This window comes from Aquila chrysaetos, chromosome 21, assembly GCF_900496995.4.
Source record: "Aquila chrysaetos chrysaetos chromosome 21, bAquChr1.4, whole genome shotgun sequence".
NCBI classification, from domain to species: domain Eukaryota; kingdom Metazoa; phylum Chordata; class Aves; order Accipitriformes; family Accipitridae; genus Aquila; species Aquila chrysaetos.
In genome coordinates this window covers 15273654-15417832 of record NC_044024.1, presented here as the reverse complement: position 1 = coordinate 15417832, position 144179 = coordinate 15273654, and the positions used below count along the sequence as shown (strand labels likewise).

Here is a 144179-nt window from a genome sequence, read left to right as displayed (position 1 = left end):
GAGAGATCAAGTGAAAAATAAAAAATATGACAGATCCTACATAATTTCATTACTGACTGAAAGCTAAGGAATACTGTACTCAGGACAGAATTCAGAGGGATAGAATACTTAGAGTGTAAAATATTTTAAACTCCTATAAAACTGATCGGGAGGGGACACGTTACTCAGAAATACTGAATTTTCAATACATGTGACGCAGATTGGGACATGTAGTCTGAGTTTTGGATAACAAGAAGTTTCATTAAAGAGACGTTCCAATGAACAAGATCCTGCTGTGTTTAGATCATATCTACCTAATAAAATTAAAGATTTAGTCATAATTAATATAGATCCAGACATTTACCTAATTAAAATGAACGGGGTAGAAAGAATTGATTATACATTTCCTTATGAATTAAAATAAACATACAAATTAGTGTTCTTCAAAAGATAATGTATAACTCTAATGCTTTGATGATAGAAATCACACATTATTTTTAATGTAAGATCGTTACTGATTAGAAAAAATGTATATGATTACAATTAGTAAGTCAGATTGTCTAAATCAGCATATGAGTTGATGGAGCTATGACAACTTACAGTATCTGAGAATCTACTCCTTATCTTCAGCCAGTGAGGAGCACAGAACCAACATTTGTAAAGAGTAACGCTTCCTTAGAGCCACTATCAAACAAAATCTTTTTCAGATGAAAAATGAAAACAAATGACAACACTGCAAAGACTATCACCATAACCGGTACTCAGACAGCCTCAGTATATATAAAAGAAGAAAATTTACCTGAAAATAATAAATTAAAAAAAGGCTTTCCATAATGATGTGAAATTCTGAGAAGGGGTTTAAAATTTTTCTTGAGCTCTAAAATCAGATAAAATCCTTGAAAACAGATTTTATTTCAAGACTGTCAATATTTTTTTAAGGCATTTTATACAAGGAATATTACAAAGCTGGTGGAAGGCCTAACTGTGATGTAACTTTTCCAGCATTCTGGCTTTAACAGACAACATACTGGAGGATGTTGCTTATTTAGCAAAAGGACCTGAAGTATCATGGATATGGCTGTATGGTAAAAAAAGAAACCAAGAATGAGTTTAGTGTTTTTCAAACCTTATTAGAGGCTTTTTTGAATTTGGGGGAAAAGACTGAGGTACTTTATTTCCAACAGTAAGAGTGATAACTTTTGCATCTAGCAATGGTCAAATTCCACATTTAGAAAAGGACAAATTAGTTTACAAAATTTCTGTTATCCCAATTGATCTGGAATGGCAAATGTGAGAAAAATTGATGCACAAGATCTCTGAAAAGTAAATATTATATTTATTGCTGTACCTTTGCTATAGTACCTACTTTTATCAGTAGAAGCAGCAGAACAGAAAATGGAAAAAATATATATGTACCGTAGTGAGCGTATCAGGCTGCCCCTAGACAGAATAACATTTGGAGTTGTCATATTGTATCGTGTGTAACCTTTCTGTTATATCCCTGAAAATAAAACCAGAGTATTCAAGAACAGCATCAATTAGACTGCCTTTTGGACACAGAAGACATCCTTTAAATATATTCCACTAGGTCTCAAATGTTCAGAGAAACAGCTGTTCAATCTTATGTCATATCACTACACCATTCTTATTGCAAAAGATAGAGACCTTGTGTAATCAACATATTTTCCTGGCATGTCCTTCTATTGCTCCCATTCTCACATTGCTAACGTAACTGCTGCATTAGCAGCACTTCTGTTTTACCAAATATGCTGAAGATTCTTTTCTAGAATTGACTTTCACAGTTCGAGCTTCATGAATACTGCTGGCCAGAGGTGTCAGGCTCCTTCTTTACTGAAGACATAATTTTATTTTTAACTAAGGACATCTGGTCAATATTTATTAAAGCTTGTAGATTGGTTTGATGATATGGGGCTAGAAATTTAGCTGTTGTAAAACTGGTATGGTTATAACATATTCAACAGAGATATGCTGGATTAACATCAGTACAAAATCTGTCCCTAAAAACTACAATATACCAAGACACTAAGTAGGTATGCATCTTTTAAAAACTGATTTGAACCTGAAATCTTCATTTTCCCTAGATATAACCTGGGATAATTCTGGCCCTTAAGCAAAGCTATTTGAAGCTAATGTCCTAGTGCAGATAAGAACTGAATTTAGCTCAATGTGCATTCACTGGATATGTTCCAACCTGTAGAAACACCTCTCCCTATCCAGCACAACAAATATGTAGGACAGACAGTATACAGTACTATTTCATTTTCTCTCCCTTTTTAAAGCCTTCTTCTCAAGCATTTCTTTTCTCTATATGTGTGTGCATGCGCATGCTTCTACCCCTCCTCTTTCATTTCTTTTCTCTGTAGGGCACCGAAAGTGCTTTTCAGGTGGGAGGGCAGCAGTGTAAAATTGACTACCATTCTAGTCAATTTGCTTCAGCAGCCATTCCATGTGTAAAGCACTTTATACAGAAGGAAGCTTTTTAGACCTTAAGACCAAAAAATCTATTCTTTTACAGCCACAAGGTCCCTGTGAAATCAGAGAGGTTTCAAGAACTCATGCAAGGATAAAATTTTGCATGGAACCTACTGAAAAAAAAAAGCCTATTAAGATCTTACAATCTGTTTCCCCTTGTTTTTCTTATTAGCACAAGAGACTCTCTCAGGAGGAAAATAATTTGTTCTAGAGAAGAATGTCTTTACCTAAGAACTTCAAGCAGGTTGTACACAGAAGCACTGGAGCACTTTTCACTGCCTCCTACTGTCTGAAACCAAATTGTAGTGTTATTTTAAAATCAAATATTGCCTAGAGAAATAAAATTATCTGGCTGCATCCAGCTAATGTGTCTCATGCTTGATAGACTTGGTATATTGTCCAATTATAAGTTCCATTCGTTTCAGTCTTCTGGTGTCTACTGTTTTTCTATGACCTTACATAACTTATGCTTAACCCATTATTTAACAGGTGCTGTACCTTTAAATCTTTAATGTCTGAGGGCAGGAAGTAATTTTTACTTAATTTGTTGAAGACTGGTGTTGAGGACAAACATACTTGTTCTTGTTGCCGTTAATCTAGAATGGTCATTTGCACTGAAAATATGCGGTTGCTGCTTGCACATAGGAAAACCCTGCAGCCTTCCACACAGCCAAGACAACATCAGACTGGTCAGATATTCAGCGTAATAAGTAAGTCTTCTTAAGACACACAGTCTCACTGGATACTTGCTTACAAAGGCTTCAAGGTCATCATTTAAGAAAAAAAAAAATTCAGGACAATATAAGACTACAATTAATTTACAATTACTTTCTAATATCATCAGAGAGGTTACCTGGCTTCCATTTGCTACCCATACTAAGTTGCCCCCTATTCACATACCAGTAAGAAACGCCTACATTTTCCATGTTGCTTTCGATAGTCCCTTCTATAAAACTGTCTGACTGTCATGACAGATTTTAGACCTCACATGCCCCTAGCCTTGGAAGAGTTTGTAGATAAGATTTTAATGGAAACTTTTTCATTAAGAAAAAAAACCCTGACACACACCCTGAATTTGGACACCCACACTCACCCACCCACAGACAAATTTTTGTTTTGTTTTTATTGGAAGGATAGAACTAAAATGTCACTTTGGGACTACCCATCTCTCTGACGATGCAGCTTGTTAGGATCCCAGGAAATAGCTGTCTGAGATGCCCAGTGAGGCAGCTAGTCAGGAAACCAAAATGCAGCCAATTGCTAAATCAATCATGTAATCCCTAAGTAACACACAAAGGAGGTGAGCTGTATAGCTGTGTAGTATGTCATTCAGGAGGGAAGTCGTCACCCTGCTCCTAGATAACCCAGAAAGTTGGCTAAATAAAGAGTGGGCCATCCTGCATCTCAAGAATATGGATCAGGCCTTGGGAGGCTATGAGAGTGTGACTGAAAGCTACTAGTCAGGGCCAGCCCAGGGGTAAGAAGAGAAATGAGACTAGTGGAGAGATTCCTAAATCCTCTAGTAACAGATCAGAGAATATTACAGAACAGGACAGGAAGGAACTTCAAGAAGAAATCTTGTGCCTACCCCAGGACTTGCAGAACTATACCCTTCTCATTCCAGACCTGCCTTTTTTCTAACCTCAACTTAAAAAAAAAAAAAAAAAAAGGTTCTACCGTAATTTGTGTTTAACTATCTTTATTGTCAAAAAAACCTTCTGCCTAAAGCCTAGTCAAACTTTTTGTGTTGCACTTGAATCACTTGCTCTCTGTCCTGTCCACAAGGTTATTCCCTTTGGCTTTGCATCAGCTTTTTATGTACTTGAAGACCGCTACCATGTTTCTTCTGCCTTTAATAAAAGACAGTCTAAACAACTCCAAACCTTGTAATCTTTTCTCACAGGTTGCTATATTGCTCTGTTCTGGTCCACGTGAGACTTAAACCTGAACTTAGCTTAGACCTTTCCACAGGTGTAATACAGAAGAAATACTTTCTGCATTTTGCAGACTATGCTCCTGTTTGTACAACTCAAAATGACTTTTCCTCCATTTTTTTTTACATTAGTATGGCATTGCCCATTCATGTTCAAGCTGCAGTCAGCTACAACCCTTAGCTCCTTTCCTATAAGACTGTAAATTAGTCAGTTGTTTCTCACCTAGTTGATCCTATAAATGATTCTTCTTGTCCAAGCTCAGAAACTGGTCTTGCCTTTAACTGCATCCTGGTTTTTTTCATACCATCTTTCTAATTTGTCAAGATCCCTTGGAATTCTAATCATGCTCTCCTCCATACCTGGAGCCTTCAAAGCTTTGTGGCATCTGTAAATTTAATAAGAACATTCTTTATCCTATCATTGAAGTCACTAGTGAAATATTTAACAGTATCCGGCTCAGAACAGATGCCTGTGGAACCACGTTGGATATATCCTTCCCTATGTACAGTAAACCATTGGTAACTATTCTTTGACTTTGGTTTTCCAGCTCATTTTGCTAACACTCACTAGTAGATCTTCTTCTAGATCTTGTTTTTCCAGCTTGTTTAAGACAATGTTATGTGAAACAAGAATTTTTTAAAGCATCTCTAAAGTTAAGATCTCTAGCTTCAAGAGGTACGGGGTAGAACCACTGTTCCTAAGCTTCTAGTACCTTCGTGCCTTCAAAGAGCACTCCCTGAGTAGTTTTACCCCCACAGGGTGTCATCCCTTCGCCTGTCCTAACTTTCTCCCAGTGTAAAGAAAGCACATCCAAGGAAAAAAACACTGAGCTGATACAGAAATTCATAGAGTTTGGAGTGGTATGAAGTATGGAGATCAACAAGTTATAGGGGTGTGCTGTCTCTCAGTTTATTCCTTCATGCCCTGGAAAAACCTCCTTTTAAATGAAGATCCCTGTTCCCACCTTATAATTGCAGAGGGATTCTGCAGGTATGTGTAACAAAAATTAGTACCTCCCAACCAGTTCATCCAATCTAGCCAGTTCCATCAGTTTTAACTCCTTCACCTCCACCAGTGCTTGAAAAAGGGACTATCCAGACCCATACCTTGTATACTAGCTTGGCCCAGCTGGGTGATCAAAGGAAGGAATGTGGGCCTGAATTTCCTCAGTTATGTGCATTACATTAGGCCCTTATCGTTACTTTGATGTCAGTTTTTGTGGTTTAATTATATACTAAGAAGTATTCTTAGGTAAGCCAGGAAGATCTGTCCTTATGACTCAACCATCCACTTTTTGGCCAGCTGACTATACATTTAATTAACATCCTAGGCATCAGCTCTGCAGTCCTACCCCAGGCAAATCTCCCGTCAAAGTGAATGGGAGTTACCGTCTATGCAGGGCTGAACACAGAGTCAATAGTACAGTACTACAAGTTTGGGCAAACAGTCAATCGTTATGAACTTTTTAGTAATGCTGTTAAAGTGTTCTTAGATTAAAATATTCCTTTTAGTTTAAAGAGATTAGTTCTCTCCTTAACCAGTGTATTTGAGTCATTTGTAAGCAGGATATTGGTGAAAACATTAAGAGAGGTCGTTTTCATTCAACCTTTTAATTTGTATTCCTTCCTCTGTGTGGGGAGATTTGAGCATGCTAGAGGAATCTGATAGATGCAGCATGTATGTACCACATCAACTGCACAGAAAAAAGTTACTCTTTTGACATAAATAATTGTGCATGAAAAACTCCAGGTTGAAAGATATATTCTGGTCAATGCCTAGAGGCAGCAAATATGAGGGGTTTTTTAATATTTGGCAGTAGGCTAACATTTCACCCACTGAAGTCAATGATAAATCTGCTCTTAATTTAACAACAACAACAAAAAATTAGTCTATTCTCAATACTTTGTCTGAAACACTGTCCTAAAGTTTCAAATTCTGCTACTGGATAACCTTAGACAGCAATAGGTACTAAAAAATCAGTTTAGTGATGGGTCACAACCATTTGGATCTTTTACAACACTGATTTGAAAAGGAAGTATAACGATACCAATAAATCCATGATACTATTAAAGACTTTGGAGAAAGTTCAGTGGGATTTGGAGGAGCTGAATCCCATGCTAACCTCTACCTTTCCTGAGTCAATCTGATTTTGCCGTTACCAAGGATGCAGCTTCCGCAATGGTGCTGGATCCCTTCTTAAACTCTCCTCACCTCAACACAACGTCATCCTTCAAAGACTCATAGACTTCCCACACCAGCCACAGCTCTGCTTCACTTCTGAGTTGTCTTGGAGACAAGGAGGTGCCGAGCTGGCTGAGAGGAACAGAGCAGCAGCATAGATTGCTTCGAGCACCCAGTCACCCTATGGCTGGAGCAGAAAGGCTGTAACAGCAGGTAGTACTAACGGTACAGGGGAATATAAATGGGTTGAATACCAGAGAACAGGATACAAGACTAATATTGCAGCATCAGGACAGCACAATAATGCTGTGTATTCAGCATGTCACCCGTTACTAATGCACACGTAAGTATGAGAATTGTTCAATGTGGTTTTTTTAAGAAGCCAGTGAAATCAGACTGCATAGCCTGCCATACTCAGAAATGTAATTTGGATCGACAGAATTTGTCATGCTTTGCCTAAGAAGGCAATAAGCTTACTTTAGTCCCCAACCACAATAGCCACAAGAAGTAGCAGTAAACTGCTTCGTGATTCAGGGGAGAGTAAAAACTACAGAAAAGAAAAGCAGCGATGGACCAAAAAAAATTTGCACTGGAAACATACAAAAATTGTATCTAGCATGCCTCGCAGAAAACCTGCTCTTAGGCAGAAGTAAAAGACATTGGTTTATTTTCTGGAACAACAGACATAAAAGATTTTTTCATACTGAAATGATCAAAGAATAAATTTAATTTTTAGTTTAAAGTTTTCCCTGTATTGTATTTAATTGGGGGTGGGGAGGTGGGTGGTGATGGGGGAGAACTTAAGAATCTGGTTATCTTTAAAGAAGGTTTTCAACCTAATACTTTCAGCAGTGAACTGTGCTGGGTAGTATTCTATCTTGTACTTGTCACATCTATATTAAATTATCTACTTTTTTCATTTTACAAGGGAAGACGTGAGCAGAACATTACTCAGCTGTCAGGATACAGGACTGTGCTGCTGAGCAGAGTACAAGTGAATATATTCTACAAAGCTGCAAATCTAGCACAAAGGTACCAGAGGAGGGATTTGTGTCACCAGTTTTACCTACTGTGGTTCCTGTAAGGCAGTTTTCAGTAGGCTTTGTTTTGACTGCTTTTTGCTATGTTAATAGTTAAACCTGATCAGTGGCTCTTTCTTCTGCAAAAATAGCATCTCCTGACAACAACATCACAGATAAGGACTGAAAAAATATTTTTAGCTTTCAACAATTACAAACTGACCAATGTAAAGACATTATGATGACTTCTGCAGATGGTCCTTACCTTAGTACCCAAAGGGTAGTAAAGAACAACCCTTGCAACTCAGTTTTTAGTATGTTTTGCAGATATTCTGGCTTATCGCCTTAAAACATAGTAGCTTATAAAAGCATTAAGACACATCCTGAGAACATTATAGATATCATATTCATTCTTCCCTAGACTATGCGTGATAAACCAGAAAGAAGCCCACAGAATTTCCTGATAGTTCTCCACTTTTGTCTTGCAAGCTGACCTTGCAGGTCTTAGACTTTGCTGTAATCAGTTTTCCCACTTAAAGAAATAAACATGTAAAAGAAAATCTTATGTTCCTTGTAAGGATAATTTTAAACCAGAGAGTGGTATCAAACTTTAAGGTTCAAAAAATGCCAGAAAGCTAGGTTTGAGTGACTGAACCGTGACCATAGTGGGTAGGCAGGGAGTATGCTTGGGGATGGCTAAAAGCTGGATTATAGAAAAACAAATGCTGAAAACCAAGATAGTTCCTGTGCCTACCACTTCCTTCCAAAACATCTGCATGTCAGTAGTGCTTACTGCGTTTCCCTGACTGTCAGGGTAGTAACCTGTACCTCTATGTACAACAAAAGTTGAATGAGGGCTTTTTTACATAAGAAAGTTATTGTACAATAAAAACAGAATGTCATATTACAGTGCGTTAGCAACTTTGCAATGTGTGCGTGTACTCCATGTACTGCAAAGGAACCTCCCCTTATGTTTACTACTCACCGAGAATATCAGAATGGGATGATAATACTATTCAGCTAGCGCTGTCTACATTTGTAGCCTAATATACATACAGTTCATCATACAGAAAAACCCCAGGAGACAAACAGAAGAATAAAAGAAGAGAAAAAGCAAATTTATTCCACTAAATAAGCAAGCAATCAGAAAGGAAAAATATTAAATAGCAACCCTAAGACATTTTACATACAAATACAGACAGCCCAACTGTTAAATATTCCTAACTTCCACCCTGGTGAGTCACTGTGCACAAAGAGCTGGATGATAGTTGTTTGCCAAGAACATGTTTAATCTAGAATCTGCAGACTCTGTCACCAAAGGTGCAAGAGATGCACACAATGCACTTCCCCAGCTCATTTTCAATACAGGAAAACACCAAATCAACTGCCAAAATGAGTGCAATCTCCAGTGTCATCAGAAAGCGCTGAACTTAGACTATGTCGTTGTCTGTGTTGTCTGCTCAGTTTCGTTTCCCCTCTCAAAGAATCCTTTCAGCAGTTGCATTTCATGTGGCATTCGGTTACACAGAATCCTGCTTGGCTCTTGTTTGATCTTGTTTGTTTACCTTAGTCATGTTACAAGCGCTAAATCTATTTTCCAGCTTATGACAAGTTCTTCCATAATTTTTTCTTCCCAGCATCTTAAGCATCTTAAATGCTGGCCACAGAAATGCTGCTGTTTTCTAGTTTCCCTTTTCTCACTTGACAGAAACATATACACAGGTTTATATGTAATTTGAGTTTTAAAGTTCACCAAGCTTTTGCAGTTCCTTACTGATATGGTGAATACAGGGACACATAAAATTTTTAGCTTATTTGAACTACTTCTGAGGAGTGAAAAGGCAAACTGACAATATGAACCCAGGTATGTAATTCATGTCTGCTAGGGGTAAGTTGTAGCAAAATACCTTGAGAAGGGAAAACAGGAAGCAATACAACTCTTCCTCAGCCAGATGTTCTTGGGAGGAGGAAATAAAGTTTCGTCTTAGCACCAAATTAACTGCCAGTCAGAAGGGTCCATGCTGATACCCACTCCCCTTGAGCTTTTTGGTCTGAGGATGCTGATGAACCCCCCTGTGAATGTGATGAGTTCCTCTTCTTCTGGAATGACACTAACTTTCTCTGAACATGTGCCCCTGGACCAACCCCAGCTTTCACTTGTGACAGTGGCATATCTCATGGATGCCTGCCTTTCAACTCTTCTCATTTAGGTGTATTCCAAAATGGAAGAGCTGTATTTTCCCTTAAAACAAAGATAGAGTGACTTACAAAAACTTACCAGAAGTCTGTTTCATAAAAAGCACATTCTTTTGCACTGCTGAACATCCTGCACTACTAATAAATTCATAACGAGAATAAAAGGTGCTCAGCTCGGCAGGGAAAGGATATATTTAGATGCATATTTTACAAAAATCATTTATAAGTCAGACCTAATATCTCTTTGCACCTTCTGTAGTAGAATACTGGAAACAATGAATAGAATGTAATTGGTCCTTGTGCCATACTAGGGACCTCCATGGCAAACACCTACACACATTTACTGTGTGACTGCTAAACTGCTAATAATCAATACTCTAATGAAAGCAGCATCTTATCTGCTTCAGAGATACCAAAATTCAGAGTATATTTCCATGTATTAGGGTATTTCAAAGTACATTTCAGAGCTACGTAGCAAGATCTCACTCAGACACTGATTTTGACTTTTGTGGCAGCAGGAACTGGACTCCAAGACACTGCACAGTTTGCAGAACACTTTTTCTACAACCTCTCTCTGAAACTTATGAATTCAGATCTTTCTAGTCCCTTATACCACAGCTTGCGAGAGCCACTGGAAAGCAAGAATGCTATGGATGTTCTTCATTATTAGCCTTTTGCCCGAGACGGTTTTCTTAAGATTTGATTTTTCTTCCTTTCCATGTTTTTCTTTAGCTTTAGCAGCTCTGTATCAGCTGCTGGAATATGGACTGCCAGAACCCACTCTGGCTTCATGAAGCGTTCTGCTGAAGCTCTGTAGGCTCATGTGACACTAATCCCCACCATGCACATACAGTTCATGTATCTGTCTTGACATCCACCCTAAAACTTCTCAGAGCTTGCCTTCAAGACTTCAAGGGAGATTTCTTTACAGTTCTTATGCCTTTTCACTATTATTTTCAAACAATGTGGTACATGAATGTAAATGCCCTGCCCTCACACGAGTATGACAAGCAATGAAAAAGAGTGCCATTGTATGAATTAAAAGAAAGATGAAAAAAATTGAGATAGCATTGTTAACCAGAGCATTTGACAAAACACAGTACTCTCCCTAAAAAAACCTCACCAGATACTGATTCTTTAAATCACCTTTCAGTAAATAAAACTCACACACATAATTATTAAAATTGATAAATAATAAAAATTAGATAACATGATACAGCTGAACTACAAGTGGCGTGATTTACTTTTTATATTCTGTCCTACTGACTTTTTTGCTTGTGGTTTTATATCCCATTGTTATTTTTTTAGGTCACTTAAGTTGTTTCGGAAAAGGACCGTATTTTTACTCACTTAAATGTCATACACACCTACTTATTTACCCAATAAATAATAGGAAGAGTTCTGATAATTTGGGAAATCTGATAACATACTGTTTATGAAGTCTACCTGAAGTTGAGGAGGGACCAAGAAAAACACTGAAAAGGACAAGTTTCCCATGAGGAGAAAAGTATTTTTTAATCTGTAAAACTCCTGATGTTGAAAGATGCTGACTGAAAAAGTCAGAGAGACACTCCATGTTTGAAGGAGAGGGCCTTAACTAAAGAGGTATTTGAAGAGAAGGAACTCACAAATCCTGGCAGGACACACATCCAGATCCTTAAGAATAAGTGTAAGCACTGAGAAGAGACACAGAAAATGTTAGGGGAGAGTTGATTGTTCTATCTGAATATGTCCATTTTTCATGCTAAAGCAAAGAGGGTTTGCACTTAAAATCCCCCTGCACAATGTGTTGATTTCATTGTCTATGTTTGTGACTGTACAGCTGAAACTAGTCCACCAGACAGAGGGCGGGAAAAAAAAGATAATTAACCTTATTAAGTGCCCTGGCAGGTTAATACTGGTCCTGGAAATTAAGGGAAGGGGAGCTGAAAGACCCTCCTTTTAACTAACGGTGTCAGATAGAAAATCTGTGCCAGGAAGTATGCCAAAGATGGTGTCTAGAGCCTGGCCAGTGATTTTGGAGAAGTTTAGAAGCATGCAGTCAGTATGTCTGTAGATCCAGTTACGACCTAGTAAATGCTGAACTTCAGGAATGTTACTACAGCTGTGCAACAGTCCACACCACTAGTGCTGCTTGTATATGTACACATAAAACTATTGTCCAGACATGCAACAATACTTTGAAATAGCTGCTTGGTGTCTCCAAAAAGACCTGATTAACTTGAGCAGCTCCACCTTCCTGCAATTACAAATCATTCATCAAGTTCAAACCCCACAGAAAAGTATGGATCTGAACATTCACAAATACTTGGGAATTTTCTAGAAAGTTTAAACTGTAATCTAAATTAATTGAGTTTACACTATGAGTCACACAATTATTTCATAATACATAATCATCAGGCATCCATCCCATTTGTTTAACAAAATTGATAAATTTTCTAGTGCAGGAAGAAAACTAAGTAAAAATTTTAATCTTTTGGACACTAATCTAACATCAAGAAGCCATTGCACTTCTCAGTATTACTGCACAGCTCCTCTACCTGCACAGCACTGTTTGTATTTCTCTGGGCCAGCCTCCACATATGGTGCTTTTAGCCAAAAGCACGGCTGTTCTGGATACTCACTGTTATATCCTTCAGTTACTAACTCAGCCAATTTCAGCCCCAAAACTTCATAAACAGAGTTACATTAGGTAATGCTTGTGCACAGCACTGCTAGTATCGAGATGTTTGATATTGAAATCTCACATATGCCCTTCGTTCTAAAATAATTAGTGATTGTAATTTTGTCCCAGGCTGTGCACTGTCTACTCAGACACGACACAGAACCCATGACTGTGCCATCTGCAAATACATTTGAACAAGGAAGTTTTGAGCACCTGCCAGAAAGCAGAATATCAGCAGAAAAATACATTTACTCAAAGAGAATGAAAATTTGCATGGCAGCAAAAATAAACCCAACACCACCATCACCATTATGCTAGTGAAGGGGTATCATAAATGTGTGTTGATTGTTTGCTAACTCTGACAGCAAACAAGACACCGGCTGCTTGTGTGTGAGCAGGATACAGTCTCTTCAAAAAGAAAAAGATCTTCTAAAATATCAAGTCAAACTGCTAGGAAACGCATCTGTCCATTTTTATTTGTTAGGTGAGAAACACAAGTGGTTTTGATAATGAAAAAAAACCCCACACATTAACAGTTTTTTTCCTGGAAGTTCCTGAGAAAAAGCTATATTCCCCTTTGAGCTTCATTTCTTTTATTACCGTCTATAATTGTTTCCCAGGTTTTAATCACTCATATGTATCTGCAACAGTACTGACTGGAGAATGTCTCCTATATAGGCTTTATTTTTTCCAGAGGAGGGAGACGGAGGCCTGAAGCCATGATTTTGTCTTCATTCTGTGTGCAACATATCTCAAGGACAGAGCACTGGACTGTAAACAAAAGGGACAGCTGTAAGGTCATGAACATTCCTGGAAGCCTATTATACACAAATACAATGTGGAAAGAATATGGAAATCGGACAGAGCTTTAGCAATATTCATTTTATGCAGAGTTTTACATGTTTCTAAGAACCCGAGCTATTTCAGATTCTATTAGATCTTTTGTGTTGTATCATTTAATGTATTACAAAGCAGCTTTAGCTAACCGGAAAGGTGGGGGAGAAGTACAAATCTCATGGCACTGCATAATACAACCTTCTTGAGTCAAAATGGTTTTGTCTTTATTGCAACCAAAAAATAACCCCATATAAAAATGGGAGTTTCAGTGCTAACTATAAAGCACCACATGGAGACAATTGAAGCAGTATGAATGGGAAAGGGAGAATAAATGTTACCTATGTGTTTTGTAGGGTATTTTAGTCCTACAATCTTCCATTCTGCTTCTAGGCTGATCCTTTTCTACTGGTTCTCTAAATAAATAAATAAATAAATAATAAATCAGTCTGCATAGCCCTGATATTAACAAAGTGTCATGACTCCAGGGAAGGACAGAAATCCTTTGCAGTATACCGGCATTTTTTGTTTTTCCCCACAGGATAATATTTTCAAGACATGTTTTTCCCTGCATATTGTGCTTACACAGACTTTTTGGTGGTGCTCCAATAGAAAAATGTCTGCATGTGCAGTTCTAAAAAGCTTTTCAGTGATGTAAATGATAAAAGACGCAGGGACTCAAAACCATACAGATGCAGTGAAAAGCAAAATCCCTGTTGGCTGCTGTACATGACTGAGTTATGCATTGCTTTCTCCTTATCTTCATTAAAGTTTGCATAGGAAAATCATTCTCGGTTGTCCCTCTTCTGTATCAAATGCTCAACCATAGCCTATATCCACAGCACTGCCTCCTCATGCAACAGGCTAGTATGGTGACTAAAGTAAAATTAAATGGATACTTCAAAATTCTTCAGCTTTTGGATTATCACATGTAGTTTTTGGCACTGCGATTGCATGAACAAAATATATAATCCTCACCCATTATTTTACTGGATACTATGTGCCAAGAATGACACATCGTCAAGTTAAAAAAAAAAAACCCAACAAAAACTCTCACCTGCTCCTAATAACTCCCCCTTCCTAGTTAATCCTTTTTTGCCCAAGAGAAGAGATAGGCCTCACAGTAAACCCTGAAGGTCAACAATCTTGAATTCCACTGGAGCAGCAAGGGCAGCAAATTCCATAATTAAGAACTAATATAGGAATATCAGAGTCCCAAGGGATTTCAGTTGTAGTGGAGGTTCAACTCAAAGCATGAAAGCCCCGCTCTTTAAAAATCAACACCTCAAACTACCTCTACAAATGAACTGGAGACCAATGCCTCTTATAGATGGAAGTATAATTTTCCTGAACATTGAGCTAATATTTCTTTGTTGCTGCAGCATCAAGTCTGTATGACAAGCATATGCCAAAGTGCCAAGAACCTCCAAAGACAGCACCTCTTCTGTTCTGGTTCCTCCACAACTAACAATCGGCATACGGAATACAATATTGTTTCTGTAAAAGCTGAACAGTGAGAAGTGACCTGAGGTAGTCTTTGACAGACGGAAAACCAAGAGCAGAAAACGCATTTCTCACTGAAGCACATCACTTTTTTCCTTTGATATCATTATAATAAAATCTTTTCTATTCTAAGGAGGTCTCCTGAAGGAATCCAGACATCACAGGCAGAGGCTAAGTATTTTATTGCCAGTTTCTCCTTTAGCATCTGCTCAATCTAATGAACTGATTCTACTTTACCTGCTCTGCATCATTCCCAATAAAATGTGATCAGCAGGCAAATGGGAGAGCAAAAGGGAGGAAGTAGCATAGATGGTCTGAGTGCCAACAGCTACCACTCCTGCCAGGCAGGTTTGCATGCCATTAGGAGAAATAAATACAAAGCGCTCTATTTGTATGCTCTTGTTTGTATTAAAGTAAAAGCTCCAGGAAGTAACTTAAAATCAAAGTCTGACAGGGTATGGTGCATCTGAACAGTTATTAGCAGTTTTAAGACTGCTGTGGAAGGACAGGCACACAGGTGCAGAGCGAAAGGAGGAGAGGAAGGAGTAGAAGACGTGGATCCGGAAACAAAGTTGAGCTGTAAAGTATAAATCCACCTCAGCCCTTCAGCTTGTTCTAGCAGATGTTGGCAAACAGTTATAGAGAATACAACTGATCTTGGCACCACCACAGGGGTAGCATTTTAGCTAAGTTTGGTTATTTTAGAGTTTTTCTGAACTCTATTGAGATGCAAACATGCTTTAAGCCTGTCAGAGACATGCGGTTTATTTTTCCTTTTTTTTTTTTTTAAATTGTGCAAGTCTGTTTAATGAAGCCAAGATAAATAAGCATTCTCCTCCATCCCTTTTGGAACTCTCTGCTAATATACCAAAGTGCTGAGGCAATGTGAGTGTATCTACTTGCAAAACAGTTCCTGTTTTATTTGCTTTCCATGTTAAGAGTCCAGTGCCACAGAGGACTTGGCAAGCCTATAATGTTCAGTATTTACCATGAAGAACTGGCTTTTTATTCCTTCCCAGGACACAATGTTGATACAGAGCGTGAGTCTCTCTCCTCACAGATTCAGTACTAAAACAATGCCTCGGGATGACATTAACAGGCACTGCTGTGGCATATGAAATCTTTCAATATTTATTCTGATCATATTCCTGGCAGTAACAATGTAGTTAATAAATTCACCTGAAGTCTCCACTAGAATTTTTCATTTCCCATTTTAAGCTGTTCTGAAGTGCTCCTCTGCACTTTACAACAGTTACTGTCTTTTGTCACAAATGCGATTTCATTTTAAGAATGGAAGAGTCTGATCCCTGTAGATCCCAGAAATACTGTACGCTACATATTAATCAAAGTTTGGAAATCTACTTAAGATCACCAAAGTAACTTAAAAGTATAAAATATAAATATATGCATATTTATCTTTAAAAAGAGCTGGAACATGTTGGCAAGCAATTGATCTTAGAATTCACACTGTTTTCTTGTTGGGTCAATAGAAAAGGATTTTCTCTGCTGATATTTGAAACAGACTGCTGCTAAATCCTATGCAAAATCTGGAATGCATTATGCCTACATGTGCTTACATTTTTTATATCACAAAGATAGCTAATTACACAGCATTGTTTATTTATTTATAACTGTTTGACTTAGATGCTCCTGATGCCTATGAGATTCCAAAATCAAGTTTATTGTTTTTATACACAGAACAGATTCAACACAAGCACCTGCTTGTTAATGTAGGTACCTGAACAGCAGGGAACCGGACCATCTCAACTCAATTCATGTATAGAATATGGCAGATCTTACTTTGTATCATATTCCAGGTTATTATAAAAATTAAAAGCATAGGCTAAAATCCTCCAGTGTTATAACTGTTGTCCTCCACTTGCTTCAGTGGAGCAATGCTAATTTACAACAGCTGAAGAACTGGACGCATTTTAAAATTTCTAATTAAAATTCACTTAAGTTTTCAACATTGGGATCATTGAATGCTGTGTCATTGTGTGGGCTGTAAGTAGAACAAAAGGGTTTTCTTTAATACATGCTGAAAATGGAAACTATCATTAGTGATGATGTTCTGACTGTGAGGCATTTTTCAGTGACAACTTTTACAGAGAGAAGCGAAGAGATCTGGACTAACGTTGAATACAGGGCTTTTTTTAAGCATGAGTGCCATACAGAAATCCAATGACTGTTACTCAATGTTCTACTCGTGCCTCAAAGAAACACATATCAAAGAGAGATGTTCACCTCATGTTTTCTTATTGCGGTATTTAACCTGAAAAAGTGCTTAGGGACTTAAGCACACGTATATGTGGTTATATCTATTTGTATAACATTTACAGATACATGTATCTGGATCACTTCAACCAAGACTAAACTAAAATAATTCCTGAAATTGAACAAAACAAGTTAAACGTTTCAGTGTAAAATTTCATTGGGGTTTTAGGAACTGAGGAATACTACAGCTAATTTAAATTACCGCTTGGCAAAAGGTAATTATCCTTGAGGAGATGCTTCCTCTAAAAACAGTTTCTTTCTTAAACAGAATTTTGTTCTGTAATAGTCTCTAAAATATATGTACCCACAAATATAAAAAAGACTGTTTAGCAAGAACTTCATGTGCTCTGTTCTGATTCTCAATTTATATTGCAAATGGATAAAAGAGGGTGCGTTGTGAATTAAACTCAGAACAAAAATAACATAAACATGAAAGGGCTATTATAAATTTAAAGAACAGGCTACTGCCTGAAAAACTTCTAGTGGCTCTTATTAATCTTATACTTTACCTACTTCTTCCATTTGTTTTACATCTTTGTGAATTCAAGTACACCCAATATCCCATTTGTACAGATCTTTCACATTGCCAAGCGAAAGACAAAATGTTACTAAAAATGGGCTTAAAACCACAGAAAGATCAGTGGATGTAACAGGAGCTGCAAAACAACTTATATTAAACTCTTATTAAACTAAACTTCAAATAACTTAGGCCCCACTTAGGTAAGTACAGATTTATTGGAAAGGTATGTAATAGTGCAAAAATATTCAAAGAACCTATTCCAAAACACACGTCTCTAAAAAGAATTTCTGTGGTAAAGACAACATTTGTCTGCTGTGGCAGCTCTTTTCTCTGTTCCTATTTAGGTGTTTGTTACAGGGGTTCAGCAAAACGACAGCTAATGAATAAGAATCCACATTATTTCCAGCAGTGCCGTGTGATCAGTCCCTCTATAACTGAAATGGGGCGTTTTCCCAGCCAGGATTTGACTTTCACATAAAAATATCAACTCAGATATATTCTGGTCAAATGCTGATCTGGGTCTGTTTATATCTTCTCTTTGTTAATCAGGTACACAAAGCTCCTGTCTTATTCTAACAAATATGTTTTTTAACTATAGGCCATTGTACCGGTTAACTTTGAATCTAAATACAGGCTTCTTCAGCAAATCTACTATATCTATCAGCAGGAATAAAATGCATGCATGCTTCACATGTGACTTTCCACTCACACTTTGAATTTAATAAAAATAGAATCCCTAAGTGTTTGAATGTACAGTTCCCACTTTGTTTCTAAATGTAGGACATTAAATTATTGTTGGAAGCATCTCTCACTAAAGGAGATTAGAAGGAAAAAGGACAATGTCTAACTGTAAAGTCGTGATTGTGGAGGAGTTTTCTTTTACTTGGTGTTCTGCAAAAAGCTGTTCTGTGACATCGCAGAATGCCATGATTTGTTGCGTATTACTGCAAGGTGAAAGAAAACCTCATCATCTGATCACCGCTGTATCTTTACAAGCCCTGAAGATAAAGTATGGAAAATCTATAACTGCAATGTTTTGTCTGTTGCTGCTGTACTCTTTATTAATCAATCAATGCCTCTCAACAAAGCTCTTTCAGCCTCCTCCTATAGCAGTTAGACCTATAATCAGCTCTACAAAAACAGTTCAGAGATGCATCCTTTGTGCTTCTATGTAATTTACATATACCAAAAAAAATCACTCAGCGTGCTATTCATAACATGTTATGTAGTATAGAATGCACTGTATTAGTGTGCTATAATCACAGCCATTATTTAAAGAGGCTAAAATGTTTTTTTTACATTCTAGAGTAAATTTCACTATTAAGACCAAATGGATTAGATCATTGTTTCCCTATTTCCTTCATAAGTAAAACACAATTGTTAAATAACTCACTGACCTTCCTGTGCATGTATGGTAGGACTAGTGTTCTGTAGCATAAAAGACTGTTCTAACAATTTATAAACATTTGTACCTGCTATACGGACACCTGGATAATTTTTAATAATGAAAGTGAACTTTCTGTATTTTCTGAAATTGAACAAGGGTCATCAGTGGAGCAAAAAGCATTGCCTGCTGCATCGATACAAGCTTCAGCTGCTGCCATTATCATGCCATTTCAGACACTATGCTATCCCATGGCACATATTGATTTATTCGCCTTACTTCACCATAGCTCTCAAGGGGCCTGTCTCACCTGCATTTAGCCCAGTCATTTTCACCCCCTACTGTTTTAATAAAAATTCAGATTTGGAAGAGTTAGCATTGTAGCTAGTGACTGTACATAGGATTTTACTTTGCTCTTTTGTAGGTGAATAGTCTAGAGGGGAAGGGGCAAGGAGCCTTCATTTCACCAGCTTGTCCACCTTTTGCATCCAATGCAGCCCCTCTACAGGAGGGTCAGCAGATCTGCAGTTGTCAGAACTCTGGGTCAGCTGCACAAAGGCTCTCAAAGAAAGTCATCTGTTAAGTACTCAAGCGAAGATTTATTTAGAAAGCCTTCCATGGGAGGCCAGTGAGGTGGATACAAAGGATAAGAGCACTGGTGAGGAGGTCAAGTCTCAGGTGCTCTACTTGCTTTCAGGGCAGGAGCAAGGCTTACGGTGAGCTGGGTTGCACAGTGCCCTGAAAAGACATAGGTAGAAGCTTCGTTGCAGGTATGTTGTCTGACTCTTACAACACTGTTGGGAACTAATGAAGTTTTACTGTTAGTTAATAACAGATCTTACACTTCTACAAGCTTTTCTGAAGATGTCAGCACAGTGAGAGATTATATCTGTCCCATAAAAAACTCAGTCAAACCTTTGCCTGTTAGAGAAGATGACAGTACCTCAATTACTAAAAGATGATGTTAATGCATTACAAGAGATGTGTATTTTCCACAAACCAAACTATAATATGAAAATATGCTATGGTCACAATATGCATTATGATCTCTACAGATATCTGTTGGTTAGGCATTTTGATAACAAAAGTAACACAGGACATGCCTAAAATTTAGATCCCTCTTTGCATAAATATCTGGTTACTGCTGATCTTTTCTACTTTCAACTCCTTAGAACAAGCCTTGGTGAAATAAAAAAACAAAAATCCAGAACAGTACAAAAGTGATGGTAAGAGTAGAGAGTTTCTCCCTCTGTATTTTCTTATCACACCTATCATGATAGTGTCTGAGAATAGGAATTTGGCTGGTCAGGGGATGATACTCAGGGATTTACTCTCCCTTTGAGAAATTCATGGTGGAACATACTCTCATCTAGAATATTAATTCCTAGGAACCATCATTGGCTACAAATGGAATCATACACTTTCATTTTTATTTTTCCATCATGACAGTAATGCCATCAACTAGCTTAGTTCAAATCCATGTATTCTATGAACTGATAGTAAAAGCATGAGTCACAAAGCTAGAATCTGTTCCTCCAGACACTTAACTTCCCTGCATCACTTATTAGCAGATAAAATACCAACAAAAAATTACACCTTCTAATTCCAGTTTCCAAATGCTGTCTATCATCATTTTGATCTTCAGTGACACAAACTATTTGAAGGCATACCCCACAGAACATTCCACCTAAGGAGAATGGTCAGAAATTCAGGAAGTCGGCAAACAGGGACAACTTTCTCTCTAAATCATTGCTAAACTTCCTCTCATTACTGTGAGGTCTTAATCTCAGTTCTGACCTGAACAGACCAGAATTTTGTGGAAGTCTGAATCGAACTCTCTGTTTTGCAGTTGACATCAATATTTACTGATGCAAATAGCGTATTCAAGTTTTGATTCAACTTCATCTATATATCCATGTTATCTTCACAATACATCTTGGGCTGTATAAAAGGAAGTGTGGCAATAAGACTCTCCCTGAGGGTGAGCTATATTGGATGTAACATGCTCCATATATTTGCATTCAGTAGCATGGCATCAAACACACAACTGTATTAGCAAATCTCATTGGACAAGTCTGGAAACCACAACAGATGCTGGCAATCACAGAGACAGCGTTGAAGTGCAGCTTCACATATTATCCTCACCCTTGGTACTGTTATGTTGAATTCTGACAGGGGACTGACCTTTAACAAGCTTCTTTGGATAGAAACAGTCAAAAGATTTTTTCTGTTTGTCTGCTATCAATTAAATAGGCCTTAATGGTTGTACAATATTTTAACAAAGATATCTTTAACTATGTAGATCCAATTTTGTTGGGACCGTTGTTAATTTAGAGCTAATAAGTTGGTAGCAGCTGGAACTACTCACTTTTGAAAAAGGTAATAAACTGTTCAGGTATATGAAGGTTTGAAATAAGTCTACAGCCCTTTTGTTTCCTGCCAGGCAGAAGCAGAACTTCCTCTGCTTAGGAGAATTTTCTCAAATACCGGCAAGATCAGTTCTCTATATGTGCTAAACATCTCCCCACAAAATAATGTAGCAGAATTAAATGAAGATCACCTCTCTCAATTATGTGTCTAACAAAACAGATACAGCCTTTACCACAGAAAATAAACAGAATGTGCTGAAGGCCTCTGAAGTCTGTACTGGATACGATCACTCAGAAGTTAGCTGGGAATTTGAGATTAAAATTTTTCTATAATCTTCTTCTGCAAAGTATCAGTACATTTGTGCAGTCAATACAGGAATCAGGTTGATTTGACAACATACCTGAATATGGCACCACAAATGTGCCTCTTCACTGCTTTTATTTACTTACCAATTTGAAATTGTGGTACACTTCTGCAGGTATTTATATGACATCTACAGCTGGAGAGATTGCTGACTGGCTTGTTAGCGTCTCCTAACAACTAACCTGGTTAGCACTCTCTTTTTGGCTTGATGTTTTTAAGAGCAGCTAACATCCTTCCTTTCTTTCTTTTTCAGCCTCCTCTAACTCCCCGTTTCTTCTTCACCCCCTCCTCAACCCTCACCTTTTCTCTTTCTCTCAGGAGCAAATGCTAACAGAATTTATATTCAGCAGCTTGTCACATGACAGACATCTATTTTTCACTTGTCAGACTGGCCAAAATTGAAGGGAAAGCATGTTAGTATGACAATCAACTAATATAGATTCTCTGGGTCAAATCTTCATCAAAAGATGGGTGCAACAAACATGCTTGAAAGTTATTTAATTAAAAATATTTAGGCTCAGATAACAAGGGACAAAATTTCTGCATATCCATTAAAGATATTTTTTCAAAACTAGAACAAGGCACAGGATGGGCACAACTACAAGCACATTGGAAAAATCAATAGCCATATAACAATGCATCCCTTTTTAAACAAATCTATCTGTAAAAAGAAAACTGAAAGTGGCTAATCCTTTATCCTCCAATGAAGAGCTAAAAATTTACACGTGCTGCCAGTTCGAATAGGACCTACCATGTTTAATATATTCTGGGTTATATTTTTTTCCTAGATAAATCAATAACAGGCAGCCATTCCCCAAGGTGAAAATACACATTAAGAGGGAAAGACACCAGGCCAAACAACCTTTCACTTATTTAAGAAGTAGTAGTAGTAGTGGTTCTCCCTTGCTTGCAATGAATGTAGGAGGATTTTATCACCAGTGAAACATCACTATGCAATATAATAGTGCTAATGAAACCAAATGACACTCCTCCCTGTTTGATAACACAATACTTACTTTTCTGTTATTGATTCTTCCACGTAAGTGGCCTGTATAGAACATAACATGCTGTTTAGATTATGCTCCACAACACTTGAGACAGAGCGAACCCAGTAAGCAAAAGGTTCCCAGCTGCATAAACAATCATACCCTGCTTACTGCCTGATATGATATAAGAATGAAACAGCTGTATTAGCCTTGGCAGAGAATTATTTCAGGCACAACTGCACTCGATTTATGTAGGGGATCCATGAACATAAAGCTAGACTTGAATTTCTAGAAACTGAGATGGTAAGACTCACTTTATCTATGGCTGCTGCTATGGGAAACCAAGGTAATGGATGGTAAAACAGCAGCAGCCTGGGACTGGATGCTTTTGCCCAGTATCGTACAGTATAGTAACTTCATTTAAGCGAAGATGGTTATTTTTCCCCTTCTACCAAACACATGTAGTACAGTAAGGCCTTTTCTCAGTGATGAAGAGATCAGAAGGGTTTTTCATATTTTAAGATATAAAAATCACAAACATCATGACTTCAGTTTTAGTTAGACTGAACCAGATTTGGATGGATGAATCCTGACAACCTATAGCCTTTTAAGGATCCTGTCCTCTCCATATTCCACTATACCAGTTCCTTGCAACTCCCCTCCAGCCGTTCTGCTTTCTGTCCCCACAGCTGTACAATCATCTCTAAATGACACAGCACTCTAATTTCAGAAATGGCCAATAAAGTCATGAAGCCAAACTTTCTAGCATGCCTAGCCATCTCTTCAAGTTTTATGAATACTGGTTTTCAGAGTTGACAGTTCTCTTTGATATTACTAATGTCTCCAGGAGCACAGGGAAACAACTGATTAAATTCAGAGAACTTTCCTTACATAACAAGGCATTTAAGAACACTCTTCTAATGAAGAAAAGTAGTGGTATTTACTCTCTTATAAGACTATATACTAAAGCTAAAATGGCATAAAGCAGTTTACAGGTTGTAATTTTTGTGACCTCTGTAAAGGCTGTAAAAGCAACAGAGCCAGGGATCTTTTAAAATTTTAAACAAACTATAAAGAGAAGTGTTTCAAAGCTCAGAGATTCTAGCAACACGAAGAGATTCCACTTCCACTGTATGCTGCCTGCATGCACAAAACATATTTTGTATGTCTGAAAACAAAACTGAGTTATAATAGTTAATATTTGGGGGGGAAGAAGGATTTTAAAAAGGGATTTTAATCCCTGTATTTGGAGGACTAAGATAAATTCCAGGGATGAATTAACCATAAAAAACCACCACAGTTTTGGTGAAGCATTTGGAAGTATTAGCTGCTCCCAGAGAGAGTACACCCAACTCAGTGGATCAGTAAACCTCTTCCACAAGGCAACTTCTTTGTTCCCTTACACAAAGCACATTTAAGCACATTTTTATGCAGGATTTAGGATCTGGTTCCAGTATTTTAAAAGTGGTAAACTGTGCGTAACATCTCAAATGCCATCCTGAGAGTCAGGAGTCCTGAGTTCTGTTCCCATGTTGGACTCCCGGTTGCCATGTGATCTTGGCCAGGTCACCCAATCTTATAGTCTTTCAGTTTACCAGCCTATAATATGGGTACAATACTTGTCTGTGCAAATAAGATATTTTAAGAGTGAGCATTTGCAGTATGGTTTGAGAGTCTCATATGAAAAGTATTACAAAAATCCAAAGGATTTAATGCTTAGGAAGATGAAACGTGAAGAATTCTTTTCACTTATTTTAAACTATTGATAAGAACAGTTTTTAAAACCCATTTTTTCAAATTTGAACATACATTTAGAAAAGAAGCTTTTGGAGTAAATTTTATAATTCCTTTTTGATTATTTGTTTTTATCAAGTTTGCTTCATTTGCAAGAATGGGAGAGCAATTGAAATGAGATTGTAAGCCAACAGAAGTCATAGTATATTGTAGATGTGTACAAAACCCACCAGTTTACAAGCTGCAAAAGCTTCCATTCAAAAAGGAAGGCAACCTGCCACACACTGCAAAAGCAATCCATTTTGATAAAATGCATGCCTTTGTGAATCATAAGCAGACTTTCTACAAAACTGTCTCTCTTTTTCTCCTGATTCCCTGCAGACGTGTGCAATTTTCACTGCCTGTCAGTTTATCAAAAAGACCAGAGCATCAAATTTCAGCTCTGGATTGTCAGGTCTGATCCCTATTTCCTTTCAAATTCCAAAATACTGACACATTGATTGGAGTTCATAGTGTCAGACAACAGCACTTAAGAGACATTTTTGCTAAAATATAGCTTCTGATCTATCTTTTATGTTGGTTTTTTTTTCCTTTTGCAGCCTCAAGAGTATTGATCTGGGACTCATTTATATATGATTTTCACAAAGTAGAAGGCAATTCGCTCAAACAAAACAGTTCTTTTGTATAACCTTTTAAAAGGGGGCCCATCAAAGGGGATTGATCTAGCTTATTTAGTTTGCCGAGACATCCCCCTAGCACTTCCATGAATTGCCTGTATCTTTAAGTTCCCAAATACTAGGAAGAAAGATCTAAAACAAGCGCTCACAGCTACACAGAGTGCTCAGTGTATTGCAAAGTTTTGGCATGTTAGCACCATGTAAAAGTTGTGACTCTATAGCAACAAACATTTTTATACACTGATAATACTCTGATAATACTGAGTATTATCTGTAAAACATCTTTAGTAAATACATTATCACAGCAGATCTTCTCTATCAGATATTATCGGAGAATAATGTCATCAATATAGTGTTTTGATTCTGACAGACTCCTCTATAAATTACAAATGTCTGAGCCACCCAAACACTCATCCTGTCTCCTCAACAATTGTCTTTTTTCACTGGAGATTGTGAGACTGTGTTGGAAACCGCATATGCGTGTATTTCAGAGGTAGTAGCAGCATTTGGGGGTATGGCAGTAGTTCCACTAATCGGATAACAATGGATTTTGAAGAACTCTAATTCGTGTGTACGTTGTAATTTAATGTAAATGGTTAATTTGATTCTCCCTCAAGTGTGGAAGTCAGAGAATGCTACAATGTTTCTCCAATTACACTCTAAATAAGCTCACTTCTTTTCCAAAAGTGTAAGGTGGTGGGTTTTTTTACCTGCCCCACCCCCCAGTATATTTAGCAACCTATGTAGACTCTATGTATTTAGCTGGGATGTAGAGTGGAAGATTTGTTGCCACCTTGCCCTTTAGGGAACACTTTTTTTTTTTTTTTTAATCTTTCATATTTAAAGCAAGCAGCCCTCAATAGTAACTTTTCTGTATATAAATATACATGTGTGTTTTTTAAAAGTGTGTGTATACATGTATATATGCACATACACAAACATTTTGACAGAATAATCACCTATTTCTTGGATGGCTACTAAGGGAGCAGAAAACAAAATATCTGTTCCACCATACTCTCAACTAAGTGTCTTCCTTTTAGAGACAAAAATTCTCAAGGCTACTTTCAAACTGTGGTCACACATGGGAGAAGGATGGACAGGGTAAACACTGCCTGTACTAATTGGATGAAAACCTTCAGAAGTTTCTCAATAAAATTTGAAAGGACAGAGGAGTAAGAGTAAATGGGAAATTTTACAGTGTTTCAATCAGGATCAGAGGTCAATGTATAAGCAATCTTCCAAAGAAGAAAAAAAAGGTAAAATAATATAAAATACATCAGCTAAATTCCTGATGTTAAAGCAAAAACTGATTTATCTAAACCTCTGTACAAGCTACCCACCCCTCTTCAAGAAAGCTGTATGAAAGTTACATGAATTTTATCACAGTCACTCCTAAAACTTCTCATATCTGAGCAGTGATATGGGAAGCTTTTGTACTATCCTTACAGTTTATTCTCTATTTGTATTAATTTCAGAGAGCTTCAAAACATATATGCTATTTTTAAAAGGATACTAGGAAGACATTTGGGGGTGGGGGGTAGGGGGAGGAAACAACAATACAACAATACATCTGTTCTAACTGCTAAAATCCTAAATTTCCAAAAGCAGAAATTCGTTTGTCAACCACCTGAACTAAGAATAGAGAAAGATATTCTATATGCAACTCAAACACATCATGCAGCTAAGGGAAAAGATATACAATTAACTGAGGAGAAGCTTAAGAAGTTGTTGTGCTGGCAACATCTAGAGTTTGTGGGACCCAGGACTGCGCACATGGTGCACTGCAGTTTGAAGCACAAATTTCCTTCTGCAGGAATTGACCTACATTCACAGAAAGAGTTGAAGCTGCCATTTGCTCATCTTCCTGAAGGGGATGTCTGTTTTTAGGCTTCCATATGACACTGGTTATATCCAGAACAGTCATGTACATAATAATAAACCCATAAAAAGTTAATATATAACTACAATCATATATGAAACTTTTCCTTCTAATACATTGTATTTGTATATTTTATATACATTATAACACACACATATACAGCTACAGCCACATATACTAGCTAAAAGAAAAGAGCTATTTTTCATTTTTAGACATGAGGGAAGTTGTAAAAGCTATCATGGATAGAACAAATCTCTTTTGCTTTTTGCTATGCTCTTTGTTTTAAAGGATCTAAAATATTTTGCTTCTACTTGAATATAGAAGGATAAACAGATGAGTGACAATGCAGGATATGTGTCATGATGTTCTCTTTCTCCTTTTATTGCAGAACCCTATTTTTATGCAAGTAAACCAGCATTTTCCCCAAAAGGTAAGAATATGTTTGGCTAAATGAAAGATCAGTTATGAAGTTTTCAACATTATTACTTTTGATCCATTAGCACCTGAATCCCAAGCCAAGATCAGGGAAGAAGTCTTGTTTCTGAATCATTTACAATTTAGTTAATTAATACCAAAAGAAAACCAAGGCACAGAGAGTTGAGTGACTTGCTAAGGGTCATAAAGTAGCTCAACAGCAGAGGCAATAAAAAGAGCCCTGGTTGACTTTCAGCCCATTTCCCTTCCCACTGTGTATTTTACACTGCAACACACAGGGCTCAATTTTCTCCATATGTTACTCTGTCAGGTAAAAATATAAACTGGTAAAAATGACGTAGAAGTCTTTTTACTGGAATTAACTGGCATTGGTATTTCATTTGTGAGAGGATTCCATCATTTATCATTCATAGAACAAACCAGAATTTGTAGCTACCCACACTACAAAAAAATCCAAATTAATAATAATAATAATAATAATTAAAAAAAATTTCTGAAGATCTAAAACATTTCCAATGGCTTTAAAAAAAAATGGAGCAGAAGGCTTTCCTTCACAATTTCTTAATTCTTTATGTCAGTTCTCCTAGAATCAGAACCTCATTAGTGCTAAGTTTTGAGACAGCAGGTGTGGGGAAGCTATGAAAACTCTCAGACTATGAATGCCCCAAAATACAGAAGAATCTTCTGTCAGTGTGGATGCACATACATGGGTTGGGATGCGAGATCTTTACAAAGGCATAAACCAGCTGGGTGTGAGCCAGCTGAGAAGTCAGATACTTTTACTTTTAGGGAGATGGATCAACAAATGACTCAAATATTGTGCAGAAACAAAAAACATTAAGTAAAAGCATGTCCTGAACTACCCTGGAATCACTGTGGTGAAACTGAGCTCTTCCTTGCTTCATCTGTTGTCATGAATTGCTGTTTATGTCCAGGCCTTCTATGCCATCTATAAAGCACTTATACAGAAAAGTGTTGGACTCGGTATCAGCTGGCAGACCCATTTTTTTCTGTGTCTTTCCTCCAGTGCAGAGAAGACATATTTCAGATCTGTTTCCAGTCAGGTCATTGGTAAGGCTGCCCCTGCTTCAATCAGATTAGGATTTTGCCTACACAACTCTAAGTAGAGAAGGACCAAATACACCTGTAACACAGGTTTCTATACTATTAGAAAAGAAAGACTTGCTAGCAGAAGAGCAGGCAGTAATGCTATGTCAGCTGTCCATCTAAACTAATCATCATTTGACAGTAATGCCTTACTGAAAATGGCCAGTGAGCTGGGGAAGTGGGCACAATGCCATTCAGACAGATGGGCAGGGGTCTTAGGCAGCCAAGAGACCGTGTATGTGTGTCAAGTGAGGGTACTTAGGGCAGGATTCCCAGCTGGGAATATCCACATGGCTATCCAGTCTAAGCTTGCACTTTGACAAAGAAACGCGCCATTGCTAATCCAGCTCAGGGTTGGATTAAGCGGCAAGGAAAAAGAACAGCTTCTATCACCACTTTGGACTCAGGATGGCCGGGTGGTTGGAACAGAGAAAGGCCTGTTTCTGCATTTTCCTTTGTCTTTTGCTGCAATGCCTGCATGGAAAACTATGTTCTGACTGGATACGACTGGAAATACAGGAGGAGCCAGTGTCTTCAACTGAGGAAGAGCTTTACTTTTCTGTTTCATATACATACATAAGTAATATTACTTTTACCAACCCCCATACTTAACTAAGTAACTATCTGAAGTGTCAGTAATTGCCTCTTTTTTTCTGCCATAACTTTGGTTACACAATATTGGCAATAACTGTTATGCAAAATGTACTCCAGACATTCCACTTACAACATTAGGTTTTCTGAGTACCTGCATGGAATTCATATGAGGTACTGCAAGGCTCAGGTGTGGAACAAAATCTCCATTGATGTCAAAACCTAAATTACATTACAAGTGAATATTTTGGGTCCAACTCTACCCTATTTTAAGCTCTAAGTAAATCACAAAACAATCAATAGGACCACAGAGGGCTAAGTGAAGGCTGAATGCGTACCTTTAGTAACTAAAGTAGAGATGTGATTAATTACATTTAATTTGGTGTTAGTGCATGCATTAGCCCGCTGAAAAGAATACCATAAACAACCAGACATTTATCATTTCACACACAATACAAAATCCATAATCAGGACTATTTGTACTTAGATGATAACATTTAGTACTTCTAGGTCATTCAGGACCACGGATTTTAAATAATTTCCATTACACTTCTAAGAAGCAAGAGGTATTATCACCATACTACATATAAAGAACTGACACCACAAGCAGCTTTAAGGACTTGCTTACTTTGGATGAAACAAGTGGCAATGGTTACAGAATTACAAGGAAGTTTCTGGTTCCTAATTTTGTGGCCAAACCACTAGATCTTAACTAAGTTTTTAGGGCCAGAAGAAATAATTTTATGATTGCTAGGATTGTAGCTAATGTAATTTATGCTATAAAGAGAAAGCAGTCATCCTAGAGGTTTAAAAACTGCAAGATTTGATTCACAATGGCATTTGTAGTGTTTAGAACAAGGGGGTTTGGGTAAGAGAAGTTGGATGCTGCACAGAGGGATAGGAAGCAGAACAGAAAAAGTGACTGCACATCGTTTGCAGACCTTTCCCATCTCTTGGGTTCATGCAACACACACAGCTTTGCAGCTAAGGTCATTGTGAATAGGTTTGAGCTTGAATGCAAGTATTTAAAATACCTTTAATATTGATGATCTTCATGAGACAATGCTATATTTTGTATTATTCTGTTCTATAAGGGGTTAGAAAAGAAATTATATTCATGTTCTCACCAGTATGTAAATCATCACATTTTTGTGAAGAGCTCCCCAAGATTTCTCCGAGCTTTAGTTGCATGCAGTACACATTTCCATAACAAATGATATTCCACTCTTTCATTTAATTACTAAAAAGCATCCTAAATTTGACATGCTGACCTTTCACTTACATCTCCTTCAGACAGAAGAAATAGACAGAAAGAAACTTGGTGTTACTTAATGAAAAAGGTGCGGTGTAGGAATCCTCAGTCCTATTAAAAGTGAAACTCAACAATCAGGCTGTATTTTAGATGCAGTCCTTTTTTGTGAACGATACCGTTAGTCCAGTACAGCTAAAGCTAGACTTCTGTACCTTTGCTCTTGTATTTCAATAGCCTATGCATTCACATCGTGATGATTAGTTACCATTTTCAATGATACCAAAGGAATATTTTATATTTTTAGCACACCTGAATTTTTTTTGTCAGTGCTAGTCATTCTGCAGAACCAGCTTTCAGACAAAGTATTATGCTTATGCCAGGAGAAGTAACAGAATGCCAGCATTTAACACAGGGACAATCCCATCCTCTTTAAACATGGACTGATGAGCTGGGGAATACAGAATGCTTTTGGATTTGCCTGTCTATAAGTGGTTCTGCATAGAGAACATAACAACATAAGCTTTGTGAAGCTTCCAAAAATGAGAAAAGCATGTAGTGCTGTATCTCATTTCCATGTAAAATTAATGAAAATAAAGCAATGCACTTCCCATGCATAATGAATAACCATGCCAAACTATCAACTTTTTCAGACTTTTCCTCTAGAGGGCTTTTAAATGAGGTCAACAGCAAACATATCTTTACATTTGATCTGAGAGTAAGCAGTGCAGAGTAACGGAGCTTGTCCATGCAAAGCGCAGTAACAAGCTCTTCTTGATTTTGATGATGAAAAATAGAATACTAAATACTACCCTTGTATTTGTACCAGATATGGATTTCACAGATTCGGTTACAGAGAGAAGACAGGACTGTGAGTAGACATACAGTCCCCATTAACAATGCTGAAAAGATCAATGCTAGCTAAGCACAAGAATGACAACCCCATATGTCAGATTCAGTAGGACCAATAGCACGTGCCTCCTGAGGGAGAATATTATTCTAGAGAGGAGTTTAAAAGAATCAGGTAAAATGCTCACATTCTACCTTAGAAACTGATAATTAATGTCCCATCTTAACAGAAAGCAGTACCAACATGGCCACAATAAGAAAAAAACAGCTAACATTTTAGGGCACTATTAAGTGAAACTACCATAACAGCTCATGTTCTTTTTTCCTGGTTGGAAGCAGACCAGATCAGCATAGCTTAATTGAATATTGTACATTTTTTCCTGGTCCATGCAAAGACACTATTTCTTGGCTATGACAGACAAACCACACTCTGGAAGTACAATAATATACAGAAAATGCATTGCATAACTCAGAGCTCGTTCTTCCTGTGCTTAAAACAAATCAGCTACTGTTTTGTTACTTTTATAAATGTACTTTTATTATAGAAGAGAAACAAATTCCATTAAAGAAATTATTGGTAGCATTCTGGAGATCTCTGTTAGCCCTGCAATCTCCTGCTTGACTTCTCATTGATTCTGCTAATTCCTCTTTATGCCCAGTGGCCTCACATTGGTATGTCCCAGGGAAGTAATACACATAGGAGTTTCAGGGATTCTTCCCAGACAGTCCTAGAATCTGTTTTCCCTGTATTGCCTTGCACTCCTAACAAACACAGACTGGCCTCGCTCTTTCATAATCTCCATTTAGGACATACTGTGGTATCTTTTCTACCAAGAGGCTGCAATGTAATGGATATACACTTAAACTAGCTACCCAGTCTACTAGCTGCAGGTTTGCTGTGCATGGGTAAGTTTAGAACATGTTGGAATTCACATCCCTGAAACAAGATAAAATTGGAGCAGGCAAGCCTTGAGTCACTAGGCTTAGCAGCTCCCTCTCCTGGAAGGATGCTCTCTTTGGTCAAGAAATAAGATCTTACACTGCCGCTTGGGAGAGGGCAATTTTTAATCTTGGGAGTCTTATATAAGATTTCGTTGTAGACATTTTATTAACAGAACTAACCTAATCAAGAATCAGTTTTCTACACCAGTGAGGCTAGAATTAAAAGATAACATCCTTACTTACAATTTTCCTTATTAAGGGTCTATTTTTTATTTGTTTTAATTTTTTAACTAATTGTACTACTACTATTTAAATTATCATTAAATAAATTTTCAGTAAAACTTACAATATCCAATTTCAATTGAAACCATACTGTGTTAGGCACTGTAAAACATTCTAAGTCCTTTGTCCTGGAGACCTTTTAATCTGTATAGTTTGGTGTTTTTTTTAATGTAGGATATAATCACTGACAGAGTGGTCTTATAGGAAGTCTCACAGAAAATGTCAAGAATCCAATCCATATCTCCAAAGCGCTACTCTAATATTTTAAAAACAAGGCAATTGCTTTTATAAATATATTTAAACTTTTTAAATTTTAAATGTTTCCCTTTTCAAAATCTTCTCTGCTTCTAGAACTTTCTAACTCTGTAGTTGGGATGCTTTTAGATTTAACTGGCAATTAACCATGATTTTTCATCAATCAGAACATTTTGCCAAGTTAAAAGTAAAAAGTCTACAGTTACTCTCAAATAAGTTCATTATTTCTTTTTGTCTTCTAAGAAGAGACATTGTTGGAGTGTTTCTCTGCAGCACCCTTTTGCGTGACTCAAAGACAAATCAAACTAGGAATCAGGATTATAGAGCCGAGCCACCAAAACTTTGAAGATATATTGATTACAAACACAGATATTGTTGTTTGCCCCTCAACATAAGTACCCATAAATCATAAATTTACATCAATCATAACTTCACAGTTACCTCTTAGCAAAGATTAATCACCACTTAAAATGGTAATAAAAAGAAAGAGGTACCATTCCTCCCCTGTAATGCCGAATCCTGGAATGGGAGCCTCACAGATCTTGTCAAACTTCATTTTTTTTGCATTTGCTCACAGAATTTAAGACTTGCTGGGGAAAAAAGTGTTTACTATGTTTGAAACTCAGGCACTTATGAAAACTATGAGAAAAAGCTAATAAACACAAACATAAAAGAAAGCTTCTTCCTTTATCCCAGCTCTTGTCACACTGCATCTATTCAGCCAGACTATTCACAGCCACGATGGTGGGAACACAAAATTTTTATGTTGCTATTCAGAGTGATCATTCAAAATGGGTGTTTCAACTTCCACTTTATCATTGAATTGAAAATTTGGAATGTATTGAAGTTGTTTGTTGATATATGACTTCTTAAATACATTTATTTGTATAGTAAATTTCGATGCATTCAGGCCTGTCATTAAAAGCAAACAGAATCCACAGAACAATTACTGCTTAGGAATGTGAACTGCAATGCCATACCCCCCCCCACCCCCTGCCCTGATATTCTTCTCAGCTGTATGTCAGCATTTCTCCCCATAATGAGTTGATACAGTTGATTTTGTAATTTTCTTTATACGTGTTATTTAAGACAAAAGTTAGTAAGTAGTGATACTTTAGCAATCCATCTGTGTAAATAGTTGCACTAAATGGGCAGAAAGGGATTTGGAAGGAAAAAGACATCCTAAAATTCCTGGAGAAGAAGCTGCAACTATGCAAACTGTTCACAATCTCAGCAGTCTGGATGGAATTTAGGGAATTTGGGTTAAGCCCCCAAAGTAAGCAGAACCTACTGGGAAGGTGGAATGGCTAGGCTAAGTGATCACTAATTTCGGCTCTCTAAGGTAATTTACATTATAGTAATTAAAGTTTAGATTCCCTTGCTGTTCTATTTACGAACTCTATTAACCTATGACCTTTCTCTGAAGTTTACACCCAACTGTTTTCCATTTTTTTTTCCTAAGCAAAAGGAAAGCAGTTCCTGTGGAAGTTATTTCTCATAATAATTAATTGTATTTGGAGCCCGAGAGGTAGATACATACTTTAAGACAATCTGGCTGTAGTGTTGTGCTGTGTAATTATACTAGAGATCTGTCTTCGTGATCCTTCAGCTGAGCCATTGCTAATATCCTTGGTTTTGTTTGTATTGATTTTGCTTTAAGTGCAGCCTGCCATATGTTTTTCATTTAGTTGAATATAAAATGATGGGTAAAATTCTGCTGCAAATTATAGTGATACAAACAAAGAACATGCTTTGGCCCTACATTCGTATTTGGCTTTTATTAACTCAATTTTAATGACATTTTAATAAGCAAGTGCAATAACTTTTATACTATGCATAGGCACATTATAAGGGTAAGCAGAAAAAAAATGTCTGGAGCTCTCTGTTGTAGCTGAAACAATGTGATATCTGCTTATCTGAACATACATGAACACCTATCCTCACATATTCTAGTCAGTGAGTCACGAACAAGTTCATTCTGATCCACAGCTGGACGACTCTGGAATAAATGTCATTGTTTCTTACTATGTCTTAATATTTGTATCACACACTGTTATAGCATGTTATGATTCAGAGAGTGCTGCTTTTGGAGGACAGATCTTTAAAGCTGAGAGCAATCATTCATATCCAGGATGCTCATCATGTGTAATACAATGGTTTAAGAACATAAAGGAGCGTAAGTAGCATACTCAATAGTGTGTATGTGGGGGCAAATCTTCCCAAAGAAAGAGAAGTGAGTTAATCTGAGAGCTTTCTGCTTTGGGGAGCTGAAAATGGGCAACATGGATGCTAATTTCTGGAGAAAGGGGCAGGTGCTAGGCTACATAAAGAGCACACTCCTTTTCACAACAGGGGGAAACATTGCACAGAGAGAATTAATGAGTATGTTGGGCACCAGGGAATAAAATAGCATCATAAACTTCAGTAAACAACAAAGCTCCAGAGTTGGTCTTAATTTATAATAGACTAGGCCTCAGGAGTCTATTGCCCTTCTGTGGGACTAGCCCTTGAGAGACAGCTGCTTTGCATCAGGCATTGATATAGCTACATCTATAGGTTAATACATTTATATATATAATTAATCTGAAGAGCAGAGAGATATGTGCACATTCATGGAGACATTGCCTTTCTATTGTGGGAGGTATGACAGACTATCTTATACTTGGCTCCAGAATTATATTCATGTAGATATCTCATGGATTTTAGTCAGAAATAACTTATTACAAGATATTTATATAAAATAAAGATTTAATAAAAATGGATTTCCCAGTACCATAAGCTAACTATCCTTCAAGTTTATATTTTCCCTGAGAAGGTGGATATGCTTTTTCAAATTTACATCACTAAAAATAAACAGCATGTTCATTTGTATCATTGATACAAGGCATGACCATCTGCCATCCTCAAGACACCTACATGAGATTGGTGCTTTTCTAACTAATCTTGGATATGATACATTCATATCACTTTTAATGTCACATGGAAAAGACACCAGCAGCTGAGCCACCAGAATGAGACAAAAAGTAGTGCGCACCTATCCTTTAATAAATTAGAAATGTTGTCTCCAAATTGCAAGTAAATTCGGAGTTAGTGCATTAGACTTGTTAATCAGATTGTTAATTCCTCATTCTGTTAGTCCTGTCCTACCAGTAATATTTTAAAGGATGTAACATAATTCATAAGCAGAGATACATTTTCAACCAAAAACCTGAGTTAACTGAATTCATTGAATTCCACCAAAATTACTGTCCCTAGTCAATCTGAATCCAGTTTCTGATCCACAGTTGCTCACCAATATGTAAATAAATGTAATGATGGCTGAGAGCATCTTATTTAAATGCTGATTAAATAGTAATCACTCCAAATAATTTCCCAGGATGTAGATGCCATTGCTTGGGGTTGGTTTAAGATTATGATCAGTGAAAGAGCAAAAGTTTGTTTAATTAAGGTTATTTCAAATTATGATTAAAGCACTTCTATTTTGACTACTGTGGATACTTCATATGCCATAATATATGTGGTCATCTGTCTGTTGTTCTATTCTATTAAAAGGTTAGTTTTCACAGAGGACAAATTTCTTAAGAGTAAGTGGTGCTCAGGAAAGATACAGGTGAGATGGACATCCTAAGGTAAGAAGTCAAAGTGATCTTATGTGAAATCTGAAGCAGCAGCCTGTCTGAAGAGGAACACTTACACTGTGTGTTCAGAGGTATGGGGGAGAAAATATATTTCTGATAAACTCAGCAACAAGCTATATCCTAGGCTAACCTTTTGTCTTGACTAAAGCACAATGCATTGCTGTTAACAGAACAAAAACCATCTCCAAATATGATTTGAAACAACACAGAACTTCCAGTTGTCAAATAACTCTTGCTATTTTTCTCACACAAAGTCATGACAAAATTCATTGGACTAAGAAACCCACTCCTGTATAAGTTTTAAACTTGCATATTAGTCTTAGGCACATTCTGGCAAAACCCAGAATGATATAAAACATGATTTCTATAGTTTTTCAGGGTTTTGTTAAAACTAACAAACTAATTGCATATTTTGCTGAAGTTTATAAAAAAAATATTCATATTCTCCATATTTCATATGGAGAAACAATTCTGACTTGGAAGAAATTACATTTGATTGTGTTGTGTAAACATTTAACTTCTGATTAGAAAACAGAAGTTTGCAAAGCTACTAGGTAAAAAAATTAATCTGTAAATTATTGAGCTACCTTAGTTACCTATTTGCCAAGCAACTGCATTGGTAATAATTGTGACATTTCACCTGAGAAAAAAAGAAAACACTAGATTTTATTTTTTTTTTACTCTGACCAAAGGAGTAGTCCACAGAAGATGGTAACATGCTACTAGTCTCCAGCAGTGACAATTCTCAGTGGCAATACCTATGTACAGTGTTGGCAGAGCTAAGTCTCTACCTATTGCCTTTCCTTTTTCTCTCACCTAGGAGGAGTAACTCATATAATACCTATGTATGTATATATTGTATAAATGTATAGCATGTAGTACACATGCATTATCAAGAAATAAAATAGCTAAACTGCCAGAGTTTTTCTTAAAAACATTTCTATTAAAATGTGTCTCCTCTTCACAGGCTGTTATGTCACTTTCTTTTTATTGACAACATGAAAATCCTTGAATGCTTGGGGTTGTAGTTTACAAGCAGTCATACTTTCAGCAAGAACAGCATAAGCTATGTCCCAATGACAGCACCAGCTGAGGCTATGGAAACATCTACTCTGTAGATTCTGCTGTATTCTAAAATGATTCCAGCATTTGAATCCATTCTTAAAGACGCTTCAGAAATGTGTATAAATCACATCAGTTCCCTTGGGCAGCAGGAAACCTATCTTTTTTCTCTGCTTGATTTCAGACTGTGCATATTGTGTGGTATCATTATTGGATATCAAGAACAAGTGTGATTTTCTTCCTTGGTGTGAAAAGAACATACAATCACTTAGTCTCCAAACCTATAATATAGGCTAGATCAGGAACCTTTCTGTTAGGGTAGCTTCAAATCTATAATTTTAATTCATTCCCTGCTGGCATTGTTATTTCTTATCTCCCCTCTGCTCCCCCAGTAACATATGAGAGGGTATTAAGGAAAATAAATAAGTAAACACATGGATGAATGGAGCATTCCTCACTTTAAAAACATATTAACTAAACCCCAAAACTAAACCTCCTAGCCCCTGGTATTTCAGGAACCACCTGCTAACATCCAGTACAACATGGTTTTTCAGTATACTCAGAACAAGAAGTATTTGTAGTAACTATACTGTAGCTCTGACCAATGTTTTACAGATGACCATTCTGTCATGAAGACTACAGACAGCATAGCAAATTCACTATTTTCTCTGTTTCTTCATTTGTAGTCTTGGTACATGCAAGAAAAAGAATTATATAAAAGTCCAGCCTAAATTAATCTCTAGATTTAGCACTGATTTTTTAGCAGAGCTACAGCTTGATTTGGAATACTTTAAGGACAAATCTTGTCTTAAATACCATGTATGAAAACTTTTCCTCCCTCATTTATCTGCTCTCCTGAGAGAGTAGTTCAGATATTTCTATATGCAAAATGAAACCTTTTAACTGTGTCAACAAAAGTGGTTGTTGATATTACAACAGTTAATGAATCAGTGAGCAGTTACTAATAACATGCACATTAAAATCTGAACTACTACCTGAATCTAAAGTACACTATTAACCACATTGGTTCTAGGATGTTTCCCACCTGACCAAACACACATGCGTAGTTTTCACCCAGATCTGCAGAGAACTGTGTGTGGCATCTGACCTTATCCACTTCAGAGTGATCCAGACAGTGAAGGATAATGAAACAACATAACTATAAAATGTCTCATTTTGCATTCAAATTAAAGTCTGAGAGATGAGCCAGTACAATCTCTTTATATAATTTTACTTACCAGTCTGCCCTTGAAAGTGTCTCAAAATCACTTAGTGCAGTAAGATCTTGAAATTTGAAGACCAAGTGCCCCATTTCTCTATAGCTAATTAGTCCACACATCCTGCAATGCAAAAATACAATTGACTCTGTGTGTAAAACTATCTGGGGGGAGCCAGTGTATTTGCATACTAATACAAGGAACTGTTTGTAAAGATAGACCCCTCCATTATAAATGGGATATCAAAAAGGTGCCAATTATGAAGAAGGGGTGTACTGCATTATAAACCAACTGCCTTGTGCAACTAACTAATTGCTCTACATGCTGTACAATCCAAAAATATAATTGACCCTGTCTGTAAAGCTATTTTTGGGAATAAGAAATCATTAGCATGCCAAAACCAAGTGCCAGTTACAAAGCAGGGAGTATGACCACTGTGACCATCTGCCTCCTAGATGAGTGATCTATACTTTCTGGAGGAAAAAAAAAAAAGAAAAAGAAGAAAAAAGCTCCCCAAACCCCCCAAAATCCCCTCTTTTTTACTGCTGTCCAAAATAAAAACACGGCTCATGGGATTTTATGTATAGGGCATTTGCAGTACTCTGCAGAAGAGGAATATCTTTCAAAGGGGTCTTCTGTTCAGATTGAAATCCTGCCGGCAAGGATCACTGTCAATTGGAGTACTGTGTCTTTGTATACTGTTTTGGGTTGGCAGTGATTCTCTTCTAGGGGTGTTCCTTATTTCCACCTGGAGAATGGGTTCCACACAAACATGTGCAGAAAGTCCTTTAGTCAGGCAACATGCTAACTTTTTCCATTACTAAGCAATAAACATTAGTGAATTAAAGACGTAGGGTAATGGCTGTCTGTGTACTCAAGAATAACAACAATGGGACAGATGCTGCAGCTTATATATTCCCAACCCCTTGTGAATAATCAGCTGTACCATATAAATACCCAAGATTTTATATTATGTTTTTGTCTTCAGCATGCATAAAATCATTCAAACACACCTGCATTTTCAGGTATATAGCACTTAAATATTTCCATGATCCAGAAATACTGATGTTTACACTAATTGTCTTTGTCCAAATTTCTTCTGTATTGAGACATTACTGAGAAAAAGCTCATTCTTCACAACTTTATTACTCTTGGGGAAAACTGCAGAGAAGTTTCCATTAGGTTGTACCATTTTGAGCAGCTCCTGGCAAATGCTTCTGTTTACTTTCCTGGTACCATATATTCTGGTGGTAAAACAATCCAAACGTGTTTTTATAAAAGAGCACTGTGAATAACCACTAAAAGACAACTGAATTATAAATGGAAATTAATCAGATCATGCACCCTTTTCAGAGATTCAGATGGGGCCCAGTAAGAACATGAGCCTTCTCCTGTGTACATCTGGTTATAGAGCAAATAAGTAGAAGAAAGTTTATGAAATGTGCACCATTTCTTCTCTGGCTTTGGGGATTTCCCAACACACATTGCTAATGTGAAATAAATTCTACAGTCTGCATTAGGGAATTGTGACTCTTGGGCTTTGATCCACAGGCTTCACTCTGTGTTGGGTACATGCCAGTAAGATCCTTGGCAAAAAGCAAATGAATAAACTTCTTGTAAAAGGGTTTACATGTGTATACAGAGGTAAGTTCCTATCTGTAAATATTATTTCAGTAAACCCAAACATCTGTCCTACTGTGGAGTATAAGTAATTTTCTTCCATCACATTCTGCCTGGTCATATTTATTTGCTTTTTGTAACAATTTTTTTTACATATATGTATTCCAGTTTTAACACAGTTTAACTATCTTCCTCTAAAATGTCTATAATGGCACAATTTACTCATTCTTTAGTAGGTCTTCACTTTACACATACAATGGATTAAATTAATTTCATAGTATTTCAGAAGAGGCATGTATCTCCGTGCTGTTCTTGGAACGTTTCCTTGAATTTTCTGCCTAGCTAAATGGAAACTGATGGACTGAGTCAGCAGGAAAAAGAAAAAAAGGAAAGAAAAAGAAAAAAAACCCACCAGAAATGCAGTCAGTAAAGGTTTTCTTCAAAGAATGTTTGTAATCTTAAAAAAAAAAAAAAAAAAAAAAAAAGATTAGCAACTAAAGGGTCAGAGAAGACACCTTCTGGCTACCAATCTGGACAGTGGAGCTTTCTTTTCTGTCACTATCTCCACTCTCTCCAACACGCCTATATATACTTCCTTGATTCCTCGCATCAGGAAAAACAGCAGATGAAGCTGAAGTTTGCCCTTAAATTATATTACAATAATTAATTATATTGCAATAACTAAATAATCAACCTTATTTACCAGGATAATTCTCTATCTTCCCCCCAACCATACCATACTAATAAAATAAAGCAGGATTTTACAAATGACAAAAATGTGACTGTCATCAGAACTTCATGGTAAATTATTTTTTTCCTAAATTCACTTTCCTTCCAAGTCTGTTGGGAAGCACTGGAATATAATGCTTTCCTACCTTGTATTTTTTTTATAGTCAATAAAAGTAAGTGTAATCCCCAGTTATTTCTATTCATAACTTTATCAAGTAACTACACAACTGCAGCAGTGAAGAGAACTTCATTTGCACTACCACATCTGACACAGAAGCTGTAAGCACTGAGAACAATGAATATGATCTTTTCACCCTAGACTGGGCGGATGTAGTGACATAATGCAATGCTATCTATCTCTTTTGTGGTTATTAAGACACACTGCTTTTCTTTCTTTCTTTTCTGGTTTCTGTTCTTTTCTGGTAATAGTAGAAACATCTTGACAGAATATCTGGGAAAATCCAGCATCTGAAGTAGCAGAATAAATGTGAGGTTCCTGATGATGTAAGCATTATTCATCTGAAAACCATGTGGATTCCTTGTTAGCAGTTACTACTCTCAGTTTGAGAGATCACTGAAAAGAGGAAGTGGCTGGAGAGGAATATAGAGAACTCTGCTGCTTTTACTTCAATAAGGTATTTTTCTGTTTCCTCTAATTGCAACAGTATCTGTATCTGATACATCTCCACAGTCAGTATTTGATGGTGTCATCAGTTTCAGCTTCAAGAGTTCATAAATATTATCAGAGTTCACATCTCACATAGACATCACATTCACAAAAATTATTTGCTCCCCTACAAAACTCACCTTAAAATTCAGTCTCCTTCCTAACAATCTTTATAGCCAGCTTTAAAATTTCAGTTACTGGGTTTAAAATACAACTACTATTTTATAGTCCCATTTAAAAAAAAAATCTGCAAGAACTGTAACATTTTTAACAAAGTTTCAAATCCCAAAAAGTAAATGTTTATACTAAGCAATTCTACTTCAGACTGAAAAGCTGGTACGCTCACACTGGTCATAACAATCTATCAGCATTAAAAAGTGCATTCTCAAATCACCTTAAATAATGCCAAACAAACTAGCATAGTTTGCAATATATGAAACATTTGAGCAATTTAAGAAATAATAATAAATTAATAATAACTGACAAAAAAATTCCTTTTTTCTTGCCTTTAACTCACTGCCCCACTGAGACGAACGCTATTTGACTTCTAACACGCAATTAAAACAACATTAAAAATCTCTTCAGTGTTTCTACTGCATCTGCTTCACTGAGTGTTGTCAGTTGAGGTAAAATTTTAGTCTTTATTTTGTAGGATTGTGCAGTGACTAGCAGATGCTTAGCTATTGTCTCAAGCAAGAGGAATCTAAGCAGTGAAGACAACCATATCACAAACAAATGTTTGTTAGAATAATCATGTAATATGAATTTTCAATGCACTTCCTCATTCTGCATTTCTAAGATCTTGCAAACTATGGGGAGGACAAGAACTTTGTAATATAATCCTCCTCTTTTGCTTTTACACGGGGAATGTAATCTGTTAGAGCTGTAGAGGGATAAAATCAGGATCCACTGTAATAATTAAATGCAATTAGATCAATTGAACCACATATGGAAATAGGCCCCTCAAATTTGTACAGACTTCTATTTAACGAAGTATCTTAAGTTTCAAAGGTTAAAAGAACAAATATTTAAGTTGATGGTCACACATTATGCACCTTAACAATTCACTGCCTGTAACGCACGCTGCCGAGCCATAAAATGAAGTGAAAGTGTGAATTTCTCCTGTTAGAAAGTTTTTTTGTTAGTGCGATTCAGTTTGTCGCCACTATTTTGTGGTTACATAGCACAATAAAAGTCAAAATTTTGAAAAAGGCTGTCACAACTCTCAGCACTTTTTGGCAGTTTTGGCTTAGACAAAGAAATAGCCCAACCTGCCAACTTCAGAGAGGCATCCATAACTCAGCGAAAACTCCCCCCTGCAGTTCTGTCGATGCAGCTTAGTCCTGACCTCCAGTATCCCCACTGTTCAGCTACTGAACCTCTCCTGAGCAGAACCTGTCGGTTATGGAAAACTGGGCCAGACTCCAGCTTGGTTTTGTAATTTGGACAAACGTCTTCCTGGAATTGAATTGAGTGGACCAAACTCATTTCACCTGTCCTGAACTGTTTCTGAAGCAAGGTCTCCAGAGGTGGAAGGTTATGAATTAACATACTCATTCCAAAACTTGACCTATTCCTTCCTTCCTTTTTCTTTTGCTTCTCTCTTTTTAAGAGCTATTTATGCTCACTTATCTGAGGAATTTTGTTTTTTAAAATGTTTGGTAGCCAAACAGGAAAAAAAAAATTAAGATTGGTCTATCAAAGTCTTTATTATCTTAGAGTTTTAAAGGAAATAAAGCCTAACAATGGTACCCTGAACTTATCCTCTCCGTAATTCCTAACAATGGTACCTTTAATTTATTCTCTCCTTCATAGGATATGAAATATCAAGAAAGAAAAGATAGCAATACGTGTTTATCACACTGTCTCAATGCAGGTCTAAAGAAGATGCAAAGAAAACTCAAAGAAATAAGTTTATGATAGCTGATTAAAAAAACTATGATACGTAGGTTACCTCTTTGTTAGAGGAACACTAATACCTATATTCTGGATTAACTTGAAAGCACATGAAAGGCCCTTGCTGAACTTGTTTCAAGAGTTTCACCAGACCTTGATTCAAATGTTCCATGATCAGTAGGAGTTTTCTGATTGACAAGATCTGGATTTTGATCAGATACCTGCAGAAGGCACCTGTGCAATGTCCAGCTGCTATGAATACATCCTGCTGCAGCTGAGCTTTCATTATTTATGCCCTGGTGGACATCTAGTCAGCATACTGCTAAATGTCGTCATGATTCAGGTAGTCATACCACATGGTGAGGAACTTTGTTACTGGTTGGGCTGTTATATACATTGTCGTTGAGTCCTTTGACTTTTTTCAGGTGATAAATTATTGAGATTGAAGCCTCTCTCCTCCAAAGTTTTTCTCCAATCATTGAATCGCTCTTGAGACAAAAACCTTGTAAAATTACAGACATCAGAACTGCCATCACAGTTGTCTCAATGTTGCAATATATATATATACTTTTATATATATATGTGTGTGTATATATATGTGTGTGTGTATATATATATATAAAATCCTTTCCCTAGCTCCTTTGCATTACTCTGCAGTGTTACTGTTCAAGGCTTCTTAGTGGGAGCTCCAGCTGAATTGTGTGGTGACAGCGTTTGCTTTCATAATCAATTGTGAATTCCACTGAAAAAGACAATCCAATTATTCCCCAGCTCCCAACTACGCCAAGCACAAGAGCTTATGAGGCCACACATTCAGCCAGATAAGGGAACTGATCCAGCTTAAAACTGACCTATGAAAGAAAATACTTAGCCCTCATTTGGGTGACTGCATGGCCACATGCCAATGGAAATGGCAGGGAAGATTCTTCCTTGAAGAACAAGGACTTGCATTGTCTTAACATCACCATTAAAATTCACCTATGGATTATTTTCAATTTTACTTCTTAGAATACAGCCCCCATTTTTATACAGATTGCATTGCTTGTTCCCAACTATCCAATTTTATAACTCTGCATTTGTCTGTACTAACTAAAATGAAAAGGTAGATTTGTCTGCACAGGCTGAGGTCATGGAGTAACCCAAACTCCTCTGCATGGGTGCCCTGACCAGGTCATGACCTGCCACCCCGACAATTTTTGTCACCCTTAGATACTAGCAATGATTTTATATCTATCATTCACATGCGACAATGCAGGGAGTCAGGCCTCCTAGCATTCCCACACAAACATGGTAAAACCACTCCCATTTAAATGATGATGCCCCATTAACAACTACTTTTTGGTATCTGCCAGTAAACTAGCACTTAATCAATTTAAGATGGGCTTTGCTGATATTGTAGAGTGTTAATTTTTTATCAGAACATCACACAGTAGTAAGTCAAATGCTGTACAAAAGCTTAAGTATATTACATCTACATACACAATAAAGCCCACCATTTTATCACCACAGTTTTACATCCTGGGCTTCCAAAGCTGCTAAATTCTTTTCTATTTTTTAACATTCCATGTCTAAGTTTTCAACCTTGAACAGTAACTGAAAAAATGGAAATTAAATAATTTACCAGTTTCAGATTCTAACCAGTAAATTGCTGTGAATTTGTAACCGCACTATCATTTTCATTGTACTACATTGGCCATTTAGGTGAATGATAACCCAGGAGACAGCACCATGCAGGGCTAGCAAACAAGTAAATCATTTAGATTGCACACTGCTTTCAACTGAAAAAGGGGCAGTAAATCTGTCCTGCCATTGCCTTCTCTTTTGTTGAATTTTCAGGATGGTGCAGTCTTTTCATTGAAACAAATAAAAAAATTCTACAGATTTAATTTATTGTCTGGGTTTTGCGCATAATGACTAAGGCTGACCAATACAAGTCAATGCGCTAGAAGAATAGGTTTAGTCATTTAAGATCGTGCCAGATATAACATACAGCCAGTTTTAAGCGTATGAAGTGAAAATTCTGGTTACAGCATGGCACCATCTACTGGCTTTGGCTTTAACTGCAAGAACTCTAAATGGCTCTTAAGTGGTGGTGGCGCAAACTGCCCTTACATAATTATTTTGCTCACCTGCCTCACTGTGTATCATAGCCATATAGGAAAAAAAAAAAAGAGGAAATCAGGTAAGTTTAAAATATAAATCTGGACTGGCAACTTTGCAACCTATTGTCAAGCCATGGCTGAATATTTTAGTTCCAAGATAAGTACTTTAACACAAACAAAATTCAGGTACACAAGTGGTGCAGTGCTGTCTACACATGAAAATAACAGAATACTTACTTTTGGATTATTTTTGCCAAAAGAAAGTATGCCTTGATATTCTGTTATTTTGCACAGTGTAACATTACATTTCTTTGAAACATATGCTCAGAAAGACTGAACTTTGTACAATTCATTGGCAACTTCTGTTTTGATGTTGTTTGTCAGCAAGTTAGAGATAGGTAAGAGACAATCAAGACTCTTGGATTGCATTCCCATCTGCTGGTGACTTACTGTATCATAGTAAGCAGATCACTAGTTTGCCTGCATGAGAATTGTTTTCATGACAAGTATGGAAATGCTAATATTAAAATTCTTTTTAAGTATACTAAAGAGTTATTAATCTTTTAAGTATACTAAGAACTAAAAACATGCATTGTCATAAAAAAAATTATTGTTACAGAAATTTCCTGGTTGTATGCAAGAACCTGGTTGTATGCAAGAGACTTAAAAGTGAAAGGCTCCATAACTTTACCATTCCATCAATTCCATTCAACACAGTTAAAACATAGTCTAAGCCTAAGAAAAGGGTGATTGAACACAGGAACAGGTTGCCCAGAGAGGCTGTGTAGTCTCCACTCTTGGAGATACTCAAAACCCAACTAGACACAGCCCTGGGCATCCTGCTGTAGCTGCCCTCGCTCTGAGCAGGGTTGGTCTGGCTGTTCTCCAGAGGTGCCTGCCCACCTCAGCCATCCTGTGATTCTGTGATTCCCTCATATGTTTGTTGCTGCTTTTGAAATAAAACCCCAAACCTCAACACAGAACTACATGGTGTTCAATTCCAAATCTTGTGCTTATCCTCCAAATCTCCTAAGATTTAGAGAAGTTCCCTCTCTTGTAAATATTTAGGATAATATCTGAGCCTAGCCAGGGAGTGAACTACTGGAAAGACTTAATACTGAATCTGGAACTAACTCAATGGCTCCAGAGACAAACTAAACATAATTAAGATGTTTCAAGTCACTACAGTGGAATTTGGTCACAGCTGGTATAATCCATGTTACACAGATACTTTCATCTACAAAAATAGCCCCATGAATAAAACAGCAAAAATTTAAAGGCAGATCTATAAATTCAACTGTTCTCACATACTTAAAATACATTTTTCCAAAAGCTCTAAGAAATGAGAGAGCAATTTTTGAAAAGAGTGAATAAAAGTACAAAATCAAGTGATAGAGGAATAGACCTGATTAATACACATACCCCAGACCTTCTCTTTTTTATCCTTCATTCAAAAGATACATTCAAAAGATGTCCTTGCTACTTTTTCCTCCGTACAACTTTCACATGTTCCACTCATGTACAAATAATCAGTTATTTTTATGATTACTGCTGGCTTGGAGCCTGTTCATATCACTAATGCAAAAGCATTTGCTGACTCAGCTATAATTTGGTTGTCCCCTTTTATGATTACAGTGTGAATCTGTTTGGAAGTGCAGCTGGTTTTGAATCATGTTCTATGAAGCAGGATGTGTATGAATACATAAGCTTTGGCAAAGCCTAAAGCACCATGATAATGCATTTCTCATAGATCCCTCTTGTAAAACTGGATCCCAAATATGGTTTTGAGGCCTATGCTTCAGGGATGCAATAACACATTTGTCCAATTCACAGAAAACTGAGATATGAATAGGGAGCCACTGTTGCTCCTGTCCAACACTTTGAACAGCTATGATCACAGTCACTTGGACAGTAGTGTAGTGAATACCACAACCTGCACAGAAAAAAAAAAATACAAACCCCAAAACCAAAGGAGATAGCTTGAAATATACTGTAATTAATTGTAAGAATAGATACATTATTCAAACATAAAACATTTTTAAAAAACAAAAATAAAAATTTAGTTAGTGTACCAGAAGTACCTGTTTGTGGAAAAAACCCCAAACATAAAATAATTAAATATTCAATCACAGAATCATATATTATAACTTTGCATTTATATAGTATATTTAGACCTCTGTTCCAACTACAGATTCTTGCAATTGGAATACAAAAGCCCTCTGGCAAAATTTAAATCTAAATGTAGACATAGTTCTTGTTTACAAGGATAGTTGTAAAAGCAAGAAACAGAAACAACAGCCTGAGGCATTGACAACAAGTTCTTTCCAGCTGGAAACTCCATGCACATAAGGTAAGCTACTTTACAAGGTAAGCAGAGTAATATATTTACCATCGGTTGTACAAACATATAACAAAAGACTACCATAGGATATATATTGAAATTGTGAAATATATTGAATAAGTGAAAAGACAGTTGAAGAAACATAAATTGACGGTTCAGACTGAAGAACATCACAAAGAATAAAGAGCAGCAGTTTAAGGATCACACTGAAACAAAGGAATACAAGACAAAGACTAGGCCACAGTAAGATTTTTGGAGAAATTAATTATGTTATTTAACTGTGTAAAGAAATATTGTTTAGTTAAAGCATGGAAGAAACCACAAAGTCTACTGAGAGAAGTTGCCTTTCAGTAGCTTTTATGCTCACAGTTTAATACAGCCCAAAAAATTTATCTTACCATATATTTTAAAATACTCATATCAATTTTTCCCATCATTGCCCTTGATAATTTTATCATACCCTTTCTGTAAAAAATAAATAAATAAAGGTAAAATAACAATTAATTACATATTTTTCAAGCCAAGATCTCTGTATGCAGATTCCACTGTGTCTGACAACTGTTCAAAAATCTTGCCGCTTCTGTACTGCTTATATAGTATAAAAGTTCTACGTAAGCAGAGATGGAGCAAGAGAAAGTACAGTCTTCCTGCATTTTAACTTCACTCCCCTATGCCCTATGGCTTTGTTCAATAAAGGTAAATCATGGTGAGAAACTTACTGTTCCTCTTTAAACTAACCTCCCACAGCTCAGAATATTTATTTTTTTCCCCTCTCTGAAAACAGCAGCATCATAGCCACTTAACTACTTTTTAAACTTTTGTCTCCACAGAACATCACAGTGCTGCAGGTCATGCACAGCTTCCTGGTTCAACACTTCAGCAGGACAGAGCTGCTACAGGTCACAGCTTAGGCACGCTAATAAAACAGCGTGTGAAAAAGCATATTGTGCTTGTCATTGAGGGGCTGCCTTTTAGTCCTTCTGAGATTAGGAACATTAATAGCCACAAGAAAAGGAACATCTACTGTTAGAGGTTTAGCTCCCTTTTTTAGCTGCCTCTTGTTAAAATGTTAAGTACATGTTCCTGGGTTCTTTTCAACTAAAGTCTGCAAGAGAAAAACTATTTTAACTTCTTCTCTTCCTATGTACCTGATATCAGTATGTTTAGCCTTTACATACCTTTCCCTTCCCAAATCACAGATAGGTAACATGATAAAAAATGGTGCTATTTAACAACCTGATAGGTGGTTGTTAAAGAAAAGGAAACTAAGCAACTGAAGGTATTACAACTACACAGTTGCATTATAGCTATATCCTGAAGCTACAAAAAGGTGTTATGGTAGAAACATGGAATAAAACCTGTGAGACTAGCAACAGACCCTCCGTTTGCATTCCTCCATATCTGAATTTCCTTCTCTGTACTACATATTCCCCAAATAGTCTATCACTGCCAGCTTTTATTTCTGTGATCCTCTACGGCTGGGGGGGGGGGGGGTGGGGTGTGGAATGCAGAATGCAAAAATAGGGCATAATAGACGAACAGCATAAAAACAGTAGTGGGAGAAAGGCAGCAGTCACAAAAGAATTTCAGCCATCTTCATTCATCTTAGAGAAAGAGGATGGTAAATCACCTACCAGTCCCTAACAAAAATGCTTGAGTAGTAATTCTTTGTATTAGAAAGAAACACACAAATCTACTGAAGTCATGCAAGAAAAACAAGGCTGATGATAAACTTGTTTTCAGAATGCTTAGGATTAGTGTACATAGTAATGAGAGTAAATGCATAAATGAATAAGTGTATTTTTTGTATGAGAGGAAATAATAGTGTTTGGCAATGGCTAGCATATCTGGCTAGCATTAAAACAAGGGAAAAAGATTCACCATCTTCATACACATAGGAAAAAACAGAATTCGGATCCAGACTCAGTGGCAATATAGATTACCTCCTGTTCAGTGGAAATACTTGTAAAGATGTATCCCTTACGCTGACTTTGAAATGTGCCTTTAATGAAATTCTTCCTTTTCCTTTAATCCATCCATCAAGCTTGATAGCAAAGAACAGACCTTTCAACAAATAGCACACTTTCCTTTCTGCATAAATTAGGCTCATCTGACTGGACGATCTTCATCCAGGGGTTGAATAACCTGGTTTTGTAAATATTATCCACTCTTTCAATTATAATCTCTGCTCTTCCCAGTTCTTTAAAAACATGTCACATCCTATTGAAATGTTAAGTAGAGAGACAGAAAAATGCAAATTGCTGTTCACATTGAAAGGAAATCACAGTTTAGAGGGGTATTTGGAGTACATGATTCTGAGTACCTATCTGCTGCTCCCTCCTGACTTGCTAACTGCCTTTATCATAACTGATTCAGCTTGCTCAGTGTCCCAGTTCACCAGTCATGAAAATGACCAAAACAGTATGTTCTTTGCAAGCCTAGCGATACCTACACAAATGAAGACAAAGTCCTTGTTTCAACAAGCTTATTCTGAGACTTAATGTGTGGAAAACATCTTTATTGCTTAGTTCAAAGTTGGTAGCTAATTGAAAAGCTATTTTGTTTTATTTAACAACAACAACAATAATCTCTGTGGGCAGACACATAAGCAGAAAAATTTTTTCTCTCATGAGTTATCTTCACTTTGGTAGCATGAGAAAAACCATCATGCCTTTTAATCAAGTCTGGTTAGCACTCCTTGGTCAGAAAAACAATCAGTGATCAAATTTTTTTTCATGGAGCTCCTTGGAACTATAGAGTTTTCCAGACTTAGTTTCCTCTGGTGCCACTGAGCCATGCTCTGGAATAAGGCAGAGATGTGAAAACACTTTATTCTTCCTCTTGCCACAGATTTAAGCCAGTTGTTCTGGCAAGTCAGACAGGGGGGATTCTCTGTGTGTCACTGAAGTGTTTCGATACTTATCTAACCAATCAATACCATGGCATCCTCATAAGGTTCCAGGAGCTATGAGGATTGCGCATATCTGTATAGACAGAGAACATCTCATTCAAAGGACACAGGTTTGCTACTACCTAGCACTATTCCTTCCAATATAGTCAACCCTCCTAAATGCATATACTCCTACCTTGACAGCTTACCCTGAAACCAATATATCTCTGCTAGATCCATATAGCCTCCTGGATTCATCAGATGCTCTTAAGCATGGAAGAGCCAGGATAGGGGTCCACAGCCAGGCATTAGAAAATGGTGGCAACCTCAGATAAGAAAAAACAACCTACTGCCAGCAGTTCCTGCTTGACCATACTATTCTCAAGAGTAATGACCGCAGCAGTAGCAGCAACACTTCTGACTAGGCTCTGCAAACTCTTTTTGTACAGCATATTTCTTTGAAGGTCCTGGTGTACTCTTAGTGGTTTGTGTAGCACAATTCAGAAACTCTACACTGTTTTACTGCTTGCATGTATATCCTCTGCTGCTGACTTCCCCAAGTAACTACAGTGACACACAATCCTTCTCAGAAAAAACCTCAGTCATAATTTTTTACTTGAACTTTTTTTATCACAGCAGAGTACTTCTGCAAATTTCTTCCCAAACAAGTTTCTCTAATAAAGAGTCTATCTCCCTTTTAATTTTTGGCCTTTTTGTATTTTATACATACAAATATTATATGATATTCTGTGGATTTAAAATTAATCATTTGACCACTTAAACAAGGAAAAATACTTTTTTCCCCTTCATATAAAAAGATGCTGTTCTAATGAATGTCTGTGCAGATCTGATAATCCTCCTAGAACAGAAAACACATCATATCTACACAGTGAGAACAACAACAAATTCTCAGCAGCCATTATCTGTTGTTTCCCCTCTTGCTATATTTTGCATCATGGTAACCCCACTGCTGATACTGTACACTTTCTCTAGAGTACTGTCTGTGTTACCTTGGTGTCCTAGTTTCAGCAGGGATAGAGTTAATTGTCTTTCTAGTAGCTGGTATGGTATTATGTCTTGGTTTCAGTATGAGAAGAATGTTGATAACACACTGATGTTTTCAGTTGTTGCCAAGTAGTGTTTAGACTAAAGTCAAGGATTTTTCAGCTTCTCATGCCCAGCCAGCGAGAAAGCTGGAGGGGCACAAGAAGTTGGCACAGGACACAGCCAGGAGAGCTGACCCAAACTGGCCAACGGGGTATTCCATACCATGGGACGTCACATCTAGTATAGGAACCAGGGAGTGGGGGCGGGGAATCGCCGCTCAGGGACTAGCTGGGTGTCGATCGGCGGGTGGTGAGCAATTGCACTGCGCATCATTTGTACATTCCAATCCTTTTATTATTGCTGTTGTCATTTTATTAGTGTTATCATTATCATTATTAGTTTCTTCTTTTCTGTTCTATTAAACCGTCCTTATCTCAACCCGTGGGTTTTGCTTCTTTTTCCCGATTTTCTCCCCCATCCCACTGGGTAGGGGGGAGTGAGTGAGCGGCTGCGTGCTGCTTAGTTGCTGGCTGGGGTTAAACCACGACACTTGACTGACTTCCCTTTTTTTCTATGTCCTCTCTCCCCACAAAGCTCTCCAGATCACCACCTTCTTCCTGTTCTCATGATAATGATGTTATATAAGCAATTCTGTCCCTCTACATTCAATATATTCTCCAGCTTACATTTGGCTATGCTGTTCGTCTCTCTATCATACGGACTGAACATCTTACATTGAAAAGGTAACTCAGTCTAAGTACTTTATGTATGATTCTCTGTATTTTCTTGCTGTGATGATTTACCCTGAGACTACTAGACTAAAGATCAGTTCAGACTATGCATGCACTACTAACTGAAAACCTTTTATCTGGATTTTCTTTCTAGGAAACAAAGGATCAGAATAACATTAATGTTCTGACACTATACTTCAACAAACATGACTGTATGAGTTACCATCAAATGTACATGAATGGTTTGAAATTGATGCTGAGCTGGAAGTATGTATTATGTACCAGCTTTAGGTTATATGAACCAGTCAAGCATTTTCAGTTATTAGTCTCTTTACAGCAGAACTGAGTTTTAGTTCAACTGCTTCAGATAGTCAGAGGCCCATACACATATCAAACTCCTACCTTTTTATTCCAGCTGGATGGCCTTGCGGGAGAGTAAGCAGATATTGCCAGATGCCAGCACAGCCACGCTTTACATAAGTCTTCACAGCTCAAGCACTATTTCTTCAGTTTACCTGTTTTGACTTAGACTAGGCTAATTTAAGTGGATTTAACATGGGTTAATACTACAATGAATACAACAAAGCTGAAAGACTTGCAGAAACTATCAAAGCTCAGCTGCCTAAGAATAAAATACAAAATAAGGCACTAAGTGTATTCACTGCTTATCAACTTCAGGTTCTTAAGACTCATTTCTAGTGTCTGATTTTCAGACAGTTGATATAACATTTAAGGAAGTGATTAGATGGAATGAAATAGTTTTAGAGCAGTTTTATATTGCATATCTAGGAAGAGTGTACAAAGTTTTGTCTTAAAGTCTCATTAATGAAACAAAAATCTTAGGAGAAGGGCTGACGTATCTGTAAATAAATCATCTGCAACTGTTAGCCAAAAAAAAGTATTTTATGAGGGGAAAAAAAAAAAAAAAAAAGAGTACAAATGCTGGGAAGATCATACTTCTAGACCTTTTTTCAGTAGTGTCCCATGGCATACAAGACACTCTTAACAAAACAGAGTTACTATAGTTTAGTTTAATTTCTACAGTTCTTAGCAGAATTCTAACAACAGTGTAATAATCAGCACAAAGGATGGTAATCCATTTTTATTGAGCAACCCAGAGCCTCCCTGAACAGGCAGCTCTTTCACCCTCCTTTTTAATCACTTAGGAATGTATGAAGAAGGGGTAAACCTCTATGTCATACATATATAAAAGTAACTTGGATGCATTAAAATGGTGTCCACTTAAGATGATTCTACACTTCTTCACCTCTAAATTTCCCGCTAACTCTACTCTGGCATTATCAGCAAAGCTGAAGGGGGCAGATAAAGCAGGAGAGAGAAGCATAAAGAAGGCCATACCATTAACTCAGATATAACGAAAAGTCACTTATGGCACTTTAAACAGTTCTTAAAATTCATGAAAACTTTGCTTATGCGAAGTTTCACTCCTACACAGTCTTCTCTGAATTATACTTCAGTGGGATTTCTTCTGTGAACAGCAGCTCTAATAATCAGGCACTACAAAAAGGTTCTGCTCTATTTGTGCTGGGGTGATTATGTAGATGCCTGACAGACTGTGTAAGGATGACTGTATGTATGTAATACTGGAAAAGGGTAGGAGATTATTAATCTATTTTCCATAACCTTTTTGTCCTTTTGCTCCCTATGGGACAAGTTTGCAGTGGCATAATGCAGGGTTTGTACACCCCATTATATGAGTCTGGAAGGAGCTAATGGGCTGTTGGGTACCTAATCAGCCTCTCCCAGAGGCGAACAACAGACTTCAAAGGAGGAACAAAAAAAGGAAGAGCCCTGCTTAATTAGTGCTTAGCTAAGAAGAGGAGCAGACTTGGGGGAAGACGCAAGGATAACTGCTCCCCATCAGAGTCCCTTGGTAGAGAGGTAGGCCTGGCAAAAGATGTTCACTTCTTTGGCTGCCAGTGTTCAACTTAAGCTTGACTGAGTCATGGCAGCATGGACATTTTGCATGTATCAGTCATTCACAGAAAAGAACAAAGAATCTGCTGTCAATACAACCCAGAAGCAAAACAAAAATGGAACTGTTCTGTATGTTTAGGTCTAACTTTACACACACTAAAAGAAATAGAGGCTGCACATATCTTAAGCATCCTTTCACTCCTTCAGGTGTCTGAGGCCTGGGTGGAGCAGTGGAATGACGAGGAGGGAATGCAGGCAGAGGTAGAAGTTGCTGTACACTGGGGGAAGCTAACAAGGGCACAGTCCCAGGTACGCTCACAGCCTGGCAAGCTTTAGAGAATAGTGACAATTCCGGAGGCATTTTATAAATAAACTGTCAGTTGCAAAGGGCTTTTAAACATTAACTTTGTACAACTTTTGTGCTTTTTATTATAAAAGGCATGAAAAGATTTGCTTTTGTCATAAGTGTTTTCAGGTTTTTTTCCTTTCTTACTTTATACCTGTTGTGTTTTAACCCCAGCTGGCAACTAAGCCCCATGGAGCTGCTTGCTCACTCCCCTCACAGTGGGACGCGGGAGGGAATCAGAAGGCTAAAAGTGAGAAAACTCATGGGTTGAGATAAAGACAGTTTAATAAGTAAAACAAAAGCCGTGCACACAAGCAAAGCAAAACAAGGAATTCATTCACCACTTCCCATCGATAGGCAGGTGTTCAGCCATCTCCAGGAAAGCAGGGCTCCATCACACGTAACTGTTACTTGGGAAGACATAACACCATAAGTCTGAACATCCCCCCCCACCTTCCTCCTTCTCCCCCCAGCTTTCTATGCTGAGCATGACATCCTATGGTCTGGAATATCCCTCTGGTCAGTTGGGGTCAACTGTCCCGGCTGTGTCCCCTCCCAACTCCTTGTGCCCCCCCAGCCTCCTCGCTGGTGGGGTGGGGTGAGGAGCAGAAAAGCCCTTGGCTCTGTGTAAGCACTGCTCAGCAATAGCTAAAACATCCCTGTGTTATCAACACTGTTTTCAGCACAAATCCAAAACATAGCCACATACTAGCTACTGTGAAGAAAATTAACTCTACCCAAGCCAAAACCAGCACGTAGATATATATTTACTATAAAAGGCATGAAAAATTTTTTTTTTCATGATAGGTATTTTTAGTTTTTTTTGTTTCTTATTTTTCACCAGAGAAATATCAGAAACTAAATCTGGTCTTCAGTGACTTGCCTGTGAGAGCTGGACAGTAACTGAGAAGAGGATGATGTTCTAAGACAAATATGTGTTCATAATAAGCTCATAAATAATACTTAATAAAGGACAGACAAACAAAACCTGAATTTCTCTTACAGAATTGATACTTCACAGAATTGTGAACCACACAGATACCTCATCTGACTCTTCGTAGGTTATCATTGTATTATTCAAAACAATAAAATTTTAAAAAAATAACAATTAAGGAGTAATTAAAAAGATAACCAAGATAAGTTTTAATGGATATAGGAAAATATGCCTGCATCTTAACTGTCTTTAGCAGAAAGAGATTATGAGAAAATATTATTCCAGAAGAAACTTTCAATAAACAATTTCACTATCAAACCAGCTAGATATTTTCTGCTTAAATGTTTTATGTATGCATGTGTATAAATGCAAATAATTAAATAAAAATATTTTGTTCTCTGTTTGTTACAATCAATTTTAATTTTAATTGCTCTTTCTCAATTTCATTCTTCTCTCTCCATCTGCATCTCAGATCAAGGTTGGGATAACTAGGTACATTGATATTAACAGCATATACCATTTGAGTATAGAGACCTCCAACATGAATATTTTCTCTTAGAAACCTTTTAATTTCTTGCTTGCATCTTGCTGTGTTGGAAACAAAGTAGATTGATTTCTCATAATACCCCGGAGAATACAAGGCATCGACAGCTGAGGAAAGGGACACAGAAGCTTTGGAGACATTAAAGTAACAGAAATAAGAGCTTAAGAACAGCATCCATACAGACTGCTTCACATCCTCTATTATGAAATCTACTCACGTCTAGAGGATATCACTTTGTTTTCAAAGACCAAATGAAGTGCACAGTCAGATTTATTATATGCTTCAAAAAGAGAGAGATATGGTCTCTGAATAAGGAATCCATGCTCAAATGCACAGCAAAACAAATGTACAATTTTCCTATTTCACATTCTTCATACTACCATAAAGGTGCAAAAGCCTTGCTATGCAGGTTAATTCATAGATGGGAAAACAAAACTCATGTTAATAACAGAAATCTGTAACAGCTGAAGTCCTTAGAACAGAGGCTTTAAAAGCAAGCAGAATTAAGAGTGGCTGTTCGCCACAGGGTAACTGAGGGAAGAAAAATGTGAAGGATGGATAAACTGTGGTGACAGTGTCTGTTTATTCTTTATCTTAAGACTAACCAAGTAGGGCATGAGCAATGTATTATAAAGAAATAAAGAATGTGATAGACAAATAAGTCTTAAAATGGAAAGATTAACTACTATCTCTCCTAATATTTACTATAAGCTTTTGACAATCAAGGACCTTCTGTAGAAATACCAAACTCTTGCGTTTTAAAACACAATGAACTAAATCCAATTTAGAAACATCTGGTCTTTGTGTTAAAAAAACCCAGAAAGTAAGTAGAAAAGCATCACGATCTAAAGAGGCTAAATGAAGGACAGCAAGGGAGCATGAGGGAAGTACTGTTAAAACTGAACAAATTATTGTATTTTCATTTAGTACAGCTCTATGTTCAGCATGAAGACTGCCCTTAAAACATAGCCTAAAAGTAAGTGGAAAAGGCAACCTATTACTCTATATTAGCTTCAGCTGTTTCAAAAGGATAGGATATCTTTATCATTAAAATATTAACCAGTATCTATTTTGTATTAACTTCTCACTTTATTCATTGCTTATATTAAATATGTAGCAGAGCAAAAATAGTGATAATATAAGGAATAAAGATGTCCATTTAACATCTTCTGAAACAGTCTTGTGAATAACTACATGTAATGTAAAGCTAAAATCTCTGAATTTAAGAATGTCTTTGTTTTGCCACTTAAATGAAACGAATACAACATCCGTAAGATGATTACAAGAGATTTCATTAAAAACTAGTGCTTTGCTCTGCTAGCTATGTATGAAGAGGAAACCTACTTTTGTTCACATATATCATCACTCCTTCAGAACTTGATATAGGGCTAATAAACTAAGGACCTATACTTTATTGAAAAAAATCCTTCAGGATCCCTTGCAAAGTTCTGTAAAACTAAGAATACTAAATGCAGTACCTGGCAAAGTTGGCAATTCTGGTCATTATAATCCATGTGTCTAAAATCTCAATACACTTTCAACTCAATACAGCACTGGTTCCCTAACTTCTGTTCCAACAAACTGCTGTCAGCACAGAGTATTTATTGAAGGCCACTATGCACACTTCATGCTGACATTTTAATTGGAAGCAGATCATCCTCAGGCTGCTCCTCGTAGCATCACCAGAAGCACAGGCCTATGTGCATCTCACTTCCTGTTCTGTAGTATTTCTACTATCAGTGTCAGGCAAACCTTAAACAATTTGAAAATTTATCTTTTCTAATCAGCTGGAAGAATCATTAACAGTGAAAATTTTGGTTGCTTTCCTGAGGAAGTCCTGCTTGCATTTGACTCCCCTGTATTCCTTGAAATGGACATTCATACACATATGCACAAAATCAATAAATATATAGGCAGAAAGAAAAGCAAAAATACAGACAAAACACAAGTACTGCCAAACCCCATTGAGAAGATATGCAACTCCCATTTGGTTAAAAAATTCAGACGAATGTGAAATTTCTTTTAACAACTTTTTAGATGCATGTTACTTCAGATTACCAATGCTGTAAGACTGTTAGAAATTTTTTTTCACTAAAAATATATTTAAATGCATTTAGAACATCTATTCAAATGCTAGACATGCTAGATCTATAGTCTGCCTAACCATCATGAATAACTACTAAAATGCAACAATAAATAAAACTCCTTATTGGTAAGAATCCTTACCATGCAGTTCATTTGATGCCATGGCCCACTTATAAGTAACAAAAGGTCCAGTAACTCTAATAGAACCCACCAGAAATACTGCTATTTCACAGTTTTCAACCCCAAATCCTGCCTTTGAAAATCTGGGATAACAATCATTGCAGTATGCCCTTAAAAAGAACAAATCCAGTCTCCAGTTCCAGAGCTAGGGAATCTTCAGCAATATCACAGCTCAGGTGTCCCCTCTCTCGTACAAATTACTACTGCCTAGGGAAATGAAATCTTTCAGGTATCAAGTTCAAAATACTCAGAATATTTGGTCCAATAGCTCACCAGGTTACATTTCAGTAGAAGTTAGAGAGAACAAAGTGAACAAAAGGCATCGTTGGCCCCCTGTTGCTGTATGAGTATAATCTTACATAACTAAATGCAACTGAGTAACAAATTGGCAGCCCCACAACGTTTTTCAGGGGAAATTATTATTCAGCTATTTCTTTTGGTTGCTTTCTCCACACAATGAGTATTTGTTCAGGCTTCTCTGGGTTGAAGTTCAGTCAATTATCTTTCCTCCAAATCTTGTTATAATTCAGAGAACTGTTAATCTGTTAGTCAGGTTGGCTAATGTGAAGACATAGATGTGAACAACAGCTTACTAGCAATATTATGACACTTATCCCTTGATTTCTCTTATTACTAACCTATGCATACAGAAAGGGAGGTATGGTAGAGGTGATTTTACGTTATCCATCCTGCAAGTTTTGAGAACAGGTATGTAACTGTTCAGTAGAACTCTCTCTGATTTCTCAGTAAAAAAAGAAGAGCTGCTCCAAAAAAATTTTCCCTACCCTTTCAAAGGAACAGCAGCACTACAGGCAGGTGACAGCACTAAGGCAGTGCAAGGGGAATAGCACATGCTCAGTATCTACAGGAATTGACTACTATGCTATGGTTAGTACAGCGCCTACACCACCCACAGACTGTTTGGGATGAAAGAAATACGAAGACTCCAGGTATTGCCATCTACTCACAAAATCATAACATTACTCCCATGCATGCTACTTCCCAGAGACAATAATCACATAAATCCTCCATTACCAACCAGCAGGGGAAAGCCCTACAGGACTCTACAATCACCCATGCAAAGGAGCGCATGCAGGTGTCTGTCACAGCTTCCCTCCACTGATGATCACATACTTCATTTTTGCTTTTACTCCATCACAAATCTTAATGCAATATCTTCAACATAGTCCTCAGATTCTAGCAACCATGCTCCATCTGCTTTACGATATTCAATAGCCTTTTGTGACCTTACTTCCCTATTACCCTACATTTAACATTTACCAGAAAGTCAAGAAAATTAGTTGAAATAAAACTTTCCAGGTGATAAAAATGAGGAAGGCAATTAGGGAACTCATTCTGCACCACTGTAATTACTACTGGAGCTGGGTGAACACAAGTAAAATGAAAACGGGCTGTTGAGGGACATCATATATAACATAACAATGTAAATAGCTGTCCAAAGTGCGAAAGATGACAACAGTTTACTACCATAGGAAAGTACGTGGTCTGAAGGCATGCACATTGACTCTACCACTTGGGCAAAAACATTTTTGTGTGTGTGTGTCTCAGTTTCCACTGCCGCAAAACTAACAGCACTTGTAAGTTTATCTTGCAAAGGTTCGTGAGAATTTAGTGGTGATATTATTAGACAAGAGTAGTACAAACACTAGATGCATCGTTCTGTGAAAGTTAATATTTACTGTATGGTACACACACTGTACGGTATGGTACACGCAGATCAATAAGCAAAGATGTGAAATATTACTGTAATACTTCCTCTTCATATGCCAGGAGCCATCTTCCCTCCACATTCAAAGGAACCCATATTTCCCAAGGATAACCGTAATTCTTAATTATGAATAGATGACTTAGTCAGTGCACCTGCCCTTTAAGCAGAAAATACCTCCTTTACAAAGCATGTGCCTCTTTTGTGATTTCAGAGAAACTATAAATGTAGAAGAGTGTGAAGATCAACAGTCAGCAAAAAGTCAAAAAGCTTTCTGATGACAAATAACCACCTTTGAAGTGGTCTACTTCAATATTGTTATTTCTGGAATTTCAAGCATGAACTCTGCAAGCAGCCAGACTACACATTTCTATTCAGTGGCAATAAAAGTCAGCTAATTTGGTATCAAGTACGACAGGATATTATTGTTTACGTATGGTCTTTATCTCATAGTTAAAGGAAAATCTGCCAAATTCCAAAAGTTATTTTCTTATTAAAGGGAATTCTAGAAATAGAGGGAGGAATGGTGTTAGTGTGCAGTTCTTCAATTTTTTTTCCATTGAAATGAAAATGTCATCCTTGGAAAATACACTTCAGTATTGAATGTATTCATTAGTCTTTTGCATTTGATCTTAATTTGATGACAAAGACATTAAATGGATGTCATATTATACCAAATCCAGTTTTGACAATGGGTTCATTCATCTATTGTAGTAAGGAAAGGTTCTTGTACTAAAATGGCTTAAAATTTTCAAAGAATCATCTCAAAAGGTGATTAACTTATGTGTTAGCTTAAAAAAATCCTGTCGCATTAATTTTAAGTTTTTTTCCTTAAGAAGTAATCAAAATACATTTGCACATTGCAACACTATTGGGTGCCCCCTGCAAAATCACAGTGCATAAATTACAAAGCACTCTTTTTCACAGTAAACACAGAGCTGTGCACAAATTATAATGATGTCCTCTTAATCCCTAAAGCAGAGCAGAGCTAAATGCATCTTTAAAATGTTTAAGAGCTGTTACTTTTTTTAAAAACCATGCTATGGTGCTATAAGCTTAAATTTCTATTCCTGCGTTGCTCCATGCAGTGCATCTCTGAACATACATGCTTTTATCTTGTGAATATAGGTGAGAGGATTTTTTTAATCCCTCCCCCCCACCTCCCACTAATGCCTGTTCCAGTCTTCAAAATAATGGCATTTGTAATTTGGTTCTAACTGTAGTTACACAAGAACCTGTGAGATATCAAAAAGGCTAATGAAACTGGACTGCTCTAAAAGGGACTGACTGAGAGCTTGGCATTCATTTGCTAAATAAACATTTGAAGTTCTTATCTACTGCAAATGCTTTCACTTAGGGTCCAATAGTAACTTTCTTGTTGTAACAATAATATTTCAAGTAATACCATAATGCATTGTATGTTAACTGAATCATAGTATTTGACTGTCATAACTATATTAATATTAATTTCTGAAACTTTTAGGCATGGAATATACAAGCCTCTATAAATCTGACAGAAAAATAAAGGAAGTATTCAGTGTCTGAATAAAATTTCCTAATAGTTGTTTCAATTTCCTACCATACAGTCTAACTAGAAACTGATTAATATCAATAAGAAATATCTTTCATCCCTTATTATAGTATGTAACTATCTGTGAAAATTGAGATGGATTATAAAATAGTAAAATAATGAAGTGATATTAATGAGAAAAATACTGAAAAAAAAGTGTTGATTATACCCACATCCACTGTTTTTTTAAATTGAATTAGTCCCAGTATAAGCATCTGAACAGTAATGCTATAGAGCAGTAGGCACCAAATTAATTCTACTTTTCAATACTTTGAGCTAAAGTTATGCTTTTGCAGCCTACCATATTTCAAAAGAATGAAATACGGTCATCAAAATGGCTTTGATTGTTAAGCTTGATTTGAATGAAATGATCTGTCACTGCTTTTCAAAATAATATATTAATAATTTGTGATATGTCTAATATATATTCCTATATGACTTCAGGGAAAAGATTCCTAGAAATGTCCAGTTGCTTAATAGTATTTAAACTGGCATACAGTAGCACTCCTTTCCTGTGATGTAGCCACCTCATGACATAGCATGCATGCAAATTCAAAATGCTTTTAGTTATTGTTATTTATATCTTTATTTTGTATTTTTAATTTTGCCAGGCAAGGCACTTTTTCTCCAACATAGGAAATTATTTGATCACAAAGATTAAAGAGCAAAATATGACCTGGGAATAAATACCCTAATATGATGAGTAAAATATCACAGGTCTGCCTCACACTTCGTTCAAGAAAAACAGAAACTTACATAATGAGGAAGCATTATTAATGTGTTCATAACTTGCATTTACAGCCCCTGAAGTAAGGTAAGATTTGGATTTCATTCTAGCCAAAGCACAATTCAAAACGTAACGCTGTCCTGCATCTGTTAAATCTATAGCTCACCTCTTAATGTACCTTGTACCTGCTTTACATGCTGTATTTATATGGCAGGCAGCTCCCAAATAGATGGCACCATTAAGATCAAAATAGTTGCTTGTCGCAGTATGCAAAGAAAAGGGAGTTTTCTTATCTGCACATACAGTACTTTGAGGCTGTCCTATGAGAGGCACCTCTCAATTAAATATCAGTATTTCCCCCCTCTCCCCACCCTAAAAAGGTTGCAAACCTTGTATGTGATTTTTATTATGCCTAGAGGAATGGATGAAAAATTACAAACATTGCCAAATGTGTAACTAGAAAAACTGCCTTGAAGTGGGTGGGGGAGTTTAGATCTTGGCAGCTGCTGTGTAATCAAAAGCTTTTACAAAAGCTAAAATAAATAAGTCTTGTTACCGAGGCTTGCTGATTCTGGGAGTTATTTTCCTGCAGACATTGTAAGATGTTCAGCTTTTCAGACAGCATTCACTGGGGTAGCTGTCCAGAGCGAGTGCACTGTATGTCCCCTGAACAGGAATAATTCACAAAAGCACAAGATTTTTGAAACTATGCAGAATCCGTGCTTTTGAAAGCATGAAATGTAGCTAAGAACTGAAACTCTGGATATATGTGGATTCTGTTTGCTTATTTCTTTAAACTTAAGTCCTGTTAACCAAAGAAATCATCAGGGATGATTTAATTCAGTGCATCTTTGCTTGATATTTGTAACTGCAAGCCATAGGCATTGAACTGAATCTTAATATAATTTTAAATTAAATTTTGTTGACTGCATTTTGCTTAAGATATTGTTGACATCTAAGGAAAAAGTAAGGTAAAAAAAAAGCTAGAAAGAAAAACAGGATTAAATTATGTCTTGAGAGGCATGGCTCATAACACATGATCAAAGATGTATCAAGAGGGGACTGTCATACTTTACATACCATTATTGGTTTCACTGATGTCAATATGCAAAGAAAGTTGAACTTTCATATAAGTCCTGTCTCTCAAATATCCTTCCTCACTTTTGAGAAACTACAGCTCCAAGACAGTGTCCTCGCTATTAGGCATCAGGCAATACAATAATGGAGAGCTACTTCTTTAGACATGCTCTTCGTGCATGCTATGTCACAAGGTGGCACCTGACTAGACTGGAAAAAGGCCCCAGCTCTCCTAATAGCTTTAGCATATGCTTATAGCAAGAGTAAGGTTTCATGGTAGCATGGGATTTTTAAATCTTCTGTTTTCAACCCATAGTTGAACTACAGAGTCCGGAAGTCATCTGCACCTGGGCAATAGGACAGAATTTGGACAGAACACCTGCATACGTAGCCTGTGAAGAATTGCTAAGCATCAAGCAGATTCAAGCTTCTTGTTTCTGCTTTGGGATTAAAGCCAAACAGCAAATACAAATAACTTGAGCACAGCTTTTTAAAAAACAGAAAATGAATCCTTTCCTGAATAATGGATTATAATTTTGTATTTATAAATCATATATTAAATTTTCAGGTGTTCCCTGAGATTCATTATTGAGTCATATACCAACATGCATTCAAACCAACTTTTAAAAAAATCTTATTTTTAAATATGATATGAAATGAGTAACAACTCCCAGGGAGAATTCCACAATATAAGTGGAACACCCATCTAACTTCTTTTTTCCCATGTAAACAGAGACGTATGATTAAAGTCTGAGCTTCCATGGTTTTGATGCATACAAGTATGCATTACACACACAGTCTCAGCAGGCACTCATTATGCAGTCACAGCAAAGAAAAAGTAAATGCCTCACCGAACAAGAAGGAAGGAGGAGATTTTTCGCTAGTTCTGTTGAAAGGCAACAAGAACTTAGAGAAAAGAGGAATCATTGCATACTCCTTTTTTATCCGTGATTTGGGATAAAATTATTTACTAATAAGTAGCTAAAACAGTACTTCAGCTAAAAATTGTTTCTGGAAGCTATAAGCCTCAATAATTTCTTACCATTCAAAGAGTAACTACACAAGTATGTAAGATTAACTAGGTAATGTAAAACCTGAGTAAATTATTAATTCAAGTTAAGTCAGAAATAACAACTTGCCCTTTAATAATTTGGGGGTAAATGATATATGTTAAATTACTCCAGACACACAGTTGCTGAAAGCTAGAATTAATCCAGGAGACATGGTCTAGTTCTTTACAGTATTTTTGTTCCACAGAAGATGTAAATTAACCCATTGGTTTCAAATACCATAAATAATACACATTATGTCAATATGCACACTTAAAAGAAGGTTACTTTTACATTATGTCCTCCATTCTTTCTTCAAAGCCCAGTGCATACATTATCTTTTAAGATGTTGCCCCAGTCATGTAGAAGAATACAGGCTATACACATCATGTATACTGCTGCATTCAACTTCAAAGTAACTGTGTTTGCCTCATTCACCTTATTACAGGAGACATGGAAAACTCTACTCAGTATGCCAACAGCTACCAAGATACCCAAGCTAAACACAGCTCTTGTGCGGTCATGTGTATCCCGAAAGCTTCTGCTTACATTATCCCATTATCTCAACATCAGTTTGGGACAGAGAGAAGTAAATGTGGCTGGATTCCACTGCAGCTTAATTAATTTGATTCTCCCACTACATCAAAACCATAAAACTCTGAACCACAGGTATTCATTGCCTACAGTGTGGTGCAGAGAGCTAGATCTGAATGAGAAACAGTTGTTCCCATCTCACAACAATCAAGATTTCATTTATTTTCCCACTTTATGCTATAATGATTCCCATCCTTCCTCCAAAAGCACAGATTAAGCTAACCTCCTGGTAGAATATCTAGCAATACTTAGATAGATTAGCAATAGATTAAGACATTTGCCTGACGTGAGAAAAAAGTCAAGCCCCTAATTCAAACACTGTATCAATCATTTACAAAACCCACATCATTTCCAGCAGTGGAAATTTGGAAATTTGCTGCCAGAGCTGGCAAATAGAACACAGCCATGGCACCCACTTGGGTCACATCACAGGAATGAACCTGGAGTTTCTGCACTTCTCCTATGCAGCTAGCTCTTCTTGGGCATGTTCTCCAATCCTGTTAATAAACAAATATTGACTAGTTCTACTGAAGGTTTTCAGAAAATATTACTCCTTTTTATAATGCCATTCAGTCAACACTTCAACTTAGTGGATTTCCTACTCCAATTGTATTTTGAGAGTGCATTTTCAAAGAGTTGTACCTCTCTCATTTAAAGCAGAAATCTCATTCTTGATAAAAATGCCTCTTACCAGCCTACAAAGAGTTCTGGTTTGAAGAAATCTGGCCAATAAAATATCTAGTTAGATAATTCCTGATCAAACAACTAGAATTATTTAGCAGTTTGGGGGCTTGCATCATTTGAGAGCAGGACAATTAGTAAGAATATAAAAAAGGGCTTATTCTTTTGCAAGGAACTGAGATAAAAAGAAAACCAACATTTGACAACTTCAGGGAAGTAGTTTAAAAAAGACATTATAGTGACTTACTATTGTAAGGACTGTACATCACACTTTGGCATCTACATGCAATCCCTATTGATATAAATGAATGTCATTTATCTATACCTGAGGGAAGAATTTATTTTTAAGAATGCAAATACAGATTACATATTTAAATTAATGAAGCATGTAATGTATGTCAAGGACGAATTGTACAGAAATTTTTTTTTACTAGTTTTAATTCTATCTGTAGCAGTTTTCACACATTCTTAAATTAGTCTGTAGGCATTCTGAAGGTTAAAGAACAATGAACTTTGAGAACATAATCATGAAGTTCAATGTGAAGAACAATATAAATCATAAGCTGGAAGGGTAGCATTTCAATTTTGCCAGAGGCAAGGCAAAAAGCATAAAAACAACTGTGTTAAATGGAAACTTGTTCCGTGAAAAGTAAAGGTAAGAAAGAAATAGTAAAACTAAAGCTGAGACCGAAAATTACACATTTAACATAGTTGTTTTCTGCAATGTCTCTCTTATTCAAGCTTTGCAGCCTAAGGAGTCAAAGACAGTGGGTGCAGTGACTGCGTAAATTAAAGCAGCATTTAGCGGTAAGGCAAACAACTGTAAGCTTTGGAGGGGTGTTCTGAAAGTATATATCTGGAAGAGCAAATGCTGCCCAGCACACCAGGAATGTCCTCTACACTTATTATGACACACTGATTATTCCATAAATTCTTCAAATTCCATCTTAACACTACTAGAGGCTCATGGGTGGGACTAAGACAAATACTCCCTGAGAAAAATAGCAGCTGGAATTGCACTACTGTGTCATTGAGCCAAATTCTGTTATGAAACTCCAACTATTAAGTTTTAGACCGGTATATGGCCAGGCTTCAGCCCATCCATGTGAAAGAGGCCCTATATTCAGTGTACAGCCAATCTGACACAGTAGGTGCCAAAACTTACGCAAAGTATGTACACTAAACACGGGCAGTGAGTCAAGCATTTAAATAACTTCATGATCAGTTTTAGGATAACATTTTTAACAGTTGCAGCTGGTTACAAAATATCTAGCATATCTCTTTCCACTCTAGCCTTTTCTTCCTTGCAGTGGTTCAAATTTCACCACTTTGTTGCGACAGTATTTGCATAGCCACTGTTGAATGTAAGGTCTAAGGCAAAAAAAAACCCCACCCATTAGAACTACAGGCTTTTTGCTGACTGTTGTTGATGGCTTTAATTTTCTGTTGAACAGCAAACCCAAGTCTTCCTCTTATTAACAACATAATTGTGGAATTATTTCCAGCTACTACTGATCCCTCTTGCTAAATGCACTCCTTTCTGCACCTTTACCTTCCCTAGGGGAGTAGTAACTGTGCTACAATTGCAGAACACCTTGAGTTGGAAAGAACCTTTGGAGGTCATTTAGTCTGAACACCCTGCTCCAAACAGGGCTACGCTGGGTTGCTCAGGGCCTGTCCAAGCAAGCTTTGAATAACTCAAAGAGCAGAGAAATCACAACCTCTCTGGACAACCTGTTCCAGTGCTGGAGTTCCCTATTGTGAAGTTTTGGGTTTTTTCCACCAAGTTTAATAAGAACCTTCCTTGTTGCAACTTGTGATGTTTGGTTCTTTTTTGTTCTTATCCTTAGCAACCAGAACTAATTTCAACATTCTTTGATTCTTCCACGAGTTAGAGGTCAATGAAGAGTTCATGATTTACAGCCCCTAATGGATAAAACTCCATCCACCCTCCTGAAAACATATACTTGAGCAATTGCATCTAGCACAAGAATACTGTTATAAAACACAGATGAAAAGTCCATATGTTTAAATTTTTATTAGATAAAAACATCAGATCAACTGTTGAAATGTGCTGCATTTTAAAACTGTAGTGTGTTTCATCACGTGCTTGCAGAAGTTTTGCCACAACCTAGCAAAATACTACGGCATGCACATAGTCCTAAGCACTTCAGTAGTTCCACCGATCTTCAAAGGGATTATTCACATACTTAAGTTAAGCACTTTATTAAATGTTTTGATGGATCACAATCGCAGTCTAGGTCACAGTTTCAGTATAAACTTGGACCGCATCTATATAACAACATAACATCAGAAGATATTTTTTTCAGACTGTACAGCACCTAGAGTTGACTGTTAGTACGTACATGCATAAAGACAAAGAATATTCTTCCAAACAGGGACTTGTTCTGCTAGTTCTTTATCATTATGGATATGTAACATACATGAATTTTTATCACACTGTAACTGCAGTAATTTGATTATGATATGTATATAGACAGATATACAAAATAAATTTAGCTAGCATTGGACTAAATACTGTAGAGCTTGCTCCTTTAGACTACTTGCAAGAATAAATAAAGGAAGGCTTGGCTCATTATTTGTAAACATATTCAGTACGTACTGTAGACAGAGAGCAGAAATACTGAATATTCTAAAGCAAATCTATCCTAGCTCTGTAATAAAATTTTAAATTTCTAAGCAGCTAAGGACTGTCAAATGGAAAGAACGCACTAAAATTATTAGTTTGTTGCAAGGTGATTAAATTTACATAAAGACTGTGGCTTTGATTAAATGCTAGGGGGGAGGGAAGAATCCCGTAAAATACAGAATTCTCTAAGTCTCTGACTTTGTCAGTTTTATACTTCATGCTTACAGATTCAGTTATAGGAGTAGTAAAACCTGTTTTTTTAATCACAGAAAATATGGAATAGCTGTAAATCAAATATATTTGGATTCTGACTGTGTACCTCAAGTTTAATTTTGAAAATTAAATTTAGGAAAAAATGTAAATAGAAACAGTAGCTTTAGAAGTGCTTTTTTTGTCTATTCTTTTGTATGTGGTTTGCTCAAATAACATCATCAACATCAACACTATCAACAGACAAAATTCCTAGAACTGAAAGGTTTCTTCCATGGTCCACATATTCTTCATTAAAATGGTGTAGGCTTTCTTATGAAATACATTTCTCAAAGAATTTCAGTTTACAAATTGCAGGAGAAGTCTAAAGTCCTGAACTTAAGTGAGTAAAAAGAAGGAAGTAGAACACAATGTAAGAAAAATACACCAGTAATACGTGGAATATATAATACTATGAAATCAATGCAACAGCAGTTTCTGTCTCACAGCACTAAACATATTTTTTTCAAGCAAGTATGCAGGTTACCTGCAATAAAGTTGTTCTATTTCATGAAACAGTTTGCAAGTACTCACCCTGGAAATACAAGACAATGCAGTTTCAAATAAAAATTGCACAGTTATTTTTAAATATCACAAATGAAATCATCATCAAAATAAGGAATCTGAAAATCTTGTTTTGATTAAACATAGCAAAAACTTCTGAATTCTTTCACTCAAGTAGGAGAAAAATACTTAAAAGAATAAGTGCCTTAAAAAGTACTAATAAAACCCATTCTTACCACTTTGAAGTGAAACTGGAATAGAAGGGAATGCAGCATCAGCATATTATCCACTGAGTCTAGGCTGCTTTATTCACTGTGAAAGTACTAATTTCACTGCCATATTTGAAGAAGAGTGCTTTACTATATGTATTTTCACAAATATGTAGCCTAAGTACCATCAAGTGCTTTGCATAGATTCCCAGCAAAATATGAGTCCTGTTAATGCTCTGCGGGTTTTGCAAGGTAACATCACATCCATTTGTCTTCCCTAAGACATCCTACTGGTCAGTTTCCGACATTCAAAATTTACTGCTAGCCATTTACAGAGATCAAAGGTAGCTGCATCATGCCAACAGCACTGTATTTTCACATTAAGGAAAATTTCTTACCAGAAGTTGTGTCTGGTGTATAAATGATCTACTAAAAGTGCGTTATTAGTCAGTTATAAGCACTTGACTACTTGTAATGCAGTAGCTACTTCAGGTAATTTATTAAGACAATACAAAATAGATTCTGTTTCTCTTTCCACTGAAACATCTAAACTTCTAATTTTGAATTTAAATGCTAAGACTTACTAACTCATAATCTGCAAATCACAATGAAAGAGATGATTTAAAATTATTTTATTAAAGTATGTTTTACAAGATAGCTTGTTTTGATTTGTGGGATAGCTAATCTAAAAAGTGTTTTATGTTTCCAAAGGATGTAAAACAAAATCTTCTTCATTCTGTGATGCTGTCACAAACAAAGAACGTAAAGAAAATGCCAGCAAGATACTATAATTAAACAAATACGAACAAGTAAATCTCAACAGTGACTTGTAGAAAACTGACAGTATTTCCTTGTTGCTGCAGTTACAGCTTCTAACAAGGCCACAATTCATCAGCTGAAGGCCTCTCCAACAGAAATCTCACCCAACAAATCTATTAAAACACTGTACCTTGTTTTCATACAGTATGAGGATAAGGAGAGAAGTACCAGTCACTTTTTCCTTTTTTCCCTTACAGACACAAACAGCGTTGGAAGCACCACTCAGAGTTAGACCACATGTTGGTTCCACAACTGCCACCAATAAATACTTGCTTCTAAATCCCCTGATATTAATTTGCTGGTATGAGCCGCTCCAGATCTTCAACTGGGGCCCATATGTGCAGGATGTGTTAATACTAAAAAAACCCCATAGTCTGTTGAACCAGCAAGTTTTGATTACTATTACAGCTGGAATTTTATGTGCTAATTAGTTTCACAAATTCAACATTTGCACATTTCAACAGATTCCTACATAGAGCAAACAACAAAAGTCACAGACAGAACAATCGCTTTTGGTTTTCTTGGCTTTTTACTGCTGGACTCCTCAGAATCTCTTGTTTTCAGAGCAGTCTATTGTCTTTGAACAGATTGTTTTTAATAATTTGGTAAATAATTTTAACAATTTGATAAACTGTAATAATTTGACAAAGCATTTCATGTTACAAATGCTACACACAACTATACTGGTAGATGGCTACATGCATCTCTGCTTAATGAGTTGTATATGCAACAGGCCAAACCATTGATGGCGTCTCAAGGGTGCATCACTTGAGGCAGTCAGCTCAGATAGACCCACTGTGCCCGACTAGAAGATAGCTCTCATCTAGGCAGGTTATTCTCACATCTCAGTTCCAAAGATGGGACTTTCTAAGTTGGCTAGACACAAGGCAGAGGCACAGAACCCTATAGCTTTGCTTGCTTGGAAACACACCTAACTACCAAATCCTGCTAAAAAAACCAAAACACCCCCCCCAAAAAACTTATATGACTAAGGCACAGCATTAGGAATAAGTACCATAAGACCTTATTTTCCAAAGCCCCGTGCACTCATACCTCCTTTGGGATAAAAGGCAGGTACAGGTCATCATCATTTCTGGGATAAAGTCACTTGTCTTCTAGTGCCCCCCCTTTCTATCTAAACATTAGGACAGGACATCTCAGGCAAACAGGAGTGTTGAAAATACATCCATTAATGCTTATATGACAGTTTCATAATTAGGTGTTGGAGGATATCTAAGGACTGTGAAAGACATCATTATCATTTTTTAGTTAGATCTAATTTCTATTATCTTCTTTCTTGTGGTTAGTCACCAGGTTTTAGCCCTAAAACTGTTCTGCTGAGCAGTGCTATCTACTATTTTTGCTCTGTGTTTTAAATTAATCTGCTTCAACTCAGGTCTAGACTGCCACCATCAGCATTGCTACATATCCCATTAGGCAGCTACAGCAATGATTTATTATTTAATGACAGCAATGTGGCAGAAGTGCTGGCGTTATGTTTCTTAATATCTATTAAGAGTTCAATAAAACAATCTGCTGAAGGTCTTTTTGTTTCTCTGATGTACAAAGACATTTTCTACAGATAAAACAGCAGATCACACAGTAGTATGAATCTCAGTAGGAAACTTGTACGCTTTATTTCAAATCTGTCAACATTTTTCATGTATCTCCAAAGAAACTATTCATTGCACTCTCCTCCCCACAAATTCTCCAAATTAAGTATGCTTAATACAGAAAATACATTCTAAAAGACTTAGAATGGAAAAAAATGCAAGTATTAATAAAGTCAGTAAAACATGTTAAGTTTTTCATGCATCTCACTACATCTTCTTTCACTTTGCATAAAATAGAGTGCTAAGTTTAAGGACATAATTCCAATGGAGGTACGTAAACATTTGCATATTGGTTTGCATTCTGTATGCAACTCATACACCTGTAAATGGGCCAGGGAGGCCTCTACCCTCAGTACATAGATTCATAGTTTGCAGCAGCATAAAACATATTAATCAGGTACTACAGACATCATACTGCAATCTAGAAGCCACAGAACTAGCCATGAGGAAACACACATTTCTGTCATCCAGGCAGTAACTATAAAAGATGAAATTATCATTCAGCAGTAGGGAAATTCATGATCACAGAACTTAGGACTTTACAGGAGTAAGACCTACACTTGAACTCATTGCCAGAAGGATTAAAGCTGTCACCTCTACTATATTCAGAACAAAATGCAAGAAAGCCAGTGAAAAACCAAAAACTTAAACTCCAAATTCTACCCTTTTTAGGTCCAGCTATAATTTTCATGCATCCCAGTCAGCCATACAAAAAGAACCCACAACAATCCCAGGAATGAGAATTTTTCTTTGAATATTCATCAGATGTTTGTCACCATAGCAAGCGTCTGTGCTTTCCCTTTAAAGGAACATCTTTTTACTTACAGATTGTCCTGGTTTCAGCTGGGATAGAGTTACTTTTCTTTCTAGTAGCTGGTATAGTGTTATGTTTTGGGTTTAGTATGAGAATAGTGTTGATAACACACTGATGTTTTTAGTTGTTGATAAGTAGTGTTTAGACTAAGTCAAGGATTTTTCAGCTTCTCATGCCCAGCCAGCAAGAAGGCTGGAGGGGCACAAGAAGTTGGGAGGGGACACAGCCAGGACAGCTGACCCAAACTGGCCAACAGCGCATTCCATACCATGTGACATCATGTCCAGTATATAAACTGGGGGGAGTTGGCTGGGGATGGGGGCGGATCACTGCTCGGGAACTAACTGGGCATCAGTTGGCAAGTGGTGAGCAATTGCACTGTGCCATCACTTGTTTTGTATATTCTAATTATTTTATTATTGTTGTTGTATTATTATTACTATCATCATTATTTTCTTCCCTTCTGTCCTATTAAACTGTCTTTATCTCAACCCATGGGTTTTACTTTTTTTTCCCTGATTCTCTCCCCCGTCCCACTGCATGGTGAGGGAGCGAGCAAGCAGCTGCATGGTGCTTAGTTCCTGGCTGGGGTTAAACCTTGACACAGAAACATCTTCAAAATGAAGTGGAGTTTCCAGATACAAGAAACTTGCAATATAGTGCTGCTACTGTGTTTTGTGACTTGCAGAGTCACTAGTTTTCTGTACCTCAATTTTCCCATGTGTAAAATGAAACCAATAAAAGATATTCTGCTCAGATAGCAGAAGTCTTATTTTGCAAATAACATGTAATTTAGAACTCTCAAATTCAGAATTCTAAACACAGCTTGAGCTCTTGGACAAGGAGTGCAATCTAAATAAAAGAGCAGTAGAATATTCTCATTTTTAGCAATGACCAGTCAACCCACAAATATGACAGTTTCCATGCAAGTTTTGTTTAGAAAATAAGAGTAAAAATCCCCCTTCAGGTATGGCAGCATTATTAAAGACTAGCAGCAGTTTATTGGGGAATCATGCACAATACAAATGTAGTTATATCAACTGTTTTAATTTATTAAACAAATCCTCAAGATTTGTAGTGAATTAACCATAATATTTCTTTATTTTTTGGCTATTTTAACATAAGAATTTTTAAAGTATTTTAGTAACATGTTTCTCTGATTATCTGTTCTTACTGCCCTATCCATTAGCTTATGCATCTGTCAAGAGGGGTGTGCACTGGTCTGTATTCGTATTTTACAAACTGAAGTGTACTGTGACAGCTGAAACTTGGTGGGAACTGGGAGATTCTCCCTCTCACACAGGCAAGACGCTGTTGATCCCCAGAATCTTGCTTATGTACAAGGCAGGAGCTTCCAGCTCTGAGTGAGATCAGACCTCAGTGGGAGCTGGCAGCAACTGCTTCTCACAGATGCCTCTTCTCAAGATGCCACAGCTCCCGGCTATAAACTCTTGGCCCTCTGCCGGCTCTGCTCTCTGCCACTCACAAGGCTTACACATCATCTTTCATACCTGTGTGGTAGGTTGTTAATCCCTGCTTTAGTGCTTTGCAGTGTAAGTTATATTTCAAACTTAATTTCCTTGTGACAAAGCAAATATGATTAAGAGTCTGAAGATAAGAAGAAATCTCTGGTGCGCTTGCTCTTTTACTCTAGGATTTAGAGTAAAAACCATCACAGCTCCCTCTCCTGCAACCTTCTCTTCTTTTTCAATATAATACCTTTAATTTAGTGACGAACCATCCAGAAGAAGACACTTCATTCTCTTCCTATTTCTAATCTGTCCCAGTAACCACAAGGCTTTTTTTTTTTTTTCCTTGAGGTACCTACAGCTCTATAGGCAACATACAAATAAATGATTTCTGGAACTCTGACAACCAGGAATTTTCAGCAAAGAGATCATGGATAAAGTACAAGTTGCCAACAGCTAAGCCATTTTTCTTTATTTGATCATCACTTTTAGCAGTAACTGCCAATTTGTTACTAAACAAATAAACTACCCATGCATTGAGTTCTGCAGTGACTGAAGTGATGTTCCTAATCCAGAAACAGGGAGTGCCTTGAACTGCAGTATTTTTTCCAGTTGAACCCCTTATTTACATACCTTTTTTTAATTATTGTTTTGCACTTTGCTTGACTTCAATTACGTAAGGAATAGCTCAGTGCAGTAGCTGGTCCATGAGTTGTTTAGCTTAATACATTGATTTGGGGTATTTCTATCTCTTTCACATATACACATATAATAAATGAGATGACTAGAGAATGATGATTGGGTGGGACAAAAATAGTTGGAAAAGGCTCAATCCTTTTTTTTTTCCCCCATAATTTGCACTTACTTTCAGAGAAAGCATAGTATATCCGTATCTTTAAAAAAAGCATCCATCATTGTTACACAGTTTAGTGGATTCATGATGTGAAATGCAACTAACCAGTTCACACTAAAGCTGACTCAGATGGCTTAGACATACTGAGCACAGTATTTTACAAACAGTTTTACAGACTGTGATACAAACACATGTAGATATACAAAAGATGTGCTTTTAAAACCTTCTGTTGGCAGCTTTCTTTTAATGGCCATCAGGTTTCTCCTCCTTTTCATTTTCAATAACAATCCTTTAACTATCCAAGGCCAGTTATGTTGTGCCAAATAGTTATCCAGATGAGTATGAAAGCAAAATGACAACTTTGCACAGAGAACATAACACAGAAGTTGCAATCACAAGGAATTAATAAGTATTTAAATTGCTGAAAATTACAGCTTCTAACTCAGCTTTAAGACAGATATTCACAAAATATATAGGCAATCTTAAGATTTGGTTTTTAATTTCTTTAGAAATTGGTCAAAATATTTCCAGATTTCTTCAGAGCTGTCATAGTCAGAAAGCTTAGCAGGACACAGACTGATCACTGGATAGAGTCTTCCACCTTCAGCTTACAGAACAAGTTCAGGTCAGGTTGCTAGAATCACATACTTGACTCAATTACAATTTGCAAAATGCATTTAAGAAAACCCAAACTTTACATACACTGTATTTTTCATGCTTGCTCTAATTCATGTTGGTGAATAATACATGTGAAAGGTAAGGAAAAGGCCCGTGATGGGAATGAAATAGCTAGGATTTCCTATAACAGTATAGATATTTATCAAGATGGATGTCTCTGTGACAAAAATTTAAAAGCTCACCTCAACAAGGTTTCAGTGAGAACAACAAGCTAAAGAACAAATCTTATTCTGAAGTCATGTTGACATCATTGACTCATAGTGCTGTGCAGAATAAGTACAACCTAAAGCCAAATATGTCCATGGTGTTAAAGAGGTGAAGAAATGGTGCATGTCAAAAGGCAAAGAGCAAAATAAAGTTAGAAAGAAATTGTGTTTAGAAGTGTCATATTGGGAGCTTAAAACAGAAAAAAAACCTTAAAAAACTTGACAGTTTCCTTTTAAGAAGTACCAAATCTTGTGGTAAAGTTAGATGGTTCTTGGAATGCAATCCATAATTTTTACTAACAGCCTTCTACAAAGAATCACAATAAACCTTTGTTGAAGTCTTCTAAGATATGTTCATAAGATGTACAGCAACTCTGAATTTGTCTAGATGATAATTCGTTGTACTGACTCAATTTCTAAATATACTATCAAAGAAGATTGTCTAAAAAGGTACAGAATTCTTATCTTTACAAATACATCTTGGCTGTAGCAGTCTAGTCTCTTAGCAGAGCATCTTTGAAAAAAAAAGGCAAAGGACATCATGGTTCCCACATTAAAACAATATAAACATCAACATTTTCAAAGCAGCAGCGGTATGATCACAGAACACAGTAGGTGGTTGTTAGATATAGTGTAACATTGTTTGAACAGGATCTTTCAGAGTCCCACTTTGCTCACTTACCTGGTTGTATAGGGCATTATCCACTCCTTGAAAGCAAGTTAGCTATATAAATGAGACAATCAAGCTCTGAAACCCTATTATTTTTTTCTGAATTTATAACCATACAAAGAAATCCATGTAAGTCTTGTTTCTTATTCTGAATGTTCTGAAAAACTATTACACTTTCTGGCTAGGATTAATGGACAAATTGGGACATTCTGATAGCAAATCAGAGATCCAGACAATGCTTTATAATGCACTAATAACTACCTCACAATAGAAAATAGAGATCAGATTAAACAGTTGTAATAATTGTCTTTCGACAGTGTCAAAAAGACAGCTATGAAAATGAACATTTGCACCCAAAAAGAGTGAATGTAAGGTTAAAAAAACGAACCAAAACTCAGTATCTGTAGATCTATTTAATACTTCTGGATAGATTTCCTGTGTGACCTTGGTTAGATGATTTTATCTTTTGCTGTTTCATTTCTCTATGTCAATTTTGGGCAGAAACTGTTGTCTTGGTGTGTGTCTGAAATTTTAAAAACTGATTAGAAGCTTTGTCACACATCCAATTGAAATTAATAGGAGTTTTCTGAGGGGAAAAAAAATCAGCTTGGAATATGCTTACAAAAACAAAAGTAGACAAGCCCGAGTTTTTCTGTATTTCAGACAACTGGATAACTGCATTAGCACAGTATGATGTGCAATCTAGTGTGACTACCTGGCTTACATCCAACCAATTCAGAGAGCAGACCAAGGAGCCTAGACGTATTTCTAGCCACCCACATAGTTCTGAAAATCTCCATATGCACTGCTATTGCAAAGGGGCTCTGCTATAATTTTGGATTTCTAGGCACCTCTAACAAAAATTACCCACACAGGTAAATAAACAGGTATCCTTTGCTCTATCTGAGCTACATCACACAGTTTTGTAAATATTTTCCAAAGTTATGGCTTTTATAATTACTAAATTCTTTCTCACTGAAACCAGGGTCTGTGCACTGTAATGAATTAATATAAGATCAAGTCATCTTGATAGATCATGTGACAGTAATCTGAATCTTCAGTGCATGAACAGAAGTAACACAGAAGTCTAGGAAGATGACACTAGGGTTGAACAGGTGCAATAAAAGTTATTTATTGAATAAGCAAACTTGTTCTTTTTTCCTCTAAGCTTTTTTCTTGAAGTTTATTTGTCAAATGCCAGCTTTTGGAACACCACACAGGAATAATGGAATGACTTGGAATTTTTTTAAAAGGTACGGATGGCCCTTTCCCAGAGCTACCATCACTGACACCTGGAAGTTTCTAAAACCTGCAAGGAGTTTAAGACCCTGTGTAATGACCTGAGACTTCTGCAATGACTTGATCTTGCAAACATTTCATCCTTAATAGTTACCACTAGCTTTCTTGGTCACTTGGCAATTCAGTGTGTGTGAAAGCATGGGGGGCTGTGGGGATGTGTGTGGGTGTTTCGAGGTGTTTCAAAGGAGATAAGCATGCCAGTGTTATTTTCAAATAGACTGCCAGGCAAATGTCTTCCCAGTAGAGTATCACAACTGAAATGGCTACTTCTGATCCCTGTACTTAAGCACACTCAAAATCCATATATTTATGACTTGCTGTTCATGAGGAAGGCCTACAGAATCACTGAAAAGTGAGATGCAGAGAAACTATCGGTCTCTCCCCAAATCCTCCTTTGGGCAGATGGAGTCTTAAAGTAAACAAACAACAGCTTCTCAGAGCTCTTGTGGTTAGGAGAGGTTGTGGACAAAGCTTAAAATGTAAAAGTAATGGCAAAATATTTTTAAAAAGTAAATGAAAATGATGAAACAAAGAAAAACCTATATAAAGTAGCTGCTGTCAGTTAAAATGGGAAAGAAATACTCTCCAACTATCCCAATATACAGTAATGGAAAAAGGAAACAGAAAGTAGAAGAAAAGAAGTATTTCTTAATACTCACTTACATGTGCTTAAATATATCATTACCATTCTTCTTATGTGAGCAATCATCTTTTCTGAGTATGCTCTGGAAGTTAGTAATACCTATTGCCAAAAAATGGATAACCAGAGCAGGAAAGCCAATAAGGAGCAGGATAGGTCACATGCTATAGAAGGTGACTGTAATGATGCTTCAATTATTAATAATTTAGCTTAGCATTCAGTTTTTAATATTTAATGAGGATTCATTTTCACATAATCCAAGAAGGATGGAAGATGCAAGGCAAGAAGATAAAATGCAAAAAGAAATAGAAGGGGGAAGAGACAGAAGATAACAATTATTTTTATTGTTCCAGGCTTATTTAGTTGCTAAACTCAATCTATTTTAGTTTTACTCTTCATTGATCACTTAGCTGAACTTGTAACTAAAAGAGAGAACACTTTAGGAAGACATGACATATCTAGAAACCACTTTTTGAGTTATACAGATTACACAAACCACTATCTTTTTCATATGTGCAGACACTTTTTTAATGTAAAATACCTTTCCAGCTTACATCTGTTTTTATGCATCTACATATATACATAGATAAAGACACAAGGGGCACATGCATCTCTTGTTAAAGGCAACTGGTCATACACGTATACACACTGTGCCAAAGTACAAGCCTAAATGTTTTGTTCTGTTGACTGAAATCAGACTCATTGCATGTAATAGCATATACCACCAAGTACAGCAGGGTGTCACATGGAAGTTAAGTGTCCCTTTGCCTGCAGCAGATCAATTCTCTTATGTTTCTCCAGGAAACATCCTTACACACAGCTTGTTCTTTCAGGAGTGTATGAGAACACTTGAGTAGGGACACTTTTGATAACTGCAGAAGAGAATGGTAACTAAAATTCATTAAGGAAGTCTGCACAGCTTGTGAAGGCCACAAACACAGTACCCCATTTTACCTCATTTACTGTGACATAGAAGAACCAAACAGTATCCAGTAGATCAAAATTCATACAGACTCTCTGCATGCCAAATAAATATGTCATTATGGATCAATCTGTTAAGTAATATACCACTGAGTTTTAATAACACTTTGCATAATTAAATCTAGACAGATAAAGTCTAGTCCTAGTGAATATAAGCTGTATTTCAGTGGTTCCTCTATGTAGATAATTTTGAAAATGCTAATATATAAAATTGTTTTGTAAGGCTAGCTCTCTATATGCTGTATATTTACCAGGAAGATCATGTTTTGATCTTGAGCTTCGGGTTCTTTCGACTTGATGCATCAGTAGAAATAAGTGGAACCACTTAAATAAGTGAATAAACTACATAGGATTCAGACGTTAGCATTCCTAACTCTAAGTGTTGTTTTCAGACACACAACCATGGTAAAGGTTGAAAAACTACTAGAGAGCAAGATATATTTTAATAAAGATGTTAAGACTCACTCAAATGAAGAACTGAAGAATCACCCTAGCCTAAAGAAAAAGAAATTTATATGATCCTACAACAGTGAAGTAAAAAATTTTCCCAATGATTTAAAAAAAAAAAAAAAAAAAGGCAAATGTAAGGGCTTGTTATTAACAAACTAAAGATTACTTATTAATAATTTACCTTGCAAAGAATGTTTTAAAACATATAGCTACATCATAAGTAGTACAATCAAAAAAGTATACTAATGAATCAATGGTTTGTTGTTCTTATAGATTGGAGTCCTGGTTTCAGCAGGGATAGAGTTAATTGTCTTTCTAGTAGCTGGTATGGTATTATGTCTTGGATTCAGTATGAGAAGAATGTTCATAACACACTGATGTTTTCAGTTGTTGCTAAGTAGTGTTTAGACTAAGTCAAGGATTTTTCATCTTCTCATGCCCAGCCAGCAAGAAAGCTGGAGGGGCACAAGAAGTTGGGAGGGGACACGGCCAGGACAGCTGACCCCAACTGGCCAAAGGGGTATTCCATACCAGGTGATGTCATGCCTAGTGTATAAACTGGGTGGAGTTGGCTTAGGGCGGGGGGGAGGGCTCGGAACTAACTGGGCACTGGTCAGTGGGTGGTGAGCAATTGCATTGTGCATCACTTGTTTTGGATATTCCTATCCTATTATTATTATTATTATTATTGTCACTTTATTATTATTATCACTATTAGTTTCTTCCTTTCTGTTCTATTAATCTGTTCTTATCTCAACCCACAAGTTTCACCTTTTTCCTCCCAACTCTCTCCCCTATCCCACTGGGTGGGAGGGAAGTGAGTGAGCAGCTGCATGGTGCTTAGCTGCTGGCTGGGGTTAAACCACAACAATTGGCTAAAAATTGTGGTGTTGCAGAATTACAGTTTGGAGTGGGGAAGCATCCTCTGTATGAAAACACACCAGTACTTGGCAGCTATTTGTTCATTCTCTTGCTCCTGAAGGTGCATAGGAAATTACTACCTGTCTGTGGTAACTGGCAATTACAAGCAAAAAGAAATTAACAAAAGTAAGCGTTACCTTACTAAAATGGAAGTAGGCATTTAACAAAACAAATAGAATATAACTACAGCATGCAAGTTACTAAGGATATTCAGTTTCTTTAAGCAAAACATACACATAGGTGACTGTTTCTGGTAGCTTGTGATGTATGGCACAACCATTTTAAACAGCAATAGAATATGTAATAGATGATACACAAGTAAATACTGTAGTGGCTTCACAGTCCTGCTCTCTCACATCAACATGATTCCATATCTCCTGAGATTAAAACCTGTTGTGGCTTTAGATTTTAAGTACTGGGCATAGAAATAATTTACATGTGGGAATCTAAAGCTGTAAAACTTTGTTACATTGCATTTGCCCTGTGCCATTTTCACAGGCACTAACAACACTGGAGGCTCTACTGTCTTCAATGCTGCCAAAATTGATATACCAGACTTCAAGTAGGTTTAAATATTTATATCTAGAACTGCTATTTTCAGGCTCTGCACAGATTTAAGTCCATTTAGTTTTAACTCTGGTAATTTCTGTGCACACTTTAAACTCAAGTATGCCAGATGTTTAAATGCCACGGAGGATTATTATTACTTATTTAGTTATATAGATCCATTCCTCATGCATGCAGATGCCTAACAAGCCAGTAGAGAAAAGACACCTTCCAGAGAGGGTAACACCTCCTTCTGATGAGACTTGTAGCGAGAGATTTGCCAATTCTGAGTTCTAGATATGACTGACTGATTCATTTCACAAACTTCTGTCTGCATTCTCAGCAGTAAACATATAAATTAAAAATGTTCAGACTTTCACAGGCTAAACTTATGTAACTGTGTTCTAAAATGTTGGCCTTCCTTCTAACTAATGTTTGCAAAAGGAATCAAAATATTTAAGGGAACTACACTGTAAAATGTTGATTGTTATATAAAGGTAAAAATACAGAACTAATAACAAAATCCACCAAACAAGGTGATTAAAAAAAATGATAGCAAAATACACTATTCATACAGCATTGAAAAGGGAACATGCACAGATTAATCACGAAGTTTAAATTTGAGTATAGACATGAACTTATTCCAATAAAATATCAAATTTAATAAACTTAGGTTTATTAGGAAATGATAGGATAATGTAATAAAAAGAAAAATATAAGAAATTAAATAAAGGAAGCAGAGGTACTGAACTTACTACTACTGTGGCAGTTGAGTTTACTTTTTATAGAAACTGCATGTCACAGGGCACTACAAGCATTAGGGTTCTGGACACCCTCAAATTAGTACCAAAGCTTGAATTCTGTATTAGAAAAGAACACTTTGACCAGCCTGTTCCAGATTTATAATTTCTGCCACACAGCCCTGTCTTCCTCTTCCTTTACAAATAAATGTACTCCTAATCTTGCATACTGTTACTTCTGTCGGTAATATCTGACTAGCAACTAGACAAAAAAGTTGGCAGTCCATTGGAATGACACTATACAAGCATATATTAAGCATAGAATATTTGTACCAGACAAGTCAATCTAAAAGACTATCCTCTGCTTTTAGGACTTTCTCCAAATCCATGAACTGGAACCACAATACGTATTTGTAAAGAAATGATGTCTCAGAGTAATGCATTTCTGATCAACAGAATACTGATCCATAGCACCAAGTGACACAAATTAGCCCCAGAAGGAAACTGTTTTTCCAGATATGAATTTCAAGTCACAAGATCAATGCTGTATTAAAATGGAAGAAAGTAACTTGGTAAGACTTTCCTTTGCTAAGCAATCATATAAATCAGATCTGTTTGAGAAAGCCCCTTAGATGAGCAGTAAAGCAATATGCTCTTAGAAAAGGAACTAGAATTTGCTACTAACCTCTGACACAAAGAGCCTAGGTACAACAAAGAGCCCACACTTTTTGCTGTTGTGAAGTTGGACTGTTACTTTTTCAAAAGGGTAACTAGAAAATGAAGACCTATTAAAAATGCCCAAAGTGTGTGCGCGCGTATGTGTGAATAGACGTTAAACTACATATTGCTTATGGGACATCATCAGTTTGGTACTCTCAGATACAGTACATACAGGCTGCATTTATATTGGTGTTTTAGTTCAGATCAGGAACTTCTGAAGCAAATGATTGTAAGATGCAAAACAGACCCCAAGGGATGAGATCAGAGCTAGTCTGATCCCCTGAAATACAAATCCTGGGAATACCAGGTTCTCAGCACCAGCTCTGCACCCTGGTAAATTCTAGTGTAGACACAGACACAAAGAATCAGTCTAACGAATTAAGAAAACCAGGAAGAAAATATGTGGAAAAATAGTGTTCTAGAGTTTTGTTAACAGCACTTCAAATCTGCAACTGATAGCAAATAGACAACAGCTACAACTGTGCAGATATGAAAATCAAGAACAATCTTTTCACTAAAATGACAGACTTAAGAGCAGTACAATTCATAATTATTTCATTATTTGTTGCTTACTGTCATTTCTAAGTCATATTTTTATATGGCAAAACTTATCTGCCTGCATGATGAACCTTCTTTTATGTTCAGTTAGGCTGCAATAAGTCTCCAAGACAAGTGTTCCAGGACACTGGTGATAACCTCATTAACTCCAACAAAAATGGTTTTTATTTATTCTAAAAATCATTAAAAACATGCTCCAAACAGAAGACTGCAAAAAATTCTCATATTATCAACTTTTCATTAGACACCACCATACAGAGACAATAATAATCCCATCAGCCTTTTTATTATGTGAAAATTCTCAAATAACCTGTAGGACTGGGCAGCAGATATCATGTTGCCTTTTAACTTAAGCTCTACTGTCAATAAAACACTAACTGCAAAAGATTCCCAACTCCTCTTTATCTAAAACATCTGCTCCTATTTTGCTGTCAGCTCTCTCAGAAGGCTTCTTCCACCTGTAACAAAACTATGGGCTAGGACTAGCTTTTCTCTTTTTTCCTCATCATTAAATCCCTATTGCTCCCTATTCCAAAGAAGAACTGGTATGAAGACAAAACATGTATCTAATGATCATACAGTTTAGTCCTCCCATAAAAGTTAATTATGTGGCTTTTCAGACCATCAGATTAAATTCTTTTTGCTTAATCTTAGCATGCTTGAGAAGCAGGACTTTTATTTACTCCACAGGTATTTGTACTTAGGGACTAAAGAAACAATGCATGAGGTGCAGAAGAACTGGTGATACTAGCAGTAAAGCAGGACTAGGATGGGAGCTGGGAGTATGAAACAGAGTTAGATCTAAATGAAGCATGTAGTCCCATGAAGCTCTATACAGAAAACAGTAGTCCTTTGTTACCCAAATAAGCACAAGTGTGTCATAGTCTATTGCACTGCACAGTGTCAGTGTCCTCCTTCCCTTTAATGCAAAGGAATTAAATTATCTACATGAGATACTTCCAAGTTGATTTTTCAAGTAAACAATAGCTTGTACTACTAACATAATTTGTTGTCCATGTTCTAATCATTACTATTTCTGACCTAGTATGGAAACAATGTTGTCTCCGAGAAACAGTACAAGTGGTTAAAAGAAGGACGACCAAGTAGAGTTTGAAAATGTGTTCGCATCACCCAGCAGACACATCCTGTAGTTACAAGTTACTTGCTCTGAAGTCTACAGCTGTTCAGTGGGTCATGGTGCCACCTAGGGGAATGCTGGAAAAGACTAAGAAACATAGGTACTGAGCAGACAGCAACATTAAACGAACATAACTCTTAAAATTTGGTCCAGCTCACCTAACTATAAGAAATGAAGAATGCATATTAAACTTCGAAGAGAAAAAAAAAATCTTTTATTTTAGAGCTCAGCTGTATGTTGAGCTCTGTTTTTGTAATAGGATACAAGGTATTTACAGAGTTTACTTACAATGAAGGAGATATAAGCCTTCAATTCAAAACTACTTTGATAATTAAGATATGTTCAGATTTTGGACAAAATCAGCCTATATTTTATTTTAATTTCTGCTTGCTGATGTATTAGAAATTAGGTTCATTTGACATCTTGATTAATGATTAAAATCAAACATAGAGTACTCCAGTGTATATTTAGACTAACACTGTAGAAATAACTGATACTATACTGCTTTATCTTTGAAAGTATGCCTAAGAAAAGGTAACACTTCATCTAAGTAGACATGCTTGATGAAAATACACTGTATTTGCTAATGGGGACAACAGGGAAGTGGAAATCAAGACACCTGACAGAAGTCCAATATGTATGAAAAATTTCTGAAAACAAAAGAAAAAGCAGAGAAAGTATGACATGGTGTACTTTAAAATATGACCTAAAGATTCAATACATTCATATAAGAAAAAACATATATAAAACCAACACCCACAGACAAACAGTTATTACTGCAGTAAAACCCACAAAACTCACTAAAGTAATATACACACATGTGCTTATTAGAAAGAGAAAGTCAGAAGTTAACTATCTATTTTTTAAATCTTATGTAGAATGCTAAAAACAGTTTTAACCATTGCACGGCAAACTAATCAATTCTAGATTTGAGTTTTATAGATTTTTCTAATCATCATGATCATAAACATGCACATCAAGTCTATACAGGCATCTATATGCACATCTGTTTTATAAGTTTCCATTTTATCTCAAGTATTTTTGGACAGAAGAACAGAAAAACAACCTGTATCAGCTAGAAGCAACATCTTTCCTAAATGCTTTAATAACATCCTTCCCAGTAATAACATCCTTCCCAGTAATGTAACAAACCATTTATTGGTGCCTTCTCTAACACGGCTTATATTGACACCAATATTCCAAACCAAAACAAAACCAACCAAACAAAACCCACCCAAACAAAAAAAAACCCTCCCACAAAAAACCCCAACCAAAAAAGCCAAGACGAAACAGAACTGGATTGACCCCTGATGTGGAGGCACTTCTCTCAGGGATGACAGTGTTTGCTAGTTAGTTTGCTAGTTTGAATTCAGAGAGGAAAACTGCATTTTCCATTTTTATTAGTGTTTTATCCATAGCCAAAAAGTAATGGTTTAATTACAAAAGAACATACAGGACTAGTTTGAAAATGCATTTGCTTCTGCACATAAATTCTTTTTCTTGTAGTTCTTGCCAGGAATATCTTTTGTGATTAATTCAAAATGGTGAGGCAATTCATTTTCTCCTCTTTCTTTAAGTGTCTCCTGATGAGACAGAATCAAAAGGTACTTAGTCAAACACAGTAGAAATTGTTGAAGAATTCCTAAGCATCGTAAGTGTCATATAAGGTAGATGTTACTAAGGAAACAAAGGAAGTCATTCATATTTTAGCTGCCACAGATAGTGTGAACTTTCCATCTATTAGAAATAGCTCTAAATGATCTTTCAAAACTTCCAGTAACACCCTGCATCTGAAAACAGATTAAAACCTGAAATAATTATAAAGCTGGATGAACAGCAGTAGTCAGATGAAGTAAAGATACCTATCCCCCCCTTATAGCAGGAGCGCAAATTCATTTAAAAAAAAAGTTTTCAGCATTTTACAGGGCATAAACCCTGGTCGTGGACCCATGGCCATAAAAAAGCGTTGATCAGTCTTATCTTTAAAAATGTTTTATGCAGCCACATACTGCATTCAGAGTTGCCTGTGGATTGGACATAATAATCAGCAGGGGAAGGAGAGCTCATTACTACAAGCTCTCCTTCCCCTGCAGATTACCTCAGCATGAAGCCACGTATCTCAATCAAAAAAAAGATTGTTACAGAGAGCTACACAAGATGTTTCTAAATCAGCTAGCTTGGTGTTCAGCCTGTAGTTACAACCTTCTTTTAACCTTCAGAAAAGCAGAAGGACCAGGATGGTCTCTGAATATTAGCCATCTTAAAGTTTAGAAATAAATCACTGAACAGATAAAACTCACCAGCAGACCTGTCCTGTCTCATGCTCGTACAACTGACGCCCAGTTCACATACGTGGAAAATTCAGCAGCAAGACCTAATGTAAAAGGGACAAGGCAGGACACTGCCTATGTTGGGGGGAATGGGGGTTTAGGGGTGTCTAGCACATTGTATAGTACTGAGAGGAACCTTTCATACAAAAAAAAGTGCACAGAATGGTACCTTATATACACATTTAGCTGCTTTAAATAACACAGAAAAATAAGCATAGCTGCAGGAAGCAAAGACATTTGCCTATCAGTAGTCTTTGGACCCCACTTACATAAAAGCTCCAAATCATAACATCAGTGTTTGGAAAACTTTTTAATCAGAATGTAATATTCTGGAGAGAAATAACAATGTTTGCCTCCTTGCCCCAGACAAGTAAGAAAATCAGGCACTTGTGGCAACTTTGAGGACTAAGGGTGTCAAAGTCAGAGACTAGAATGCAACATGAATATCACCAAAATAATGTTCTAAGTACGCAGAGAGTCACCTAGGTATTATGTATGTCTTACTTTTTCCTGAGATAAACTATCATCCACTCGAAAAGCCCAGTAATTTACAGTGAAATTATCTGAAAACACTCATCTAGGATGGAAGCTTAGGAGTTCAACTCTCATGTTAATAAGATCCCTGTTGCTACTTTGCATCACATCTAGTCTGTCTCAGTACATGTGAACTGCTGGCTCTTTCTTCCACTGCATACCCTGCAAAGCTATATAAGCAATGTGGACAGCTTCAGGTGCATCCTCAGTAGGAACTTGACCAAACACATGTCACTTTGTCAGAAATTCATCTATATATACTCCAGAAAAGTTAATGTCTCCCATAGCCAAAGGAAGATCTGAAAAGAGTTTTTGAAGTTTCCACCTAGGCTGCAACTATGTGACTAGAAGCTGTTTTAAATGTTAATTTGTCTGATCCCAGAAAACAGATCCTTCTTAAATCTCTCACAAATTCATCTTTGTCCCACTTATGTTTCCATAACCCAAAGCACTTTCTAAGAAGATATGCATGCAGGCATTTTCTGAAGCCATTTATTCTGTCCATATTCAAGTGTTTGAAGTTAGAAGGCACTCAACTACTTTAACAGAAGAAAGCAAACAGAAAGGAACACCTCACACAGTCAAAGCACATTAGATTTATTTTTAATTTCTGGCAACATGCCAGAAAGTTTCCTTGCACTCTTTATCCAGTAAGTGCATTTGTTCTGTACAAAAGAAATAATGCTTTTTAATTTGATTTATGGAGCTAATTCTAAATCAAGAAAGCAAGGCTTTCTTGCATCACAGCAACACACTTGATTTTCAAATGATGCTACCGCCATTAATATTGATAAACAAAGGACAAAGTTTTCCAGTGAATTTTTTTCTGTACAGAAACCATGATAGAGACAAGAAGTTACATTCATTAAAGCAGAAAAAACTTCTAGTATATTAGCTACTACATACCACTATACAGTTACTACAACATACCAATACAAAAGGTAGTATGTTTGACAGCAAGCAAATATTGGAGGCTAATGGTCACACTCTACCTTATGCTTTCATGTTGGGTATTTAAAAAAAAAAAAAAAAAAAAGCACAGTGTGTATGTTCTTATATAAGATCTGTCATATACACACGATCTGTTAGAAGAACATACTGAGACCTGGATAAGAGAAAATTTAGTATGTATGCATTTTATTCTTGAATAGCACTCTGAAATACAACTGCATTTTTACCACCAAGCTATCCACACTGAGAAACCTAATAAAAATATTTCTCAGACATGGAAAACTCTGCTATAAGTAACTAACAAACTATAACTACCGATTATTTATAATGTCAACACTTTTGACGAGGATAGCAATGTCAGTGATGTGTTACAAACCAGAAATGTACTCTGCTCACAGGGGAGTGGGGGGTACATGAGGTGTAAAAAAAAGAAGAGGGAACCACAGATTCACATTTTCGGAGAATTGTTCAGAAAACACAGCGTTGCAACAAATTTGGAAATAAGAGAATCATCTAAAGAAACTGGAGGTAGGTTTACTAAAACACTTCAGATAGACATAATTTCTCACAATATATACAAAGAAATATAGAACAGCATGGTAAAATGTAAGTATTTTAGTTCATCCAACTAAAGAAGTTCTTTATTTGGGTATAAGAATAATATGAAGCTGGTTTTCCAGCATGTACTGAGGCTTCATAAACTACAACATTAGAATGAGAGACAGATTAAAATTAAGGGAAAGGGGGCAAAATGTAGAAGGTTAGTAGGAGTCCTTAAGATGGAATTGCTGCCAAAAGAATACAGAGTCATAGCATCACACTTTACATTGTTTGATGTTCTAAAATGCAGGAAAATTCAATGGATGTTCACATGCGAACATATCCCACCTTCTCGTGAATGTCGACTATTAAATACTGACCACTCAATACAAATAATTGTGTTGTATTGTATTTCACGGGTTATTAACAGATGAAATTTCAGTTTTGACCTCCAATATCCTGGAACATACTACACCATATCTTTACCCACTTCTGAAATGAACTGTATCTGATCAAGTACCTTGACCTGATTCTGACCCAAGATATCCCAGCACCTATTGCTGTGTACTGAATCATGTAAAATCAGCTACTAAGCGAATTTGACAAGAAACACAGCAATGCTTGCCTATCTAGATGAGATCAGGCCTGAGTCCTTATAAATTATGTACTAGGCATCATTTTAGCTCCGCAGAAAGCAGTAACACGTTCTGTAATCGGAATTATGCAGCCTTTATTCTATCAAAATTAAAATTAGAGACACCCTAAGGAAAGCTAATTTAGAGACACTGAAACGAAGTATAGACCAAACTTGTAGAATTTCCTGTTGTTAAGATTATCATTATGTGAGGTACTGTGCCAAGATCAGATAATTTGGGATTGGTGTTAGCAAGTGAAAGCCACAGTGACCAAAAGACAATTACGTGCATCTAAGACGTCAAGCATAAGCTGATCATCTGCTAAGATCGAAATGAATTTTCTTTTTCATATTCACTGCTGTACACTTCAAATCATTATCTCATATCCTGAGGAAACCTACTAAAGTCAGTTTACCACTCATCACACAAAAGGCTGAACACATACACAAAATTTGATAATTTCAGGGCCTTAGTTAGGTGCTGCTATAAACTGTTTTTAAGTCTTCCAGTGAATGTCAGGATATATTAGACAAGGTTTCTACAAACCAAGTAAGCTAGTTTTCTGGCAGGAGATTTTTTAACATAATGTTTATTCCCCTTTGGTAGTAGCACACAAGTCTTGTGCTATTTACGTTTTATTTAGAACTGTTAGACTTGAGATTTTAAGTACCTTGGAGATTTTTGCTTACATCAGGAAAAAAGTATATTTTATTTATGTGATGAAACACATGATACAAAGCCTGCTGTAAATTACATGAGCGTAAAATAAAGCTAACACCTACTTACACAACATGAAAAAAATGTGGCCTGTATTTTCTCCAAAATAAGTAACCCTCACATAAACTGTAATTATGCAGTGGAAAAATACCAAAAGCAAATACCAAAAAAAAAGCATGAAAGCTCATTACATACTTGCAACTCTAAACAGATTCAACAGGTTCTTCAATGAACCATGCACATCTAGTAAGATGGAAATAGCTTAAAGGCAAAGAACATTTAAAAGAATAAGCCTGTAAAAACTACAATGACCTTAAATTCATGTCATCTACTAATTTCTCTTGTTACTATGGCATTGTATAAAGGACTAGAATGACTCCATCTGGGACATTTTGATCAAGATATTGGAAATATCCAGGAGAAAAAAAGGATAATGACAACAGCAGGAATTTCAGAAAAAGGTACTAAGGAAAAAATAGGTCTCAACAGTTAAAGTCTATCAGCCGTAAAATATTTTAGAATACACAACATTCACTGAAGGTATACTTGAAGTTTACACCAAAAACGGCTATCATAAAAGCTATCTGAAGTGCTTATCATCAGAAAACCATCATCTAACCATACTGTCCAGTGCAGTTACAGAATACTAAGGTTACAGGCAAAGTTTTACCGATAAATACCTGTTATTCACAAAGTCATAGACCTGGACAAAAAAAAGAATAATCTCTTTAATCTTACCTTTTGCTATATGAAGTTCCTCTGCTTTTCTTCAGTAAAGGAACAGCCCATCTCTCTTTCGGTGGAATTCTGGTAGATCACTTTTCTCTTTCCACCTCTGAGTTCCTGCAATTGTTAAAATAATTTTGAGATTTCTCATGGTTGAAAAACGTGGTTCAACAGAGCATAGGAGAAATTCTAAGTCACTGAAACCAGTATTCAAAATCAGGATTTGATGTTGCTGATTGCTCTCTTTCCCCTTTGTAAATATTACTAATTTTTTCTTTTCCAACTCTCCCAGTTTTCCTCCTTTGTTCTCTTGCCTGTCTCTCCTTACTTCTACTGCAAACTCATTCCTTTTTGTGAATGTTCTCTCCTCCTTTCTCTCCTCCCTTCTTTCTTTCTCTAAGATGCTGCATGCATGGAAAAACTCCCCTAATACTTCTCATATTTATAACCCTCAACTGATAGATGTGGCTCTACAGGAAGGATGACTCTCCTGTGATTTCTATTTGGATACAGATGCATTTGCATTTTTTATCTTCTATACCTGCAGAAATTCAGGCAGGATCTCAACTGTTGAACTTGCTGCATCAGTAGCTGTTTTACCAGCCCCTCGCTATTCAGCATTAGGGTCTGCCTTAATAAGGTCACTTTATTTGTCTATGTTGGAAATTAATTCCGTTAAAACATGTGTTCACTAACATAAAATATATATTGGTTATGCTGTTAAAACTGAACAAATACGGTGGGACCATACATCTGTTTTAACCCCCTTTTCCAAACTGTCCTTTACTGCGAGGTCTCAGTTTTTATCTTTACACTAGGCCTTCGCATATTGCTCCCTGTTGCCAGGGACGGCCTACCAGGGAGCACAACGAGACTAGCACAGATAAAACCTCTGTTGTCAAACAGTGTTGTTCAAAATATTTGTATTAGAAAGGCAAGACATTGACATAAGACGTACATTTCAAGTGGCAAGAGTATACAAATGAGATTCTCCTCAACAAGTAGGGTTGAATGAAAACGCTTTGGGCAATCCTGTCCAAAATGAGCTATTGGGCAAGGAAAGCTGGCACGTAAGACGCCATCGAGTTTTTAGGTGCTAAACGGCTTTTAGTTACTTCTAGAAGTGCAAGGCCCTCTGCACGCCCCTCCAGCTGCGGGCCCAAGCGCCGTGCTGCAGCGGGGAAGGCCGCTGCTTCCAAGTTTCTGCTGCCATTTTACTGCCGGGGGGGTGATGGCGAGCACCGGCGGCGAGTTCGTCACCAGAGCCGAGGCCCGCTGGCAGTCCCAGCAGCGGCCGCTCCAGCCGCCTCCTCCCCTCAGCAACCGCCGAAACACACCCCGGGCACCGCGCTCCCCCGGAAAGCCTTCGCCAGGCCTTCACCGCCAGCCTCACTTCCCAGCGGGAAGCGGGGTGCGTGACAGCCGCCCTTTTCGAGGGATAGCCAAAAAAAATTAAAAAAAAAAAAAAAAGAGAGAGAGAAAATACGCGCCGCCGGGTGCCGGCCTCGCTCCCTCGGCAGCGGAGCCGGGCGCGGAACGGGGCCGCCGGCTGCCGCCAGGCGCGCGCCGCTCCCCTCACAACCTCCCGGGCGGGAACCCGCCGCCGCCGCCGCCGCCACCCCCAGCAGCAGCAGCAGCAGCAGCAGCAGCAAAGGCCGCTCCCCGCCGCCGCCCCGCCGCCCACCTTCCCCCCCCGCGGCACCGAGCGGGGCGGCAGCACGGGCCGCCGGCCCCGCGCGAGCGGAGGGAAGGGCGCGGAGCTAGCGGCAGCCAGGTAAGAGGCGGCCGCGGGGCCTCCGTGCCTGTGAGGAGCCGGCGGCGGAGCGCCCACCCGGGGGAGGGAGCGGGACGCGGGCCCTGCCGGCGGCGGTGGCCGCGGAGGATTGCCTCCCTCCGCGGCCGGCCCCAGGCTACCCGCTGAGGAACGGGCTTTTAAACCCCTTCCGGCCCGGGAGCAGCCGGCTCCCGAGCGCGGCCTGCGGCGCCGGGCCGGGCCGGGCCGGGCCGGGCCGGGCCGCGGTGCCCCGCTCAGCACTCCCGCCCGCGGAGGCAATGCCTGCGGTCGCGGGGTGCCAGCCCGCCGGTGCAGCGGGCCCCCCCCCCCCCGAGGCCGGGGTGGTTTCTGGCGGCGCTGAGGGGGCCGTTCCGGGCAGCGCCAGCCCAGGGCGGCCTGTGCCCGGAGCGTGGCGGGCGGGCGGCGTTCGCAAACGGGGGCCCCGCGGAGTGGAAAATCCGCCCGTCCCCCCCCCCCCCGGGAAGCAGCGCGCAGGTCGGTTTAGCGCAGCATCCTGAGCTTGGGGCAGTTGCTCAGGCAGATCTGGTCGTGTGTCATGGTCACAGACACGTTTCTAAAGACTAATCTCGGTGTCCGTTTGTTCATAGGAAATAAACGGGTTCTGATGCAAGGAAAACGATGAAATTTGGTTGCCTTTCCTTCCGACAGCCCTATGCGGGATTAGTTTTAAACAAGGTCAAAACAGTAGAGACTCGTTGGCGTCCTTTGCTAGCAGACTACAAGAACTGCACCCTTGCTATTCATATAGCTGTTAAGGACTGGCAAGATGAAACATGGAGAGCAATTCTTTCGAATAGGTTTGGTATGACACCAAAACAAGTGCAAGATTTGTTGGATAAAGGGGAAAAATTTGGCAGAGGAGTTATTGCAGGTAAGCAACCTTGGATTATATTTTCCAAGCAAACTTTTGGTTCGTTAACATTTACTCAAATACACATCTGCTTTACACAGTTAGGCTCATTATAACATTGCTTTAACGCTTACTTTGAAGGAGTGGTGCCTCAGTTGTCACTGGGGGGCTATTTTGATTCCTTATCACTATAAGCAGAGGTCTGTGAGGGAAGTTGTGAACAAAATTTATTCTTTTTCATTGTGTTGGAAATGTGAAGTATCTTTGACCTTCAGTGTAAAGAATTTTATTCGGGCCTCAGTTTTTAAAATACACTCACTCTACTAAAAACTTTAGGCTACAACTCTAAAGTCTGTACAAGAAATAAAATTGGTTTGTGCTAACTCGTCATGTAGTAAGATAGTATAACGTGGGTTGCATATTAATTTTGTTTCACAATAATAAATGTCAATTCCACACTTTGCATTTTGAGCTTAGGAACTCTTGCTGAAACCGTTTTACAGTACTCATAGTCAAGTGGAGTCATGATGTTGCAGTGCTTTGCATGTCACATTAGAGTATTACATAAATAAATCCTATTTCAGTTCTACCAATGCTCTATTGCTCTTGTTACTTGGGCAGTGAAGAAGTTTGTTTCTGTAACACAGAGTTAGGATGGAGTGGTGATTCTTTGCTTATACTGTGCTGAAACACATTGTATGTTGCTGCACTGTATACTTAAAAAGTTTTAATCCAGCACTCACTTTGCAATCTTTTCTTGTAGGTATATTTTGTTACACCATCTATCTTGCATTCTCATTTGAGTGTTTTTAGCTATTCCTGCTCAACAAATTACTTCTATCACATATACCGAAAAATTGTTCCAGTTCTCCAGTGCTGAAAATTGTTAGGTACTAAGTAATATGCAGATTTGCAACCTTGACATAAATTGCATGCTAAATTGTGGAATAGGTATCAAAGCTTCTTTCATCTTTACTTTAACATTTTTCATCATTAAGCAATGTAGAAGTTCCCTTTTATGACACTAAAAGGGTTCCAGAGAGCAGGACTTTCCATACAGTTTAATGATTTAAAAATGTTAATAGAATAGTGTCCTGATAGAAACAGAGGGAGTTTTATTTTTAATGAAGCTGTTTCAAGGCCAAACGTAGCTCAGGAGTTTTGGTAGCAGCTGTATCTCCTTAGATGCAGGCTTCTTTTAACAGAATTGTGTATCACTGAGTTGTGAATATTGTAACTGCATGCTTCACCTGTTCTTCACCAACTTAAGTTCAGTCATGTAGGCCATCTTCTGCAGTAAACGACACTGGTTTGAGGTGCGCGTGCTTCGTACTGTGTTCTTCTGGTAACAAATTAGCTGTTTTGTATGGGACATTTACTTTTGGAGTAAGTAACTTTGCTAGGAGATCAAACAGCCAACTAATTTTATATTTTAAAATACAGGATTAATTGACATTGGAGAGACATCACTATATCCAGAAAACTTGCCTCCTGAAAAGATTCTGGAGCTGGAAAACAAAGCTGTCCTCAGTAATCTAGAACAGAAATACTTGACTGTTGTTTCAAATCCAAGATGGCTCCTGGAACCGATTCCTGCCAGAGGGAGAAGAGGTGTGTGGCAGGTGGACATCCCTGAAGAACTGATCCCTCCAGAAGCGTAGGTGCTGCCCCTATCATTTTTCCTGCCTAAATGCACACTTGTAATTCACAAGTCAGCATCTTGAACACCAGCAAGTTGTTTAGGATTCCCTTCCAAAACTAATGGTTTGTAATAGCAAATACATTTGAAGAACTGCTCTTTTGAGGCAAAATAAACAAGATGTAATTTTTATGACCATTACTGGAAATTATTAATGGTTTACTACATTTGTCCTATATAAAAACTTCAAGTAAATATGATGTTTTTAAAGACATGGTTGATGTATTCTGTGCCAATTTAAAACATGAGTAAATACAACCCTATTATATGATGCATGCATCTCCGATTATATGAGGAAGAAAGAGTTTTGTAGGACCCTTCAGAAAAATGGTGCTTGAAAGCAGGCTGCCATCATTAATATGACATGTGTCTCACAGCCCACTCCTCACCTTACATTTGTGGGATCACTGAGAAAGAAGTCATCTAAGGCAGCCAGTCCTAGGGGCTTCTCAGGTAGAGGTTTGCTGGATGAGGTTTCTGCGCATGGTGTCTGTCATGCTGTGAATGTAAAACTTTGAGAAATGACCAGATTTTCCTCATTCACATTAGGTACATTAGATGTGCATATGATCGGGGAGCAGTCTGCAGTATACAGCTCTGTGATGTGACAGCCTTTGTAGAAAGGCCTCTGCTAGAAAAAAAGTGCTTTTACAAAATTAAATGAAGCAAGTATTATAATACTTCTTTCTCTCATTTAAGATGAAAAGTATTGGTAAGCATTGAAGAATCTAATACTGAATTGAAGACAAGCAACAAATAGAAGTTACTAATTTTGGCACTTTAGAGTTTTTCGAAATTCACACCCTGCATTACAATGAAAATCCTTTTGACTTTCTGGAGCAAGGCCCAAGGCCAGGCATTGCTACAAAACAGGACAGGACAACTGGCAGAGGCTTTTTATTCAGATAGTTTACTGGAACACTTAAGAGACTCTATTCCCGTGGACTACACAACTTCTGGAAGAGCTGCAGAAGGCACCTAGCGTGCCCTGGGTTAGGGTCCAAGGCCTGCAGGTCCACTGTTTGGACCACAAGTGCAAGTCAGGCAGCGGTGGTCTGGTGGAGTTTGGCCCTGAGGTGGCCTTGGCATAGACAGAGCAGCGGCTGCTGCCAGCCCAGCTGGAGAGGTGAGAGGTGCCAGCCCTGGTGGAAAGGGACTGTTGGGCACGGCTGGCACGGCACAACCCCATGAAGCGGCAGCAGAAGCGGCAGCCGGGCCGGGGCTGCTGTGCTGCGGGAAAAGGGAGGGGGCCAGAGGGTTGAGCTTCTCCCTGCCTACCGCTGCCGCAGGGTCTGCATGTGTCAGAGCAGCGCTTCGTGCAGATGTAGAGGCACGTCGCTTGGCAGGTGCGGTCTTCCTGGGTGCAGAGGTGTGCACATTCTCCCTTGGACCTGCTGTGAACGGACCGCTTTCCTCCTCGAAAGTGGTCTCCCACGCAAGCTCAGTGTCTGGTTTTCTCTTCTGGTGGCGTGCATGCAAATCCATGTCTGGTGAAAATCCTGCTGGTGTTTGATTTCTTGGACCAAAGCTTCGCTTATACTTCATGAGCGGATACGGAAAACGTCTTCTAAAATTTGGGTTGTAGTAGAAGTGAAACTAAAATATGCAAAGGAAAAGAGTTAGTTGCCACCACCTTGAGACTGGAAACCACAAAGATAGGAGAACTAAGAATTTTAACTGCAAAAGAGAAATGTGGATGTTAAAAAGGACTATTGGGGGTGTTCTAAACCTGAAGTTTAGGCTGAATAGAATGGTGCAAAACAGTCCTGTTAAGTAGGAACCAGCCTTGTGGTTTTGCCGCTTGGTAGCAGAGAAGCATAGGATTATCAAAAGCATACAAACTGATTTAGAAACCCAAATACCATTACTTTTGAGCAACTTTAGCGTGGAATGAACATGTAGATAACTATACGATGCTGGCACGTACCTTCTCAGCCTTCAGCAAGTGCCACAAGAAAACTGCACATCTGGTCCAGCAAGACAGGCAGCAAATAACAAAAAGAAAAAACAATCCTGATACGATGAGAATATCTCTTCATTTTGTGTGCCCAAAGTAATTGGAAATAACCAACATATATTTTATCAGTGTTTCTACTACTCAAATGCTACCTCAAAAACTCTTGAACATGAGCCAGGAAACAAATGACAATCAGAACACGTACTACCATCCTCATCTCATATGTAGTAAAGGCTTATTTAATTGGAACAGAAATCTGTCCCACTAGAATATTCTGAGAGTTAGTTTGCATGTAGAGGATCCAACATACCTCCCTAGCTGTTTCTTCTGCTAGCAAGTCATTGCTTGAGCCTGATTTTGGAAAATGCCACAGCCTTCTGCTGAAGCCATACAGGTGGAGTTGACGACTGAAGCTTTTCATGGTCTCACTTTCAAAAATTCTCAGATGTCCTCTCCTTGCTAGTACTTCCTCTTTGAACAATTCTTCATGAATCACTACACACTTTCCATTGTCACCCCACCAAATGGACTCAAACTGACCGCTTTCAATAACATCCCAGAGCTTCTTCATAAAGCTGAAGCATGGAGAGGCATTGCCTTTGCTAGAGCTCTCAGGTGAATTCAGATGCTCTCTTTTTGACCAGGGTTGCCTAGTCGAAATTTGTAAAGACCTTTCTTCTGTTGGAGGTCCAAAGGCAGTGTCACTAGCTTCGTCACACGCTGGACGGAGAGAATTCAAGCCTGACAAATCGAATCTCTTGGCCAAAACAGAATCACATGAAGTTTCCGATGAGGAAAGCCCCATTTTAAATTCTTTTTTCTCAGTTTGAGTAAATTTTTCAGCTGAACCCTAGCAGCTAGACTGTCCTGCCAGCCAGCCAGCTGAAGAGTGACCAACTGAATGAGACTCCCAAGGGAAGAACCTCAAGCTTCAGTCACATCACAGAGCAGCATCCGTTACCTAGCAACATGAAACAGCAGCAGCAAGTGCTAAATAGCACTTGTTGCTTTTCATTTACAGATTTTTTTTTTATTTTTTTTTACTCAAGAGCCAAAAAGTAAATACAACTGCAACAAAATTTTAAGCATAGGATAGGACAGTGCTGTATTGGGTTTCAGCCATTAGCTGGTCCACAGGGAGGAAGAGGGAGGTCTACATTGTTAGGAATGAAAGCACCATATCTCTGAAGTTTTTCAGGTGCACACCTTTCACACATGCAGAAGTGTCCATACACTCTTTGCTCTTACTGCCATAGTAACACTAAGGAAACATGATCCATGGTATTTAAGCTACCTAAACTGTGGGTTCACTTAAACACAAAGAGCAGCTGCAAGGATGTGGGAGTATCTGACACGTGTTGTTATAAGCTACTAGAGTATAGGTTTCAAGACAAAATTTCTCTAAAGCTTCTTCTGGAAGTCCAAGACAGTATGCCCAAGGAGGTCTTTCTTCAAACAAGAAAATGCTATACACCAACACCAATGAGCTCCTATCTTGAAAAGTTTAATCATTTACACCAACACTCTTACAAAGGTGGTAACGAAGACCAAGCTATGATATTTATACCAGCTAACCAACAGCTGTAAAACCCACAACTAATGTTTCTGGCATAGACTGCACGCATGATGCAAGAGGGAACAGCTTATTAGACAGCCAGTCTAATGGGAGAATGGTGTACATGCTGCTCAAGAAGAATTAAAACATGGAACTGGAAAAGCAACAAAACCAACACTTAACTCCCAAGCCAGTGCAAAAGTTGAAATACTTACATGAAAATTTACATAGCTAACTCAAAAACATCATGTAAGTTGCTATACATTCTATTCCCCCCCCCCCCCCGCAAAAAGCTTTCCAGTCTTGCCTAAGAAGTGCAACACTCCTGTGCCTCTGTGGTTAAGACAGTGATTGTGGCTGAACAGAAAAAGAAGTAAAGAGGTACTATACTAAGGCATCCTCAAAAAAGCATTTAAAACAGAAATGGAAATCAAGTGTATATTTAGGACCTAAAAGACACCTGGGAGAGCATAGGCATTTCATACAGGGTTTTTAAAAAAATACTTTTAGATAATACTTATACTGTACAGGACAAGACTTTTAAACAATATATTACACTGCTAAAATGTTCATATAAATACTATACAGGCAAGCGTGCAACCAACCCGTTAGGAAGGTTCACAAATTAGACCACCACGTATCTCTAGAAAAGCTCTCGGATTATCTTCAAGATCTCTGATTTGTGTAATCCAAGCCACTGATTCAGTAATACCTATTTTAAAGTAATTGTGACAAGGCATGAGATGAAATACATTTGTCTGCTGATTCCCAGTTCCAGTTTAACATGCTGCTGTCATCTTAATCTGGCATATCAATGTTTAATTTGGGAGGTGGAATCACATATTTTCCAGGACTCTGTGTAATGACAACTCCAGTCTTTTTTCGAAACATTGGTGCAATTTTTGGTGGTTCAGGCAGTGGTGTTTCTTCTGTTTCCTCATTATCTTCATGATGAAGATCGTAAGAAATATTTCCATATTCTCGTAAGAATGGGAAAATTTCAAGCAGGAACTGGCAAAAGTCTTTGCGAATTCCAAACCACCCTAAAAAAGAAATCATTTGCCCTTATTGCAGAATATAATGAAAATTTAATTAAGTAGGCAGACTATGCAATCTCATTTCTCTTGATTGTGTGCATATGAACAATATAAAATTTGTTAGTGCTGCTTCTCAGTGTGTTATTTACGCTTATCATACAATGTTACAGTTCAGATTATATATATGCAGATATACGTACAGAATATATATATTCATTTGCATGCCTCTGCATGTCTGCACATGCATGTCTGTGTATGTATATCTATAACTTACAGCTATACTACCACAGCAAGGATCCATTTAATTTCACGTTAAGCAGTGTCAGGTCACATAAGTACACAGAAAAAGAACACAAAAGACTTTGCATCTCAGTCAAAGCAACCAGTGCCACATGGGAAGACATTCACGCCAACTTTTGTTTGATACATACAATACCAGAGGGAATGTGATGCATAGGCAGACGCAGATTAGTAAATGGATGTATTCAGTATTCCCCAAATACTTTAGTTGTTAGCCAAATATAATGTGATGCCAGGACTATCTCATCCTTGGCATTACCTGTGCTAGATTAGAAAACAGTACACATTCTGTGTTTGTCATGTATTTTGCTATGTGCAAAGACTTGGAAAGAGAGCATTTAAGTAATAGGCACTTTTAATTCAGCATATGGTACTCCTCTGTTAACTGGTACCAAAGGTCAGTGTTAAAAGGAACAGCCTGTCCAAGTCAAATCTTTCACACTGAACAAAAGCAAGGTATTAAATATTTGCCAGGGAAGATCCCATACAACCCATCTTTTTGCAGAGATTATACTTCATGGCCAACTGTATTTCGCTGAGCATTTTAAAGGTGGATTTTCATGCAAGTCTTCTGAGGCTCACTTCAGGTGAATTTTCTTTTTTAAAAATTTACAGAAATATTTACTAACCCTACAGAAGATAAAGGACATTGGCTTTCCAAAAGACTAATTTGGCCATAAATTACCAAGAGCATGCATTTAAAAAGATATATATATTTATATATCACCAGTAACAATTTTCTATACAATGACAATATAAAAGTAGACTAAAGGTACAGAGATAAGCTTAGTCATGACCAAAGAAATTAATTCTCAATATACTTCACAATGGGCCCAAAACTGAAGTGAGTTTATGTAACAAAACATCACAGCTGGTTCCTTTCAACTCCGAAAAATGCTAATAAATTTTATTGCCTTGTCCACAAGAAACATGAACTGCAACGTGGATGGGAAGAGCTACTCATCTGTACTGGTTCAGTAACATTAGATGGCTCAAAGTGCAAACACTCCTTTCAGCAGTGCTAGTTGTGGTGAGGATAAAAGCCTAGTAAATCTACACTGGCCACTCAGGCAACTGAAGTTACAACTAAGCAGCACAGAGCACTATTTGGCCAAAGAGGAAAGAGAATACTACTAGTTCAGGCTGCTAATACAAATGCTAATTAAAAATGGTAGGTGCTACACTATTTTCAGAACCCAGAGTAGAAAGATCCAGTCACATCCCATGAGAATGAAACCCATGGAAATAAGGTAGGATAGAAGGCTAAGTTACAATTAAAATCCCATTGAGATTTCAAGTTGAGTCCAAGCAGAACTTAAGCTTTTCTAGGAGTAAGAAAAAAAAAAAAACACCAAGGGACACTATAAACACTGAAAACTTAGTAAAATCACCTGAAAACCAATGGTAACAGGCACATCTGAATTCTTTCATAAGAGAATATACACCAAAAAAAAGCACTTTTTGAAAATACAAGTCTTAATACATTTAAGCCTGGAGTTTCAATCTGTTTCCATTTTTCAATACTTACAGTGATTTCCTCCTTTCTGTCCAAATGTTGTTGCCATTAAAGTTATCAGTGAAAGCCAGAGAGGAACAAATATGGGTATAAAGGAAAAAGAATTATGCCCATCCAGTCTGTGTACTAGTAAGATCTAAATGGCAAAAAAAATTATACAATGTCAGTTTAATTGCAATACCCACTTCCAAGCTTCTTAATACATATGCTCATCTCAGATCTTTAACTTCACACATCTGTGAAGAAAAATGGCCTCCACAGAAACATGGAGTTACAGTTCCAATGTGATGCATATTTTATTCAAAGTTTAAAGAAATGTAGAATTGTTTTTCTTTCATATTTGCTGTTAATATTTTATTCCAAAACAAAAAGCAGTATTCTCATTTTAGTAAGTTGAAAAACAGACAGAGCAACATTCATCACTCACTAAAAAAAACCCAAGATACATAAAACTCATTATGCTTTTTCCTACCTCAAATGTCAGCAGTGGAACTACAATTGTCATCCAGCTGACAGCCATTGTTATGTGTGTCCTCCTTTGCTCAGCAATCACATCCATAGAGCGCAAGAATAGAACAGACCATACAATATAATAGAGCACTACTAGACACAGAAAGGACATCAAGATCCACAGTGGAACACAAACAACCTGAAAGAAAAAGAAATTAACTGCTTTCCCCCCCCAACAGTGATACACTTTTATCAGTTTTATTTGTTTCAGGTGTGGGTTTTATTTAAAAAACAAGTGTACATATTAAGTCTAAACAAGAAATTTAAGTCTAATGATCTTTAACTAACATAATCTCTAACAGAAAAGCTTCACAAATTGGGTGCACTGTTATGAGCCGTATCATCTCTTTGGGGTTTGTTCCTCAGTTAGCTTTGTAAACCCCATCAAGCTGAAACAATTTAAAATTAAGCCATTGTAATTCAACTTTACTAAGACTTCTGTGACTTTATGTGGGCTCACGCAGTACTTAAAATTGATTTTAGCAAGTATTTTCTACACTGGACACCTTACTTGAAGCAGTTTCTAAATTAGATCCTGTTCCTAGCTTTTTGGAAAATAGAAAGAACAGTCATAATCATGCCAGATTATCAGTTTTATAGTAGTTTACAAAAACCCAGACACAGAAACAGCACTTTTGTATCCTAAAGGCACTTGGGACAGGAGATCTCAGCAGTTTTGACAGTGACCACTTGCACAGTAAGTGGATTTACATGCATGGTAACACAACAAATAAAACAAGTTATTTACCACACCATATTTACCAGCACATTCCCTAACTCACCAATCATTTTCATGGCTAGTTTAGTGTTCCCACTGGAAACCTTTGGTTAGGACTTCTCTTTCAACAACTGATCAGAGATCAATTGCAGTTGATGGCACGTCCCTCTCCCCCAAAGTTTGAAATGCCCAAAGAACAGCCTCCGTTTCCCATGACCACTGAATGAGATGCCAGACCCTCAGTGAAGGATTGATTGTTAAGTGAGCAAAAACGTGATTATGGACTCTGATCATAAATTAACTGTTCCCTATAGTAAATATCTTCATGAAATTCAGCATTTAAACAAGGATAAGAAGAAAACACTTGTTACATACAAGCCACGGCCATCTGATGATCTCGTCTAGTCTAAGTGCAATAAATATGAACTGTAGAATATTGACTGAACACAAGATTTCCAGCTAGAAAAAGAAAATACATTAGTTAACTCTTAGCATGATAAAGCTACTTCCAAGATAACCAAAGAATCTGTCAAAGGACTTGTCTGACTCCATGCTTATTGCTGCAATATGAATCATTTGCACTTACATTAGATATTACTAAGCATCCCTAAATTTGGGAGGCTGTGATCCCAATAGAGTAACTGTAGAGGCAGCTGTCTCCTGAGGAAGGACCTTCCTGGCATTTAAAAAAAATAAAAGCACTACCTGCAACACTTATTAGTGTGATTAGAGAAATAAGAAAAACCAAACTAATCAGACTGAAAAAAGCAAAGCCTTGGAAAACAACTTCAACTATTTTCTTCAGATAAGAAATACTGCTAGAATTAAATTAACAAGTAGTAAGAAGTCCTTCAATTCAAAATTAGCAAAATTTGTCTTTAAAGGTATCATTTAGCAGTAGCAGTAATGTAAAGATAAAAGTTACATGGGTTTAACTACCAACAGTCTGGTTTAAAAGTCCTAGCTCTATCTGGGGGGTAAAAGAAATACATAGAACAGTGGAAGATGACATCCAAATTCAAGCATTTAATGTATAATTACAGATATTTTAAATGACACTGAAGACATTTGGTTTCTGAGGCAATACAGAAAAGCAATACTTCTCATTAAAAACGTTAATGAAAGTTTTTCACGTGTCCTGCTTGCCACTATGAGAACTAACCCTAAATTATACTTAAAAAAAAAAATCAAGTTTGTGTCTAGTTTAAACAAAGTGAGACAATGAAGCACCATCAGACTCGGTGAGATTCTGTTTCTAAAGTTTATGGGCAACCTACATGGGTAGGAATTTCAAAGATCAAACAGAAAATTATCTGAAAAAATAACTGAAGCTCTTGAGTGTAAGTTAGAAACATTTTCCATTTTAAAAAAACATGTAGGGATGTAAGGCATCTTTGAAATATAATATTTCTCAAAAGGCAGACATTACATGCTACTTTTTCACTAACATACATGATTGTGTACTATGATCTCTTGGATAAATGCCTTTGAAATTCACAGTGCAGGGAGTCAAAAATCCAACAGGCAGCAGGTGCTTGCCTACTTCAGAGACTGCACTGAAGCTTTCACTGTTGGAAGTACAGGTTACTTTAAAAAGACTGGGAAAGTAGATTTAAAATAATTTTGTACCACTGGCTTTCTCAAAAGAGTAAACTACCAAAACTCCCCACACTCAAGCATAAGACCAAGCAACGTGAAAACTGCAAGAGCAAATAGAAAAAACAAAACAAAACAAAAAAATCAGAAGATGAATTGCTATAAATAATTCTTAAAATCAAGTTAACATTTGAGCTATATATGGCAAGTGCATGTATCGTTGGAGTGGCTAGGCTCACAATTTAATGAATTCAATATGCCTTAAATAAATGGTGCTTTACTGACTATAAAAAATAGCGTAACGCATAAAAGAAAGCTTTTTCTGACCCCACCATTATACATAGACAAAACCCTACTGCACTTACTGATCACCTAATCAGTTTCAGAATTGGAATAAGCAGACTATAACTTTCAGATTAAATAATTAAGAAAATAATAATAGATTAACAACTACTTTGATCATTTGTGCCAAAATTTAATATCCTGGATTAAAGACAGGCCACTCTTACACTTCTAGCAAATGAAAGGGAAATAATGAAATTTTCCCAGAGTAAACAGAAAAGAAAGTAGAACAGCACTAAGTGAAGGTGACCAAATAGTTAAAAAAAAAAAAGTTGACAGTTCAACTGCATAACTTATTTTCTTTGAGACAGCTGTTGCCTTTTAGGGGCAAGTGAATTCCATTTTTTTCTGCCGTTATGTAGCAGCTGTGCAGTCATCTATAAATCAGTGGGTAATCAAGCATCATCCAATAGAAGGCAAGTACTTCTACAAAAATTTTACTTTTAGGAATGCTCAACTGTGGCTAGAAATCTGCAAAATGAAATTGTATTTGCGATACTTTTAAATCAACAATTTAAGGTATCAGTTTACTAGCCATCCCAACAATCACTTACCAAAAATGTTTCTCTCTCTAAACTCAGCTTATGCTAATGTTAAGAGAAATATTCTCTTGAAATTAAAAAAAAAACCTGAAAAAGCTGAGCCTCATCTAAAATCAGACTTTTAATTGTTATAGGGTTGTTTGAGGACATGAAGAAAAAAAGACAAACCTTAAAAATATCAATTCAGTAAGAATTCTAAATTTATTGCAAAATGCCACAACCATAGAAAGATTTTGATAATCCCTGTGAAGTTCTTCCAAAATCAAAAGGAGTGAGTTAGAGAGGAAAGAAGATAGAAGCAGAAAATGAAAAACTACTGTTTTACGCCTACCATCCGCATTCCCAAATTAAAGATTAAGCACACAGATTGGGATAGTAAGACATTTTCAACTGTGATTATCTAGGGCTTTGGAAGTTCAATTCCACCTAGGGACAGTGCTTACTAGCAGTGGAATTTTCTTCAGTAATTTCTGTTTTAGTGTGTAATATTAGTCCATATTGCAGAGTTTGTGGTGAGTTCTTTTTAACACACAATAATAAAAAGGCAGGTTTAAAACATGCTGCAATTTGGTAGTTGAAAAAACTAGAAGAGATTAGAAAAAATTATATTATTCCTGATGCTGATTTTTCACTCCAGCAGGTCAGTGCAAACAATTAATTCAATCGATGCAGTCATCCATATCATGCTTTACTGAGAGATAAACTGTAACCCAATTGATACAGAGTCTTGCATTGCCACAAATTTTGCATGTAACAAATGAAGCATTACCTCCAGAGACCTGTCATGTCGGAATCCCCACACACAAGCTGCAACTGACACTGGGGATACAAAGAATAATGGCATGAAGACCAGAAGCCAGAAATGGGTTCCTCTTTCGATCCTGTCACACACCAGAACTTCAAACATCAGCAGTAGCAGGTGGATGCCTACTGCAATTAACATAGCTTTGAACTCCACACAGGTTTCTCCTTCTGCTCTAAAGAAAGGATAAGGAAGCATTCAGTTTACTTGCCACTAGGAAAGCACACTATCCTGCAAATGTCGCAAGACATTTTGTTTACAATTGTTAAGTTTCAGATATGAACACTTGTTTTTAATAAATGTACACATTATGCCCAAATAGCCATTATTAAACTACACTCCTGATGACATTAACAGGATTTCTTGCCTATAAAGCTGCACATTTAAAGTATCTTACTCAAAGAGGGCAGTGGGATTTTTACAGCTTGAAAATTTTCTAAGGATTCTATAGCTGTGCAGATAAAACACGATTTCTTTGCTACCATTTAAACACTCAGATACCATGCAGGCTGTTAAGCTAAGTCTAAAAGTATCTGTTTGGTTCCTGCACCAGCTTTCACTTAATCAACCTCTTTCCCCAGAATTTCTTTATTCACCAAAATCACCATATAGCAACAGAGTATTATCTATTACTAAAAAGTAAAATGCCTGTAAAATAACAGCACACACAGAGAAACCATACTTTTTCCTACACAAGTAGAACCATTACTAGAAGGGGCAAACAAGACCTGAACCACACAATATAGTGTAACAGAATGAGGCCTGTGCACAAAATTTTTCGTTTAATATTCACTATAAATAGAAAAGAGGATTGAATTTATTGCACTTCATTTAAAGTAGTTTTTCTTTTCCCCTAGCATGTTCAAATTCACATCCTATTCGGATTACCAAAAAAGTAAACGCTGACGTATTTAAAGGTCTAAAAGTTATTTTACCCTAAACTGAGAATTAAGATATCAACGTTAAACAGCTTTGACAAAAACGAAAAGGAATTTACGGAATTTGTTCCCACAGACATCTTATTTTGGAATTGTTACACATTTGCCTATATTAGTGTATTAAATTACTTGAATATTTCTTACAAAACTGCAACTAAAATCTGAAAAAAATTCTCTACGTTCATGGTGCATTCAAGAATCACTGAATATTCATCTGTATGTTCACTGAGGTTATATGCACACCAAGAATGAAAAAAAAAAAAAAAAATCAACATTCTTCAGGCTGATTTGTACATTTCAGGAAACTGATTTAGAAAATAATCCAATTAAATATAGTATATTCCTAATGCATATGAAGATACATATTTCTATGCGGCTTACACTAAAGCAAAGAATTCCCAATGTTCTAACAGAAAAGTGCAAAAAGTAACTCTGTGAGAAGTTTTAGCTTCCCAAAGACAATATTGTTGAAGCTTGTGATGAACCATCGCAACTAGGATTAAGACATCCACAGCTGCATAGAGCTGTTTGCATACACTATAGGTTATGATAATTATTTTAAATACATTGAAAACAAACCTTCTGGATGCTATATCGTATGTTGTTAAAAAACCTATTTATGAATTTGATTCAGTACGGAAAACACATTATGTTCCCTGTATTTTGCAAAATAAATATCATCAACTTACCGATACTGGGGGTTTCGGGCCCATACTCCTGTTCCCACTGAGGCCCCAACAATCACCATTAACTTCCATAGCCATATTGGAGCAAATACAGCCCAGTAACTCCACTGAATTTTGTCATCCAGACGTAGAGAGAGTAACACGGAAAAAAGCAGCAGGCAGGCATAAATAAGAAATTTGCTATTAAAAAAAAACAGAGTCAGAAATTAAGGCAGGCAACTTAACATGAACTTTGTAGAAAACAAGGAAATCAGCCATAGCTGAAATTTAATCAGGATACTTCTTAACAGAATACATGTGTCAAACTTCTTTGCAAGGAATCAAGTCAGTTCTGAAGAGTCAAATATTTCATCATAAATATAGCATATGTCATCTCTTTCACTTATAAAACCATTGCTTCAAGGGAACACATCAAAAGCATTCTTGCATGACAAACTTAATGAATGGACATCTATAAATAGTTCCCTCCCACAAGGATCCAGTCAGGAGCTGGAGCTGTATTATTAGAGGCTCAGAAATATACCAGTTGTACATGTTTTTAGAAAGTGGCTTCTTCCATACAAATCAAATGAGATAGTTTTTTGACGTTCAAAATTAAATTACATAATTTATGTATTTTATCCAAACTATTTTTAACTAAAGATTAAAAACTGTTACATATTGTAATAAGGCAGACTCCAGAGTTTTTTTTTTTTTAATTTTTACATTTAGTTAAAAAAAGCAACATTATAGAAAAAAAAACCCAAACCCAACAACCAGCAGGTTAAACTTTTAACAAAGTTACTGATTATAGATTGAAGTTTCTAACTGGAATATTGAGGATGATGCTTACAAGTTTAAAATAGTTATGTTGATATATTTTATAAACTAGTCAACCTAAGAATAAATAAATGTATCCAGAATACTTGACAGCAGTGGCACAGCAATTGCTTGTACCACCAAAAACCAGACAAAATAATTACATAGTACATGATTTCCTCACACTACAGGAAGGGAAAAAGTCACCCACACATTCACCAGAGGATCACAGACTGCTTTATAAAACACATCATTAGGCTTCAATACCACTTCAGTGAAGTAACTATATGTATTTTAGAACATGGATAACCTAAGGAACAGAGTAAATACTTGCTACAGAGTAAAGCAGCAATAGTCAGGAATACTACCCTTACTCCAACAGCACAACTCAAACTACCCACTTTCACTCTCATCAAATAATAAAACATTCATTAGATCAGCATTGCCTTGTTTAGATATCAAGCTGCTTCGTCTCTGTTCAGAACAAGTGTCTCAGCAGCCCCTTAATAACAAAAAGCAGTTTTATTGTGTCAGCATCTCCTCACATGCTTGATGAAACTACCTCAGGACGATAGAGAACGGTCACTCTTCACAGCAACAAAGAGATTCCTCAGCTTCCTAGGCTATGCATACTTTTCAAACATTGAATATTTGTGTAATTTGTACTTTCCCTGGCTCCTCAATAAATACAGAAGTGCCATGTGGTAAAATACCACTGCTCCCTAAGCACTCCAGTGAACATCAAAACATTCAAGATTAAGTTATCTGCACAAGGGCAACATTCAGCTTGCTCATTCATCATTTAGACAGCATCCAAATAAGCTGCAAGCATCGCTTAGCAATAACAAAACTTTGTAAGCTTCTAGAACTTTGGTTCCTACTTTTCCATTACTTCCAACCACGCATATTTAAATTGTTTATTTCAACCTGTGTGCAACAATGCATTTCCTGAAGCACTGGTTACCCTTCTGTTTCTCTAAACAATCGACCGAACACAGCGTTTTGTAAATGCAATCAGGTAAGCCCTCTTTCACAAGCAAGATGTTTCCAGGACTCTCAGTGTTTCACACCACCCTGCACAAGCTACTTGCAGGCCTTTATTCCTTTATATCTTAAAATACCTGGTAACAGCAAACCCAGTAAAATTCAACTCCTTCTCTCAGCGTCTTCAAAGTTACATGTATCCGTACTTGCTCGGCAGGACAGCAGAAGCCCAAGTTGTAGCGACTATCATCTCATTAATTGTAAGAGAGCCCAGAATGAAGAATCACCGCCAGCAACTCTCCACGGCTAGGCTAGGATTGCGAAGCGCCATGCCTTCGCACCTGCAAGAACTGAGCCTTTACCGTACGCCAAATGCCTGTGCTGGAGCGTAAGGTGACGTTGTTTTCCAGCAGAAAGCTTTGTACCCCAAATCATCCGGTTGAAAAACTCAAAAACCGGGACGACGCTTGGAGCGGTTTGAGCAAGTTACATAATAAAACAAAAAAGACGGACTTCCAGCCTGCAAACCAGGTGACGGATGCCCGCGTTTGCGGCCCCCCCCCGATCAAGAACCGGCCGGGGGGAGCACGCACCGGCACCCGCCGGTCCGAACACCGCGTTCGAGACGCCCCGAGAGCCGCCGGTCCCGGCGCGCTGCCCCCCGGCCCGGCCCGAGCTCCCTCGAAACGCCCGCGGGTCACACGCACCGACGCCGCTCCCGGGGCGAACGCCGCCGTCGGCCGGTTTCCGCCCCAGCCGACCCGCCGCGCCGAGACCCCACGCACGCCGAGCGGGGCGGGGAGGCCGCGGAGCCGGGCCCGCCGGTGCTTCCCCCCCCCGCCAGGCCCCGCGCCCCTCGTCCCGGCGGGCGGCCCGGGCCCCGCCATGCCGCCGCTTGCCGGACGCGTCCCGCTACCGGCGCGGCGGAGGGCAGCCTCCGCCCGACGGCAGCGCGACGCCGGGGCAGGGGAGCCGCTCGGCCACCGCGCGGGACCGGCAGCGGCCCGGCCGAACGGGCCCGGAGGTGGGCGGCGCGGCCCGAGGCCGCCCGTTAAAGCGGCGGGCCGCCCTCACCTAGGGTTGAAATCCTGGAACAAGCCGCGCAGGTTCATTGCGGCTCGACCCTCCGCCCCGGCCCCGCTCTACCAGGCACGCATGGCGCGGCCGCCGCCACCGGAGCCTGGCCTGGCCTCGCCGCCGCTCCGCCCCCGCCGGAACCGGGCAGCCCGCCCCGCCCCGCGCATGCGCCCGGCCCCCACGGCGGCATCCCTCTGCCGGGAAACGGGCGGCCCTCTCTACCGGGCGTCAGGGCCGCGCTCTGCGCATGCGCCCGCCGACGGCTCGCGCATGCGCCCTAAGCAAGACGGAAGCTCTGCTGCCGGCAGATGGGCCGCCCTCCGAGGCGGGCGGGGAGGTGGCGGCTCTCGCCCGGCCGCTCCTTTCTCCTCCTCCGCCCTCCCGGCGGGCGCGGGCCGCTCACCGGTAGGAGCAGGTCTCGTCTGGGGCCCGGCGGTGGCTGGCAGGCCGTCTGCCAGCGGGAGAAGGGAGGGGGCGGCCCGGGCCTCTCCCCGCTGAAGCCGCCTCTTGGTGAGCGGCGCCTGAGGGGAGCCGGGCCGAAAGCAGGGAGCTCCCCGCGCTGGTCGGGAGAGGGGTGGCCTCTGGGGCGTTTGCGATGTACGTACTGAAAGTTGTCGTAATCCAGCGCTCACCGAAAAACGCCTCAAATATGTATTAAGCCCCCCAAAACCAGTTAACTTTGTTTTGGGAAATCAGTATGGCCTTTTCTGGCTTATGTTTAAAAATGTTTTTGATGGACTAGCACAATTCTGTAGCCTTTACTGCAAAAAAACCTACTGTACAGTATGTCAGACTGCGTAGTAAAGAATGGTGTTTCTATCCAGTTCCTTTGTAGCGTTAAATTTGTGTTTACTTCGTGCTTCAGAAAGCCTGGGTGCACTGACTGGCTGCTCTCATTCCGCCTCTGTCAAGAGGCTTGCTGCAGAGAGACCTAAAGGAACATCCTCTTCTTGCAACCCCAGAGCTACATCACCAACGTTTATCTCAGGTTGTGTTACTTCCTTTTAAATTTGTGACTGCATTTCGGAAGTTAAGCACTGAGCTTGGTTATTTTAAAAATAACGGGCTTAGATAATCTGTTCAAAATGTTGTACTTGTTGCCTGTTCATTTGTGTTTTATCTCACATTTGAGTAAGCTTATACAGTCTTGTATGTGTTAGTAGAAGTCCTCGTAAACATTCTTCAAACTATTAGCGAAGCCAAGCCCAGAGGATCAGGAGACAGATTTTGTTTGTGATTCTGCTGCAATTTGTGACATGGCTGTTGTCATTATAGCATTAAATCACACATTATTTGGACGCATCGCGAGTGCCTGGTTGTCTTCAGGGACCTTCCCATTAACTGGTAGTGATATCTGGCAATCATCAGATTGAACAGGCTAATCTTACATTAAAATGAAATGGTAACAAATGGTGCTGGAAGGGAAGATACCAGCGAAAGAAAGAATTGACACAAGGAGGCAGAAGAGGTGGTTTTGGACTTAGATATGCTACCCGCTGTGGGCTTAGCTCCTTCTAGGTGGTAGTAGAAGAGGTAGCAACGGACAAGTCTTGGACAAATTTTCTTCTTTGCAGTCGCATTGGAATAATTCCTAGGCACGTGCCCCTCTCAAACCACCTTTTTAATGGCTGGTTTTCCTTTGTGTACTCATATTCGCCTCACTATATTTGTTTAAATGTCCAGCTGATTTTTAGGGCACTGATTTGTAACATTTGTTTAAATTTATCTCCAGAAAATGACTTGGAAATCTCAAAGTGTTATTTTGAAGGTGGAAAGAAATTAGGTTAACTTGCTTATTCAGCATTACCCAGTAAGTTGCCTGAAAAACTAAAAGCAGTCTTCACGTGTTACTTAGCTTTGTCCTTGGACTGTACACATGCCCAACGGAATACAAAAGTAACATGGAGAAGGGGGCAGTTTTTCTGCCAGCGTTCTTTTAAACTATGTTCTTATTGGTAATCCCTCTTCTGTGGACATGATTTCAGGAGTTTAGTTCTGGTTTATTATTGTGGAAGCTGCCTGTACAGTACATTTCCTTATTACTCTAGATACGAATCAATGTGTACAGTAAGAAAAAAGCAAAAAAAAAAAAAAAAGGTAAAAAAGTCCATTCTGAAAAGGCTGAGAGCTACCTTCATTGCATATTCTGGAACTGATCACATCAACCTTTTAAATGTCCTTGCATGAGGACGAATGTTGAAAATTTTGCAGATAGTAATTAAATGCTGCAAAAGTGATGAAATGCTCAGAAAAAAATTGTCATAAGGAGTTGAGTGTATTTCAAAGACACTAAGATCACTTAATTATGTTATGTACATACCCTCTTGGAGACAAAATATTACATACCAGAAGACTCTTCAGCCAAGCTAGGAGAGGCATACCAAGAATCGAGGCTGAGTACTTCAGCTGAACAAATATTGGTTAGAGAGGAGAGAGCTGGGGTTTCTTTTGTCTTTTTTGTTTTTTAAGTGGACGTGATTAGCTGTTGGGAAAAATGACCCTGAGAAACAGGAGATTTTTCATTTTTAAATGAAGTCAGGGTGCCTCTCTGGAAGACATATGCTAGTCAAACTCAAGTCAGTAAGCTTGACTGTAACCAGGGTTATGAAATTATATAGCAGATCAGGACAGATTATATGATGACTCTATTGGGATGGGTTATCTGTTGACTCTTTCTGAACTGAAAATCCCCATAGCTCCTCACTAATCAAGATTACATTGCAAGTGAAATGCTAATAAAAGAAAAAATCAATCATATCTAGCTTCTGCAGAAAGATGAAAAAAGAACTGAAAAGTAAATGGTCTAAGTCTTCATCCAGTGCTAACAGGACTGGTAATTTATACCAGCTAAGAAGCTAGGCTTACACGCAATGTGATTTATTAAATGCCATAGCTACTTGTAGTCCTTGACAGTATTAATTAGCTAATATGATCTATTCAAAGATGTGATTCATCTGGAGATATTCACTGGCAAATTGTAGATAGGATTTTAACTCCATTGGCAACACCACAAATAGCTGACAGACTTCCACACTAGGAGCTTTCTGCACAATATATTCAACTGATAAGGCAAGGGTATGGCAAAGGCTACAAGAAAGCAAGGGCATGCCAGCACAAGTAATGGCAGTGGGGAGGGTGCGTGAGGAGATTGGTAAGCAATCAGGTTGAGAGAGAAGCATGAAAACATAATGGAAGAAAAGAGAAGGAAAGGAAAGGAAAGGATGAGGGCTAGACACTCTCCAGAAACTGATAAGATGAAAAGTGCCCATATGATAAGACCTGTGACAGGGCAGCACACAAGCTTCTAAGGAACCAAAGAATTACCAGGCTTAAAAAATTGGAAACTAGAACCTTGCTTTTCATTCTGCTTTTTCAAAAGTCGAGCCTTACTAGTTTGGAAAAGAGAACAGTTATGCATAATAATTTTATCTTTTATCCAAGATAAAATACATCTACTGCAATGCATAAAGCAGCTACTAGACATGACAGTACCCGTAAGCATTATCCTCAGCCAGATGCAATCGTAAAACAAAGTCAAAGTAATATTAACAAGGAATTATCTTAACTTGAGAACTGTTAATAATTCAGGAGTCTAATAAAGCAGCATGCCATTTCTAAGAATACTCCTGAAGGTCTGTGGGAGTAAATCAAGAAAGATTTCTTCTGCAGTTACAATGTTTGGCTGAATGCCCAGGCAGCAAAATAGTTCCTAGAAGGGACAAAGAACTAGGAAAGAAATCCCTAGTTCCAGAAAACATGATAAGAGATGAAGCTAAAAAAAAAAAAAAAAAAAAAAAAAAAAAAAAGGAGGTAACTAGATGGAAAGAATACAGCTCTTTGCTGTTGGACCCAACCTGCAGGTGCCACAGCTGAGAAAACCTCCACTCAATCTGCTTTTTCCCCCAAAGAAATACATAGCAAATTTAGCCCCCTATAGGATAGTAGACTTTTCCCCTTCTCTCCTCCGGAGGAAAAGCCAAGATCTGGCTGCTTAGCAGCTGCTGTCGGATCTGACAAACGCACTGGGTGACATTTTTCTGCCTGTAAAATACCTTGGTCTCCCTGCAAGCAACAAAGCCGTGCCGTGCAGGGGGGATGCAGCAGGCACAGAAAAGATGATGGAAAGAAGGACTTTGCAGACAGGGCTGGGATTGAATGGGGGCCCCAGAGGTCTCCCTGGGATGCGACTGTGTGTGTGTGGCACAGACACGCACATCTACACATCCACCAGGGCCTCCCGCTTCATCCCATCTTCTCACACTCATGTGCTGACATACACCCTGTGGTGTCCCTGATGGCAAAGGCAATGTTCCTTGCACTCCTCCTTTTCACCATCCTGCTCATCCTTTATGTGATCCTCTGTTGTTTGTAGGGATAAGGACAATGACTACGTCTGAGTGCAGGCGAGCTGTGCTCAGAGGCTGGAGCCAGCACCAAGCCCCGGGCTGACAGGTGCTGGGTGCCAGGGGATGTGTGTTTGTGTGTGTGTGTGTGTGTACATACCCAGGGAAATCGCTGTCTCGCACTGCCTGATCTTGCAGCTGGCAACTCTTAGTGAGTGGTGTTTCTACTCAGAGCCAAATTAAATGGTTTTGTTTCCTTCTGCCTGACTGGGAATTTTCTTTAAGTGGCTTTTAACTTGCTCAGATGTTGGGGTTTTTTTAAAAGACATTTTTTTTGCATCTGAGAAGTTTTATACAGTATGGTAACTTCCATTTGCAGGACTGCTGTGGGATTTCAGACCCAAGAGAGACAGTGCAAAGTAGTCTGAGATGTGGGTAGTGCAGGATATGTGTTCATTTTGGTTGTGCCTTGTAAAATGAAAACCAAAACAACATGGTATGCAGACAGAAGACCCTGATGTCACCTCCATCCAGCAGTTCACCTTCAGGTAAATCTAATAGCATAGAAATGAAAATGATTTATTTTCCTGATCTCAGTAATTAATCCATGTGTTCCTTCACAATGCGATCCAAAAATTTATAGTGCTGCAAGAAAACAGCTGGTATTTTATAGTAAAAAAATCTGTATTAGAGTAGGTAATGAGAAAACAACAGCAATACCTTTGACCCCTAGGTAAGTCAAACATTCTGCCTTTCAATTCTAACTTGATTCCTTTGAGATTTGCCCTTTTTCTGGCTCATAGGAGATATGATATTAAAAGAGAAGCATTTTTTTATTAATTATTATATCCTGATTTTTTACCTCTTAAATTGGATGTTGAAGCTGTGACTTTCAAATAACCTGAAACCATTACTATGTCACTAACCATGATTAAATTCCTGTTAAATTCGTGGTTAAGCTCAGGTGACATACTTTTGTACTGTTACCTCAGGAAAGCTAGGGATAAATTTTTGGCTTGAAGTCAAGTAACTGGCAATGGGGATTTTGGCAGCTTGCTTAGATCTTTTGGTGGTCTCAGGTTTCTTGATTGCTATGGCTAGATACTACACTTGTGAGGGTGATGTTGAGGAGAGTTGGGCAGCAAAGAAAAAACAAGGTGTTGTCTGAGCTTAAAGACGTACAAGATTTCTTTTGAGTTTACGTTTTATGGTGATTTAAGGGTGGGAGGAGGAATATGGGGAAGGGATAAAAGAAGCAGCAAGTCATCTGCTTTCTGTTAAGACTTCCTGTCTACTGCTGGTTGAGACTTAACACTAGAAATTGAACTGAATCCCCTGAGATAGTGTATATTGGAGACCGAACAGACATTTTTGTTTTCGATCCATTTATCTAGTTCCTCGAATTAGTGCAAAAAGTCATATATAGTGTCTACTTTATAGTTACTACCATTACTGCTTTCCTAAGCCATCTACTTGTATTCTTATTCTGCTTAAAAAACATAAACCAGGAGGTTCCTTATCCTTGACTGGCCACAGTTAAGTGAAGGAAACAAAACCTGAATCAGCCTTCTAATTTGTCAAGCTTGCTTTTCTGTTGACTGTCAGCCTTGACTCCTTTCTAACATACCTTATAATTCATGTGTCCTGTTTGCTTTATAGACTTCTCAAAGTGTCACTGTTAGACGACTGGAATACAGTAACATTTAAAGAGAGGACAGCAGCTCAGTAATAATTGACTGATGTGGCTGACAGCATGTCACATCCCGGTTTCTCAGGATGACTCAGGCTTGCTGATTCCCAGGTCAGGATTAAGGTGAAACGACACCAGGGATCCTTTAACTCTTGAAACTCAGCTTTCATTTGCTCACAACAAGAATTAGAATGCTCACAACAATTACTGGCATGAAAATATGTCAGTAAACTGTGTAACATACTAACCATACGTCACCAAACAGATACTACAGGCCTAGCTTACTTGGGGATCAGTCCAGGGAAGACAATAAGGAGAGCCGTCCCGTTGGGTCACGAGGTTCAGAGCAGACCCCCTTGCTTTCTGGGCTCCTTCTCAGAGAGGAGCTGGGGGGCGCCTGGATCCACTCCTCGTCCCAGACTTGGTCAGCGGTTTGTGTCTAAAGGGATAAAGTGTAGGGATTACGGAAAAAAAAGAGAGAGAAAGAGAAAGATTTCACCGGTCCCGGGTCTAGTGTCGGTCCAGTTCTGGAGGGCACGCGTACATGTGGGGCTGCAGTTTGTGTCCTTCTATCATCTCCTTGCCCCTCCTTCAGGTGGGCACTCAGACCCATTAGGCTAATTAGGTGTCACGTGCGGTTTGTGCTTCCAGAACCTTCGGGAAATGGGTCGGTGGGCTTGGGGGTCGTTTGGGGAGGAAATTCTCCCTCCCTGCAGGTACGACCGACCTTTGACCTTTGGCCATACGTGATGAGCTGCCCGGCTCAGCCTATCAGAACACGGAACCGCGCGCCCTGGGCCCGCCCTCCCCGCCCTGTTGCTAAGGGACTTCCGTTGCTAGGCAGGGTTCCTTGTCACGCAGAGTGCGCCATTAAGCAGAACTTGCCCCACCACAAGGTCTGAGGCGTTAACTCCTTCGGTCTCTGACACAGCATGGCCATGAGCTGTTTCTAGGATCATCTTTCATGGACTATGATAGAACGTCAAATTGTTTACAAAAAGAAGTCTCCAGGTTTGAAAATCTCCATTTGAATTTCTGTCAATTTTACTATAGGCCTTACTGTTAAAGTTTATTCACAGAGTAAACAGATTGACTGGTAATTGACAAAGAAGAGATCGCTCCATCTATTATAAAATCTTTAGACCAGCCTGTAATTTTGCACAGTTAAAAACAGTAATGATCTAATATCTACACAGATGTTACTGTCATCGGCATTACACGCAGCTGCTTAGTTTTGAAATTAGGGCCTTCAGTTTCAATCAAGATTTCATTAATTTCTGTGAGAATATTGTTTTGTGTCCTATTTGGGAAGTTAGTTTAAGGGCAAAGGCTTTAATTCTTTTTGCATCTCTTTATTGGATGTTGTGCCCCTAAATTAATATCCTCCAGCCTGAAACCTATTCGTAGAGTTGTAGTAGTTCAGCAAGTTGCTGTTTCTATTAATGCCAACCAGGATTGTGATGTGAAGCAAATTATACTACTAAAACACTAAGAATGTCATAAGCTGTTCTGCCAGTGGGATGCTAGAAAATACATTGTTGTGCAGCTATTTGGCCAAAGCTGGATTTGACACAATGTTTTGACATCACCTGCAAAAGATGTATGTGGTTTAATTATATATACTCTACTTTTCCATCTTAAACTGTTCAGCTGGTTTCACTCATTACTTGTCTTCCTGTTGAGAGGAAGCTCATTTAAACAAGTCATGTTCCACGCCCCTTTTCTTATGCAATCTTTTTCCTGCCTCGCCACAGCTTCAAGGTTATTCATTTTTTATGATGCTCTATGCCTGAGCTTTCTGCCACTGCTTTCCCTTCCACTGTGTTTAGGAGCTGTTGAAATAAAGCTGGAAAAGAAGGCATTGGATCATTGCTCTATAAATAAATCCTATCAACTCCTAATAATGGTGATTTATCAGAGTCCATGCTTTCCTTCAAGGCCTTAATTCCATTAGGAATACACATACTGTCACACATACCATCCTGGCAAAATTAATATAATGTTCTATTCTTAAAACAAATGCATAGTATCCAGCACAAAACATGACTCTTACTTGCAGTTGTTTAACTTTCAACCCTATTGTGCTATCGGGCTACTTGGACCAGCTGAACCTATAACCATTGAAGGATGTTCCATAAAGTTCTCAGTGAGGACATGATTCTGAGAAAATAAGGAAGTGACATCTTCAGGAAGACACCAACTGAGAGATATTTAGCTCCAAGAGACAAAGGCTGTTTGAGAGAGCTCCAGCCAAACAGAAAACTGAATAAACTAGATTTTTGCTATCATACACACAGGGAGATGTTAGAGATGCTATCAACCTTAAAACAGCAAGAACAACCTGCAAGTCTCCTAGGCCCTCCTCTTGTACCAAATCAGTGCTGTGGGTGCCATAGCTAATATATCTGTCAGTGTCATGAGTGTTTAGAATTATGGATACTTTCAGTGGCATCTCAATTGTCATTGAAGCAGCATGGTTTTCTCTTCTTGTGTTTCTAACTTTTGGATTAACTCCTGTGCCAGATAATTTGTCAGGTCTCTACAGCATTGGAGATTTCAGTACATAGTGACCAACAAACTACCCCCACAGTAGTTTTTTGCTTTATGGTGATTGAAGTTGGAGCCCAATATGGCTCTTATAAAAATCAGTGGTGGTGGTATCCTTATTGACTCAAATGAAGTCAAAGTGAGGTCTGTTTTGTATTAACTGGAGGACACAGATCAACCCGACCCGGGTTTAGATTTCTTTAGTTTGACCAATGTGCTATATTCATCAAGTATTTTAGGTAACGTTTTCTTCATTAATTAAAAGTAAACAGATCCAGGAGCTAGTGAGATTTGATTTTTGCTTCCTTTAATGGCTTTTTCAAACACTGTCACTATGTGACTTCTTCATTGATATTCCTGTCACATCCCTTGGAGGGTTTTGGTTTTCTAATTGCTGTTGAACTTTGTCTGTTCAAGTTAACACAGTGCTGATTTTCATATTTTCTTTCAGCTCACACTTTGTTCTTGTTTAATTGCCAAAAGTAATAGTCATCCAAATTCTAAACACAACTAACCAAAGTGCAGATTTTCTGCCCTGCAGTAGTTTATTCTATGACTAGAATTTACCAAATAGTTTTTTAAATAGCAAAGCATCATATTTTTTTTCTATTTTTAAAATTTTTCATGTTTCTCATTACCAAAAAAATGTATCCGCAGCAGAAGTGTCCTTATATAAATAGAAAAGAGAACATTTAATTTGCAGTGTTTTGGAATAAGAAATTGTATGAATTTACAATTGGGAAAAAAAGCATTAAGTAGTTTATATAATAGAAATACAGCATCTCTTTGGCTTACCTTTAAATGTTGCATTTAGTTTTAATTCAGTAAACTAAGACTGATTGTCCAGGTAGAATATTTGTTATAAAATTCCCATGGTTTTGCTCTAAAATTCATTATGTAGTTGACTAATACCGTCACCTTAGTCCAACACAAAGTAATTTAATTCTATAATTGGTGTTCTTATCATTGAAAAATATAGAGGTGTTTAACATGAGGTTTCTAAGTAATTTAAAAATTGCAGTACAATTCTGCTTGTGTTTTCTCTAAATTTGCTATGATTTTTGTTAACTTCCACTCCACCTCTCTTGATCAGTCCTGCATGTTATGAAGGGAAGGCAATCTGAGCTTCACCTTGACCTGATAATTCATGTGAAAAGACAGACTTGTCAACTGTTATGAAAATTAGGAGCTCTTGTCTTCACTAAACATTTGTATTTTAACTAAGGAAATTGCACTAGGAATGGAACCTTTCACCAAGAAGGACAGAGTCCGTGAGTTAGAGGAACTGATTGTGCCTATCATATTATGCCTAGGGAAATTGATAGGAATTCTGCATGCAACACTAAGCTTCTAACTATGTACGTTCCTCCTTTTTTAAGTAAAGGCACCTAGTAATTTTACCTAAAGCATTATTCGCATTAAGAACTTTAGTACCGACACAGGTCAGGTGTTCCAAGAATCTCAAGGATCTGCGTGTCTGGATAACGCTGACTTCAAATGAGATTTCTGTCCATGACTACTCTGGGCTTCTTTCAGAAGTCAAGCCAGATAAGACAAGATAAATGCTTAAATGCCACCAAATCGAATAACAGTTTTGAGATTTTGTATACAAGAGGTGAGTTCAGTTCAGCATGCCTTGCAGCAGTGTAATAATTTGCAGCAATATAGCACGTGGGTTAAAATACTGGCACCCTGATGTAGAAACACTGCGCAACATATACTTTAGCCAGTGATGCAGAACAATTATAAATCAGGCTTCATCTTATCAGTAATCGGATATAACATAGCTCCTTCTGCAGTGTATTCAAGGAGAAGGATCAGGTTAAATGTCAATATGATTTTGGCAAATTTACATGGCTTTTACAGAGATAAAACACTAACCAGCTACTTGCTGCTTTTTATTCTTTGACAAGGACCTACTTATATGTCACCACATTGAAAAGACATACAAAGATATCTAAAAATCATACAACTCAAGTCTCTGATTTTTCAGCCATGAAGCAAAAAACCAATTGTTAACAAAATTGGATGGGAGACAGAGAATGAAAGTGAACAAGATCAAAGAGATGAGCTTTTTTTTTTTTTACCTTGGTTTCAGGTCTGAGCTCTAGTAAGATGACATTTTGGAATCATCTAGGAGCTGTCCATATTAAATAGAAGAGAAAAATCAGAAATTATAGGTATTATAGGGTTATGTAACAACAAAAATTTTGGAAGATCAGGTTCTAGGGGGACAGAATAAGTAACCACAATTTTGGGTTCTAGATGAGCAAAGTAAGTGACCACAATTTTGGGCCGTAATCTGTTTGTCTCCCATTTCTCCCTGTTCTTTAATCCCATCCTTTTATCAAAGGGGTGAAATCTTCTTGGTGAAGAAACAAACACTTCAGTGCTCAAAGTGTTCAAACAGCGTGAAAGCTTAGCCTCCAGTTGCCTCCACACTCCCTGGCCTGCTAGCTTCCAAAGGCAGACAGTAGCATTGCCCATGAGGCAGCACTGCAGAAGGGGTAACCAGATCACAACTGCTCCCTCCTTAGCAGCTTGGTTCTGTGCCTCCCTCGTGATTGCCTGGAGCAGCAGAATATTTTGCTCAGTGGAGGCTGGAATTTCTGCAAAGTGGTTTCTATTTATTTATTTTTAAAAGAAGGCTTATAACATTATCATGTTCATGAAAGTCGACAGCTAGATCAATACTTGTTTTTGGTTGCTGATGCTTATAAAGTTACAATTTATGTTCAGTTTCACCTTTAAGACCTGCAGGGGCTTTGCCTTTATTTTACTTCCCTGGTTTTCCAGTTAATTTCTGATGGATTTTGGAGTTTTCATATCCTGCTGCTCCCCACTATCACTACGGCTACCTCCTCCCAGCAAATCTTTTTTCCAAAGCTTATGGCTGCTGGAGCATTTCAAAGCAAAGGTGGCTCATGAGTTTCATTTTGTGATTCAACGTGGTAGATGTGAAAGTCCTTTACGTAAAAAGTTATCAGAGATATTATTTCACTTGAACAAACACATACTAGAACACAGTTGTCACTTTGTGGTTTTTACTTGAACCTTTTGGACCATAGAATACTATTGACAAATTATGGGAAAAGGAGTGTTTGGAAAGGGCATACTAGTTTGACCTGTTCATCAAACAGCTCCTGCAAAACACCTTTGAGTCTCATTGACCCAAGGGAAAATGATGGTATCCAGAAAGGGCTAGTTACCTTGTTGAAGTGCCATGCTTAAAAGCGCTGAGTAAACTCAGCATAGGGCCTTTGGGATCCAGTACACTGATAGCTATTATGGTAGGAGATCAAGGATGCAGTTTAGAAATAATCTCGGAGTTTTGTCTCCTTTAATACTAGCAAAAGAATGAGATGTAGAATCATTATTGTCGTAACCAGACACAAGCTATTCCATCCTGCAGTCATGCTCGGGGTAGTGCCAATTTCTGAATACATTGTGGATTGTATCTTGATCTGTTACATATTGAACTGGGAAAGTGACTGTTGTGGAAATGTGGTTCTCAAGAATTTTTCTTCTGGTGGACCAGAAAGCCTGCTACGGAGTTTTTTGTGTACTGGGGTCATATCTGGCACGTTGATGTTCTGCTTCTGGAGGTATAGGCCATTTTCAGCACATGAAACAGTGTTACTCATGGGTAGCTGTAGATCAGCTTGTATGGTCTTGCGAATCAGAATTTGGAAACTACTGGCATCATAACAGAACCAGTCTCCTACTGTGTACACAGTAAACTCAGAGCAGTGCAAGAAATGTCTACAGTGGCTGTGAGCAAAATTTTTTTTTGTAGTTCTGAATCTTCTACCTCACAGATCTGTTCCCTAAGGTGAACTGTGAAGAAGGGAGATAGTAGAGAAAGGAAGAATTTGATCTTGTCAGAAGACATTGTTACTCACCATTACAATTGCTAGTTCTGTGTCTCTTGGTCTTACTACTGTTCTGTTTTAGTCAAGCATGATAAAAAGTGTCATTAAAAGAATCCTAAAGAGTAGCAAGTCCTTGCTAATTTCTAAAAGGCTTTATCCTAACCTTGAGCAATTTTTAAATCTGCCTTGCTTTGCCCAATTACAGATCCCTGCTTATCCTCTCCTGTGCTTCCACCTTCATGACACTTGCTTTGCATCCCACGGTTAGCACATATATGGGAGGCAGGGTCTGCGTCTTTGCAGGAATCGCTTCTCTCATGTTTTGTAAGTAGAATGACACTACAGAAAACATCACCTTAGTCAGAGCAAAGTAGTCGTGTACTTTGGTGTCCTTGTCAAATTACTAATTGCAAGGTTTTAATGTTTGAAATGGAGAGTTGCTTAACAGAAGAAGGTGACCTCCCTGTTAGCAATACCTGAATACTGATGAGCTTATTCACTTCCCCTCTAAGGCAGTTGTAACAGGGGAATAGAGGGTCACTTAGATTTCACTGTTAATAATAAATGGGGGTCAGATTATTTTTGGTTTTTTTAACAACTTGTGCTGATTTTGGCTGGGATAGAGTTAATTTTCTTCACAGTAGCTAGTATGTGGCTATGTTTTGGATTTGTGCTGAAAACAGTGTTGATAATACAGGGATGTTTTCGTTATTGCTGAGCAGTGCTTACCCAGAGCCAAGGCCTTTTCTGCTCCTCACCTCACCCCACCAGCGAGGAGGCTGGGGGGGCACAAGGAGTTGGGAGGGGACACAGCTTGGACAGCTGACCCCAACTGACCAGAGGGATATTCCAGACCATAGGATGTCATGCTCAATATATAAAGCTGGGGGAAGAAGAAGGAAGGGGGGGGACATTCAGAGTGATGGTGTTTGTCTTCCCGAGTAACCATTAGGTGTGATGGAGCCCTGCTTTCCTGGAGATGGCTGAACACCTGCCTGCCAATGGGAAGTGGTGAATGAATTCCTCGTTTTGCTTTGCTTGCACGCACGGGTTTTGCTTTACCTATTAAACTGTCTTTATCTCAACCCATGAGTTTTCTCACTTTCGCTCTTCTGATTCTCTCCCCCATCCCACTGTGGGGGGAGTGAGCGAGCAGCTGCATGGGGCTTAGTTGCTGGCTGGGGTTAAACCGTGACACAACTGTATTTTGTAACTACACTGAGGATGTCATCCAAAATACCCTCTAAAACCCTCAGCAACTATTAATCCAGAATAGCAAACAAAACAGAGTTTGTAAATGTTTAAATAATAGAGCAGTCCTTGCCAGCTACCCACATTGAAAAATTCAGTAGTATGACATGACATCTTGTTTACACAGGCTTTCCTGTTTGCAGGCCTTATCTCTTTATTGTACTCACCATGTAACTTGAGAAATTGCCTGTGTCAAGGCTTATGTGCATGAAAGGTATTTCTTAGGGGCTACGCTGCAGTGTGCTTGCCTGCCCTCACTAAGCACTTGGGACAGCGTGATTTCTTTGAGCATTACCTGAATTGTAGGCACATTTCCTGAAATGGGTGCAGGGAGGGTCAGGAAGAACTCCAGTTCCTCAATCCACCCATCTCTTCCCTGGCCAACACATCAGAGACAGATCGGGTAGTATCTAATTTTCCACATTTACAGGCCAAATAGGAAATGGGAGAAACCATGACTGAGGTGTGCCTTTGATTCATAGCTTTTGGTGGTGGTAACAGTCAGTCCAAATAGTATCTTAGAAGCAGCTCTGATACTACACGTGCTTGGGAAAACTCATTGTGTGAGATCACTAACCTAGGACTTGGGGGAGAGAGAGAGAGCGCGCGCATGCTGCAGGTGAGCAGATCTGCATGACTCACCTCAGCCATGGAACAATGACTGTATATAAAATGAAGGCTTGTAATGAGTGTTTTTTGATTAGGAATGTATTATCTAAGGCCTACAGTGTATTTTCTAGTGCATAGCTCTGCAGATTAGACTGCAAGGACAGACTACAATGGCATCTTACCATTTATCATAAGAATGTTAACAAACTGAAAGTCTATGCAGATGCGTTTGGTACTATGTTTTTAGCTTATCCTTGAGTGCTGATGTTCACAGACGACTTAGAAGTATGTTTGCTTTGGTTCTGAAAGTAGATCTATGGAATCTTTCAGAAATAAAAATCCTGTTTAGAGATTTATAAACATTATGTCTCGGGGGTTCAGGTGTCTCCATGTTTGCTATAGGTATTTCACTTCCTCACCATACATGCCAGAGAAGGCTACAGATATTAATGCAGGTGTGAATATTTTTAACAGGTCTCTCTCATTTTCTTCATAGCAGCTTGTACAGAAATAAATTTCATCAGTCCATAAACCAAAAAGGAAAACAGTGCTTTTTTTGAAAAAAATCAGTTTCGGGATAAATAAATTTGCCAGTCAGAAGCTTCCTGTAGTGATTAGTCAAATACTTTCTATAATGCATGAGAAAGAAATGATAGTCTATTTCTGATTAGTTATATTGATTCATTGAAAACAGCATCACTCTTTGAGAATTTGAGTGAACGGATCACAGTGCCCAACCATTTGTTTGTGAAATCCTGTTTTCTTAGAATTACTGAGTGATGCAGAAAAATTCCTTAGACTTGCTAATGAATCTAACGTGGTATTTGCAGTTACTGTTTTGAGCCAAATGCAACTTCTGGTGAAATCACTGGGGGACATGTGCAAGGACAGATTACATATGTGATGAGCCAAGACATCCTTCCAGGCAGAGCTCAATACCTGGGTTATGTTATATTGCCTGACCATATTCACTTAGTCTTAAAAACACACTTTATCTTCCTTGTCAGAGGAAACAAAGAACATGAAAACCTGCAAATTTTAATATTAGTTTTGATTCCCATCTTGGAAGCTATTCCTTAGCATGTTGTCCTCCATCCAGCAGAGGCGGATCAAAGCCATTTTGCAGCGTAGGGAAACAGCAGAGAAAGCCAAGTTGATCACATACTTTGTAAAGCGAAATAAAATTATTTCTCTGATACTTGCATTAATTTCTTTATAACCTATTCCTCAGATGCTGACTTGAGAGACTGTTAACTATTAGTTTCTTGGGTTTTGGCTCAAGAAGTCTGAACACTAAGGAAGTACAGTTTCCAAATGAAACTGATGAAATCCTCCCTTAAACAGAAGCGTACATGTGGAAACCCTTGGAAAGCATCCCCAGGTATGAAGATGCTACTTTGTAAGATCTACTATGTATCTGATAGTGCAGCCACTTCTTACAGAGTTGCATTAATAGGATTTTTCCAACTAAAAATATCACTGTGCTGAATTTTTACCATGTCTTAATGTGGGTCTGTCATAGAAAATAGCTGATTTTAAGATATTTAGCTGTTATGTTGGTGGCCTCATCTGCATTACTAACACTTGTGCAAGCACTACTGTAGACCCCCAAACCTTCAGTATATGCCTCAGCATGTTGCTAAGCTATCAGATTGTCAGATTTGATACTCAGTGGTGGTGGTAAGTGAAGGAGACTGACATTCATAAGGGCTTCTGGGACTTCTAGCAGAATGACTAAGGAGGAGTGTTGTATGAGGTATCTCCAGTTCAGGTAAGGTTTAGGTTTAACCTTTCCCATTACAGTCCTGACTCATCACACCCAATACAGCAGTGGTTTAGTTCAGGAGCTGAATAACAGGCAGCCCAAATGACCATACATCCAGGGTGGAGTGGACATCTGAGCTGTGAGACCAGTTTGTCAAAGACACACTATTAGGGCTGTGATTTTAGTGTCTGCAATCATTCACCTGGCATCATCCCAATTGGCTTTTCAGAACTTGTGTGCTGTTTGAAAAAGAATTTTTCCAGTGTAATTTGTTCTTCTAGTGGACTGAACTTAAGATGATTGCTAAATACTCATGTTAGGCAAACCAGGAAATCCATATCAAGTACCACTTAACGTATTTGCATTTGAGAGAGGCAAGTGTTGTGGTATTTAAATGCATGTGCACTAGCAAAATAATTCCTTGCCTTTTTCCATAAAAAGTCTCCAGATGAAGAGAAGTGTCACTTGGGGATGCACTGTTCAATACATTTCCAGCAGCTGACCTCTGCTAGGAGAGTTGCTGATACCTGTGAGATATGCTGCTTATACACAAAATTAATTCCAAAATATGCAATCATCAAATAACACTGAATAATATTCATGAGCTGGTTGCATGTCATGTACTCTGTAGTAACTGAATTTGTAGTGACAGGGTTCTTGATTTGATTCAAGCATTTCCAGTGTGTGTAGAAAGGAAGTGTAAGATCCACATAAAAATAAACTTCACTGTAATAGTTTGGAGAAAGTATATGTGCTTGAATGTGTATGCATATGCTGTGTAATACGTAATGTACTGGACTTTTAAACCACACATCCCACTAACAATAGGATTGTGACAGACCGTTTTAGCCAATGTTCCTGGTAAGCTTATGGTGAGAGCATACACAGCGTATTTCAAGCTTCAGATATGCTTCTTTATAGAGCAGAGAAACAGGCTATTTTCTGTCCCATTCTCTTTTAAGAGTTAGCAAAGCAAACCAGTTCTAGGAAACTAAGGCAATCAGTACTGTTTGCAAACATCTGAAAATGCTTAACTCTGATGAATTGTGTGTTTTTCTTAATTGGCTTAGGCTTCCTGGTTTTTATAGTTTTTCCAGTAAATCTGCTCTCTTCTGAAGTATTCCTATAGGTATTTTAACAAAACAGCTATCTTGCATTAGCAAAAAATTCTGGATTGAATTTGGCTTCATAGTTCTGTCAGTTTCTTCAGAGGTGAGAGAAAGGCTTCTTCTGGCTCTTAGGTGGTTCTCTTTTAAGCATTGATACCTGCTCCAATGAAGGAAGCCACCAATTTGGGGAATACTGATAGCAATTCCTTGGTGGTTTTAGGGTAAAGTTCCTATATTTCTGCTTCAGATTCTCCAGACACATACAGTTACCTACATTTCTGCTTCATATTCTCCATTGCACATGTAGTATTACAAATGTGCTGTACGGTTGGCATATCTGGGCTGTGTCACGTGTACGTGTATAGAGAACTTGCAGAAATGTGCTAAGTGTGCTGTGCCTTGCGTGTATTGGAGGTACTGCGTGAGCCACCAACACGGCAAGCATGGAGGAGATCCAACCTACCCAAGAAGAGCTTGGCTTATCAAATGTGTTGTCCGTTTGATGTGCACATGCGCGGTATGCCCAACATCTCGAGAAGGCATCAAGTTTTGTGTGTGCTTTGTGCTATTTATGCATTGGACATGCTGTGGATTAATTGCATCTGGCCAATCTACTGCCGTGCTTCTGAGTAAGTGATAGGGTATGCAAAAATCCCAGACAAGCCTTCAAAATCTTTATACTCCCTTTGAATAACAATTCTTTGTGGGGGAAAAAAAAAGAAAAAGAGGACCATCTAGGAAAGTAAGACTGTTTTCACGGCAATTTCTCTTAGTGCAGATAACTTCAAAGTTGCAGAAATACCACAATTTGCACAATCCCAGCAGCACAGGAGGACTAATCCACCTACCTGCCTGCCTCTGATGAGGCAGGCTCTGCTATCTGGACTTTTCACACTCAGCTATTGATTTTTCTTTCCGTATGCTAGTCCTCAGTATAAAAAAAGTGATGAATTAGGGCATTTCTGTCTCAGAACTCATGCTGCCAACATTTTAATTTTGATAAGAAAGAGCAACCGATACAGTCCTGAAGCACAGAAAGAATAAAATTATAGATTCCATTAGAGATACATTGCTTCTCTGTAAATGGAGGCTTTTTTCCCCTAGGGTGGTTTTTTTTTTTTTTTAAATACTCTGATCCTAAAGACATTGATATTTGCCAGTACATTTCACTGTTAATCTGCCATTTGTAGTCAAAGGAGTACCTAACGCTTGTTAAAAAAGAAAAATCCACATGCCATCACAGGTACCATTGTCATAGTGGTTTTCACATGCAAATGAGTGAAAAGTTGGCTGTATATTTTCAATATTGGTATATTTGTCATCACTTTACCTGCTTGTTAAATGTTTAAGACTACATAGTTATGGTCATTTAATTCTTTTATAACCTTGTGAGCAGCTTTATTATACCATCTTGGTCTTTGGTAATTGTACAGTTGCAGATTGGGAAGCACCTGTATAGTTAACAGTGAGTTTATTTTGTACAGGAATACTGGCAATAAATCTATTCTCTCTTCCACAATTAAAGATAGATGCTGTGAAAAATTTCAGAGCTTTTTATAAAACTAGTAACTTTTAATATTATGGAGAGGGGACAATATGCAGCTAGCTTTCAGTCTGCTAAAGCCAAGACTGGTCTTTAAAGGATGGGTCAAAAAAGCGATATGAACTTCTCTGTCCTCTTCTGGCCCTCTAGACCACTACAACAGTCGAGTTGAATAAAAGAGGTCAACTGGCTTGAAAGCAAGGCCCTGCCTGCCGTACAGCCGCGGAGGAGAGCGCCTTGGCACAGGTGAACAGCTGAGCCCACCCAGCTGACGCTCGTATCTCACCAATGGTAAGTCCTAAAAACACTGACAGTGGAGACTCGCACGCTGCACAGAACATGCATTCTCACCAACAGCCTACAGGAGCCTGACCTTGCTAGATCTTGAGGTAACTCTGGAAACACAGCGTTTGTTTAAAGAACAAAAATAAGTGTTAACTGCTTGTAGAACTGATTAACAAATAGGATTAAAGGACGACTCTGAGACAGCTTCTCTAAATACTAACCCTTGACTTCCTCATTCCCCGGCGTTATTTGCATGAGAAAGAAGCAACTGTCAGAACGCCGGGAAGTATTCCCTTTCCCAGGGAGCTACCGCGGTGAGCGCCCAGGGGCTCCGGCCGGGACTGACGGCGGCCGAGACCTGCAGGAGCTCCCGTGCCCTACAGCGCTGCCTCTTCAGCGGCTGCAACCGGCACACACCCGTCCCGGCCCGCTCTCCTCCCCGCCTTCTTGCCGGCGCTTCTCCCGAGCGGGCTACCCGCGGCGATACCGCGCCACCCCCGCGCAGCCCCCGCCGCCCCTTCCCTCTGCAGCCTCCGGGGCCGCGGCTCCCTGCGCGGCGCCACGCCGCCACCGCGTGGCGGAGCGGGGGAACGGCGTCCGCCCGGCGGCGGCGGCGGCGAAGCAGCCGGTCCCGCCCCCGGGGAGGCCGAAGCCGGCCCGCCCGCCCGCTCCCGCCGCCTCTCTGGGAGATGGCGGCGGCCCGCCCGCCCTGCGCGGCCGCTCGGCTCTGGCTCTGCCTCTGCCTGCTGGGGCTTCCCCGCGGCGCCTTCGCCCCGGAGGCGGCGGCGACCCGACGGCTCCACACCCGCGGGGCGGCGGTGGGGCCCGGAGGTGCGGCGGGGGCCCCGGGCGGGGCTCGTTCTCCCGGGCGGCCGGGCCTCGGGAGAGGGGGGCGGGGGCCGCCCCTTCCCCTCAGCTGCGGCGGGTCGGTAGGGCAGCGCCCGGTCCGGCCCCGGGCGCTTCGTGGCGTGACCCGCGCGGGGTTTTGAGGAAGCTCGGCCTGCCGCTTGGAAGGTGCCCACCTTGAACGGCTGCAGCGTAGTTTGTACGCCGTTTGAGCCGTAATGGAGCTCGCCACCTTAAGGGGGCGTTTTTAAAAATAGATATGTAATGAATTTGTTTGGGGCAGGATTATATAGCGTAGCCGTGTCTGAGTTTTACCTGCGGCTTAACACCCCCCTCAATGCTTGTAGGCTGTAGAATTCAGTAGCGGGTGGAGCTATAAAATACCTCTTTATTTCACGCCACCTTTCTGTAGCCAGCTGAAGGCAGCTGAAGATAATGCCAATGTATTCCTAATTCTGTTTCTTTGTAGATGGCATGAACGTCCTGTTTATAGTTGTGGATGATCTGCGTCCCGTTTTGGGCTGTTACGGAGATAAGCTTGTGAAATCTCCAAACATTGATCAGCTTGCTTCTCAAAGTATTGTGTTCAGCAATGCGTATGCACAGGTGAGAGGACTTAATTAAAAAATGTTTTCTCTATGCAAAATAATTACAGGTTTTATCACAGTAGGTGTTAGGCAGACCACTGGAAAAACCAAGTGTTTATTAACCTTAAGTGTTTCCAGTAGAAAATAAATGCTTGGGCTGAACTGTACTGTATGAACCTATTTTTACTAAGGTGAGAAAAATTAAAACGGGGCATTTGAATGATGATATTTGTGTAGCCCTTGTTTGAGTGACATTACACTCCTCCATTTCCACTGTTAGCAGCAAAGTCCTGCTTAAAAATGCTGTCCTACTAAATTGGAATTATTTTTTTTCCTACTCTTTATAAAAGATTATTTTTTACTTTTTAATTTTTTCTTTTGAGGAAATCTGTAGACTTTTATGAAAGGGCAGCTTGCGTGGTAAGCATCACTCTTAAATACAGGACTCAAAATCTCACTAATTGTTCTTTAATACTTTGCATAGGATGACTACATTCCCAATTTTCTCTCTGCTGAGAAATTAGAAGTTTGAGCCTAAGTCTGACTAGGGATTAGGACTTTAAAGCAGTAACTCTTGGCTCTTGCCAATCTGAAACAGAATTGGTGAGGCCTTTGGACCATAACCTGGACCTTCCGTATGTTTATCCTTTTCATTATTCTTAAGGCACTCCAGATCAACTAGACTTTGGGCTTTTGTCAGCACAGTCCATCTGCCGCTTTTGCTTATTTCTGCGTGTGTGAGCTACTAGATTTCAAAAGCACTGTCTTTAACACAACCTGACCTTCTGGGTTTTTTTGTGCTACTAGCTGCATAACCAAAGCTTTTAGTGCTTAGAAATTGGTTATTTGAGGAAAAATTATAGATAGGTAAATGTATATCTTGCTAAAAGCTTGCAACTGGGAATTGATATTAATAAGGATCCTATTCATTCCAGCTTGAAGTGATATGTAACACTTTAACTGCAGTTTCTGAGCCTTCAGATGTTTTGCCTAGCTACACCTAAGTCAGTTCGTATGTGTGTTGCTTTTTATTCCAAATCAATTCTGTTTTTGGCTGGCTCTCTCCTCAGCAAGCCGTGTGTGCTCCCAGTAGAGTGTCATTTCTTACTGGACGCAGACCTGATACTACCCGACTGTACGATTTCTACTCCTACTGGAGAGTACATGCAGGAAACTATTCCACGGTGCCACAGTATTTCAAGGAGAATGGCTATGTGACCTTATCTGTGGGGAAAGTTTTTCATCCTGGTATGGTTTGAGTTGTTATCTGCTTAATATACACATGCTTAACGTGTACATTCTCACAAACAGACTCCACACATAAGTATCAACTGTGTGATTCTTGTCTATATTGACAACCTAAACCATAATCATGAGCCAGATTGTACAATGATTTGTAGGTTGTCTTTAAATCTTAATTTTAAATCTTAAGGCATTAGAGATTAATATATTAGATGACTGTTATCTAATTAATATTTTCACATCTTGTCTAGGGATTGTGGGAATAAATGTCTAACATTCTAAAAATATGTCTGGAAGTTAGGTATCTGCTGAAGATGAAATTACTGAACAGCCTCATTGTCTTAGTTCTGCATATACATGTTTCATGTTTCATAATAGGCTGTCTGTCTGGATCAGGATATATGGAATGTATGACTAATACTACCAAATAAATAGGAAACTAGTTCAGTAGTTAAAAAGCAGTAACACTGCTGACTTGAAAGATACTGACCCTCTTTTTGGTAGTTCTTTACTGCAGAACTAAACTTGTGTGGATATATGAACTTTCAGTTGATAGTAAAGCTAATTAAGGATGTACACGAAGACTGTTGTTGTTCCTGGTTTTTTGGTTGTTTTTTTTGTTGCTGTTCCCTTAGGTAAGGTTATTCAAGAAGCTTGAGTCTCCCTCACCAGTAAAAGTTGTATTTCACGGAAAAATGTCTCTCTTAACCAAGAAATAGAAGTAAAAAAGTTTTTCTTTTTCTCAATTGTCAAAGATCATTTAGCTTATTTAAAAAAAAAAAAAAAGTGAGAAGTTAAACTTGTTTGAGCTCTTCCTGGTTCAGTGAACTATTAGAGCATTTCTAATATCTTCACCCTTTTCAGGGGTTTCATCCAATTACAGTGATGACTATCCATACAGTTGGTCCATTCCACCCTTTCATCCTTCAACTGAAAAGTATGAAAATGATAAGGTAAGGGTGATTTGTGGGACCCTGACAAAGAAGGGTTTTCAGGATCTAAGCAAGTTCTTTGTGTCAAGCACAGGCTATACCCTGTGGTTTTTGAGACTGCAGCTTTGTGCAGGGAAACAACTAGCCGGTTTGATATCCTGTTTCTTAGCCTTCCAAAAGAAGGCCTCTCTTGTCAGTTGTGTGTCATGTTAATTCATGTGCCCATCCTGCATATGTTTTAAGTATTTCTAAATTAATATTTGGAAACTTAAGTTACTGAGATAGAAAAGTGCTTGCAAGAAAGAGAGATCTTAATTTCTGTCTAGGTCATGAATTCCTTTGTCTGAAAAGTGCAGTTGTCAGTTTCCACACTAATATTGCTCTGCTTAGTAAGTGACAAAACATTGTCAATAGGCTTGGTGAACTTAAATCAACTCAGTGAAGAGCTCTGGGCTGAGCGGGTAGAGGCCATAATTAAAATAATCTTTAAACAATCTGAAACTTTATCATCTGATTCAGTTTTCTAGAATGTTTGTTACTCTTAAGTGTAGCCCAAAATTTATGCCAACATTGCAGTAGTGTCGTGTGCTAGAGTCTATACACTGCAAAGCTAGGAGCTCCAGCCATGAGGCTACAGACAGCCTTGGTGATGCTTTGTTCTTGCATTTAGTGCTGAAAAAGACTGGTTTTAAAAACAACAGGGTCTGCATTCATGACGTACTTTTCTCTGTGTTCATTCAGCAACTCTCCCAAACACCCTGCTGAGGCCACCTTTTCCTGGCAACCGTTTAGTCTAATTTATCTTTCTTCTCTGATTATACATCAGTCACTGCTGGTATTTGCTCAGCAACTAAGTCAGTAGCTTCCAGGCAGCTTTCTATGAGCTCTGGGGATCAGGAGGAATAAAATACATGTATATAGTATAACCAAATTCTGCCTTCTTGCCAATAGGTTAGAGATTCTATTCATCATAGAAGCTGTGTGTTTTCCCATATGACTACGTTTAATCTTCTGCCCAGCTTTAGAGATGATTCTGCTTTTCCATAGACATGGAGGTTGCATTTTTGAACTCCTGAAGCTGTATGCTCAGTCATCAATGTACTCGGCACCTTTAATATTCATAGAAATTGTGAAATTCCTTTTTGTATCCAATCTGCAGTCTTTTGTTGGTAGAAGGATTGAGAAACAAATTGGTTTGAAAGCTACAGAACAGAGGATTTCTTCTTTGCTTTTACAGAAGTTACTTAACTACTTTTTCTTTTTTTATTAAAGACTTGTAGGGGAAAAGATGGAAGACTTTATGCTAACTTGGTGTGCCCAGTGAATGTGACAGAAATGCCTAGTGGTACTCTGCCTGATATTCAGAGCACTGAAGAGGCTGTACGCTTACTGAATGTTATGAAAACCAACAAGCAAAAATTCTTCCTGGCTGTTGGTTACCACAAACCACATATCCCTCTGAGGTACCCACAGGTGAGGAAACAGGAGCCTACAGGGAAAGGAACTTAGACAAACATTGTTTTTGCTTTTCAAAGCTGTTTCCGCAAATGCTTTATTGCTATTGTTTCTGGAAAGCAAGCTGAAAACCAGCCTTGATTTTGTGTAACTTCAGCAGTCGCCTGTGTTGCATTTCAGAATGTCTGATGGGAATGAGTTGTGACCACTCACCCAAAAGCTAGGCTTCTGTGACCACAGTGGTGACTGCTATTGCATGGAGATGGTATTCACCTTGATGGAGTATGAGATAATGAGGCCTTACAAGATCCATTCCCTGTTTGAGCGGGTGGCAAAAAACTCCTACTCGTTTCAGAGGAAGTGATGCTGGACCTTTTATTTCAGTGTTGTTTTGAGTTACAGGAGGCTGGTTTTAGGTACTTACTAGCTTAGTATTTTTCAGGAATAGGTTGGGGCTAACTAGCATAGTATTGCTACCTTTTACACTCTGGGGGAGGGGGAGTGGAGCCTTGTAAACTGTAAGAATATTAAAGGGTCAAGCAAGGGGAAACGCTTGCTGCTTTACAACACAAAGTTTACAATAGACCTTAGAGGTGAGGGCAGTCTTTATGTGTTTGTATTGTAAAGGAATTTCTAAAGTTGTACCCCTTGGAAAACATCACGTTAGCCCCAGATCCCTGGGTGCCTGAGAAACTACCTTCTGTGGCGTACAACCCCTGGATGGATATCAGACAGAGGGATGATGTGGAAGCATTAAATGTTAGTTTCCCATATGGACCACTTCCAGATGACTTCCAGGTAAGCTGTCAATATAGTGCGCTGAAGTCAAACTGCCTTAACTTGTTCAAATGCAAGGGAGCAGTCAGCTGCTCTTAGATGTTCCAAGGTATTCAGTATCTGACAATTTGCAAATACTATGAATTCACCTCTGGCTTTGTAGGCAAACCTTCACTGTAACTGCAGTCAGGCTAGTGGGGGCGGGGAGGAAGAGATCAGCCATCAACTAGTGATAGTGGTATGTGTTCCTGGTTTGTATATAAGGGAATGTATGTAGCAGCTACCAATGTTGTGTTTGTTTTCATTATCTGAATCTGTTTGTTTCAAGCCACCGCTCACTCAGTGTATCTTCTGCAAGATTTTCCTTGATTTTTCCAGTGCTTATGCCAAAATAAGGTGCACTTAATAAGGACAGTGAGAGAAGCAGAACTGATTGGTTTGCAACATCTTGCTTGAAAGAACTTCTGGGAGGTAGAATTTTCTAACTGTCTCCTCCTTGTTTACCATTTCTGGGACATTAATCAGACTATAGACGCTTAAAAAATAAAGCTTTACAAGTAAAATCCTTTAGTTCCTTTACTTACACAGCCACCCACTGGTTCTCCTGTGTGTGTGTGTGTGTGTCTCAGGAAAAGCTAACTTTTTTTTTTTTTTGACTCTCCGTTGTTTTCTTAACTTGCAGCGGCAGATTCGTCAGAGCTATTATGCAGCAGTTTCTTACCTGGATATGCAAGTTGGCCTGCTCTTGAATGCTTTGGATGATGTAGGACTCTCAAATAGCACAATAGTAGTTTTTACTGCTGATCATGGTAAGCATTTAAATCTTTCTCCAGCTACCTGTTAATAACTTAATTGTGCAACTCAGTGCTGGCATATTAATCAAGTGTGTGTTTATATAATGTACAGCAGAGCTACCATACCTTGTGTATCTGGCTAGTCTGTCTCTAATTAAATGGACTGACACAGGATTCTGTGGCTGCTAGTTCTGTCCCCCTGCAGGCACCTCTCTTTAATCAGGTTGAGGGTTTGCTAGTGAGTGATGAGACTGTCAGCCAGGACACTGGGCTGAGCTTGCTGTATTCCCACCTCCTACCCAAGGAGTGACTCTTGCTGGGAGCAGTGCTGTGAAAGGCTAGCGACCGCTCCTCCCCCCTTACAATTTGTACAGAGCCATCTGGTACAGTGGGAGACAGGCTTTCTCATTAACTGCTGAAGTGTGTTTTCTTGCACTTGTCATTGCTGCTTGCAGAGCATCTAAACTGATAGCAATATGGCTCCCCCCTCATAATTGAGGTCTTGCACACTCTGGATCCTGGTGGTAAAAGATTGAATTTGAATCGTGGGTGTTGTGGTTTAACCCCAGCCAGCAACTAAGTCCCACGCAGCCGCTTGTTCACTTGCCCCCAGTGGGATGGGGGAGAGAATCAGAAGAGTAAAAGTGAGAAGACTTGTGGGTGGAGTTAAAGACAGTTTAATAGGTAATGAAAAAACTGCACACGCAAGCAAAGCAAAGCAAGGAATTCATTCCCCACTTCCCATCGGCAGGCAGGTGTTCAGCCATCTCCAGGAAAGCAGGGCTCCATCATGTGTAACTGTTACTTGGGAAGACAAATGCCATCACTCCGAACGGCCTCCTCTTTCTTCTTCCCCCAGCTTTCTATGTTGAGCATGATGTCATATATGGTCTGGAATATCCCTCTGGTCAGTTGGGGTCAGCTGTCCAAGCTGTGTCCCCTCCCAGTTTCTTGTGCCCCCCCAGCCTCCTCACTGGTGGGATGGGGTGAGAGGCAGAAAAGGCCTTGGCTCTGCATAAGCACTGCTCGGCAATAACTAAAACATCCCTGTATTATCAGCACTGTTCTCAGCACAAATCCAAAAGGTAGCCACATAGTAGCTACTGTGAAGAAAATTAACTCTATCCCAGCCAAAAGCAGCATATTGTCCACCCCTTATTCCATACCATTTATGTCATGCTCAAGTACCATACTATCCAATACAACTTCGTTAACGACCACCCCTCTTCCCATCCTTTGATATAATACACAGATACTATTCTTTTAGTCTATGAACCACCCCTATAAAATGTCTTTAAAATGTCCACAAATATCCACAAAATGTTCATTAAGTTCATTTAGTCTGTGACTTTGGACTCCAGATAAGTCCATCTGTTATGGTGGTCACTCAGGACAGGCGAGGTGGTGTGTTGTGTAGAGTTATTGGGTACCAAAGCCAGCTCAAGTCAGGTCACTGCTGCACTTGCACTACTTCTTGTAATGCTTGTCCTCCATTGGTTTAAGTGGTTCCTGCTATAGTAATTCTTATAACATGCAACTCAAATCATGGGTTACAGCAATTTAAGGATATTTCCATTACAATCTCCACCCCTGGTCTCTTTGGGCCAGATTATAGGGTTTAACATTGCAATGAAGCCTCCCCTTGCTCCTAGCCTGGTTAGCAGCAAGGGGTTCCTGCTCTGTTGAGGGCTTATCCATGGCCACATGCTTTGAGGTGCTCCAGCATGACCTCATGCACAGCCGCTGATGCTTCAAGGTGTACCTGCTGCAGCGTGGACATATCCACAGCCACAGATGCTTCAAGGTGTACTTTCTCCAGCACACTGGGACAAGTACCTCAAGCATTTAATGTTTATTTCAATACTCTAATATTCGTTAAAAGACCCCCCGCCATGATCCCTTTAATTGGGGGATGGCTTAGCTGACTTAAAACAGTTAGGATATGGCTTAAATAAATCCATTTAAAGTCACATATTTAGTTAATTTGGGTTGACTTCTGTGAGCATGTGTGTAGAAACAAGCCCTTATGAGTTGTGGAGCAATGGGGTTAATAATTCTCGTACTAAAGTGACTCTAGATGTTCCTTCTGACTTGCCACTTTGACTTGGACTTTCTGTTGTAAACTGAATTCCTCTTTTCCTTGCTGTGGTTAACTGTAAACAGTTGGTGTTGCCAGTACCATGGCTAGCAAAGTGATCCAGAAAAATCATGTGTTAACATAGCTGTCATAGAGTAACTTTGTCTTCCCCCAACGTGAAGTTGGCAATAAATCTGCCTAGAAGGAAGTCATGTTGGCATTTTTTCCAAGAGGAAGAGGAGAGCTAAAGAGTTTTGTTCCTTCCTGTTGCTTCCTCAGGGGTAACATCCTGATATGGCAGTCTGGCATAGATAGCAGCCTTGGCTCCAAGGGATGTTCAGTTACAGCGTTAACAGGAGTATTGGAGAGCTGGCAGCTGCCCAAAACTTAAATGAGTGCTTTGTGGAATTGATCTGGAGACTCTTGCAGGCACTGTGACACACCCCAGTTCCTCTTTTCTGCTGTTGTAATGCTGATTTCCTAATTCTAATCTAGAGTAGGGGAAATAAGGAAAGGTGTAATTATTTCCTTAATAAAAGAGTATCAAGTTGCAAGATTTAGGTGGCTGTTGAAATAGCTTTTACATTAGAGAAAAATCTTGTTATATTTAAATACAGATTGTTATTTGCCTTTTAATATAACCTTGATAACAGACTAGTGCCCTCAACAGCCAGAGTCAATTTACAGTGAAAAAGAAATGACTACTAAATTACAACCCGGTATCTGCTCTGACTTGTATTCTTTGTCATCTAGGATGGTCCCTGGGAGAACATGGTGAATGGGCAAAATACAGCAATTTTGATGTTGCCACCCGTGTGCCGCTGATGTTTTATGTACCAGGAATGACAACTTCCTCTGTTAGTCAAGGAGAGAGGGTCTTTCCCTACCTTGACCCTTTTAGCCATATTTTAAGCTTGGTACCTCAAGGTAAATTTCCAGCATTTATTTTTTGTTTGCAGTGGATATGTGTAAAGGAGATGTGGTGATGTAATATGCTTTGCCTAGAGGCAGCTTGAGTCAGCGTCATTGGCTTCTTGTACTGTCATTGTGCTTCTTGTACTGATGAGGAACAAGATGGTGAAGGGAATCCTTGGACACAAACTCTTGCTTTGGTTAGATCTGCTTTAGTGGAAACAGCTAGATACCTGCATTAACACAGCAGGAGATTTATTTTTGTGTGGTGTAGATGCCTAAAAGGATACTTGACCTTCCTTTTGTAGTGGTGGCTGCTGTCTTTCCTACAGTGATTCGTAAACATTCTCTGTGTAGCATCTGTACTTAAAATGGTAGCATTGGAAACTGTTTTGATGCGGGCACTCTCGTGTTAAACTATTGACACTGGAATTTGCTTTGTCTTTCTGAAGAGTTCTTTTTCAAAGTAATGAATATTATTATCTTGAAGGCTGCACATTTGAGAAACATAAGTGTAAAAATTTTCTTGTTAAAAATACATCATAAATGCATAGACGAGCATCTTCAGAGCTAACTGGCACATCTTAATTGCCTTGATTTTTGTTACCCCACAAATCCAGTACGAAGCACTTCCAATAAAACACCAACTTAATTATCACAATAAGTTTCTACAGTGTTCTACCAGTGTCTGTCAAACCATCATGTTCCATAACTTGTATTTTCATGTTTCTTCCAGGGCGAAGCAAAAAAGTGGTTGAGCTTGTGTCTCTGTTTTCAACACTTGCTGAACTTGCTGGCCTGCAAGTTCCTCCTGCGTGCCCAGAGACTTCGTTTCATGTTGCACTGTGCACTGAGGGAGCAAGCATTGTCCGGTACTTTAATGCCTCTGAAGAGAAGGTGGAGGAAGAGAAGGATGTGTGTGATGACACTTACAGGTGTTTTAATGAAGAACCTGTTGCTTTCAGCCAATATCCCCGGCCTGCAGACACTCCTCAGTGGAACTCTGACAAGCCGAAGCTGAAAGACATCAGAATCATGGGCTATTCCATGCGTACAATTGACTACAGGTATACTGTATGGGTTCAGTTTAATCCTAACAACTTCAGTGCTAACTTTGAGGATGTCCATGCAGGAGAGTTGTACGTGGTGGAGACTGATCCAAACCAGGATTATAACATCTATAACAATACCTCGCATGGTTGGTTTTTCAAAAAAATTCTTGGCTTCCTGAAGCACTAGAGTTCAGAAACTTCTTTGTGCAAGTTCTTGCCAGTGAAGTAACACTTCCTTTTTTTTGTATAAAAACCTTTCTGTTGTACAGAAAACACTTGGATTGAATTAAAATCCTGTTTGTATCAAAACACTAGCTATTGCCTTTGTTACAGCCCTTATTACAATGAAGTAGAGTGAACTTCTGCAGTTGTGTTTTCAAACACAAGCTCACAACACTTCTGTAAAGGCCACACAGGGTATGCAGGCCCATGCTGTGGAACATCTCTGTGGTCTTCTGTTCTGTAGTGACTGAAGAATTGAAATTTATTATCTGTGCTGAAACTGGTGGTGTGGAAGGTGGAAAAAGAGAGACTTCTTTGTTTGAAAGGCTGTGCAGAGAATGTGTGTCAGTAGACAGGTCCTGTCCACTTCACCTAAGAGACTTGGGGCTGGAGTGGTCAAGGAGACATTTGATAGTGGTGAAGGACTGAGGTGTCTGCTGTCATCAGCGTTACCTCTGATTAGACCTAAAAGAGAAACTTTGTGTTTCATTCAAAATCTAATTATTTTAAATAAAAACTTTAATTTGGAGATTCATGCTTCTTATCATACAGGAGGGGATCTAAATTTTTAATTAATGTGTATGAAATGAGTGCTTTCATCACTGAAACACTAAATAAGACTGAGGGCTTAAGGTAACACCAGTATCCTCTTCTGTGGTTTTTCATGAGGATTGCTCCAGTGAGGCCCCACAGGTGAAAAGAGATGGAAACCTTTCGCTGTTGTAGCTTGCTGGTTGCTGTAGTTGCTGAACTGCTCGGTGTACTTGAGGGTTGTCACGTCCAGTGGCAGAAACTTGGATGTTTGCATTCGTAGGTGCTAAGTGGGGCTTGGCAGTCTTGGTTTTGGACTAAGATAGCTAAAAGCCTCCCATTTAGTTTTAAGTTTTTAGTGTGGTGTTTAGCAACACAGGATGTGGAGTGTTAGTTGTCCCAAGCTATGCTGGTAAGTAAATTTCCATATGGCCAAATGCATTAAGGTAAATATGTTTAGGGGCTTGTATCCGAGAAAAATGTTTTGCTGAGTATTTAAGTGCTATCTGTACCTTATGCTCACAGCCACGAGGTACACTGTGCTCTAGTGTGATGGCAGTAATTTTTGTTGTGTTCTATCAGCCTGCTGGATTTCTGCAATTCCATCTTGGTAATTGAGGCTCTCGGAATTTGTACCTTAACAGGTAAGAGCTTGTTCAGACAGTGCTAACTCCTGCTACCTTCCTCAATGAACTCCAATTCCTACAAAAAGAAAAAGCCAGCCATTACTTGTCTTCCTCAGATAAATTGACTTTAATATCCTAGAGAAGCCACAGACATAACTTTATTTCATTAAAATCCATGTGACAGTCTTATTCCTAATTAATGTAGAGATACCCACCATGAATCTGATTCTCTGTTAGAAGACAGTGGTTATTTAGTGCCTTAAACTCAATTAGAAGAATATATTTCTTATGAACTTGTCATTTGTTTTACTCAGCCCAAGATGCTGTGTGTTCTGCAGCATTATTATTCCTGATGAAAACATATTTTTCCCTCACTTATGCATGTATACTTAGATCTTCAGCTGGTGTGAAATACTGCAGTTGCATGTAGCAGATTCAATGTAGCTATACCAATTTCACACTGGTTGAAGGTGTGTTTTATTGAGAATGGTGCCAAGCAGAGATTTGGAGTCTGTAGCTAGAGCTAATTATATCTCTGACACACTTTCCTTCAAAGGAGAATCAAATATTGGGAAAGTTATTTTGAGGGGATGTATTGAAGCGTTAAGGATTAATCTAAATCTCTAGTATGCTAGGTCAGTAATACAGTGTGCATTTAAAATTGATCTGGCAAATGGGTATTATCTTAGACTCGGCTACTTGAGCTTTGCGTTTTGCTCTCCTGCTAAAACACCTGTTAAAAAAAACCCAAACCTTTTTGGGGGGGCTTAAAATTATAGCGTGTAGATAAATTATTTAGGAATTTATTTGCATGAAAACATTCTTGTACATAGCCTGCCCTAAGCCTCCCATCTCTTCAGGCAATTTAGTTTTTCAAGTGGAGATAAAAGTCCTCGTGCTAGGTGATGAGTATTTTTTTCCTCAAGTCATACTCTTTATACTGGAAGGGAAAAGCTGCCCTTGACCTTTCTTAATCAAAATCCAGTAATCTTTTGGGGAGACATGAAACAGAATTGTCTCTGACAGCCAGTGAATCAAGACTGGTATCCACATGCTCAGGGCAAGGACATTCTTGAATAATTGCACAAGTCGCTGAGCAGGACTGCCGTCCAGCTAGTGAGCCGTTTCCTTCTGCCTGCTGCTGAACTGAGGCATAACGTTTTTGAGGACGAGTGAGGCATAGCGGTAAAAAAAGCTTTGCTCTTGCAAGTGCTATGTGAGTTAGTTTTGTTATGGAATTGGTTGAGCAAAATGCAAAACCAGCGGAGACAAAAGGAAAAGGCACATTTTTTCAAACAAACCAAAATGCTGGAGAGCCTGAGCTGTGGGCTTTGCTAGGCTGAGCAGCCTCCACTGAAGAACAAAAGAGCTTAACAGGAGCAATAAAAGTAAAGTGCTCTTGCAACAGCGTTCTCTCTAGAGGGAAGAGGATGCAAGCCAAGCATCAGGAAATAAATGAGATGCCAGTGCTGACCCTATTTCTCAGGATGGCACCAGAACAGCTGGAAGAACAGCATGATGCTGCATCAGCAGGAATTGTTACCTGTGGTACATGTATGGAGAGATTCCACTGGGGAGCCTGGAGTAGCCATCGTAAGCACTTGGCACAAAGCAGAGTCAATAAACAGGCCTCTGTTAATAAGCTAATGTACAGGAGTGATTAAGCAATGGAATTACAATTTTGGTCCCTAAACAGCTGTACATCAGTCAATCATAACTCATGACATTGATTTTAGTATGTTGTACATCTACACCCTAGAAACAAAGTTTTCAAAGCAAAGTAAAAAATCTGCTGTGTACAAAGCAGAAGCAATAGGAGTCTTTAAAAAATGGAGACAGCTGTGTCTTTGGGTGTACTTTGTAACACTCTACTTGAATGTTTACAGCATGCTGTTTGCAAAGGAAAGATTTGGGTTTAATTTGAGGCATGCTGTGCACACTGGAGTATATGGAAATGCTGTAGCTACATACTGTGCTGTGCAACAGATTGGAATCCCCCCTTTGGCCTGTGCTCTGTGCTTGCTGGGGGAAATGGGGTACGTTTTGAATTAATAGCTGTCTGTGCGAGTTGCAAATGTTTTTGTGTGGTGAGACAGGCAAAGGCAGCTGAGTGTCCTGGCTATTGGTCAGATGTTACCTAATTAATCACTGTTGCATG

At 38.4% G+C, this 144179-nt stretch overlaps 4 protein-coding genes and 1 long non-coding RNA gene across 13 annotated transcripts; 2 read left to right on the top strand and 3 right to left on the bottom strand.

Moving 5' to 3' along the window:
- Window positions 1–79089: 79089 nt before the first annotated feature.
- On the bottom strand, window positions 79090–92585 carry LOC115333547. The gene is made up of 3 exons (XR_003920839.1): window positions 92211–92585; window positions 91265–91369; window positions 79090–79637 (listed from the first exon to the last, which is right to left on the bottom strand). It is a non-coding gene; the product is annotated as an uncharacterized LOC115333547 (long non-coding RNA).
- A 278-nt stretch (window positions 92586–92863) lies between these two features.
- On the top strand, window positions 92864–95732 carry LOC115333546 (protein EOLA1-like). Its single transcript, XM_029996614.2, has 3 exons — window positions 92864–93026; window positions 93635–93918; window positions 95341–95732. Exons 2-3 carry the CDS (start codon window positions 93666–93668, stop codon window positions 95556–95558), a joined length of 471 nt encoding a protein of 156 aa, XP_029852474.1. The 5' UTR covers window positions 92864–93026; window positions 93635–93665; the 3' UTR covers window positions 95559–95732.
- Window positions 95733–96487: 755 nt separating this feature from the next.
- LOC115333543 (heat shock transcription factor, Y-linked-like) lies at window positions 96488–98913 on the bottom strand. The gene is made up of 2 exons (XM_029996611.2): window positions 97864–98913; window positions 96488–97192 (listed from the first exon to the last, which is right to left on the bottom strand). Exons 1-2 carry the CDS (start codon window positions 98356–98358, stop codon window positions 96590–96592), a joined length of 1098 nt encoding a protein of 365 aa, XP_029852471.1. The 5' UTR covers window positions 98359–98913; the 3' UTR covers window positions 96488–96589.
- A 128-nt stretch (window positions 98914–99041) lies between these two features.
- TMEM185A (transmembrane protein 185A) lies at window positions 99042–111104 on the bottom strand. 2 transcript variants are annotated; one of them, XM_029996612.2, is made up of 7 exons: window positions 110952–111103; window positions 108099–108275; window positions 106439–106646; window positions 103565–103648; window positions 102434–102610; window positions 101974–102097; window positions 99042–100151 (listed from the first exon to the last, which is right to left on the bottom strand). In XM_029996612.2, the coding sequence occupies exons 1-7, from the start codon at window positions 110987–110989 to the stop codon at window positions 99907–99909; spliced, it is 1053 nt and encodes a 350-aa protein (XP_029852472.1). In that variant the 5' UTR covers window positions 110990–111103; the 3' UTR covers window positions 99042–99906. The 2 variants fall into 2 exon arrangements, with proteins under 2 accessions (XP_029852472.1, XP_029852473.1); XM_029996613.2 differs by lacking the exon at window positions 103565–103648 and having other exon boundaries at window positions 110952–111104.
- A 203-nt stretch (window positions 111105–111307) lies between these two features.
- On the top strand, window positions 111308–140951 carry IDS (iduronate 2-sulfatase). 8 transcript variants are annotated; one of them, XM_041119078.1, is made up of 14 exons: window positions 111308–111464; window positions 111820–111942; window positions 115327–115406; window positions 115677–115845; window positions 126498–126647; window positions 129834–129974; window positions 131284–131420; window positions 132472–132649; window positions 133508–133596; window positions 134848–135048; window positions 135658–135828; window positions 136490–136616; window positions 139432–139605; window positions 140327–140951. In XM_041119078.1, exons 7-14 carry the CDS (start codon window positions 131289–131291, stop codon window positions 140827–140829), a joined length of 1575 nt encoding a protein of 524 aa, XP_040975012.1. In that variant the 5' UTR covers window positions 111308–111464; window positions 111820–111942; window positions 115327–115406; window positions 115677–115845; window positions 126498–126647; window positions 129834–129974; window positions 131284–131288; the 3' UTR covers window positions 140830–140951. The 8 variants fall into 8 exon arrangements, with proteins under 8 accessions (XP_040975012.1, XP_040975011.1, XP_029852464.1 ...); XM_041119077.1 differs by having other exon boundaries at window positions 111308–111942; XM_029996604.2 differs by lacking the exon at window positions 115327–115406 and having other exon boundaries at window positions 111308–111942.
- Window positions 140952–144179: the final 3228 nt, after the last annotated feature.

What these genes read in the sequence shown, in the direction of transcription:
- LOC115333546 (XM_029996614.2), top strand. Translation starts at nt 93,666, where the DNA reads ATGAAATTTGGTTGCCTTTCCTTCCGACAGCCCTATGCGGGATTAGTT. An exon ending in TGGCAGAGGAGTTATTGCAG is followed by an intron (nt 93,919 to 95,340) that starts GTAAGCAACCTT and finishes TTTAAAATACAG; the next exon opens with GATTAATTGACATTGGAGAG.
- LOC115333543 (XM_029996611.2), bottom strand. Translation starts at nt 98,358, where the DNA reads ATGGGGCTTTCCTCATCGGAAACTTCATGTGATTCTGTTTTGGCCAAG. An exon ending in CAGAAGAAACAGCTAGGGAG is followed by an intron (nt 97,193 to 97,863) that starts GTATGTTGGATC and finishes TGCATATTTTAG; the next exon opens with TTTCACTTCTACTACAACCC.
- TMEM185A (XM_029996612.2), bottom strand. Translation starts at nt 110,989, where the DNA reads ATGAACCTGCGCGGCTTGTTCCAGGATTTCAACCCTAG. An exon ending in TTCCAGGATTTCAACCCTAG is followed by an intron (nt 108,276 to 110,951) that starts GTGAGGGCGGCC and finishes TTTTTTTAATAG; the next exon opens with CAAATTTCTTATTTATGCCT. An exon ending in TTCCACTGCTGACATTTGAG is followed by an intron (nt 102,098 to 102,433) that starts GTAGGAAAAAGC and finishes TTTGCCATTTAG; the next exon opens with ATCTTACTAGTACACAGACT.
- IDS (XM_029996603.2), top strand. Translation starts at nt 130,658, where the DNA reads ATGGCGGCGGCCCGCCCGCCCTGCGCGGCCGCTCGGCTCTGGCTCTGC. An exon ending in GGCGGCGGTGGGGCCCGGAG is followed by an intron (nt 130,800 to 131,283) that starts GTGCGGCGGGGG and finishes GTTTCTTTGTAG; the next exon opens with ATGGCATGAACGTCCTGTTT. An exon ending in GGGGAAAGTTTTTCATCCTG is followed by an intron (nt 132,650 to 133,507) that starts GTATGGTTTGAG and finishes CACCCTTTTCAG; the next exon opens with GGGTTTCATCCAATTACAGT.